This window comes from Mauremys mutica, chromosome 2 (genome assembly GCF_020497125.1).
Source record: "Mauremys mutica isolate MM-2020 ecotype Southern chromosome 2, ASM2049712v1, whole genome shotgun sequence".
NCBI classification, from domain to species: domain Eukaryota; kingdom Metazoa; phylum Chordata; order Testudines; family Geoemydidae; genus Mauremys; species Mauremys mutica.
In genome coordinates this window covers 299,213,488-299,357,565 of record NC_059073.1, presented here as the reverse complement: position 1 = coordinate 299,357,565, position 144,078 = coordinate 299,213,488, and the positions used below count along the sequence as shown (strand labels likewise).

The 144,078-nt window shown below is 45.7% G+C and overlaps 1 protein-coding gene and 1 long non-coding RNA gene across 2 annotated transcripts; both read right to left on the bottom strand.

Annotated features, from left to right (window-relative positions):
- Positions 1 to 2,787: 2,787 nt before the first annotated feature.
- On the bottom strand, positions 2,788 to 8,073 carry LOC123363426. The gene is made up of 3 exons (XR_006576751.1): positions 7,925 to 8,073; positions 3,492 to 3,637; positions 2,788 to 3,249 (listed from the first exon to the last, which is right to left on the bottom strand). It is a non-coding gene; the product is annotated as an uncharacterized LOC123363426 (long non-coding RNA).
- An 18,786-nt stretch (positions 8,074 to 26,859) lies between these two features.
- On the bottom strand, positions 26,860 to 82,304 carry LOC123363339 (ATP-dependent translocase ABCB1-like). The gene is made up of 29 exons (XM_045004192.1): positions 82,209 to 82,304; positions 76,325 to 76,431; positions 74,750 to 74,837; positions 74,611 to 74,659; positions 73,578 to 73,731; positions 72,551 to 72,629; positions 72,165 to 72,356; positions 70,903 to 71,074; positions 69,923 to 70,047; positions 64,727 to 64,904; positions 62,677 to 62,790; positions 61,055 to 61,165; positions 58,513 to 58,638; positions 57,825 to 58,028; positions 56,807 to 56,977; positions 54,391 to 54,552; positions 53,189 to 53,431; positions 50,909 to 51,055; positions 48,616 to 48,720; positions 47,403 to 47,480; positions 45,947 to 46,030; positions 42,509 to 42,712; positions 37,514 to 37,614; positions 35,428 to 35,568; positions 34,856 to 35,012; positions 32,443 to 32,640; positions 31,362 to 31,568; positions 30,239 to 30,385; positions 26,860 to 28,787 (listed from the first exon to the last, which is right to left on the bottom strand). The coding sequence occupies exons 2-29, from the start codon at positions 76,371 to 76,373 to the stop codon at positions 28,590 to 28,592; spliced, it is 3,984 nt and encodes a 1,327-aa protein (XP_044860127.1). The 5' UTR covers positions 76,374 to 76,431; positions 82,209 to 82,304; the 3' UTR covers positions 26,860 to 28,589.
- Between the last annotated feature and the right edge of the window lie 61,774 nt (positions 82,305 to 144,078).

Here is a 144,078-nt window from a genome sequence, read left to right as displayed (position 1 = left end):
GGGGGAGTTTCCTTCCTGGCTGGGAAGGGCTCAGATACCGGGTGGGTGGATTGGGCCCCGGCTGGGGGATGGTCGGATGGGCACAGGGTGTTACTAGTCCCCAACGCCCCAGTCCTCCTCCCTTTCCCCTGGGTCTCCCCTCACCTCCAAAGAGGGAGCCTTGAAACACAGGGCTCCCAGACCCCACGGAGGAGCTGCTGGACCCGCAGGAGAATACGGAGCTGGTGCTGTCACTGTACTCCTGCTCTGGGCTGGGAGGAGGCGCCACAAGTGCCAGGCTGGGGCTGGCGGGAGGCTTCTGAGGCGTGATGGGGGACGAATCCTCCTCCTCCTCCTCCTCTTCTTCCTCCTCCTCCTCACCCCACCACACCTGGGCGCTGGGGGTGTCTGCACACCAGGGAGGGAAGGAGAAAGTTTAATCCCTTCTGCTGCTGGGGGGATGCAGTGGACAGAGAAGGCTCCATGTTTCCCCTTTCTCTGTAAGGAGCCCCATGGCAGCCAGGGCCCCACCCTGCCCCTCCCAGAGACGCCCTCAGCCCCATCAGCCTCAGGGCCCCGTGGCTGTCAGCCCCCCCACAACATGATCAGGGGAGGCCAGAGCTCCCTGACTCCACCCAGCATCCCCTGCCTTGGGGTGTGGCTGTGCTACCCCCACTGGTGTCAGTGGGGCTCATGTGGCTCAGTCCCGGTGCCTTGGCGAGCCCATGGGCACAGGGTGTTACTAGTCCCCAACGCCCCAGTCCTCCTCCCTTTCTCCTGGGTCTCCCCTCACCTCCAAAGAGGGAGCCTCGAAACACAGGGCTCCCAGACCCCATGAAGGAGCTGCTGGACCCGCAGGAGAATACGGAGCTGGTGCTGTCACTGAACTCCTGCTCTGGCCTGGGAGGAGGCGCTACAAGTGCCAGGCTGGGGCCGGCGGGAGGCTTCTGAGTCGCCAGGCTGGGACCGGCGGGAGGCTTCTGAGTCGCCAGGCTGGGGCCGGCGGGAGGCTCCTCCGAGGCCAGGCTGGGGCCGGCGGGAGGCTTCTGAGTCGCCAGGCTGGGGCCGGCGGGAGGCTTCTGAGTCGCCAGGCTGGGACTGGCGGGAGGCTTCTGAGTCGCCAGGCTGGGGCTGGCGGGAGGCTTCTGAGTCGCCAGGCTGGGGCCGGCAGGAGGCTTCTGAGTCGCCAGGCTGGGACTGGCGGGAGGCTTCTGAGTCGCCAGGCTGGGGCTGGCGGGAGGCTTCTGAGTCGCCAGGCTGGGGCTGGCGGGAGGCTTCTGAGTCGCCAGGCTGGGGCCGGCGGGAGGCTCCTCCGAGGCCAGGCTGGGGCCGGCAGGAGGCTTCTGAGTCGCCAGGCTGGGGCTGGCGGGAGGCTTCTGAGTCGCCAGGCTGGGGCCGGCGGGAGGCTCCTCCGAGGCCAGGCTGGGGCTGGCGGGAGGCTTCTGAGTCGCCAGGCTGGGACTGGCGGGAGGCTTCTGAGTCGCCAGGCTGGTGCTGGCGGGAGGCTTCTGAGTCGCCAGGCTGGGGCTGGCGGGAGGCTTCTGAGTCGCCAGGCTGGGGCCGGCAGGAGGCTTCTGAGTCGCCAGGCTGGGACTGGCGGGAGGCTTCTGAGTCGCCAGGCTGGGGCTGGCGGGAGGCTTCTGAGTCGCCAGGCTGGGGCCGGCGGGAGGCTCCTCCGAGGCCAGGCTGGGGCCGGCAGGAGGCTTCTGAGTCGCCAGGCTGGGGCTGGCGGGAGGCTTCTGAGTCGCCAGGCTGGGGCCGGCGGGAGGCTCCTCCGAGGCCAGGCTGGGGCTGGCGGGAGGCTTCTGAGTCGCCAGGCTGGGACTGGCGGGAGGCTTCTGAGTCGCCAGGCTGGTGCTGGCGGGAGGCTTCTGAGTCGCCAGGCTGGGGCCGGCGGGAGGCTTCTGAGTCGCCAAGGTGGGACCGGCGGGAGGCTTCTGAGTCGCCAGGCTGGGGCCGGCGGGAGGCTCCTCCGGGGCCAGGCTGGGGCCGGTGGGAGTTTCCTCCGGGGCCAGGCTGGGGCTGGCGGAAGGCTTCTGAGACGCCAGGCTGGGGCTGGCGGGAGGCTTCTGAGTCGCCAGGCTGGGACCGGCGGGAGGCTTCTGAGTCGCCAGGCTGGGGCCGGCGGGAGGCTTCTGAGTCGCCAGGCTGGGGCCGGCGGGAGGCTTCTGAGTCGCCAGGCTGGGGCTGGCGGGAGGCTTCTGAGTCGCCAGGCTGGGGCTGGCGGGAGGCTTCTGAGTCGCCAGGCTGGGACTGGCGGGAGGCTTCTGAGTCGCCAGGCTGGTGCTGGCGGGAGGCTTCTGAGTCGCCAGGCTGGGACCGGCGGGAGGCTTCTGAGTCGCCAGGCTGGGGCCGGCGGGAGGCTTCTGAGTCGCCAGGCTGGGGCCGGCGGGAGGCTTCTGAGTCGCCAGGCTGGGGCTGGCGGGAGGCTTCTGAGTCGCCAGGCTGGGGCTGGCGGGAGGCTTCTGAGTCGCCAGGCTGGGGCTGGCGGGAGGCTTCTGAGTCGCCAGGCTGGGACTGGCGGGAGGCTTCTGAGTCGCCAGGCTGGTGCTGGCGGGAGGCTTCTGAGTCGCCAGGCTGGGGCTGGCGGGAGGCTTCTGAGTCGCCAGGCTGGGGCCCGCGGGAGGCTTCTGAGTCGCCAAGGTGGGACCGGCGGGAGGCTTCTGAGTCGCCAGGCTGGGGCCGGCGGGAAGCTCCTCCGGGGCCAGGCTGGGGCTGGCGGGAGTTTCCTCCGGGGCCAGGCTGGTGCTGGCGGGAGGCTTCTGAGTCGCCAGGCTGGGGCTGGCGGGAGGCTTCTGAGTCGCCAGGCTGGGGCCGGCGGGAGGCTTCTGAGTCGCCAGGCTGGGGCCGGCGGGAGTTTCCTCCGGGGCCAGGCTGGGGCCGGCGGGAGGCCCCTCAGCTGCCACGGTGGTTGGCGGCTCCTGCTGGGCCCTGGGGCGCAGCTCCTGGCTCCTTGGCTTCCTGCAGTGGAAGCCCCAGAGCTGCCGTCCCCAACTCCTGCCCTCCCCTGGCTCTCTGCTCCACAGCTGAACCCGGGGCCACTTCCGTTTCGGCCCAGAAGGTGCCTTCGGGTCAGCTAGAGGAGCTGCTGTCTTCCGCCTCCTCCAGCAGGCGAAGCAGCTCCTCCCTTTCCGCTGGCCACGAGCCTCTTCCCCGCCCGCGGGGACAGAGGGGCCGCTCTCCTCCTGGGCAGGCTGCCTCATGTTTGCTGCCGGCTCTGGAGCCCCGTGCCCGGCCTTCCTCCTCAGCATCCGCCTTATTCGCTCCATCCTGGAATGGAGTGGGGAGCAGCCATGAGTCTGGCTTCAAAGCAGCCTCTCATTAACGAGCCTGCCTGCTCCCCTGCCCACCTCCCCTCTGCTGAGGCAATTTTTCCTCCCGACACATCCCACCCCAAGGCACAGGAGCCCTCCACCTGGGGAACAAACCCTGACAAGGGACGGGCTGGGAGCCCCAGTGGTGGGATATTCCCACCACACAGGGGATGGCTCTGGAGAACTCCACTTACTTACTCTAGATCAGATGGAGCTGAATGACAGATGCTTGGGGTTGCTCCTCCCTTCACCCTCCTCGCTCTCCGCACCCAGGTGGCTGGAAACGGGTGCCACTCAATGCCCTGCCAGCAGGGCAAGGGGTAGCAACCAGCGATCGAAACTGGCTGTGAAAACAATACAATGCCACTAGCGGAACGCTCCTGGGACACTCCATAGCTGTACCCAGGGCCACCTCCATTTGGGACCAGAAGGTGCCTCAGGGTCAGCTAGGGGAGCTGGAGGCTTCCTCCTCCTCCAGAAAGCCAGAGCTGGCAGTGCCAGCAGGACTTGATTCCCAGTCTCCCTGGCTCCGAGTGGGACCTGTTGTTCTGACTGACGGATTTGCTCCTTGTCCCCCATCCAAAGTCAATAACACATCTCTGGGTTGGCAGTCATGAGTTAGACCTTCTCAGCACCCCTCTGTCTCCCGCAGCCCTCAGCTGTTCCTTGGACTGAGGTGGCTTGGACGGTAACAGGAGTGGATATTGTTACTGGCTCACTGGGTGGTTCTAGCCAATGAGGGTCTCAGTCTAGCCTCAGAGGCCCACACCCCCAGACACTACAGGTCAGGGTGGACTGATTTAATTCCAAATGTTTTGTAGTTGTATTTTTGAGTTATTTTCCTAATGAGGGATTGATTCTCATGAAATTCTTAGTGGTGGCCGATGACAGAACACGGAGCAATGGTCTCAAGTTGCACTGTGGAAGGCTTAGCTTGGCTATTAGGAAACACTAGTTCACTAGGAGGGGGGTGAAGCCCTGGAATGGGTTCCCTAGGGAGGTAGTGGAATCTCCATCCTTACAAGTTTTTAAAGGTCAGCTTGACACAGCCCTGGCTGGGATGATGAAGTTGGGGTTGGTCCTGCCTGCAGCAAGGGGTTGGACTAGATACCTCCTGAGTTCTGTTCCAACCCTAGTCTTCTATGAGGCTAGGAATTGGGATCCATTCAAACATGTTGACTTGCTGGTTTTGCAGGATACAGAAAAACAAAAAGGTTGACTGAACCATTTGTTTTCATTTCAAACAAACTGAGGTAAAGAAGTATCTCTAGTTTGTGCACTGAACTGATTGTTCCTGCTCATAACATCCTTCCAGATTTTAGAAGTAGTAGCTCACACCTCCTCCTCTCTAGCCTTTATTCATATATTACAAGAGGAAAAGAAGCCTTCATCCTTTTCGAACTCCCAATCAGTTTCTTACATTTGAATGAAGTAGCTGCATCAACTGGAATGAAGAAAATATTCTTTCTGCACCCGCAGAAGAGGCTAGTGCTGCCAAAATCTGGCTGAGTGTTTCAATAACTTCTGGACCCCCAGGTTCTTAGGCAATGACTTCCAACAGTTCAGTGCTTTGACTTCCTCTGACACTTGGCAGCAAACATGGACTTCTTCATATATGTAGTTATTTAAATTACTTTAATAGGCTGGAGCAACTAGAGGCCTTAACATCACTTGTCATCATTTCAAATTTTATATTGGATAAGTTTAAAAAAAAAAGCTTTTTCAATATAAATTTAAAAAACCCAGTTTGAATAAAAAAAATCTCAGGGCGGGGGGGGGTTGTGAAAAAGCCACTGATTGGTCTTGCCCTTGATTTTAGAAGAACTACTTCATCTGAGAGAATCAGAAACTGCTTGTATTCTAGTCAAGGAGAGGAGGCAGCAAAATTCACCCTAGCAGTAATCTGTTGGGCCTTATTTGCTCAGTCTCAAACAAACAAGTGTGCAAAACTCTAGCTAGTCTCTTTTATGTAGGCCCAGCTAAGAGGTGTTGGAGGGGCAGGAATGCTGTCTCCCTCCCGGATCCAGTAGCAATTGCACAGGATATTGCCACAAAACCTACATTTTACTGCCAAACTCTCTAAGCCAGTCCTCTCCTGCGCTTCCTGGTTTCTAAGTTTCAAATCCACAAAACCTTCCCCTTGACAGTCACTGCCCAGGTGGTGCAGCAGGCAGAGGAACCTGAGCAGTAACATTGTGACACCAGAGGTAACTTGGCCACCTGTCGCTCCCTGACTCCACGAACCCTGAGCATAAACCCGAAGCCTGAGCCCTGCCTTGGGCATCGCTCCCACGGAAACCTGCAGGTTCCTTTACTGACTTATGCAAATCACCTGTGGAGAGTTAGCACTGACTGGCTGAATTCACTCTCAAGTCACAATGCCCTTCAGCTTACAGCACGAATGGAAGGGGCACAGGGTGGAAATCAGGCTTTTCTGGTGGCCCGTTTTCCAACTGAGAAGAAGGGACAAGAGGGAAGGAGGAAGAGGGAAGCAAAATGGCCACATTCCAAACGCCCCCAGCGAGTCACAGGTTAATTCCAAGCCCAGAGGAAACCACTGTTGTCTGACTTTCTCTTTCACTTCGGCCATAGAATGTGCCTCAAAATAATTCCCATAGGAATTAGAGCAGATTTTTTAGTAAAACACCCAAGCTTGATTTTAAAAGAGGCCAGTTGTGGAAAATCCAGCACAACCCTCAGTGAATTGCTCCAAACTCTGAGGGTAAAAATGCTCCTCGCCTTCTTTCCAGTGTGTATTGGTCTAGCTTCAACTTCCAGCCATTGTCTGCTCATAACCTTTCTCTGGTAAAGCGAAGATGGAGGCTTGCTGCAGCAAGGCTCCAGGGCTCTGCGAGGTTCCCCTTGCCCTGCATCCCTGTCCTGCCTGGCTGTTGGCAACGGAGCTCTGTGAGGTCACAGACGCCTCACTCATAGAATCATAGACTATCAGGGTTGGAAGGGACCTCAGGAGGTATGTAGTCCAACCCCCTGCTCAAAGCAGGACCAATTCCCAACTAATTGTCTTTGCTCAATGGGCTGAGTTCCTGCCAAAAGCTTTTGTGAAGTCACTGCCACACCCACCTTTCCCTGGCAGGCCTGACCTCTGCCCCTGGTCAGCCCAGCTGAATGTTTGAGCTGCACCCCGGATCACCCCACTTGCTCATTATTGATTCTGGGGAGCAAGCAGGCTACCCAGTAAAACAGCAGAGTCTGTTCCGCACCCCACACTGAGTTTTTCATAGAGGCTGTGAAACAATTGTTGTGAAACAATTCAGTCTCCTAATGTGGCCTCTATTTCACGGGCTATGAAATTTCACACTCTTAGCAACCAATTAAGCCCAATTGCTTGTAATTCACTAAAAGGCACCTTCCCAACCAGTTATGATGGTAGGACACCAGGAAACAGAGACTCCACCTCTCCCCTGGGTAATTTCTTCCAGTGGCTAGTCTCCCTCACAGTCATCATTACATTGGAAATTGACAACCTCTGATAAGGGCCCAATTTATGACAATCTTTTAAATAATTTAAATAGAAGAGAAAAAATAACATTCAGTAGAACATGTTCACTGCCAAGCTTTTCAGCCAGTCGCACCACTGATGTGATAGCTAAGGCCCCGGAAGCAAAGCTAGCTGAAATACTAACCCAGCTTTGGGCAGCAGTAAAGGTGCAGAAAATATTGTCTTCCTTTCAGTTTATTCAAATCGTTCAGTTCAATCGACTAGTTTGTGGAAATTCAAGAAAGCCATTGGGAATTCACAAAACAGGCAAACTTGTTTTCCTCCCTCAATCTAGGGATAAAAACTAGGGCATAGATCTACTGGTTCATCAATCTAGAAACTCGTGGAGACAAGAATGTATCATTTCACTTCACTAACCACACTTCAGATTGCCTTTGTTTAAGAAATCTGTCAGTTTGAAATGCAAAACATTTTGATACAACTTCTTTCTTATGCTTCTCGTTCTAGCTCTGGCATGGCCTTCCTGTGTGACCAAAGAGAGGTCACTTCTTTTCTCTTTCCCTCGGTATCCTGGGGGATGGAGAAAGTTCTCTCAGCCCTAGCAGGGGAGAGATTGAGCAAGTCAGGCGCGTTAGGGCCCTCGTGCTCTAAAGGACAATGGGTGATTGTTGTTTGGGGCAAGAATCCTGACGGATTTGTTACTTGTCCCCCAACCAAAGCCAATAACACATCTCTGTATTTTCAGTCATGAGTTAGACCTTCTCAGCACCCCTCTGTCTCCTGCAGCCCTCAGCTGTTCCTTGGATTAGGGAGGCCTGGATGCTAAGAGAACTGGAATTATTTTACTGGCTTCCTGGGTGTTACTAGCACATGAGGGTCTCAGTCTGGCCCCCGAGGCCCACACCCCAGACACTAAAGATCAGAATGGGTTGATTTCACTCAAAGTTTTTTGTATTTGCATTTTTGAATTATTTTCCTAATGAAAGATTGATTGTCATGAAATCTTAGAGCTGGCAGATGACAGAACAAGGAGCAATGCTCTCAAGTTGCAATGTGGAAGGCTTGGATATTAGCAAAACCTTTTTCCCTAGGAGGGTGGTGATGCCTTTGAATCTGCTAGGATAGAGTCCCCTATCTTGTATCTATATCTAGAGCCTATATTTTTTCTTACCTTCTACACAGATGACAATGTCTTTGAATCAAATCCACACAGATAAGACAAACGCACGAAGAGAATCTCCTCTACAGCAACTGGCTCTTGGTCCTGAATGAGAGACCGCGAGCTGGAGGCTTGCTGCAGCAAGGCTACAGGGCTCTCCGAGGTTCCCCCTGCCCCGCATCCCTGTCCTGCCCGGCCGTTGGCAAGGGAGCTCTGTGAGGTCACAGACGCCTCATCATCTCTGCCCAATAGGCTGAGTTCCTGCCAAAGGCCTTTGTGAAGTCACTGCCACACCCACCTTTCCCTGGCAGGCCTGATTTCTGCCCCTGGCCAGCCCAGCTGGGTGTTTGAGCTGCACCCCGGATCACCCCACTTGCTCATTACTGATTCTGGGGAGCAAGCAGGCCACCCAGTAAAACAGCAGAGTCTGTTCCGCACCCCACACTGAGCTTTTCATAGAAGTTGTGACACAATTCGATCTCCTAATCTAGCCTCTATTTCACAGGCTATGAAATTTCACACACTTTGCACCATATGAAGCCCAATTGCTTGTAAGTCACTAAAAGGCACCTTCCAGAATGACAGGCAGTTGTGACGTGAGGACACCATGAAACAGAGACTCCACCTCTCCCATGGGTAATTTGTTCCAGTGGCTAGTTTCCCTCACTGTCAAAAATGTGTGCCTACGTCTCATTTGAATTTCTCTGGCTTCAGCTGGCAGCTGTTGGTTCTTGTTGTCTTTGCTCAATGGGCTGAGTTCCTGCCAAAAGCTTTTGTGAAGCTTTTTTGGCTAGATTGAATTAGCCCTGCCCCATGAAATGCAGTCTTCCCGTCCTACTGGACCCCTCAGCCAGGAGAACCCAGTAGGGGCCTCCTAGCTGTTTGTCTGCCCGTCTGGGGACAGGACTTCCTCTCCGTGGGGATATCAGATGCACCTGCAGCGGCAATGCAGAAGTGAGTGCGCTGCATCAGCCCAAGATTGAGCTCAGGGCTTTGGCCTTGGCAGCTTCTGCTCCAGTCACGTCTCTGGGTGCCCGGACTCAGAGCTTCTGGCCCCCTGTGGCTGCAGCCAGTGCTGGTGCACTGGGCTCAGGACTTTCATGCCCCTCCCAACTCCTGCCGGCGCTCTGGGTGCCTGGGCTCGGGGCTTCTGCCTGGCATCTGCAGCGGGGGCTCTGGGCTTCCCTTGCAGTTCCTTCTGGGGCTCAGGGGTCCATTTCTCTGGATGCCCCGAAAATGGTAGGAGCCGAGGTGCTCCCAAGTAGTAGGTAGGAACTGAGATGCTGCCAACAGCAGGGACCCACCTGCACATCTGGGAACCTCCTCTAGCTTCAGAAAGGTTGCTGGCTGCTGCCCTTGGAGCCCAGCTCTGAAGGCAGCACACAAGTGAGGGTGACAATGCTGTGACCCCCGCACAACAACCTCTGAACTCCCCCATTCTCCCAGGTTGGTCGGGACCCCCATGGTTACAATACCAGGAAATGTCAGGTGGAAACATCTGAAATGGTGACGTCAGTCAATTTCAAGGCAAGAGGGTTTGTAAATTAGTCAAAGTGAGCCCTGAATTTGGTAGGGACGTGGCTATTATGGAGGACCGAGCAGGTTTGCACTCCCAGTTCTCCTGAAAGGCCGTGGAGAATTCCTGCTGCCTGAGAAACTTCCCAGAACAAGCTACCAGGACTGGGGGGAAACGAAGGAAACCAACCAAAGCCTGAGCTAGGATGGAGAGCATTGATCCAAGCCGTGTTTGAACCCCTCCACCCCCATCTGCCTGCCTGCGGTGAAACGGACAGAGGGGCACTGATTTCTAGTTGTGAACTTGCTACAGACCGTGGGCTTCAGCACAAGCCGTACAGCCCATACTCTGAACTCTTGGATAAACAGCAAAGCTTGCTTTTCCCAAACCTTTCCTGCCAGTGCCCTGCATCCACTTGGGATTGTGCCCAGCAGAGGCTGGTGGAGGGGAGAGGAAGGTAGAGGAGGCCATGCAAATGTTGTGGCGTCTGCACTACCCCACAGACACACACACACAGCAATGCAGGGCGTAATATCCAGGACAGTAAATTATTTGGCCATAACCTACAAAATCCTCAGTGTTGAAGGTCCAATTTCTCTAGAAAACAATGGGAGGGAGGGGTTAGAGAGTTGCAGTAACCACCTGGACTTCTGGTCTCTGGCCAGACACATCCCCCTCTCCAGAGTTTTCACTGCTATCGTCTCCAAACTGGCCCTCCTGATCTAATGTGAGGTCACATCCTGGCCTTTAGGGACATTGGCAGGATCTTCCCTGTTCCCAGCTGCAGCATCACCCTCGTTATCCTGCCTGATAAAGATCCCGCCAGGGCCATGTCCCTTGTCTAGCAAGTGCTATTTAGTTGACAATGAAACCCTCTATCATAAGACAGTTTTGTAGTTCCTCATTTACTTAATCGGGATGACAACATTTTATTGCTCCTGCCCCAATAACAACAAAATTGGGGCTCCCATAGCTGTGAAAATAACCATCCCATGCTGCTTTGCGGTATGCTAAGTGGGGTGGGAGTGCCCATGCAAATAACTGAAATGCTAATGCGAATATTTGAAACTTCTTTCCGCACTCCCCATAATCTACCACCAGATGTCAGGGTAGAGCTCATCCTGACTCTGCTTACAGTATTAATTGTAAAAAATGTAACTATGGATGCAGAAAGATTTTATTAGTGTCAAGTCACTGCTCTAGGTTTTTTGCCACCTCAAGCAAAAACATTTTTGGCTTCCCCCCCCCCCCGCCTTTTTTTTTTGTGGCTTTTACACATGTTTGCATTTTGCAATGTTTTTTGTTTGTTTGTTTTTGACTGTTTAAAATTAAAAAAATGAAACAGAGAATTTGTAGTTAGTGAAATAAAACAATTTCCTACTAGTATACTCATTTAATTTTAACAAAATCAATTACAAACGCTTCATAGAATATCAGGGTTGGAAGGGACCTCAGGAGGTCATCTAGTCCAACCCCCCACTGAAAGCAGGACCAATCCCCAACTAAATCATCCCAGCCAGGGCTTTGTAAGCCTGACCTTAAAAACCTCTAAGAAAGGAGATTCCACCACCTCTCTAGGTAACCCATTCCAGTGCTTCACCATCCTCCTAGTGAAAAAGTTTTTCCTAATATCCGACCTAAACCTCCCCCACTGCAACTTGAGACCATTACTACTTGTTCTGTCATCTGGTACCACTGAGAACGGTCTAGATCCATCCTCTTTGGAACCCCCTTTCAGGTAGTTGAAAGCAGCTATCAAATCCCCCCTCATTTTTCTCCTCTGCAGACTAAACAATCCCAGTTCCCTCAGCCTCTCCTCATAAGTCATGTGCTCCAGCCCCCTAATCATTTTTGTTGCCCTCCGCTGGACTCTTTCCAATTTTTCCACATCCTTCTTATAGTGTGGCGCCCAAAACTGGACACAGTACTCCAGATGAGGCCTCACCAATGTTGAATAGAGGGAAATGGTCACGTCCCTCGATCTGCTGGCAATGCCCCTACTTATAAAGCCCAAAATGCCATTAGTCTTCTTAGCAACAAGGGCACACTGTTGACTCATATCCAGCTTCTCATCCACTGTAACTCCTAGGTCCTTTTCTGCAGAACTGCTGCCTAGCCATTTGGTCCCTAGTCTCTAACAGTGAATGGCATTCTTCTGTCTTAAGTGCAGGACTCTGCACTTGTCTTTGTTGAACCTCATCAGGTTTCTTTTGGCCCAGTCCTCTCATTTGTCTAGGTCCCTCTGTATCCTATCCCTACTCTCCAGCGTATCTACCACTCCTCCCAGTTTAGTGTCATCTGCACACTTGCTGAGAATAAATCCACACCATCCTCCAGATCATTAATGAAGATATTGAATAAAACCGGCCTCAGGACCGACCCTTAGGGCACTCCGCTTGAAACCGGCTGCCAACTAGACATGGAGCCATTGATCACTACCCATTGAGCCCGATGATCTAGCCAGCTTTCTATCCACCTTACAGTCCATTCATCCAGCCGATACTTCTTTAACTTGCCGGCAAGAATACTGTGGGAGACCATATCAAAAGCTTTGCTAAAGTCAAGGAATAAACACATCCACTGCTTTCCCCTCATCCACAGGCCCAGTTATCTCCTCATAGAAGGCAATTAGGTTAGTCAGGCATGACTTGCCCTTGGTGAATCCATGCTGACTGTTCCTGATCACTTTCCTCTCCTCTAAGTGCTTCAGAATTGATTCCTTGAGGACCTGCTCCATGATTTTTCCAGGGATTGAGGTGAGGCTGACTGGCCTGTAGTTTTCCGGATCCTCCTTCTTCCCTTTTTTAAAGATGGGCACTACATTAGTTTTTTTCCAGTCATCTGGGACCTCCCCCGATCATCATGAGTTTTCAAAGATAATGGCCAATGGCTCTGCAATCACATCCGCCAACTCCTTTAGCACCCTCGGATGCAGTGCATCTGGCCCTATGGACTTTTGCTGGTCCAGTCTTTCTAAATAGTCCCAAACCACTTCTTTCTCCACAGAGGGCTGGTCACCTCCTCCCCATACTGTGCTGCCCAGTGTAGCAGTCTGGGAGCTGACCTTGTTTGTGAAGACAGAGGCAAAAAAAGCATTGAGTGCATTAGCTTTTTCCACATCCTCTGTCACTAGGTTGCCTCCCTCATTCAGTAAGGGGCCCACACTTTCCTTGACTTTCTTTTTGTTGCTAACATACCTGAAGAAACCCTTCTTGTTACTCTTAACATCTCTTGCTAGCTGCAACTCCAAGTGTGATTTGGCCTTCCTGATTTCACTCCTGCATGCTTGAACAATGTTTTTATACTCCTCCCTGGTCATTTGTCCAATCTTCCACTTCTTGTAAGCAGGGGCGGCTCCAGGCCCCAGCACACCAAGCACATGCTTGGGGTGGCATGCCGCGGGGGGCGCTGTGCCGGCGCTGTAGGAGGGTGGCAGGCGGCTCCGGTGGACCTCCCACAGGCGTCCCTGCGGAGGGTCCACTGGTCCTGCAGCTTCGGTGGAGCATCTGCAGGCACGCCTGCGGGAGGTCCACCAAAGCCGCGGGACTGGCGACCGGCAGAGCGCCCCCCGCGGCGTGCCGCCGTGCTTGGGGCGGCAAACTGAGCCGCCCCTGCTTGTAAGCTTCTTTTTTGCATTTAAGTTCAGCAAGGATTTCACTGTGTAATGATGTGGTTCTGGCGGGACCCGACTGAGAGTGCCAATTCAGGACCAATTGCTTAAAACAGGGCAGTTACGGCCCAAGGCTGGGGGTTTTCCACCTCTAAGGCAAACCAAACCAGCCAGACAAAGAGGACTTTGGTCTCACCCCACTGGCTAATCACAACTCACACAAGCAATTCCCTTAGACACTCCAGTTTCCCAGTATCACCACCAGTGCCACTCGTCCTGGGGATGAATGGTTACAAAAACCAACACCCCAAAAAGAAAAAGGTTCTCTTGATCCCAAAGAATCAAGTCCCAGACCCAGGTCAATATACAAATCAGATCTTACCCACAAATCAGGCTTTTGCCAATCCTTTAGAATCTAAAATCTAAAGTTTTATTCATAAAAGAAAAAGATATAGATGAGAGCTAGAATTGGTTAAATGGAATCAATTACATACAGTAATGGCAAAGTTCTTAGTTCAGGCTTGTAGCAGTGATGGAGTAAACTGCAGATTCAAATCAAGTCTCTGGAGTACATCCCCCGCTGGGATGGGCCATTCAGTCCTTTGTTCAGAGCTTCAGTTTGTAGCAAAGTCCATCCAGAGGTAAGAAGCAGGATTGAAGACAAGATGGAGATGAGGCATCAGCCTTTTATAGTCTATTCCAAGTGTAAGAACACCTCTTTGTTCTTACTGTGGAAAATTACAGCAAAATGGAGTCTGGAGTCACATGGGCAAGTTCCTGCATACTTTGCTGAGTTACAAGGCGTATCTGCCTTCTCTTAATAGGTCAACTGTATAGCTGATGGTCCTTAATGGGCCATCAAGCAGGCTAGGCAGGGTTAACACCAACTTGTCTGGGAAGTCACCCAGAAGCATAGAAGAAGTTTGAAGTACAGACAGTATAGAGCCAATATTCATAACTTCAACTAAAAATGACACATGCATACAGACAGCATAATCATAACCAGCAACCAGCTGGTCTTAGACACCTTATATGACCCCCTTTACATAAGATTTGGTGCCATTACAGGACCTTGGTTGCAACTATGTTCTATATGGTCCCAGATTATATCAATAACGTCACACACTGTTAAGCCAAGCTGGTCACTTGCCATATTTACATTCTTTCTACACATCAGGATGTATTTTCCTGCAACCTCAATAAGGCTTCTTTAAAATACAGCCAGCTCTCCTGGACTCCTTTCCCCCTCATGTTATTCTCCCAGGGGATCCTGCCCATCAGTTCCCTGAGGGAGTCAAAGTCTGCTTTTCTGAAGTCCAGGGTCCATATTCTGCTGCTCTCCTTTCTTACTTGTGTCAAGATCCTGAACTCAACCATCTCATGGTCACTGCCTCCCAGGTTCCCATCCACTTTTGCTTCCCCTACTAATTCTTCCCTGTTTGTGAGCAGCAGGTCAAGAAGAGCTCTGCCCCTAGTTGGTTCCTCCAGCACTTGCACCAGGAAATTGTCCCCTACACATTCCAAAAACTTCCCGGATTGTCTGTCACCACTGTAATGCTCTCCCAGCAGATATCAGGGTGATTGAAGTCTCCCATGAGAACCAGGGCCTGATATCTAGTAACTTCTGTTAGTTGCCAGAAGAAAGCCTTGTCCACCTCATCCCCCTGGTCTGGTGGTCTATAACAGATTCCCACCACGACATCACCCTTGTTGCTCACACGTCTAAACTTAATCCAGAGACTCAGGTTTTTCTGCAGTTTCATACTGGAGCTCTGAGCAGCCATACTCCTCTCTTACATACAATGCAACTCCCCCACCTTTTCTGCCCTGCCTGTCCTTCATGAACAGTTTATATCCATCCATGACAGTACTCCAGTCATGTGAGTTATCCCACCAAGTCTCTGTTATTCCAGGACTTCCAGTTCTCCCAGGTTGTTTCCCAGGCTTCTTGCATTTGTGTATAGGCACTTAAGATAACTCACTGATTGTCCTGCTTTCTCAGTCTGAGGCAGGAGTCCTCCGCTCTTGTGCTCTCCTGCTCGTGCTTCCTCTCGGTATCCCATTTCCCCACTTACCTCAGGGCTTTGGACTCCTTTCCCCGGTGAACTTAGTTTAAAACCCTCCTCACTAGGTTAGCTAGCCTGCTTGTGAAGATGCTCTTCCCTCTCTTCGTTAGGTGGAGCCTGTCTCTGCCTAGCACTCCTCCTTCTTAGAACACAATCCCATGGTCAAAGAATCCAAAGCCTTCTCTCCAGCACCACCTGTGTAGCCATTTGTTGACTTCCACAATTCAACAGTCTCTACCCAGGCCTTTTCCCTGCACAGAGAGGCTGGACGAGAACACCACTTGCACCTCAAACTCCTTTATCCTTCTTCCCAGAGCCACATAGTCTGCAGTGATCCACTCAAGGTCATTCTTGGCAGTATCATTGATGCCCACGTGGAGAAGCAGGAAGGGGTAGTGATCCGAGGGCTTGATGAGTCTCAGCAGTCTCTCCGTCACATCGTGAATCCTAGCTCCTGGGTTCAACTATACACTGTAATGAAAAACATTAGTGTCTTCCGGTGTGCCCAGTTTCTCATAAATTAAAAGAATTTATATGAACTGAATTTTTCTGTTTTTTTATACTTGCGTAGTCTGTTAATAATTCAGTGAAATCTAAATTTTTTGCAGTGGTACTTTCAATTGAAATTAATGTGAATCCTGACAAACGATTTTGAGACATGGTGGACCTCAAATAATTTTTTAGTAATTTCAGTTTTGAGAAACTGCGTTCACCAGAAGCCACTGATACTGGTAATGTTAAAAGAATGTGTAATGTTATAGCAGTGTTTGGAGTGAAAAAAATCATTTCTTGCTATAAATTGTAATACTTTTAGAGGAGAAGTTTTAGGACTTATTAGCTCAGATAAAGTTATTAATTCATCATACAGTTCTACTTCATCAATGTCAGCAGCGTTATCAGTACCGAGCGCTAAATGTAGCTCTTGGCAGTGCTTCATGAGGCCTTCTTTGGAAAACTGATTTTTAATATTTCCAATATGGTAAAAAAATTCATAAGTTTCAAAATGACCATGCAACTGATAAAATCTTTCTTCAAGGGAAGTTTATAGCTATATCTAAAATACAATAGATTATTCATCAACTGATGAAGACCAATCACTTTCAATGCATTCCTTAGAGCTTTCTCCCTGATTGTTGACTTTTAAAAATACTTATTTGAAGTACGAGATAGTTTTTCTAATTCTTTTTGCCGTTTCTCTCTTTGTTGCTGGTAGGCAGCACCGGAAAGTTGTTTTCATTTTTGTCCTGGCATTTTAGCCCTATAATCACTGGCACCAACACAACATGGAAATTGGCATGAATGGCATTGATAGGCAGCACAGTACATACAAGTAATCGTGATTCCTGATTTAATTAATCAATAACCATTACACATTTATGCACATTCACCTTATGAGTGACTGTGTCAAGACGTGACATGATATTTTTCATGTTACGCTCCTATCGCACTGCTGGAGATTTTTTGATCTTCATGTGTTATTTTTTTTTGTACATTGGTGGATTTTTCTGAAAAAAAAAAAGGATGGCCGGCATGCTGCCCCTGGAAATGTGCCGCCCCAAGCACGTGCTTGCTTTGCTGGTGCCTAGAGCTGGTCCTGGTCACATTTCCATGTCATGAAATTGAATGCATGAATGAAAAACAATTGCAAATGTTATTTAAAAGGGGCGGGGGGCAGGAATGAAAAACATAACAATGGAAGCCTCCCAAAAGGATTGGCACAAAGGCATGGAAAAAGTTGCTTCAAGTCTCAATGTATGTGTGAAATAAGAAAGTGGGGAAAAAAAATAGGAACGCGAGTCTTAATAGAGTACCCTGTTTATTTCAACTAAAATTACTTTACCAAGTATTAAAAGTAAATCACTCTTTACCAAGTATTAAAAGTCTCTTCACTCTTGCATCATAAAAGTGACCCATTACATTTTTGTTTTCACGCTCACTGTTGCCAATGTGATATGCACTTCATTTATAGTAAATAAAACACTAAACCCATTAATGCTGCATAAAGTGATAGTGGTTTGATCCAGTTTCCTCTGAAGCAACAAAAAAAACTAAATTGCCAGGTGTGTTCATATGAATAGCAGATATGAAAATGAGAATTCTACTTATCACCTGAGGGGAAGGTTCATAATAACAGGCAAGGTGTGGGTAAGAACTGTCACAGAAGCTGTTTCTTTTAAACAAAAGTTTTACTTAAAATTGTTCAGAAATCAAAATAACGTCCCACCACCCCATCCCAGAAAAAAAAAACAGGCTCTCTGGTTATTCACTCAGTCATTCTGTAAAATGTTCTGGGTGCTACTGCTGCTGTAATCTACAAATAACTTTCCCATTTTATATACTCAACAACAATAACCCTGCTTTTCAGAGCTTTACTCCTGCATCTACCCCTCCAAAAACCAGGAAATGGATTTCTCCTCATCCTAGAAATATTCACCAACAACATGTCTGTAAAATGTGTGAAACCATTTATTCCCTATTGCACTTGGGGTCTGTGCCCCATTTTTTTTGCCAAGGTGGACCCCAAAGACTATTTCTAGGGGCTGGTACTCTGACCCAGCAATCCCTTCCTGGCATACCAGACATTCAACACCTGCTCCCCTTTTAATGTACTGCTTCCTCTCATAATTACAGACAGGTACAAAACTTTGTCACCTGACTATCTACCCTCTTTTCCAGATCATTTATGAATATGTTGAACTGCACTGGTACCAGTATAGATCTTTGGGGAACTCTGCTATTTACCTCTCCATTGTGAAAACTGACCATTTTCCCAAACCTTTTAACTGATCCATGAGAGGACTGTCTTTCTTATCCCATGACTGCCTATTTTGCTTAAAACCCTTTGCTAAGGGACCTCGTCAAAGGCTTTCTGAAAGTCCAGGTACACTATATCCACAGGATCAACCTTATCCCTCAAAGAATTCTAATAGATCGGTGAGACATGATTTCCTTTAAAAATGCTGTTTTGTCTCTTCCCCAACAAATCATGTTCATCTAGGTGTCTGATACTTCTGTTCTTTACTATAATTTCAACTAATTTGCATGGTACTGAAGTTAAGCTTACTGGCTTGTAATTGCCAGGATCATCTCTGGTGCCTTTTTTTAAAAAAAAAATCCGCGCTACAGTAGCTGTCTGCCAGTTACCTAGGACAGAGACTGATTTAAGTGATAGGTTACATACCACAGTTAGTAGGTCTGCAATATCATATTTGAGTTCCTTCAGGACTTTTAGGTGAATACCATCTGGCCCTGGTGACTTATTAATTTATCAATTTCTTCCAAAACCTCCTCTACTGATACCTCAATGTGGGACAGTTCCTCAGGTCTGTCACCTAAAAAGAACAGCTCAGGCGTGGGAATCTCCCGCACAGCTTCTGCACAGAAGATCAATGCAAAGAATTCATTTAGTTTCTTTGCAATGACTTGGTCTTCCATGAGTGCTCCTTTAGCACCTCAATCATCCAGTGGCCCCACTGATTGTCTGGCAGGCTTCCTCCTAAAATTGCTATTAGTTTTTAGGTCTTTTGCTAATTGTGCTTGAAAATCTTTTTTGGAGCAGACTCACCCCTGCAGCACCTCCTGCTGGTTGTCCTTGGGAATTAGCTCTTTGACCCAGAAGCGCCCTCTGCAGGCTGGTGATCCACTTGCCGTTGGCCACTGTGTCCTTCCCAGGACCCCGGTGCCCTTATCTCAGGGTTCTGCCTCCCGCAGTACCTCACAGTCTTACTGGGTTTCCCTACCCCCGGGGAACCCCCACCTCCTATCCCCACGTCGCCTCAGTCGTGGCTACTGCCAGTCTCTGTTTAGCCCCCGCGCCCTGGGGCGGACTGCAGTCTATCAGCCGATCATCACAGGCAACAAGGGGTTTGGACTGGCTGCCTTTACCCGCCCTCTGGCTACCCCTCTGCAAGCCCAATATCTAGAAGGCCTAGAACTAGGTCCTGCAGGCTGCAGAGTTGCTGGCCAGGCTTCCCAGCTTCTAAGGCCTTCCCCAGCCCTGCTCCCTCTAGGTCCCCTGGGTGAGTTCCGCAGCAGCCAGGCCTGTCTCCCTCTCAAGTCAGAGTGAGACTCCTCCCTCTGGCTTCTCTGGCCTTCTTATAAGGCCCAGTTGCTTAGTTTGGGGCATGGCCCAAGCTGCAGCCACTTCCCCCAGTCAGCTGGGGTTTTACTCCCTTGCCCAGCCCCATCCCTCTGCAGGGCTTTTCCAACCCCTTCCGGGTTGGAGCAGGTGTTCACCCCACTACAGGCCTCCTAGTTACACTTTTATACTTGACTTGCCAGATTTTATGCTCCGTTCTATTTTCCTCAGTAGGAGTTGACTTCTATTTTTTAAAAGATGTCTTTTTGTCTCAGGTAGCTGCCAGGGACACTCAGAGGGTGGCCTCCATCTTTCTATCCTTGGGATCCTTAGGGTAGAACTCCCTTCTGAGGGAATAACCATATCTCTGGTGAGGGATGCTACAGTGGCACCTGCCTTTGGTGTCTCAGCAATAGACGCCCTTTGGTTTCTGAATGTTTAGAGAACCTGAAGTCACTCTTGTTAATGTGTGTGCCCTGATCCAGCTTGTTCCATTCATCCCTAATCACTCTTAAAGGAGGAGTGAAGGGGTCTCGCAGCCTCAGGTTAGAAATTTGAGGGGATGAATTTACTCTGAGGCTTACTCTCAGGAGTCTGGTCAAGCTGGATGTGAATCGTGGCAACAACATTGTTGCACAAAGCTTGAAATTTCAAAGGTGGGGAAAAAATTGCTGCATTCCCACACTTTCTGTTTGGATTCAGAACCAGACAGCTCACCTTCTTCAGTGGAGGAGGAGAGTCAGAGGACTCTGTTTCCTGGATTTTTTGTGTGCTTTTTCTTTCCTTCTTTGGAACCTTTTTAGGGTGCTTTGGGAACATAGACGCTCTGCTGAAGCTTTGGTGAGGCCTTTTGCTGCTTTCCTTTCATAGAGTCTTCAGCAGTTTTGAGAGGTCTGTCTCAGAATCCTCTCCCGCTGGGACCCATTCCTACTGGGAGTTGTCCGAGTCCTCCTGGTCAGCTTGGGAGGGAGTGGGAGCTGATTAGAAGCCCTGGTTCTTTCCCCAGGACTCTGAGGACCCATTTTAGACTTGGGGAGGGATTTGTGGCCCTCCATGTTTCCCGTCTTCGTTCTTGTCTTCGTTCTGTTGGGGCCTCTGAGACTTACCCCCTGACAGTCTGTGATCCAACCTGGTTCCCAGGCACCCCTTTCCTATCCTTCCTTCTCTTAAGGGGGCAATGCCTTTTTATTTATATGGCCCTGCTCATGGCACCAAAAGCAAGCTCCTTGTCTCTTTTTGGCCACAGGCATCCCATAGTCATTCCCTTGTTCAGCCCCTTCCCCTGGGCTATCCATGACCCTGCAACTTATGAAAGGGCACTCCCTCTGTAGGTGCCACTGTTGCCCACAGGCCCAACATGCCCATCTCCTCCTTTTTCTACTTATGGGGGGGACTCTCTTGGGCTCTTGCTCCTTCCCACTCTCTGGTTGAGGCTTCAGTCCCCCATCCTAGTAGGGGCAATCGCTTTTCCAGTGTCCTTGCCACCCACAGGCATAACAATCAGTCAGCCCAGCCACGGTCTCCTGGTCCTGGTACCTGGCTTCTCCTTAAGGTCTTTGTGGCTTCTATTCAACTCTCTCCACAGGAGCTTTACCAGGGCCTGCTGTTGCTTAACCAGCTTTCCCAAATAAGTCTGTGTCTCCCATTCCTTCTGTTGGTTCTCCAGGATTTCATGCAGCAGGGTCTCGAACCTTCCGTGCTGTCTGCCAGTCCCTTTCTGCCGGGGTACTGACCCTGGAGTCCAGCCTGGGATGGCACAACAACCATCTGCAAAGAAGACCTCTGCACACTCTGGATTCATTGTCCCCAGCTTCAATATCTCTCCTTTACTCTCTCAAACACCTGTGTACCTGGGCAATCATCCCCACAGTCCTCTCTCCTCCCCTTATCTCAGGTGTGACCATGTCCCCACATTCTCCACCACGTGTAATGGGGTTCACTCACCACTCTGGCACATCCTGCTGGAGGTCTTTTGAATTAGCTCTGCATGGTAGTGTGCCCTCTTTGGGTGGTGCCTCGGTGACGTCACTCCTGCTCTAGGACCCACATCGCTCCAAGGACCACGGCTTCCTCTTCAGTGGCACAGTCCTCCGGCCTTGCCACACACTGGGTTTCCCCCTTCTGGGGGACCTGCAGTCCTCTGTTCAGCCACTTTAGTGGCAACTTCAAATTGTCTGGCGACTTACTTGTGGGCCCAGCATCCTCTTTGCCCTTGCCTCAGGGCCTCAGCCTGTGAACCCCAGTAGCCAGCCAGGAGCTGTCTCTTGCTCCCCAGTCCCTGCTAGCAGCACTGCTCTGTCCAGGGTGCTGGCAATTCTCTCAGCCCTCCAGAGACAAAGTCTTTCCCCCGTGGGCTCCCAGCAGAGAAATGCCCTCCTCTGCCCTGCAGCTCCCTTTTTATGTGGCCCTGCTTGGCCCTGCTTGGCTGCTCCCTTCAGCCCTTCTCTGATTGGTTGCCTTCTGCACAGCCTCTCTTTTGCTCTATTAACCCCTTAGAGCCCAGTATGGGGCAGGCACCCCACCACAGTGGGTAAAGGAATGCACCTGCCTGTCTGAGGACCTAACAGAGTCAGGGAGGGAGGGAAAGGCTGGAAGCAGGCAGCCTCACCTATAGAGCACTTCTTGGATTAAACCCTGTGCTTTCTTGGCTACTCTGGCATGCCTGCAAAGGGCAGAGGAGCCGGCAGGGAAATAGTGCAGCAGAGCTCAGGGATGGTTAATCCCCCAAGCAGTTAACTGACCCAGAAAGGAGAGGAATCTTGGAGAGGGAGAAGGCTGCTCCCCACTGCCCAAAAGCTGGGCAGAAACAGCTCAAATTGCAAAGTACAGGCAGGAGCAACAGAAACTGCCCCAGTCTGGTGCAGTGGAGGCAGAGAATCTGGCAGCAAGCAGGAGCAGAGGAGGTATGGCCAGAGCATGTGGAGCTGATCTGCCTCCACAAAGCTGCAGAGAGAGAGCAGCCTGGATGCCCAGAATTGTGGGAGACACTGGGCTGCAGAAAGTATTCCATCCAAGCCCCTTAACCACTGACTTGTACAGTGTGTGTGTTAGTAGTGAAAGGACTAGTTCTACCATTAGGGTTACTATGGCAATGAGTTCCACATCAACTGGCATTTAAGTGGCAGGTGCTGGAACAGTGGCAATCATGCAACAGTTAACTCTGCTTGAAATAAGTCTAACTGAAATGGTAGCTGTAGTGCCTGTGCCCCGGGGGTGAACTTATATGGGTGGACATGAAGTATGTTACAGTTGTGCGAGGCTACAGGGAGAGCAGCCTAATAAATTTCTCCAGTGTAAGCAAAGCCTTTTGAAAAGTTTCTGCTCTGTCATTGTGTCCCTTTTTTCTCCAGGTGTAGGAGAATGAAGCAAGACACTGCCAGATCTCTGTATGTGTCATTTGAACCCCTTTCTCCTTTAGGACCAGAAAAATTAGTATCTGTATGATAGCACCTGGCACTAACAATGCAGCAGCATTAGTGGTTGTAACAATGTTGTAAGCGCTAGTGTAGATGTGTTTGGGCATTTTTATCACAACACCATGAAAACCTTCTCTGAACAGGTGGTAAAAAAGTTCCCAATCCCAGTCTACAGTAGTGGCTTAGCACTGGTGCAGCAGCACTGTTATTGTAACACGTTTACTAAAGTATTGAGTGTAGATGCACTAGGGTATTTTGTAGCTGTTTTTCAGCACCATTGCATCTATTATCCATGGCATAAATTCTAATGTAGATCAAGAACAGACATTTTTGTGTCACAAGGATAGCTATTGTGACAGATTTTCATTACCAATCTGCCTGGGCCATAGTTGATCAGGCTGGGCCACAGGATCTTTTAAGGGAGGAGATGACGAAGCACACCAAAGGTCTAAGTTTTAAAGTTTTATTAATAAAATAATGAAATACAGCAGAGAGTGCTGGGAACGCTCCCACGTCACTCAGGGGAAGAAAGAAAGCATTAGAGCCCCAAGCCCTAACCCACTTTCATTCTCACACACACACAACCCAAAACTGGCCAGGACTGGGTATAAAGTAAGAAGAAGAGGGGGAGGGGTGGATGGGAGTTCTTGCCCTGGGCCCAGGTCGTCTGGGGAATCCACTGTAATCTCCAAATTGCTCCAGCTCTTGGGAGGGTTTTTACGTCTTGGGTTCCTTTGGGGGTGTCGTCGTCCAGGGCCCTCTGTGCCTGGTGCTCTTTGTACCAGTCCCAATTGGCTTGCTGTGGCCTTCTCGCCTGCCCAAAACACATGGGCTCTGGAGAATTTGTTTTCCCTTCTGTTGACCTTCACCATCGCTGCCTTATTCGCTCTGTTTTTGCTGCTATCTTTGAAGCTTTGCTCCACTTAGTTCTCCTCTTCTCATGACTGGGCAGCTGTAGATTTCTCGTCGAGCCCATGACCTTGGGCTGGGGCCAGCATCTTATCTTCACACGGAGCTAGCTAAAGTGCTGAGTTAACCTGTTCTCTGCTTTTTTCTTTCTCCCCCACCCTCGTCTCTTGGCCTCTCATACTCCTGCAAAGGAATCTTCCATTCCCTACTCACACAAATTTGACCCTCCCCAAAATGCTTTGTGATGCTTGCAACAGCGTTAGCCAAATACAATGCTCATCTGCCTTCCCCGGGGAATCCCTGAGGGAGGGGGCCATTGGGGTGTGATACTATTTTCTGAGTATAGATAAGGTCTTTGAGAGAGACAAGATGAGTGAGACAATCGCTCTTATTGGACCATTTTCTGGTGGTGAAAGGGACAAGCTTTCGAGGTTACACAGTCCTTACACAGAGATCTTCCTCCTCCTGAAGAAGAGCTCTGTCAAAGCTTGAAAGCTTGTCTCTCTCACCAAGAGAAGCTGGTCCAATAAGAGAGATTTTTCTCATCCCCCTTGTGTCTCTAATGCTATGTCTACACAGCAACTAGACACCCTCGGCTGGCCCGTGCCTGCCAACTCAGGCTTGCAGGACATGGGCTTCGGGGCTGTTTCATTGCTGTGTGGACTGTGCTGAAGCCTGAGCTCTGGGACCTTCCCATCTCACAGAGTCGTAGAGCCCGAGATCCAGCCCAAGCCCAGAAGCCTACACAGCAATGAAACATCTCCACAGCCTGAACCCTGCAATCCTGAGTCGACTTACATGGGCCAGCTGAGGGTGTCTAGTTGCTGTGTAGACATATCCTAATATCCTGGGACCAACACGGCTACAACAACATGGCATACAAGGTCTTTGAGAGCACTTTCACTTCAAACCCTCCAGCAATGTCAGGTGAATAGACCTTAACGATTCTGTAGAATATTCTCATGGTTCCCCCTAAGTGGTAAATTCATATCCCATTAACATTTAAACAGGCCAGCTCTTGAGTGACAGGAATTTTCCTAACTACTGGTATGACATAAGACCGAAAAGCTCTCCATTAGCCAGACATATTCACAATTATAAACACATAAGCAAAAAAGTCATTGGTACAATATATGTCAATTACAACCAAGACTAGACAGATTATTTATTGCCTGTCATGGATTGTGTCACAGAATTTCATAAACTTGCTCAAAATTTAAATTAGACTCATAAAGCTAATCCCTGGAAAACAAAGACACACTGATTTAGCATTTCAGCTGAATTGATTAAACTCATTATTTTTTCATTTCTGTAAATTATAGCAAATCTGTTTTTAACAGGGAGAAAGTTTCTAAGGATCTGAAGGTTGCAAATGGTGAGTCCAATGAAATTTTTCCTTATCCCCGTAAGGCCGTCACGAAGTAGCTTCTTTATGGACTTATACAATCCTCTGCAGTTTTGAGATTGGTATGAATAGGAGTTTTATAGACTGTAGAGGAGATGAAACATTTGGGAAGGAAACGATGCTGTTAAACTCAGCTACCGCTCTGGAAATTGTTTGGCTGACAACCTGGTGACAGGTAATCCAAAAGTGTGGATATCAGGGGAATGGGGAACTTCAGCACCCATTGGGATTGTCCTACACTCATGCAAATAAGAATACAAGGACATTTAACTCCTTAACACCAGTGGAATTGGCATCTCCTACTGTCAGTTTGTCTAAGTATTTAATTCTATGCTCCTCACCATGGCTGCAGTTTGAATTCACATGTATCGGTGTAAATTTGATTCCTGACCCCAAAGAGTTAATCAAATTTGACAGCAATTTATGCTGAATTTACAGGTGAGTTGAATGGTTAATTATGTGGTGTCTGCTCTCCAAAATCTTGGCACACGTTTGCTCTCTCAGGACTTCATACATTAGCAATAACCTAGCATGCTTAGATAAGCACTAACTAGGGTGACCAGCTGTCCTGATTTTATAGGGACAGTCCCGATTTTTGGGTCTTTTTCTTATACAGGCTCCTATTACCCCCACCCCATCCCGATTTTTCACATTTGCTGTCTGGTCATCCTAGTACTAACATAACATACGTTGTGACATACATGTTTTATGCCCCCTCCCCCTTCTTCAATGGGTTTGAGACGCCATTAGAGTCAGTGAGTAGATGTCGGCTGGTGTTTTTTTCCAGAATGCTGATGACACCCAGCATTGTGGGCCAGGCTCTTGGCCACATTGGTGCAAACTGGCCACATTGGGCAGGGAAGCAATCCTCTTAAGTAGGGGAACCCTCTGGCTGTGCAGCCCAGACAGCCTGCAAACTGGCCAAGATACTATCTAGTGCTGCAGAGCGGCAAAGATGCTGCCCAGTGTAGCAGCTGTGGCCAGACAGAAGTGAGTGCCATTTTAGCCTACAGGTCCTGTGGCGTGGCTCCTCTGTCTTGTACCCGTTGTTGCATGTTGGGTCCAGAATTTGGCAGCTGCAAAGGTGGCTTAATACCACATTTGCCTCTTCACTGCTGGCCAGTATCTCAGCTGTCTCTCCAGCTGATCTGGACTGAAAAATGCCGGTGGGTATTTTCAGTGGTGGGGTAAGACTGGGGTAAAAATGAGAGCAGGCTGCTGGGGGGTGATCATGGTGGATTGGGAGAAGCTACAAGAGAATATGGCTGATTATGGGACCCCCAACATGAGTGAGAGTGTTTGGCCATCATTTGTTACCAAAGCTTGCAACACAGAGATCTGGTTAGATTTATGCAGCACAGCTCACATACCTGAACAGGCATTTGATTGTGTTGGGTTTCTGTTGGAAATCTGAAGAAGTGAAGAGTTTGTTCTGTTTTCTTGGTAACTGGCTGTTTTATGTTGTCTGGGATTCGCTTTTGTTGTGTTGTGTTTTATTGCTCTGGATTGTCATTATAATGGGAGATTGATATTGGTGTGTTTTATTATGTTTACACTGAAAATAAATAAATATTGCTTCTTTTAAGTAGTGGGGCTGTAGAAGTGTGGAAGATGAAGTGAACCAACCCATGTTACCTTCATCGTATTTGCCATTTTCCTGTTAAATTTCCTCCTTCGAAATACAAGTGAAGAGGCCAGATGTATACAGTGGGAGGTTTTCCAGATTCATTTTTTAAGAAGTGAGGTGCAGCCACAGAGCCGTGTCCTTTCTCCACACAGAAGATCAGCATCATCATTGAACGCACACTCCCAGCATAGACTAAAATACACTAAATAGCAAAAGCTGGTTGTTTTGGCCCCAGCAACTTCTAATCCCACAATATTTTAAAGAATGATCTGATACTTGACACCTCCAGGCCTTTTATTTCAAAATGATTTTTCCAGCAATACAGACTTGATTGAATTTGGCTGGCTGTTGCCACAGAAGAATGCACTGATGAACAACGTTAAGCAACATGCCAAGAATGACGTACATACAATCATCTTCCTGTATGTCATATGTAATGCTGATACCTTTCTCTAAGATGGGACCACATGTCTAATGGATGTGGCAGCTCATATGTACTGTCGGTGACCGAAGCAAAGCCCTTTTCTAAATCTTTAATGTCCAATTGTGCATGTCTCCTCAAATGTTTTGCCCAGCTCTATTAAAACAAGTTCAAAGTTATCAGACTGGAAGCAGATTGAGCAGTGAAGCATTTTGGCCTCTACTCTACATTATCTGTGTTGATGTGACTATGAGATCCCATTAACTAGCTACAGATGTTCTATAGTTCATACATTACGTGGCTTTAAAATAAAGTAAGTTTGGCAATCCTCTCTGTGTCATATTTGAATGATTTTCCACATTCTTTACTATAGGCTTCACCTTTACAGTAAACAGACTTAACAATTGGTTCCAGTGTAAAAACAAAACCAGACAAAGAGAGACATTTGATTCCGGTTTGGATAATGGGGAAACACTGTGAGAACAGCCATTGATTTCTCTATAACCAGAAGTGAAAAGTCACTTTCCTGCACACGTCATGGTGGTGCCAGCAGAAACTGACCAGCCCTTCCCAATGTGTCTACAGGGTTTCAATGGCCCATACTGGGAGTAGCCCTTCCTGGTAGCTGCTGAGAAAAGCTGATTGGGGATGAGGATGAATGGGGAAGAGCGACCACATGTATTTTGGCGAGGTTGAGAGCAAAGTTTATATATTTTTTATATTTTGTTTCCCTCATAGACCTAGAAGCTGGGAAACAAAGGGGCAAAAGACATTATAATTATTTTTAATTTCTGTCTGTTACAAGTAAGCAGAGGCATCTGAAAGTGTGAAATATTCCAAGCTCCTGTAGGGTGTAAATACTAAACAAAAACCAAAAGTGGTTTTGATTTTGTCCTTGGCAAACCAAAAGGTGAGTTTGCCAAAAGCAAACCCAAAACAGGGCTGCCCGAGTATGTCTCTCTCTCTCTTAATAAGTAGATGAGATATGTTCCTCAACTGTTGTTTAAGGTTGACTATATTAAGGGACAACACTCTGATAATAAAATATTATAACAGAGCTGTGTAAACCGTTATGACTATAGATAGATCGATCGTTTCTAAAACTCCATTAAAAAGGTGAAAAAATGTTTAAATCTAACTTCATATGGTCAAACCCCCACACAGTTTTTTGTTAAATAGCTATTTACATGGTTGACATTAATCAGCTCCAAAAGGAGCCATCATGGTCATTGGGCCAATGATAATTATTTTTAAGTCTTTTTGAAATAGCCTTAATGGTTTCAAAAGAACCAGAAAGTTCTCTTAGGTCAATAATACAGGTTTTAACAATAATTTATAAACAAACAGTTTGTGATCTATTTTATCAATATATATTTCCATGAAAGGCTTGTAATCACTAATATAAAAGCAGTTTAAAATTAACCAACACGCCCCAAAGGATTTTACCAATAGGATTAATTAACACTAAAGCTGTGAGACAAGGAAAAAATAAATGTCTCTTCTCTGTTTTTTACTACGTGCCTGTGTTTTGAACCTGGAGACATCTCAGTAATGAGCTGCATCCTTAGTATGATTTAGCTGTGTGTTGTGTGTGTATTTATATAAATATATTAGTTTGTAACATTAATGTTAATGAGAAACTTGTGCATTTACAAGTGCATAGTAATGTCCTTCCTTTGCCAGCAGCTGGCTGTGCGTCCCTTGTTCCACTACTTTTCCATTATGAATCACTGCTATGACATCAGCGTTCTGGACGGTCGTCAAGCGGTGAGCAATAATAATGCAGGTTCGACCCTTCCTGGCATCATCCAAGGCTTTCTGGACAATCTGTAGACAGATGCAGTGAAAAACTTGTTATTACTTGGAGAATCTTCCCTTTCATAGGTAACACCTTTGCCTTTGGGTGTTCCTCACTGGGGTTTAGGAGTCAGGACTTCCCATGCATGAAGGAGGCCTCAAACAGAGGGGCCTGATATTACAACCTTTATTTGTGTGAGTAATTCCACTGAAGTCATTGAGACTACTCTCATGAACAAAGGCTAGCAGAATGAGGTCCATAAGAATCTAGTGTGGACCAACATAAAACTTAGATCAGTTATCTGTGATATTGGCTGCTTACCAAATGTATGTGTTATATTTGACACTGCATGCTGTCTGTTTCCAACTACATGCCAAATTTAGAGAAACTAAGAACCTCTGTTCTCCCTGCCATATGCCCTTGTCCAGGTGTTTGTCAGTTAGACATGCACAATACTTAGATCAGTTTGGAGAAAGCAGACCAGTCGAATACATAGACATGACTAAAACTTGCATGTTCATTGATAGTACCAGCAATGCCAGATACTTCTTGTTAGCCATAAAAATCCAAAATTCAGGATCATGACATCTGGCTCACAACTGGATGGTGGTTTCCATGGTGGCATTTTTCACTTCTGCTGCATCCCCATCCAAATGAACAGTTTATTCGTCCCTAATGAGTCTCCCCCCTCTCCTGGAGATGGTGGATGCAGTGAGGAAGCTCAGCCAGCTGAGCAGCAGAGGATAGCTTAATTACTCTCTCTTCACTGCACAACATCTCCTGAGAAGTAGGAGGTGTTGCTGAAGCCTTTTTTCCAAGGCAGCTGCTCCTGTGTGTCACCTCTTACCCTCTGAATGCAGGTCGATCAAAGGGCTGGGAAGTGGACAGAGGCTTCTTCATTGTTCCATTCTGTCCTGACAGCCAGCAGTTCTACTGGCAGAGCTGATCCCTCTTGCTCTCTGTAGCAACACCTGTTCACCCAGATAGAGCAGGAAATAGTGCAGAAAGAGACCACTTTGCTGCTAGTGCTGCTGGCAGAAGGGAAGAGGAAGGCGCCTCCTCTAGTAGATCACAGTCTACTGTTTGAAGACACCTGTCTCAAACGCAAAGTTGCTAATTGTGAATGGGATTTTCCAAAGTGCTCAGCATTGGCCTAACTGTGAACCCATTCAAAAAGTGCCATTGACTTCATAACTGACTTTGAAGGAACTGAGGCAGGCCAGAACTGAGGAGTTCTGAAAATCGCATTTTGTCTCAAGCCCCAAGTGTTGCTGGCTACGAACAGCTCCCAATTTAGACAGCAGGAGTTGAAGGCACTCTACACCTTGCAAAAGCAGGCCGTAGACAGAGAGCGAGCTAAGGATTGTTCTGTGGAACTTTCAAAATTGTATTGTAGATGGAGCGCCTATGTTCTTGCAGTGAAGCGTTCAAACCCTGTAATTTTGTGTGTATTGCAAATGGTAGAATTCATATTACTAACCTTTTCACTTTCTGTGTCAAGAGCAGATGTGGCTTCATCCAGAAGTAGAACTGCTGGCTTACGAACTAGAGCACGAGCAATTGCTATTCTTTGTTTCTGACCTCCAGAAAGTTGTGCTCCTTTGTCACCTACTCGGGTATTATACTTCTGTATAAGTAAATATTCATTGTGAAGGAAAGTCAGAAACAGAAAGTTATATTTTTAATAGTAGATAATGTACTATATTAAGCATTTCCACCATGAAAGAAAAAAGAATAATGTAATTGTTTTTAATAAAAAATAAAATTTAATAAGATTTTATTAAGTGTTTGAATCAAAATGCATTTCCATAGCTACACGTATTGATAACTGCTCTGTAAAGAAAATTCATTTCAGCATCAGAAAAAGATTAACTCCCAAGTGATGCAACCACTGATGTGTCTAGTCAAAGACACCTGTACTTAAACATATAGATCTTAAGAGACTTTTATAACTTCAAGGCCCTAGAGACGCACACTCAGGAGGTGACCCTTTATTTCTTACACGTCCAAAACATTCTTCTAAGTATATTTTCAAAAACTAGGTGGTAATGAAAAAGAAATATTGTTTTTTTTCAATTTTCAATTTCATTTTCAATTCCATGCAACTTTACAGGAAGCCCGATTTCTTTGGGCTTTTCCAAGGTCTTTCTTCACTTTGAGAACTAAGTCCATGGCAAACATTAAGGTTAAAATGTACTTGAAACATTTTACCTTTCAGATAAGACTAAAACTAGAGAAAGTTTCAGCCAAAAAAGGAAAAAGAATTGACAAAGTTCATGAGGAAATGAAAATAAAGGTTTAGAATCAAATGTCTCTTTTATAGTTGTTATATAACATCACTGTGGTAGAGGAAAACAAGAAAACTGGAGCTCAGATTTTGCATTTGAATTAGCTAATTATGAATGCGTCTGTGTTAATACACATTGCAAGTTACATTTTTAAACATCAGCTTCCTATTTTCCTCTTTGAGAACTGTATCCAGAAGAAAATAAGCTTTTCTGAAAAAACCAAAAAGCATATTGTTTTGCATTAATGGGAGTTGCTTAGATAGGTCACAGTCAATATTTACCCCACACTGAGAATGGAAAGACATTTTCATTTACCTCAGGGAGATTTTCTATGAAGGTGTGAATATTTGCTGCTTTAGCTGCCTCTTCAACTTCCTCCTGACTGACAACTCTACTGTTGTCTCCGTACTGGATATTTTCAGCAATGCTGCAGTCAAACAAAATAGGCTCCTGGGACACAATACCCAATTTGGACCTTAACCATTGCAAATGCAAAGTCTTGGTATCGAATCTATCTGCAAACTAGAAACAGAAAAAGGGAAAAATCATTCCCTGCAGAATGCAATACTCCTCCTCAGGAATACAATGTAAATGTGAAACACGAATCTGTAAAAATTCTCTGACCTGTGTTAGAGTTACAGTAAAAGTAAAGTGAACCACTTCTGATCAAATAATAGTTGACCAGATCTTTCATCCAAAATTGAACTGAACAAAAACTCTTTGAAAATTCAAAAGAAGCTCAGATAACCTTTTCCTCTCAGAAGTATTTTTGTGGACATCTGCTCTGCTAGCTTCCGTAATAGATGTGGAATTGCCAATCTATAATGAGATGTGCCCACAGAATTTCCATCTTTACTGATGATGACAGGGACCAGAGATCTCATGAGAAAGTCTGTTCATGAGCTTCTTAGACCGAGACGGTTGAAGAGCTCCAATAAGAATCCACATCTTTGGGCATTTATTCAAACATCCTTTGACTCACCATCTCTAGGCTATTCTTCTTGGAGCTCCCATCATCATTAATAGGACTTGCATCAAAAGTCTCATCAAGTGATGAATTAGACCTCAAGTTGTGTCATGTTAACATGACTACAGGACTAGTGACAAGGGTTACATTATGGGAAGTATATTCTAATGCCGCCTCCAATATATCAAGTCTATCAACAAAGAGATGCAATCTAGTGATCTAAAGCCTGGACGGGGAGTCAGAAGATCCAAAGTTCTACTCCCAGCTCTACCTTAAGCAAGTCCCAAGTCTTCTCTGCAGTTCCCGGACCTGTAACAACACTCATCCACCTCAAAGGAGTGTTGTATGGATGATTAAATGTTTGTAAAATACTTTGAAGAACAGTTCTATAAGCTCTAAGCGTTAACAGCTTCACAAATCTCTTCTTACCACTTGTCCTGCCATAGGGTCATAAAATCTCTCCAGCAGCTGAATGGATGTGCTTTTGCCACAACCACTGCTCCCCACCAAGGCTAGCGTCTGTCCTTTATTAACCTTCACGCTAAGTCCTTGCAAAACATGAGCTTCTGGTCTTGTAGGGTATACAAAATGGATGTCCCTGAATTCAATGTTGCCATCAAACTGACTCTGGAAATGGTAGAAAATACAAATGTATGACAGAAGACCTGTCTATCTTGTACAGAAGCATCAAACACAACTCAGTATGGTCATTTAAACAAAGGTGTTGACAAGTCAGTTGGAAATGGTATGGCATTTTCAAACCCAGAGCATTTTTGTCAGTTTATTATTGCTTAAATATGCAGTGACATGGCTTGGTATCTTCTGTGTAAAGGACCTCTTTGTTGAGTGGTTCTTTTCTGCATCTCTCTCTCATTTATATCATTCCTTTTCAGCCTGGTTCACAAGGACTAGCATTACTTTAGGTAAGTAAACAACCCTAATACCTCTCTTTTATGTCATCCTTGCATATAATCCAGACACTATCACTGTGTGTGGAAAACATAGTTCCTGTCCCTGGGAGTTCACTCTCTAAATAGTGTAATTTAAACACACAGTACACAGGATGAACATAGTACAAGGTGAACATCAGATCTCAGATTGGGTTAAACATTTTTACTTTGGTGGATTATTCATAGTTTTCAAGGACAACCATGTTTTCAGTGTAGGTTTGAATAGGGAAAGGGTAGCTGATTGGCTCTTTTATGTAGGAAGGGAGCTCTGAGTATGAGGTAGCAAGGAGTAAGACTTGAAGACAAGAGTGAGTGAAGGAGATGTTAAGAGAGACTATGGGAACCTTCTCTGATGCCTGGGGGATCGGACAGCTCCAGGACCACAATACCAGCACTGTCAGTACAATGGGCTCTTACAGCACCTAGAGAACTGGACTTCCAAGGTTTAAACTCTTTGGGCCAAATCTTAGCTTAATTGCAGCCAAAGGCAGCTGCTTCACTGGCATCAGAATTTTGCCCAGAGTGGTTTCACTTTCAATTAATGTCTTTATCCGCAAGAAGATATTTCCCCTGAAGCATTAGCAGTCTGGGCATGTGGAGCTGATTCAGGAAAGTAGTCAAGCACACGTGTGACTTAAAGTTGTCCACATGAGTTACTGGCATGCTTACAGTATGTGCATGAGTCCTTTTCTGAACCGAGGCCACTATCCAAAAGCTAGAATTCTAAAGCAATTTCAAGTTTCTGAAAGTCTGGTTCTGCTTGTAAAAGCATTTATGGAAAGCACTGAGACACAATATGAAATGTGTTCAGTTTACAAATACAAAGATGAGTTTCTAACTGTCAACACTGGACTTTGAGAGACAAGCTGGGTTCTTTCCATCTCACATATAATCACCAGGAACAAAAGGTTCTGCAGGCCAAGTTACGTCCTCATTAATACTTGTGCAACCCCTTTGACTTGAATGAGGTTACACAAATGTTGTATGCAGTGTTGTTGTAGCCGTGTCGGTCCCAGGATATTAGAGAGTCAAGGTGGGTGAAGTAATATCTTTTATTAGACCAACTTCTGTTGGTGAGAGAGACAAGCTTTTGAACTTATACAGAACTGAAGAAGAGCTCTGTGTAAGCTCAACAGCTTGTCTCTCTCACCAACAGAAGTTGGTCCAAAGAAAGATATTAACTCACCCACCTTGACTCTTTGTTACACAGATGTAACTGACTGGAACTTAGCAAACACATCTGCTGATGATGCACAAGAAGGGACAGAATCTAATTCACACTCCCCCAGATGTATAGTTTACAGGACCAAAAAGCAGTGAAAACACACTTGTATTGCTAAAGAAAGCAGTTATAACTCTGGGCTTGTCTTCACTACCAGGGAGATCGACACTGTTGCGATTGGTTCAACGGGTGTTGATAGCAGAGTGCTCTCTGATCGATTCTGGTACTCCACCGGAACGAGAAGAGTAAGGTAAGTCGATGGGAGAGCATCTCCCATCAACGCAGCACAATGAAGACACTGTGGTAAATTGACCTAAGCTACATCGAACCCAGTAACATTATTCACATAGCTGGAGTAGCGTAACTTAGGTCGACTTACCCCAGTAGTGTAGAAAAGGCCTCACAATACACCCAACGGATAGAACCGGTGAATGAAATGTCATTCTTCCAGTCATTTTTTCAGAACAGAACTGTACTTAAAAGTATTCTGTTAATTTCTCAAGCAAAAAGAGAATATAAAATATTAAGTTATTGCTGTTAAATTTTACCCTACCTGTCTGGTCATGTCTTCTGTGACATTGCAAAAGGCAATTTAACAAGATTAATACAATTAAGGACAATACAGTACCACCAGGTTTGTTCGTTTTAAGGACTTTCTGAATTGCCTTACCAGTTTTGTACCCTCTTCACTATAGCTGTCAATTAATGGTTTCCGATTCAAAAGCTGAAAGATTCGTTGGGCAGAAACTTTAGCTTTGCCGAAATCTGGTGCCAAAGAAGTGGACTGCCCAACATTCATAGCACTAAATAGAATTGAAAGAAAGGCTCTGAAAACCAAACACAAAATATCTTTCAGTTCATTTAAAGAGAGACTTTATTATTGTTCATAAATTATAAATATTGTTTTCCTTATTTAAAACAAACAGACTTAACACTATCTATAAATCTGAGAATTGTGACTTTTTAGAACTTTATGGCTTAGAAAAATTACACACAAAGGATTAGAAACGGAGGTTTACAGCTACAAATATTTTATGGGTGACTAATGGTATGTAATTTCTCCACGCAGAAGCATTTCACAAAGACCATTTGAAGTGTCAGCAGCAAAAGTTTCTCCATAGTAAATAAACTGAGCCAGGCTCTGTACATGCCAACACACCTCTTGCACTATTGCCTCAGTAACTAGACTATACAAAATAACCATGTGTTGAAATCACTGCCTTTGGACCGATGTGTACTCACATAAATACATTTTCAAAGTTTGTATAACAATTAGCAATGAGCCATGCCCCGAATCTGAAGATTGCTGCATCAAGATAGTAGTTTGCACATTGGGCTATTCCATAGGTAAGTCCATATAGGGGGGCTTTTGTTAGAGAGTCCCTGATAAAAGAAAAGATTTATGTTAAAGGAAAACATTGTCATGAAATGCCAAGAGCAGAGACTGGCTGGGAGAAGGTCAGACCTTTGGATTAGGGGTGGCAAACCCTATACCTCACTCACTCAAATAATAAATAATAATAATTAATAAAGCTGCATGCTCAGGAGTCCATAAAGGTGCCTCTGGAGAGAACTTATGGCAAATGAGATCCCTTCATCCCAACAAGCTGTTTGTTGGATAGGGCCTTATGATAAAGTTACCTTTAATAGTCAAAACATTTTAACACTTGAATGCTGGTTTCCAGAATAAATATTTATGGATGGCCAAAGCAATCTGACACAAAGCAAACTGATAATTTCGATAAGTCTCTTAAGATCTTTGAATGCTTGAATTTTTGGACACTTTGGATAAATATAATGGTCACGATGGAAAAGTCAATGTCAACAACACAGCATAACTGAAGCATTGCAGATATTGCAAGCTCTGAGTACAGGAGGGGAAAAAGTAGCAACTCAGACCCCACTGTACAGTGGTGACTTTTAAATGCTGACTAATGTTGTTGTGTGGGATGGTAAAATTGGATCACCTTAATTATGTGCAGACCTTGCTGTGACAAAGAATCTGGTCCTATTTCTGATAAAATGATTTTTCAACAGAAAATGCAATGTCTGCACATTTGAAATTTTCCATTGGGAAAAAAGTAACAAAATATTTTATTCTGGGTTGGTTTGACCTGAATTGAAATATTTCTGCTTTGCACCCACAGCCATGTGACTCCGATAATGCATTATGCCACTCAGTCAGAGGGGAGACCACACTGCATCATGGGAGATGTAGTCCAAACAGGGAGCCTGGCCCATAAGAGAGGCAATGTTCCAAAACAGGGAAATGCAGCTTAATGTTGAACTAGATAGAAACAAAATGTTTCAGATCAGTTAAACAAAAGAAAAATTAAATATTTCAATTATTTGGAAATATAAAAATATTTTGTTTGGAGAAAAAATGCAAAAATGGAATGATTTGCCATTTCTAAATTGAATTTTTTCTAAAAAAACTTTTCTTTCCATGAAAAAATTTGATATATTTTCACATTTTATCCCACTTCAGAGCAAACAAAGGTTGAAATATTAGAATTTCCCACAGGATAGAAATTCAGATTTTCACTCATCTCTAGTGCTCATATATTTTTAAAATGTTTTCCAAAATAGTTTCTCTATAAATCATAATATTGTGATACAATGACCTGCCAGGACTAGAGACAAGTGCTAAAGCTGAAAACCCCATTTCTCCAATGAAATATAGATGATGGTTTATAGGATATTGAATCATAAAACTGTCATTGGCAGAGGACAATCATTTTCAATCCCTGCTTTTACTTAAAACTTACTTAAGGGGAAAGAAACAAAAAAGATGGTAGATCATTTCATTTAAATAAAATGGAGACTAGGAAACTGTCGGACATATTTGGATATTAGAAATTAGCCCCTGCAGTTGTTAGCTTGCAGAGTGTGACTGAAAAGGCCAAAGGGGGAAAAGAAATGCACCTTATTTCAAGACCGGCAAGTTCTTACTTGAAGTACAAATCATAATACACGGTGACGTTATGTAGTATAAAGTCTTTGCCACTTGACTTATGAAGCTTATTTTGCTGCAGTACTTGTGAAGAAGTAAACATCCCATATTCATGTTAATAAAAACTTTATACCAGGTCATTAAATTCTCTCTCACTCACAAATATTACATCACACACAATAGCATCTAAGAATGTATTTTAAAGAAACTGAGTAAAAACTTTTTACCCTGCCAAAATCTTTTCAAATCATTCATGTGTTTAATATTTTCATTCTGCAAATGAATGTAATATGAATAAATCTTGAGTTGCTTTAAATTAAGAAAATATGTATTCATTGCTTTTAAAAAACAGAATTGTTTGCGAGCAAATCCTACCTGTATGGACCATTCAAATTAGCATTATATCTCTCATAGAATGCATCTTCACTAGTTAATGAAGCCACAGTTCTTATATTTTCAACCACTTCCGTTGAAATCTAAATCGGGAGACAAGACAGATATGAAGTATTCTCTTCTGTTTGAGTCTACTCCTACCACTACGTATTTAGCACATCTGTAGCACTTTTCATCTTTTGATCTCCAAGTGTTTTTCTTTTAATAAAAGGAGATTAAGTATCATTCTCAGGGAAACTGAGGCACAACCATTAAATTATTTGCCTATGGTCACACAGTGATCTTTCTACTAAGCCAGCATGGCTGCTATATGATTCCTAAGTACTCCTTCCTCACTTGTACATTTTGTTGTACAGCAGCATTAGCTGGCCATTAAAGAAGCCATTAAAAGGTAAGAAGTTGCTCCTTGCTCTGAGTACCCATATCCCAGGCAGCAGCTCACTGGAGGGCTGCATGCTACCTTGGTTATGCAGCCTGAGCGGCACATTGAGCTGGGTGAGCCTCACACTCCTACTACCCACCCACAGTGGGGACTCCTGCTCCTGCTTCTGCCAGGCTTCCCCAGCCATGTGCCAGGCCCACCCAGTCCACCCCTCCTTCAAACCAGGCCCTTCCCCCACATGCTTTGGCCAGGGGTGACGTGTATCTTAACTTTTCATTTTCTGGATTTCAGATGTTTAAATTTGCATGATCTTTAGCCTCCTCCCCCTCCCCCCCCGCCTGATCCTGGCTTCACTGGGGGGCAAGGTGAGAGGCTCAGACACTCCAAGAAGAGCAGGGCCCCTAGATCCCAGCTCACATGGAGGAGCAGGGCTCTCCCCAAGACCCAAGCACACACAGAAGGGGAGAATTCAGGGCTGACAGCCCACCCCCAAATCCTCAGCTTCCTCTGCCACCCCTCACATTCCCCATCCTCTCCCCTCACATTCCCCCAATCCCCACCCTCCCCCTTATTTGAGCCCCCAACTCTTCTTCCCACCCTACCACTCATCCTCATTTATCCCCCTCCTCATGTACCAGCTTCCTCTTTCCCCCAGCTCCAGGCCCCAACCCCACTCCACCCCTTCCCCCAAAGCCCCACCCCCAACCCCACTCTTCCCACCCTGCTTTTTCACACCCAGTTCCTCCCCCTCCCCCGAGTGCACCTCATCCCCCTGCTTCCCCTTTCCCCCCAGCACCTCCTGCACACCGCGGAACAGCAGATTGTGGTGGGCAGGAAGCTCTGGGAGGGAGGGGGAAGGAGTTGATCTGTGGGGCCACCAGTGGGTGGGAGGCGCTGTGGGGGAAGGGAGGGAGCTGGCTGCCTGTGGGTGCTAAGCAACCATCAATTTTTTTCTACTCGCAGAGTCAGCACCTATGCCCCCATCCCTTGCTCTAGACCCAAAACAGCTCCCTTCTTCCCATTTACTCTTACACTGCAATCACCCCTTGTAATTAATTTTCTTTTCAAACACAGTTTGAGAGTCTTCTTAATTATCGGCTGTGCTCAGAGTCCATTTCTCCAAATTAAAACAAAAGTTTACATTTCATTTTCAGATTTCTGCTCAGGGTGGGCGTAGAACTTCAAAGCTGCTAGAATCTGTGAACTTAACTTTTTCCCCTGGAGGCTTTGGGGAACCCCATACTCAAATGACCCCATCTTTGGATCACTCACTCTACCCTACGCTTTCATGACACATAGCAAATTTCAAGACAATCTGTGTAAACACACAGATTTTAGCATGCTTAGTAGTCATCCTTTAAACAGGAAGGGCTTCCCCACGTTAGCCAGAGCAGAGCTGGTGCTCAGTTATAATGCTGTATAAAATTAGAAGTCCAATGGAGCAGAGGTGCTCCACACATCCATCAGCATCATAATAGTCTCAGAGAGCTGTGAAGTGGCCCATTCATCTCAATGGGATGTTCTCAGCTGAAAGTGAACACCCAGCCTGAATTCAGCCAGAATCTAGCTCTGAGGAGGGTGACCAGACAGCAAGTGTGAAAAATCAGGACGGGGTGGGGAGTAATCGGCTCCTATATAAGACAAAGCCCCGAATATCAGGACAGTCCCTATAAAATTGAGACACCTGGTCACCTAGCTCTGAGACATATGAACTGCTCCATTCATGCCAGTGGGTTTTCCCATTCCCTCTCCCCAGGACTGTAGAGTTTCTGTCATGCCCATTCTCAGCTCCTCACCCCTCTCTCAGCAGTGTGTTCTTGGGCCATGCTCTGAGCATGCCTGTTCTAAGCTTCCCACTCAGAGGACCCGCACTTCCCTGATCCAAGCTCACATGGGGAGAGGCAGAGAGAGGGGGCCAGACTCCCTTAGAGGGACAAAGCATCCCAGATTCCAGTTCATGTGAGGAGGTAGGGAGAGGGGCTTAGATGTCCCCAGAAAGCAATGCCTACTGCAGACCCTGGCTCACAGGAGAGGGGACATGGAAGGCAGATAGATCCCCACGGCTGGGGAAGGCAGCTTCAGAGCCTGGCAAACAGAGGGGGGTCAGGTGCAGGGCTCAGACACCCCCAGAGAGGCAAGTGCCTCCCCAAAAAAATTCCACCTCACATGCAGGGGGTGGGGAGAGGGGCTAAGACTCCCCTAGAGAGCTAGGGGGTCCCCCAGATTCAAGCACACACACAAGAGGAACAGAAGGGGAGAATGTGGAGCTGCCCCCATTACCCCCAGACCCTCTGCAACAAACCCCCATGTCTGCTTCCCAGTATCCATTCCCCAAACGCAACCTCCTCTACCACCCGTCCCCATTTATCTCCCTCCCCATAATCCCCCCTCTTCTCCGTGCAGCCCCAAACCCCTCTCACCCCATTCCCCTAACTCCTCCATCTCATAAAATGCTCCTGTCTTGCCAGCAAGCATTTGCACACCTATTTATTTTAAACAAAAATACTTTGATGACATTACATCCCCCTCCAAAATAGAAGCCTGATAGTAACAGATTTTAGCAACATGCCAGCCAAGCTTTCCCAGGCTTTCAGCAAAGGGGACTGTGAACTGCCACTAGCTGGGGGAGTTCAGAAACAAACACTGTGCATCTCTTCAGTCTATCTAGCCGCTTTGACCATATTCTATCTGCAAATCCTTTGGGGTTCGCTTTACATACGTGCTCAATGTAACTTGTGGAGTGTTTGACCTTTACTCAAGAGCCTAAGTGGATGGCCAAACTCTCTTGCTAATAATGCTCTGAATCTTGCTTCCCCCAAGTGGCTAGTGGATGCCATGTATTCTCTGGGGGTAACCCTCAAGTGAGTGAGACCCTTGTGCCAGGATCAGACCCATGGTCTGATCTCTAGATGTGGGCAAAAAAATATTACTAGAACGAACCTTTAGAAAAGCTGATTATTGGGTAGGAAATGGCATCTCATGAACCTCTTGGTCAAATGACCCCAAATTTGGATCACTACACGTATCTTGCACCCCCATAAGCTTCACCAATTTATAGTGGTGCACCTCAGGAGATGGCAGGGCAGGGTTAGTGACCCAAACTTGTCATCTGTTGAGCCAGACGTTCTGGAGATATAAGACCTAAAACCAGCCATTTTAAAAAAAGGTTTCTAGGTGGTGGGTGCATGCTCCAATATGTCGGTTGGTTTATAAGGTGCCACAGGACTCTTTGCTGCTTTAACAGATCCAGACTAACACGGCGACCCCTCTGATACTAAAGATAAGTTAATTACACCCCCCCCACACACCTAAGACTAAAGGGATTTTGAACTGAATGGCTGGAGATTGCTACAATGTGAGAGTCATAGGAGGTAATTTCATTTTGGGAGAAATGCAATCAAAGCGTTTGGGTGGAAAATTGGATGCGTAAACTTTCTTGGAATGAAGGTTGCCAAACCTCCAGGATTGTCCTGGAGTTTCCAGGAAGTAAAGTGTGTTGGTGATGTGAGGACATGTGGATCACTTTGAGTCATGTGAGAGAGCAGAGCTTAGGACAGGAGGAACTCTGTGTCTGCCACCCTCCGATGTCTGAATAAAGGGAGGAGCTAGGTATGTACCTTCAGGATCCTGTGTTCATCAGTACAGTGCAGAATTGTGTCCCTTCTATCATTAGCAGGGCACGGGGGCTGCATTAGAAAGGGAATTTTCAGTAGCGAGCTGCCATATGAGCAATCTAAGCATTTATTATCTATGCACACTCCAGGCAAAGTGAGTGTGCTCAGTGGCAGATGGAGTTGTACTGAAGAGTGGAGGAAGTAGTTAGCTCTGCTTGGTAGGTGTGTTAGGGAGATCTGTGGATGACTTGGAGATGTGTGACAGGGCTGTGGCTGGGATATGAAGAGATCTATGTGTGTGTGTGGAAAGGCAGGAGGTGCATGTGTACCTTCAGGATGAAGTATGTCTCAGTTCTATGTGGAATTGTGTAGGTTATGTCAGTAACAGGGCACGGGGCTTTAATTACAAAGGATATTGCCAGCTGTGAAGTGCGAGCCCTATACTTAAACTGGGAGGTGCGAGTCCCAGCTCGCATAGATGTACCCACTGTGCATAGCTAGGGTGGCATGAGCAGTGGCTTGAGCTAGCTGCATGAGTACAAACCCACCCAGACCCCCTGGGCACATACCTTGTGTTAACAGGGAGCATTGGGGAATTACTGAAAGAGGGCAGAGTTAAGGTTGCATGGGCAACCTTAACTCTGCAATTCCTGATGTTCAGAAGTTTGAGTTTTGCTCAAATCAGCATTCTCCAAGGGGACCACATGCCACCAAACAACCTTAACTTTGTGTTAACATAATTTTTTTGCCAATGAATTTCAAGGCAATATGAGTAACTGTGTGGATTTTAAAGCAATAAGAAAAGTCATCCTCAACCTTAACTAGAGTGGAGCTAGCATCCCATTATAATAGAATGTCTCTCTTTATCACTGTTTTATTTAATATATTTTCAGAGTAATTTCTGTAGAAAATCATCACTGACCATGTTGTCCTAAAAACGATATAACATTATACCCATTTAGTTTATACTGGAGATCTTACTCGTCCAGCCTCTTCCAAAGCTTTTTGATCTTTTGACGCATGACCAGCCACAGAGCTCAGTCGAATAGCATTTGCAGCAATAATGAAAGGAATGCAGGCCAGGATAAGCAAAGTTAATCGCCAGTCATATACAAAGGCAATAATGATGGCAGTCAGAAGGGTACAGGCAGTCTTAGTCAACAAGCCAAGTCGGCTTCCAGTAGCCTATTAAAAGCAAAAGAGTCCAAAGTTAGAGTTAATTCCTGACACACTAAACAGAGATCAAATGCACAAAATCATTGTTCATTTAGGATCAAATACTCAGAGGGAGAACAATCATAAATGTTGTGCATTTAAAATGGACAATTATATCTGCAAAAACCCATATGGACAATTAAATATGCAAATACCTCTAGCTGTGGGTGAGATTCAGGAAGCCTGATGAAAATGTGGCCAAATGGGCTCAATTCAACAAAAAATATCAGGGTCCTCCTGTGCCACAACAAGGCACAGAAATCATGAAGAGCCAACAGCCTCTAATTTGGGGCATTTCAGTTATTGGGTGCCCAGCTTAAGGCACCTAGGGCCTGATTTTCATAGGTGCTGTACATCAGCTGAAGATAATGGAAGATGCAGGTTCCTTTAATTAGGCACTTTGTTTTCAGCAGTGTTAGCAGCAGGAAATGAGCGTTCACACCAAAGAGCTCTTCTCTCCCTGAGGATCTGCACATCCATGTCATCAAGAAATGTAAAAGTGATGATTGGCACAGCCATCTATGTAAACTGTGACAATACTCATGGCTCAGCTGAGCAAATAGTGGATTTTCCAGCTGGGGGCCAAACTGGAAAACCAGGGGGGGTGGGGGCAATTGATTCGATTAGATCTGAAACAATTAAATTTTATTTTGTCAAATAAAAAATAATAATTTCAAACTGACTAAAACATTTTGGTTGACTAAACACCCCCCCACACACACACACACACAGACAATTTTTTGTATTGATTTGGCCATTTTGCATTATTTTTCTCCTCTTTTTTATTTGGCCAAATTTGAAAATGAAATGCCATTTCAAAACAAAAGTAGAAATGGCTTATTTTTCAATGGTCAAAATGAAACATTTAGACTTAAAACAAATCTCCCTCCCTATTTCTTTTGACTATTAGTCAAATTTAACCAGATTTAGGGTCCCTAAAAATACATATTTCAGCAAAAATACCATTCACTGAAAACATGTTGGCCAGCTCTACTCATGCCTGCAGATGAAATGGAAAGTTTTGTGGAAACAATCCATCTTTCAAATATCGCACTGTGGACAAACCAAGAAAACCTTGGATGGGAAGTATGATACTTTCTTTGCTAGCCAGAGGCTTTCCTGCCCTCAAGAGACTTTTGTGTTCAATAAAGTTATACAACCAAACCAATGCCAAGATGAATTATTGCCATATACTCTGGGGCTTACACATAAAGATCACTTTGAGGCATAGGCACCAACTGCGTGGGTGCTCCGGGGCTGGAGCACCCATGGAAAAAAATTGGTGGGCAGCTCCCCGCATCCCCTGCTCCAGCTTACCTCCGCCTCCTCTGTGAGCGCGCCGCCTGCTTCTCCCCCATCCCTCCCAGCACTTGTGCCACAAAACAGCTGATTTGCGGGGCAGGGAGGGAGTGGGGAGGAGGTTGGAATGGGGGCGGGGCCAGGGTGGGGAAAGGGTGGAGTTGGAGAGGGGAGGCGCGGGCACCCACTGGCGCCCAAGAATGTTGGCGCCTATGCTTTGAGACTTCAGCTAGCACAACATATGGCTGCCCATTTACTTAGCAGTAGCCATGTTGGTTCCAGGCTATTAGAGAGACAAGGTAGATGAGGTAATATCTTGTACTGGACCAACTTCTCCCGGTGAAGAAGACCTAAAGAAGAGCTCTGTGTGAGCTTGAAAGCTTCTCTCTCTCACCAATAGAAGTTTGTCCAATACAAGATATTACCTCACTCACCTTGTCTCTCACTCCTTGATTTTCCTTGGTTCTCCAGAGCAGGGGTTCTCGCCCTTTTTCTTTCTGAGCCTCTCCCCCCCACCCCAACATGCTATAAAAACTTCATGGCCCATCTGTGCCACAATAACTGGTTTTCTGCATATAAAAGCCAGGGCCAGCATTACGGGGTAGCAAGCAGGGCAATTGCCTGGGGCCCCATGTCACAGGGCCCCCCGTGAAGCTACATTGCTCAGGTTTTGGCTTCATCCCCATGTGGTGGCGTTCAAGGCCCTGGGCGTCAGCCCCATGAGGTGGGGCTTTGGTTTTCTGCCCTTGGCCCCAACGAGTCTAATGCTGGCCCTGCTTGGCGGACCCCCTGAAACCTGCTCGCAGCCGGTTGAGAACCACTGCTCCGGGGAATGCAGTGTTCTCATGTTCATTTTGATCTATTAAGCTTTTTCATAGTTTGGATCCCATGCACCTGTTTTACCTTGACAGCTGGGATGATGGACCTTATCCTTAAGAATTAAGTTGCAGTTTTTAAAGATTCAAGTAATTGTACGTTCAGTCAAATCTTTGAGTGATTCCCACTCTGTGCTGGGCAGTAAACAGGAGATGGGAGGGAGCATTAAATCTACTGAGTCTGAGGATCTAGTGAGTCTAGTGAATCTGGGAGTTGAGAAAGGATTTGTTTTTTTAAGACAAGTGAAGTAGAAATTTAATGTTATTTTAAACTATTGAATAAATCAGGAAACTTATTACTCTTGCCTCATGAGTGAATTTATTTTAAAAAGTATGGCTGATTTTTTTCTTCAGAATTTTTTTGATGGGGTTGTGTGGTGGGGAGGAAAGGAGAGATGGGCAAATTCTGCAGAATTTGCCCCTTATCTGCAGGATTTGCGGTGGCTCCTATCCTACCCCACTCCCCAAAGTCACACAGTCCCTTGTGCTTCTGCCATCACTGATACTCTGTATTAATGACAACTCACTTCACCCCATAAAGCCCACATAAACAGGCTTCCTGTGTATGAAATGCAGTGGACAGAGCTGGGAAGAAGAAATCTACCCATGTTAACATGAGGTCAGGGTATTGACTGCAATTCTCCCACACTACAGCCCCTCCAAGCAACCGAAGTGGGGCTTTAGGGCCGCTTGGTACACTGAAGACTTTCCTCCATCATGTGGTTTAAGTGGTGCAGAAGTGCTTACACTGGCTCTTGGACATGGCTTACTTTTAAAGTTAGTAAGGTGTTTACTTAGCCGCTTACAGTAAGGAAATGGAAGGTGTAAGAACATCTGCTGAAGCTTTGGTAATCGTCATAAATTGGGACCAGTGAAACTGTTTCCAAGACGTTGACAGAGTGCTATTTAAATGTGTCAGCCAGTCTCTAGAGTAGATTTACCAACTCATTTTCCAAAATAACTTCATCGCCCCTTGCCAACACTGCAATTCATAGTTGTAAGCAAAACATAAAAACAAAAACAAACATACCCCTTTGACTTGTGAAGCGTCTGTAGCTAGTCTGGTTAACAAAACCCCTATGGCATTTTTAGGATCGTCGTACCACCCAATCTCCTGCAAGGGAATAGACGGTTCCGTTATTTTTGCTTTTGCAAATGAAATGTTCTTACCGTAACTCAGACTGGTCAGGGTCATTAGTACAATGTGTGGACATTTAAAGCTTGACTAGCACGTGTGCAGGGGGAAGAGAGAGAGCCAGCATAAGCACTAAGATACTCACTCTTCTTCTGTGATGAGCAACATTTGTCAGATAAACTGAAAACGATCTTAAAATAAACTTTTCTTACCCTCAGAAGATTAAACTGTTAACAATCCAGGTGCTAACAACTGCAAAGATTTTAGAATTTAGAGTCAAGTATGTGTCATGCACCATAATGACAGTTTCAGAGTGGTAGCTCTGTCAATCTGTATCAGCAAAAAGAACGAGGAGTACTTGTGGCACACGTACTCCTCGTTCCTTTGGCACCATAATGAGAGTGCCTTCCACGCCCATACCAACATCGGATAGTCACAGTGCTCCTCTCCTACACGTTTTATATTACACTGACTTCTGTAGAGCTATTCCTGATCGATATGGGTGCATGTGGGAGGAGAATCAGCTTTATTATCCTTAAAGGTAGTGGAAAAGAAGAGGTTTGTTTGTTTTTTGTAATTTTCCCTCTCTTCCCCATCCCCTTAGAATGTCCCTATGCATATGCAGAACCCTGTGATACCAAGCGCTACCAATGGATATGCAGGGTGCTTAATCGTTCACCCACAGAGAATCCTCTGCAAGGAACAAATAGAGCTGTGTCCTTTCCCAGGGATCCATCAGGAGGGAATATCCAAGGACTGTCATGTTGCAATAGTATTATTGTAAATCAGTCCTGATCCAGATAGTCATCTTGACTAGAGAAACCACTCTAGTGAGCAAAGATAATGCTTTGAGAACCTTTACCTGTTATGATATGGTCCGTTTGCTATGGAGTTGGATGCAAACAGACCTAAACCTATTTATCTAAACATTTATATCATGACCATCAGGGTAAGATAGAGATTTAACTTCTGTTTTGTTAATGTTTGCAAATATACCAATGCACTCAGATACATGCATGCTTTATACACTCTTCAGTATGGTCGACATTGAAAGAGATGTCATCAAAATTAGACTGCTCTCCTAGCAGAACTGAGTTAATTTGTACATGCTTTTGCTTTATTTTGTTTCGCACGTGTGCTCAGAGACTTGCCACTTGTGCAGTGTTGAAGTGGCACTAAAAGGATGGGTTCTCTCGAAGCCGTGTTGGAGGGAGGCTCTACACAGGCTGTATGGAACCAGGAATTTTCATGGTGTTATACAAACATCAGCCCACAAAAGCCACCTGGCTAACGTGGCAGGAGTGCTGCATATTTGCTGTCTATCGCTCTTACCCAGAAACGAGGCCCGTACCTGCTGAAGCAATGCTTTGAATGACAAAGATCGCAATCTCTTGGTCAGAACTTCCCCAGACTTTCCAAACATGAATCCCTGAAAAGGGAGAATGGGAAATACAACAGTTGAATTGTATGTGCTGGGCTGTACAGTCATATTTAGAACAACCTGCTGTAAATGTGATGATATTTCAACTGTTCAGCCACACAGTTCACAGAACCTACACAGTGTTTTGGGAGATGGTTTCAGACGTTAGTTTAAAGCTGGTGAAAGGTACCACACATATTCCTGGAAACTGAAGTTTCATCGTACTGCCCCACCCACATGCTTCCGCAGCCAGCTGCAGAGGTCAGCAGTGGAGTCACCTTCCCTGCTTACTCATTCCTTAGCCTCACTACTCACACTGCTATCTAATAGTGCCGACTGGTAACGTACACACCAATGTAGTGGAACTGGGCTGTGCCCAAACGCATTCTCCCTAGGACACACAATGGTCAACAGCATCTTTCAGGCATTGTTGCCCTGGGCTGCTTTGTAACTGGCATTCGGAAATGGTAAGGCTCTGAATTCCATACCAGCCATTTGAGCCATTCAGTGGCTTGGCTCTGGAACAGTTTCTAAGAAACATAGTGAATACAAAGTTGCATTATGTCCAGAGGTGAAAGTAACTTACAGGACTTACTGGTACTGCCAGAGTCCTGAGGGGGGCGTGGCCTCACCCAGAAGAGGCGTGGCCTCTCAAGATTTAAAGGCCCTGGGGCACCAGCTGTGGCTGGTAGCCCCAAGGCCTTTAAATCAACCCGGGACTCCCAGCTGCAGAGGTGGCTGGAAGCCCCCAGGGCTCACGGGCAAATTAAAGGGCCCAGGGCTCCGGCTGCCACAGAGCTCCGGGCCCTTTAAATTCCCACCGCAGCTCCAGCTGGAATTAAAAGGGCTCAGAGCCCTTTAAATCCCGGCCCCAGCCCAGCCGCCGAGGCTGTGGGTGGGATTTAAAGAGCTCTGGTGTCTCTGCAGCAGCGGGGAGCCCAGAGCCCTTTTAATCCCAGTTGTGGAAGCCGGTGCGGTCCAGCATGGCATATTGGCTCTTGCCAGTACGCCGTACCAGACCATACCAGCTTACTTTCACCTCTGATTATGTCCCCAATATACCTTTCAACGAGATCTGAAAATCTTGACCATAATGTATGTGACCAGATACTCAGCTTTGACTTTTCAATGTAGTGAAGTTTACCTGGATGATATGTGTTACTAAGCTGATCACTGCCAGTACAAGAAACATTAGAGAAAGCAACGTGGTGTTTTTGCTCCTTTTTTCAGGATCTGTTTCTTGAAAAGCCTATGTAAAAAAAGCACAAAGTGACCACCAGTTACAATAGCTCAGGAAACACTGTAGAAACGATTGAACTTCACCTTCTCTCAGCTCTTCCCCGGCACCTGAACTCTGCCACCTCTCAGCTTTCTGCTGCTGGCCAGGAGGTCACTCCACCTCTCCCAGCTGATCTGCCTCTCATCAGCTGCTCCTTCTCCAACCCTCCACCAGACCCTCCCCTCATTTGCCTGTGAGCTGCAGTTCCACTAAAGTGCCTCCAGGCCAGTACTGGGTTTACGATGGCACCTGTGGTGCCATGGAGCCAGGCCCATGCTCAGAAAGGGTCCCGGACTGCTCTGCTTGCACTGTACCCTGAGACCCCCCAGCCCGCAGGCTCCTGCCCCGACCCTACCCACCACTTGCTCCTCTCGGTCTGCCCGCCAGCTGCCAAGAGCTCCTCTCCACTCCCTGGCCTCACCCACTGGCTTCTCTCTGCTTCCTGGTTGGACCTCAGTGCACCTCCGGCTCTGGGCAATCTCTGCTTCCCACTGTCTCCCTGAGCTGCCTGGGACTGATGCAGAAGCCTGGCCCATCTTGTCCAGTTGAGGGGGGAAGGGGAAATGGTGTTGGGGGCTTGTCTGGGCCCTTCCAGGCACGTGGGTCCTGAGGGAGCCCAGGTGTGGCAGGCCCTGGCCTGGCTGATCGTGTCACTCCCGAGGGGCCAGAGTGATTCCCCGCCCCAGGACGATGGTGTCTCAACCTGGCAGACACAGTTGTCTCCCAGCAGGGCCAGTGAGGGGGGCCAGGAGGCAGGGCATGGGGCAGTGGGTCTCTGGAAGGCCTGGGGGGGTGCTGGGCTGTGAGGGGGCGGGGAAGATCTCTGTGTGTTGGGGCAGTAGGGAGTAGGGGTTCTGTGTGGAGTGCTGGGCACTTGTGGTGTTGTGCAGGGCGCTATGCATTTGTGAAAGGGTCTGGGGGAGGCGCTGGTCATAGCGGGTCCGGGGGGGCTTTGGCCATAAGGAATCAGTGTGTGTTCCGGGGTTGGGCAGGGAGGGCTGTGTGATGTGGCAAGGGCCCACCCCCGAGGGGAAGAGGCATGGTGGCAGCACAGGGGCGGGCAGACCATTGTGCGTCCAGCAACTGCTGGTTTGTAAGTAGTGCCCTCACACTGGGCTGGGCCGAGCGGGGCCACCCCTGCCATGCCAAACCCCATTGCCCCTCGCTGGCTCCTCGCTCAGGGACTGTGTGACAGATTTCTTTCCCCCCTCCACACACCCCTTGGCCTCTCGTACTCCTGCAAAGGAATCTTCCATTCCTCACTCACACACCTTTGACTCTCACCAAAGTGCTTTGCGATGCTTGCAACAGCGTTAGCCACATACAATGCTGATCTGCCTTCCCCGGGGACTCCCTGAGGGAGGAGGCCATTGGGGTGTGACAACTGAAACCCCTGCGCCATGCTCCATTGCCCCATATGTTTGGCGCTGGGCCCACAAAAAGTTAATCCAGCCCTGCTCCAGACTGCCACTTCACCAGTGCCTATCTGCCTTTCACTGAATGCTGTCACTCCGTCAGACCATCCACCGCCCCGCCAGCTGACTACAACACCCCTCTTCTCTTGCCTGAAGATAAAAGATTCCCTCAACATCTTGCTCCAACCATTCTCCCTGGCTGCTGCTCCAACTCCCAGCAGCTTCCAACAATCATATACTGGAATCCAAAGGAAGACTCCATTTCTTTCCTGCAATAATTCAGGAATCAAGGGGTTAATTATTCAGACAGTCCCATGGATGTCCCTGGTACTTACAAACACGCTGGAATGCAAGGTACCTTGAAGGAGCTTACTGTCCAAAGAGAACGGGTACAATGCAAAGAGCAGGGTCAGGTACAAGGCAGGGAGCCTGCACAACAGTGGAGCAGGGTAAATGAAAACTGAGTTTGATAAGGGAAGGTGATTTGCTTCTCTGGAAAGGTGAAGTCATTCCAAATACGGGGCTGGAAAATAGGCAAGAAGTCCCAAGTGGGGAGAGGAGATCAAAGGCTTGATCAAGTTCCTGCTAAAGTCATTAGAAAGACTTGTAGAGTTCAGTGACAGTGGGAGTAGAAGGAGGCTCTAAGGCATCACCAGAGAGGACTAGCTGGAGGGTTGGGCAGGATTTAAAGTTCTGCATTTGTGCCTGGTTCAAGTTAGTTTACCATACAATTCTGAACTTACCCCAATGATTTTTCCAAATATAACTGCAAATGCAGGGTAGACGCCACCAGAGAAGGCAGCAGCAATCACACCAAAGAATATATGCAGCCACTCAGGTTTGTTCACAGCCAGAATTCTGGAATAAGGCACAGCAGGGAGATTTTCCTCCTACATAAGAGATAAAATTCAACTGTTCATTGAAAGTTGTGGAACATGACAATTTCCTCAGCTAGGGGGTAAATCAGTAAACTGTCCTAGCAACTGTTCATAGATAACTTGCCCCAGCCTCCAATGTACACACTGAATGAGCAAATGTATTGAAGATTTGCCGCTCTGTAATTTAAGGTCTTAAAACTGCTATTGCAAAGAAGAAAATCTGCAGGTATAAATTTAACAAAAGGCTAACGGGGCGGTGTGGGGAGAGGGGTGGGTGGGATGGGGTCTATATAGTTCAGTGAAATGTCAAATAGGGTCAGTGACCATGGTTTGCAACTTTAACACATGAATCATTATAACAACCTAAAAGTCTCACTGTTCTTTTTATGCTCAAATCAGTCTAGTTCAGCCTCTGCTAAATGCTAGTGGGTTGGCAGTAATACAATTGGGTCGACTTATGTCAGTTAGTCTGTTTTGTCTTTTACAAAATACAGACTATGACTCATTATCAGATGCATGGAAAAGGCATATGAAACAGTGATTTAGGCTTCATCTCCCTTGAAAAATACTTGGCAGCTCAATTCAACTTCACTGAACTATTCAAAATGTCCATACATTTGTTGAGGAAGTTGTGGAAGATGAAATGAAAACATAGGAACTGGTACAAATTATTAGATGAGGTTCTGAGCCAGTTGTGATGGCCTCGCCTGGTTATCTTTGCCTGTGTTGCAGATACTGGAAAAGCCTGCCCACACTTCAACCATACAAGCCTGCTGAACTTTGTGACATCAATAATTTCATGTCTTCCCATCTGATTTCTTCACTTTACTGAATGTGTTTAAGGATCACAGGGCTGGCTGGGCTCAGCTCCGCCCTCCAGGCTTTGTGACCTGGTGCACATGATTGCAAGGCCACTCTCATAAATTTGGCCCGGTTGGCCCCCTCATCAGGCCAAACCTGAGCAATGCTGCAACCTCTGAGGTTGCAACACCCGGAGTAAGGAGCCAAGCCCAGCTAGCCCAGCGGGACAGGAGATGCGAAAGAGCAGCTGGTGTCAAAATCTGTGGTAAACACTGGCCCCCCGATATAACCCCCACCTCACAGCTGGGCAACACTCCCTCTTCCATAATCCTTGTCCTGCACCCCATTTTGGACCCTCTGCTGTAGCCTTCCCCTACAGCCAAGCGATTCTCCCTCTGTCATACCACCTATCCTGGCCCCTACCCCCTCAACTCCTTCCCACAACCCCTCACTGTAACCCTTGGACCCCAAATCCCCCCACTCTTTTACCCTCTTCTCTCCAGGGGCTGCATGACGTGGCTGTGGTTTTTGGGGAGCTATCAGTTTGCCACCCCTCCCCTGGATCTGTCTGCCCCCATATCCTTCCCTCAGCCCCAAACTGCACCTCTACACCCCTCTGCCCCCATTTTGTTCCCCAGACCCTCCAACTCCTTCTCATTACATCCCCAGACTCCTAATCTCTCCATTTTACCTCCAGCCCCCCAAACCTCTTCACCCCATGGGTTGTGTGTGGGAGGGTTGTGTGTTTTTGGAGGGGGTGTCTTGGTTTACCACCCCTCCCCCCAGTTGCTGGTGAGGGGAGTTCCCCAGCTATTTACATCTGGCTAGAACATATGGAATCTTAGCTCTGAGCTCCACCAAACTCCTGATGGAGCCCTGCGGCGGGGGAGAGCATTGTGTCTAGGAGTGTCTTACGAAGTCTCTGGGTCATAACAGACCATTACAAATAGGGTCTGAGCTGAGAAAGGTTGAGAAACAAACACAAACATCTAGCAAGGTTAGGTACGTTATGGATTATGATACTGTTTTCAATAAATCAAACATTTTATTATTATTATTTGAACATCTTAATAAAAAGATAACTAACAAGCATAAAGCTCCTTAACACAATATTGTGTAGTAGGTTAATTCTGTCTCAAGAGGTCAGACTGATTTGTTTACACCTGTGTTTTCCCTGAAGATTCCCAATTCAAGTATTCACCCAGGTCAACGCTGCATATCACAGGATCATAGCAAATGTGGCATGGCTTAAAGCCTTTTTTAAAAAGAAAATAGAATGACCTTTGTTCTTATTCTCACAAGCCATCACTAAACTTTAGGATTAAACTGAATTTTAACACTAACCTCTTTCTCCTTCGTTTTCTTCTTCTTTTCAGACGACTTTTTCTTAGAAGAGATCTTTCTGCTTTTACACCTTCTGGATCTCTTAGGAATGCTTCCCATCTCAATGATTCCTGGTTCTTCAAAACCACCAAGATCAGTCAGGTTCTCCATCTTGAGATCTTCTAGATCCTCTTCCTCATAGTCTTCATCTTCTATCTCTTCATCGCTTTCTGACATCTCATTTTGAGTGTTTCCACCATGACCCTAGTGACAAGCAAGGAACAGTGATACACAGTCACAAGACAGTTTGCAGCAAGGGGAAGGAACATGTACTTGGTATGGAAACAAACAAAATTACAACACTTTGGTTACATGGTCACTTTCACATCGTAATTTGTATAGGCCAAGTTCTCTGCCAGTATAAGTTGGTGCAGTTGCAACTTACACCAGCAGAGAATTTGGTTCTGTATGCTTTTCCCGCCCCACTATCTATATAGCTCAGTCAAATCCGGGATCTACAGTTCTGTGATGATGTCATCCACCTCTTTTGCTCAGTTATGTTTTTGACTCATTACATTGGGTAAGTGTGAAGCTACCGGTAAAAAACAACCACTTCCAACTCAGAAACAAGATTGACTGATCAACTTTCACTCAACTAGAAAACATGCAGAAACTGCAAAGCGAAAATGGCCCAGCTGTTTGAGTGCAGAACCTGTATGTGTCAGCAATAGTATCAGTGAGATCATAGTCGTCAACATTGTGGGTGCTCAGTGGCTCAAGCAGCCACCAAAAAAAAAATTAAAAAAAATTAGGGCGTGTTCAGCACTTGCAGGGCTGGATAAATCTTTTGTGGGCCCCAGCGCCTGGACTGTACCCCCACCCTAATGCCCCGCCCACCACTCCGCCCCAAGGCCCCTACCCCAATTGGCCTCTTCCTCCCCAAGGCCCCACCCGCACTGGACCCAGAGGCCCCGCTCTTGCTCAGCCTCAGCCTCTTCTCCCTGAGGCCCACCTGTGCTCTGCCCCTGCTCAGCCTCCCTACCCCCCCCCCAAGGCCCTGCCCACAGGTCACAAGGGAGGGGGAGGGGGACGGAGAGGAGCACCCACCAGCAAATACAAAAATCAGCACCTGTGAGTGAGATATACAGATAATGTTCTGGAGTAGAGAGATGGCCAGTAAATCTGAAGCATTTAGTCAGGAGTGCTCTATCACATCTCATTACCTGCTGCATCACAAGAGAATAGTAGACACCCTTCTGTGTCATGAGTTGACTGTGTGTTCCCTGTTCAACAACAACACCGTTGTGAAATCCAGCAATAATGTCAGCTGTTCGGATTGTGGAGAGCCGGTGAGCTATCACAATGGTGGTACGTCCAGCCCTAGCCTTACAGGGGGAAAAAAAACCCGAGAGATTTACTTTAAAATGTGGTGAAAAAAACCCAGAAACTCCCTACCTAACAGCACAGTGATAGTGTGGAAAATACAAATGTAAAAGCCCTGCTGACCCTTTATAGATGATCATTATTTCCATGCCTGCTGTCTGATTTAACAACCAAAGGACACTTCTGATTACAAAATCCACATTTATAATAATGACAGGGGAAAGTGGATTAATTTTATAGGCTGTGCAGATACCCACAGCCTATAGCTAAGGTTGCCTGACACTTCCAATTGTAAGACCTGTTGTCAGATGCTTATAACTTTGCCAAGATTTAATTATTTGGGCTGAAACTTTCCATGCCTCTGCCTCAGGTTGTGTTTTTTTGTTTTTTTTTCTAATTTCAGCAAAAATGGTTCAATGATTTCTCAGAATAAGTTTGAGCAAAATATTGCTGTTTTGCCCATATTAAAAAATTCTTAAACTGTTTAATTGAGAAGTTTTATCACCTAAATGCTTGAGAGCAGGGATTTGAAATTTGGAGGAGATGGGCATGTCTCACTGGTATCAGGGATGTACCTTTTACCATTCCCATGAAAATCTACCCAAATTTGGCCCAGTTATGAGGCTCTGAAAAATCTCAATTTCCATGTGCTCAGTAGAGACTTATTAGAGTTCAGAAGCTAAATTCCCCAAAGAAACAGTCTGCTTTGAGCACGCTATATTGTATGACAGAAGTGGTGACCAGATCACAACACTAAAATATCAGGACACACTGGGGTGCCGTCAGCCTCACCCACAGTCCACCCCAGCTCCTCCCAGGCTCTGCCCCCACTCTGCACCAGGTCTGCCCCCACCCCGCTCTGCCCCCCTTTCTCATTCACCCTAATGACAGGAGTGCACATGCACCATCCCCACAGAGTGACTAAGCATGTTCCAGTCCAGGATTGTGGGGGCTGAGCAGGACTTTGCCTGCAATTTCTCCTCCCTATAGTCAGCGGGAATTGTGGCCCCTGGCACAGGAAACAAGAGTAGGGAGAGCAGAATGAACAGTGATTATGGAAGGAATCAAAGTTAGGCAGTAAAGGATGCTCTTGTCTGCAGGAAACCCGCCTTATTTGTTGCAGAAGTTGTAAGGTGTGTAGTGAATGAGGCAGGGGATTGCAGGAAAAGAAAGGATGGTCTCATTATTGTTATAGCAGCTGAATACTGCCCTAGAAAATTGGATTCTAGCCCTGTCTCTGTGCTGAGCATTCACGGCTGCAACTGAAGTCAATGGGAGATGTGCTTTTAACATATCTAGGGCTGTATAATGCAAAATTCTCTGAAATATTGAGTCCTGGGCATCGCAGATCATGCACCCAAAAGTAGTATGCACTTTCAACATTAACATCTCCATGCCTCAGTTTCCCTTCTGTAATATGGGAGTAATACTACCACCTTACCTGTCAGGGGTGTTGTGAAGATAAATTCATTAGTGTTTATGAAGCACTCAGATACTAGAGTGATGAGAGGTATAGAAAAGCCCATGAGGAAGTTAATAATTTTGTTTTCATAGGGTTTGAATGGCATGGGGGCATACATTGAATGCTGAGGATAAAAAGAAATACTGACTAACACTGAATTCTGATGTGCGGCAGGATGTGGTGGAGGCCAGCATTAAAGAAGACAACTTCTGTCTACATACAAATTTCTTGGCAATCAGCATTGATGCTAACAGAAATAGAGCCTGTGATTGCTTTAGGGTTGCCACCTGTCTGGGTTTTATCCAGACAGTCTGTTTTTTGGCTTCTGTGTCTAGGTGCCATTTAGGGTTTCCAGGTGCCCAGTTTTTGGTGACCTGGCAACCCTATGGCACCTGAACCAAAAGCTCAGTTACTGCAGGGTGGGGAGAAGTGCCGGGTCATTAACGCGCACCAGCTTCTGCTCAGCCGGGCTGCCTCCTACATGCAAGCAAGCTCCTAGACACGGTCCAGCAAGCAATGGGATGTGTGTGGGGGAGAGAAGCAAATGATGGAGGCAGGGCCTCAGGGGAAGAGGTGGAAGAGGGGGTGGGGCCTCAGGGGTTTTGGAGTTTTGATTAATATCATGACACCAAAATTTTGAGCATGCATCCCTACTGATATCAATGATCTCCTTGAAACCAGTGGAGAGCTGTGCTTAAAAATGGATGGCATGCTATAGCCTTTAATGTCAAGTTTGCCATATGGTTGTTGTGCTTCTTAATACTGATTGATAACTCTAGCAATAGGATTCCTACCTTATCAAGAGCTGCTTGCACAATAGATTCACTCTGAGTGTCCAGAGCAGACGTGGCTTCATCCAGCAGCAGAATCCTGGGATTCCTTGCCAGGGCACGGGCAATAGCAATTCGCTGTTTCTGCCCTCCACTCAGCTGAGCTCCCCTTTCCCCCACCATGGTGTTAAATTTCTGAGAAAACCAGAGGAGCATAGAGATTGCAGAAGGGGTCAGTTGAAATCCTTTTACACCCCCACCCCCATCTTCTTGTTACTATCACACACAGAAATTCCCTCTTTTAAAAGTTTTATGATGGATGCTCCAATAAACGCTTTAAGAATAATTACTTCTAAAAGAAGTGCCTTGGCCAATTACATTCAGTGTTTTTTTCCCCTTGAGGCAGAGGATAGTTTAAAATTTCTAATGATCGATTTACATTTTTTTCTCTGTCTCACCTTCTAGTTGGCCAGGAATTAGTATGTGGTATGATGGTTTTCTACTAGCTTAAAGAATGTACTCTAAAATTAGATTTTTCAATTATTATAAAATAGAAGCAACTGAAGTGAAGAAACAGACAAACTAGACCTGGCTGAAGGAATCCAGCCATTTGATTGGCTAACAATAATAACCTGTGACTACTCAGGACCACATCAAAGCAATTTTGTTTGCCAATGTCAACCCAGTTTAAAAAACAAATAAGGACAGGAATATTGAAAGTGGGAAAAGATAGATAATACCTAGCAGAAGAAAACAGAATAAAAACAATCTGGTAAATTGAAAAATATCTCATTGTCCATAGAAATTCCTTATCCACCCTATTAAAAAATGTTGCCACATGACATACAGTTAGTATTGTAAATTAAGAACATTGTGGGCAAAATTGTCAATTGGAATAAATGACAAAACATCAGTGAAAAGCTAGTGAAGCACCATCTATTTGCACCAGCAGAGAATTTGGGCCACAAAAATTCAGAAGAACCGAGAGAGAAACCAAAGAATTTGTCATAGTTATAATGTGCTCAAAATTACATCAACTCACATCAGGCAGTCTGGATATAAAATCAAAAGCATTGGCTTCTTTAGCTGCTTTCTCAATTTCAGAATCAGTAATATCCTCTCTGCCACAACGAATGTTCTCAGCTATTGTTGTAGCAAACAAAATAGGCTCCTGGCTTACAAGGCCAATATGTTCTCTTAGCCATTTTATATTAAGTGTTCGAATATCTCGTCCATCTAAGGTAATCTGAGTGGAAAGGCATAAATGAAGAGTTTAAGGAAATGTATTATGTTTAAAATAATTAGTTGTTATAATGGTATAATAATAATATTTGACTTAAGTATTTGTTTAGCAGCTTCTCACATGGAACAAAGCAATAACATTGAAACAAAATGACTAGGAAAAATTAAAAATATATCTTCACAATCACCTCAAACTAGAGGAATGGAAGGAGCAGGATAAACAAAAAGGATATCCCTAAATATTTAAATCCAAATTTTGACTTCCCTTAATATCAGTAAAGTCATATCTAGGTTTTTACAATATTCTCATCATTATGGTATACAAGTAATGAAAAATCAGATTCAGAATTTCTTTGGATGCTACATATCTTTTGCTCTTTTAAGAATCCAATTTTTTGTAATGTCCTTTTAAAGTATAGGTGTAATCTAGTCAGGAAATTAATCTTCATCCTAGTAGCCAGGAATAGCGACAGTTCATCCAAACTAACCTCTCCTTGGACTGGATCATAGAATCTCTGTAGCAGCTGAATAGCAGTACTTTTGCCACAGCCACTGGAGCCAACCAGAGCGATGGTCTTCCCCGACTGAACTTTCAGGTTCAGGCCTTTGAGAATCTGGAAATATAATCTTTATATGTTAGTCCAATAAATACAGAGCTACTTAAATAAATGGTTTGTTTAGAAAAATATCATGATCAAGCCAATAATGAGAGGTCTGGTCTAACAGTGTACTGAACTCCCAGAACTGCTTTTAGTCCTTTGTTCCAATCCTGGTTGTAAAGCACTTTGAAGATGACAAGAAAAAGTTTTTATTACTAACAGTCTTGCTTTGTTCTATTCTTATTCTATAAAGACTGCCCTAAGAAAAACTCTTTGGCTCTGAAAACAAAGTGGGTGTTTTAATATCCCCAATGGAATGAAGAGTCAGGGTATGACAATCTCTACAATTTATTAGGGAGGGATTAGTTTGACACTTTTGTTGCAATGTTCACATTTAGGAACATTTTACCTCAGTCCATTTTACCTCAGTCCATTTTACCTCAGTCCATCTTATAAATGTCTAATATTACTAGAGGCCAAAATATTTGTCTCCTGTGGGAACTCTTAGGTATATTGATATTTAGGCTGATTTATGACGACATTTTTTTTCAATAGAAGATCAAACCAATAGTAATATTGTTCTTGTCTCCTTATACTATACCAGAAGAGCACCAGTTTTCCAGTAAGCTAATAGCAGATAAGCTTTGGTGTTTGCTTGACCAAGCAAGAGCGTCATTCTCCACCCCTTACACATCATTTCTCATCACGACCATCCCAGCTCTAATCTCCCTTTTTAGGTAAGGCAGGAAAGGGCATGTCAAGCTAACGCTGACAATAACTAGAGTCTTCAGCTCTCTGTGACCCGGTTCATTCCAAATTTAGGTACTAAATGGACATTGCCTTGATCTGGTCTATTGATCATCTCTGGCTGGTGATTGATGAGAACCAGGTATCCAGGATGATTCTTTAACTTTGCCAGCTACCTCTGATACCATTGATAATGAGCCACTGCTGACACAGGGTGAACTCTGGAAGGGATGGATGTAATCATTCTTGAATGGCTCCATCCCATTCCAGCCACAGGCCCAAAGTGTGGCTCATCCGGCCCAGGATTTCTCTTGAATGGAGTTATGTGGGATTCTGTATTGTCACCCTCCTGCTCAGTTTGTATGCAAGACCATTAGGGGAAGACAGTGAGACACTACAGACTACACTGACTTCAGTATTCAGATAACATAGCTCTAGGTCTCTTTTTCATCAGACCCAGCTTGGAGAAGTTGACTGGCTTAGCCAGCAAGTTACAAGGTGGGTTTGATGCAGGCAAGTGAGCTGTGATTCACCTCAGAGATGACTGAGTTTATGCTTGTAGTTTGGAGGAACCCATCAGAAGAAATGGCAGAGCTAACAGCAGCACACTCCAGTGAGTTCGTAACCTGTTGGATCCACAGCTGCTTTTGCACGCAGGAAGCAGTAGCGGCTAATAGCATTTTGTTTGTCTTTTGCACTTGGCCAGAAGGTTCTGAACTTTCAATTCTGGTACAGATGTCAATCCAGAGAGAAATATTGGATTACTGCAAAGTACCTTACATGGGACTGTACAACAAGATGACTCCCCTCACAAACTTCAGCCGGTGGAGAATATGGCAGTCTGTTTCTTAGAGGGCATTTTCTGTAGGGAGAATCTTGCCTCCATGCTCTGTGACCTGCACTGGCTTCCATTTCATTTTCAGGAGTGATTTAGAATAATGGCTTTAACCAATAGGTCTTAAAATAGGTTGAGTCCTGGCTATCTCCAAGATTACCTCTCCCCACATGGGATATCACAGCAGCTGAGATCTTCTGAAGCACAGACACAAACAGCTTTCTGGGTTTAACCACATGAGGGCTGGAAGTGAGGCATTCTTGGTGAGCGAGCTTGAATGAAGAATTTGCTTCTGATTCAATTCACCAGAGGCCAAATTTACTCACCTTCACGTTATGCTGTAAGCCCCATTTGTTCTCCCTTACTTTTTCCAGCAGGTGAAAATGAAGAAAAGGTGGTTGATGGTGATGAAGACAAAGCTTTAGTTTTGGAAGGACATTCATCCTGCATTGTTGTGTATTTTTGTAACTAATATAATAACATTTAGCTCTTACATAGTACATTTCATCCATATATCTCAAAGCACTTTAAAGAGGAGGTCAGTATTACTATCCCCATTTTACAGATGGGGAAACTGAGGAAGAGAGAGGTGAAGTGACTTGCCAACTGTTCCTTTGCAGGCCAGTGCAGAGCTGGGAATAGAATCCTGGTTTCTTGAGTCATCACCCAATGTTCTTTCAACTAGACCACACTGTGGTACATAAATACCCAGAGTACAGGATGGGCACTTTAAAAAAAACTGAATTAAAATAAACACATTAAATTGATAAAATATCAGTTTTCTTTTTGGTCACACAGATAATGGCAGCAGCTTTTCACTGCAAAGATGAATTTAAAAAGATCACTTACTTTAACATCAGGTCTAGATGGGTAACTGAAATGGATGTTTTTGAATTCAATCTCTCCTTTGAACTTATCTGGTCTGTATCCTTCCTTGGCACTGCTATCTATAAGACGGTGCTGGAGAGAGATTTTGAAAAGGTATTACACATTTATGTGATTTTACAATTGTGGCTTTAGATGGATAAGTTGTTTAGGACAGTAAAAGAAACATTGCAGCACTACATAGCAGTTTAACTGATCAACTGTTGCTGTATTTCAGCCCAGAGGAGTCTGCCTATCAGTGAAATGCAATCCTTGTGTATACCCTGCAAAGCATTTTGGGATAGGAGACAAGGAAAGAACAGGAGTAACTAGAATAATAAAACATCAACTATACCCTAAATAATCCATCTCCCAACATTTACAATGGGCCCAAATCCCTTAGCTCCCTCCCAGCATCTGCCTAGGCAGAATGTGGGTTGAGAATCAGTTCTTGGAGGAGTGATGCAGCCTGTAATTGTTGGTTGGCTTAAAATGCACAAGCAAAATAAACAAACTGGGGATTTATTACAAAGTCTTCACCCCTAAAAAGATACCATCATCCTGAGGCTCCCTGGTCTGAAGTCCAATGGAAAATTAGCCTGGCGCTAAATAGCCTGACCTGGAATTGCTCCTCCACTTCCCATGTTGCTGATCTCTGTTGGACTGACACTTTTCAATGACCCAGTAACCACCAGCAGAGTTCAAATCTCTTTGAGTAGGAATGGGAAGTTTAAAGGGGATCTCCTAGGATCTCTCCGCTCCCAGCAAAATCAAAAATAAAACCAAACCCTTTTCTCTGAGTTCTGGTTTCTAATTGATTCTGGTAGTAGCTTCCAGCTTGTTCTATCTCCATCCAAGACTCTAGGCAATCTGGGAAGCAGAGTTCTGAGCCTCTGTAGCCATCATTGCTGTAGTTCGGGGCGAGTCCCCTAAAGACTTGCTTAGTGTAATAGGTCAGGAACAACCAACTCCAGAGGTGGTTACACAGAGTTTGATCACCCTTAATTTAGTTTCTCTGGGCAAAATTCCGCCCTTTGTTATATCCACACAACCTCACTGAAACCGATCGGCATTTATGGCCATAACAGAGGACAAAACTCAGACCTTTGTTCTAACCTCATATGAACCTGGGACTGCAGATATATAACAAACTGCTGTACAAAATTCTAAGAGTTAGTTACTGAAAGTGTGGCATCCCTCTTCCCCAGCAACAGTATTACCAGAGCTTTCAACAGCACTGTTAATCTCCAAATCAAAAGCAGTTGAACTGAAATAATGTCCACTCCATATACTTGTGTTTTAAAGAGCAATGTCATTTCACTTAGCTCTTCACTACTTACTCTAAAAAATAAATGAATGAGGGAGTGACAAACCTAACAGGAACGAGGGCCCCAATCTGTAAAGTTGAGCTATAGATCTCAATTTCCCCCAAGTTTGCAATAAGCTCATTTAGGGCTTTGGTTAAGGCTCGTGTCTCCTTAATATGAAGAGAAATGTCGTCTTACTTTTGTTTTCAGTGGTCTGAGTCTATGGAGTTCATCCTCTTTTTGGATTTTTCGAGAAATAAATCAGAAATTTCAGACTGCTAGAAAAGCGACATTAAGTACCTTACTGATAACCTTGTACACCTCATAGGCAGCACCTCGAGCATTGGCAACACTCTCCAAGTGTGGGGAGCCCTGTCCGAGAGAGAATGCGCCAAGGAGCACAGAGAAGAATACCTACAGGGAACAAAAACAGGAGCTAGCGTACAGTGGATCCAGACCTGCAGTTTCTTTAGTGTCATGATAATCCTGGTGGTTCTGTAAGAGCTTTTCCAAAAATATATATATATATAAAAAGAAAATCAAAACAAAAATTTCAGGCTGCATTTTTCCAGCTCCCCCAGTTTTTATACATTCCCTGGATTTGACACAGGACGTGGTGAATGTAGCTATTGTGTGCACCACATGCCCTTTAACAGTTGGATTAGCTTTTTTTTGTTACTCCTGTGTTCATTAACTCCCATTAAGAGAATAAATAGTGAAATTAGACATCTCTCCATCTCTTTGCAATATTAAAAACCTCAGTGTCCTCAAAGAGAGTTAATCCACAGTTTTCTGAGGCCCCAATCCTTCAAAGTGCACACGTAACATTATGCCTTGTGACTAGTTCCACTGACGTCAAGTTCTCATCAGAAGTCAAATGGGGCTACTCACAGTGCATAAAATGAAGCATGTACCTAAGTCTTTGCAGGATCAGGGCCTTATTCCTTTCCAAAGGAAAAATAATCTAAAAGTTTTGGTAAAGTACAATAATCCCTTGCAGGGATTTAAAAAAAAAAAGAAAGATGGTCACATGGCTGTGACACTGGCAGCCCAGGTGCCAGCTCATGCCAAAACTCCAGACCTCCCTGAATGCTTACAGATGCATAGCTGGAAGCCAGGCCAATTCATTTATGTATTATTATAGAGCAAAGTGATTGTTGAATGTATAAGAATGTATTTGGTGTTTAAACTTCATGAAAACTAATGGGACATTAATGCATTGTTTTAACTAATGCATTGTTTTCACTTATCTGGATCCTGTTATAATGTTGTAGCAAACATTCACATAGTGTTTACCTCTGTCAGTAAATAACCCATCAAATGAGAAAGAAGCCTTGTGGAATGCAAATGAAGAACTTAACAGAAAAGTGTTAATTTCAAAGCAAGTTGTCATTGTGTGTGATGATCGAAGGTCAAGACTCCAGATGTATTCCTCACTCTCTGCCATCAAAGGAAAAGCCCACATGGGTATTGACCCTGTCAGCTTGTTTTCTGTGGGAAGAAAACTATGAGTATGGATTCAGGGAAAAATCCTTCATCTCTGCACTGTTTGGATTCTTACAGGGCAGAATAAATGAACATGGAGATGCAGATTCCCTGAGTTATTCTGGGTAGCCCTGAGAAACTTTTGGGAAACTGGCACATCACTACATCTCTGCTACCATTTGGAATTATAGACTTACTCATCTGTACATATATTTTATCTACTTTAATCTCTCAATAACTCTTATTACCTTTTCTTAGCTAATAAGCCTTTAGTTAATTTACTATAGAATTGTCTACCAGCGTTGTCTTTGGTATAAAATCTAGGATACCAATTGATCTGGCATAAGTGATTAGTCTCTGGAACTGGAAACAACCTGAATGTGGTGTGATTTTTGGTGTAAATGACCTTTTATCATGAAGTCAAGTTTGTCTGGGTGGCAAGATAGATTTGAGAGTCTGTCTGTGACACCATGGTAAGACTGGTATAGTGATCCAAGAATTCATATTTGTTACTGGCTTGGTGAAATCTAATTATAGAACACACCACCAGTTTAGGGTGTCTGCCCTGTTTTCTGACAGCCTGCCCTGAGGTAGGCACTCATGGTCGTGAACCACTCCAGACAGCATGACAGTGACCAAATGAGATATTTGTTTAGGAACTTTGAGGTCTTAAGTATGTAGATTCAACATCTCTGTTGATTTATATTAAACATATTTTAACATTTAGTCTGATGGGTACTTTGTGCCTGAGTAGAAATTATGGATCCTTTGGTGCAGTACTTAAACAACAAAGCATTTTCTCTAATTTATAGACCATTTAAAAAATGTTTGCCTCAGCTAATCGACTATACTGTGGTGTACTTACAATTAGCACACGTCCGATGTCATAATTCTCTTTCTCCTCCACTGTGAGTTTGGTTCCATACCAAAATGCAAGAGCATAGGCTCCAAATAAAATAAACTCTGTGAAACCCAAAGATGTATAGGTGGTAATGGATTTTTTTACTCCAACTTTCCTAGCATTCTCTAGGTTAACATCATATCTGAAAACAGATGATAAATGTTTTATTTGGTATGTACCCAGATGACATTTGGTTCCTAGCTTCCTCTCATGCTTCCAGGGTTTTCTGCCATAAAAATCAATTATCTAGATTCTTAGATGGTGTGAATCAACACAGCTTCATTGATTTTACATCAACAGAGGATCTGGCTCAATAATTGTCAACAGTAGGTCTCCCTTCTGGTGTTACTTCACTGAATGTGGCTGCTCTGAGTGAATTATCAGGCACACAGATAAACATGATATTTTGGGGAACAGTCAACACAGCTTTTGTAAATGGAAATTGTGCCTCACCAATCTATTAAAATTCTTTGAGAGTTTCAGCAAGCGTGTGGACAAGGGTGATCCAGTTGCTATAGCGTACTTGGACTTTCAGAAAGCCTTTGACAAGGTCCCACACCAAAGGCTCTTAAGCAAAGACATGGGCTAAGAGTGATAGAAAACAAAGGGTAGGAATAAGTGGTCAGTTTTCACAGCAGGGAGAGATAAATTGCAGGGTCCCTCTGTGTACAGAGACCTGTGCTGTTCACATATTCATAAATTATATGAAAAAGAGGGTGAACAATGAGATGGCAAAAATTGCAGATGATACAAAATTATTCAACATAGTTAAGTCCAGATCTGACTGCAAAGAGCTACAAAGGCATCTCACAAAACTGGGTGACTGGGCAACAAAATGGCAGATGAAATTCAATGTTGATAAATGCAAAGTAATGCACATTGGAAAACAATCCCAACTATAAATGAAAAATGACAGGGTCTAATTTAACTGCTACCACTTAAGAAAGAGATCTTATAGACATCATGGACATTTCTCCAAAAACATTTGCTCAATGTGCAGCAGCTGTCAAAAAAGCTAACAGAATGTTAGGAACCATTAGGAAAGGGATAGCTAATAAGACAGAAAATATCATAATGCCACTGTGTAAATCCATGGTATGCCCACACCTCAGATAATGTGTGCAGTTCTGGTTGCCCCATCTCAAATAAGATATATTAGAATTAGAAAAGGTAAAGAGAAGGGCAACAAAAATTATTAGTGGTTTGGAACAACTTCCATCTGAGGAGAGATTAAAAAGACTGGACTGTTCATCTTAGAAAAGAGATGACTAAGAGAGGATATGTTAGAGGTCTAGAAAATGAATGAAAAGAAAGTTAATAGGAAACTCTTATTTACCCCTTCATGTAACATAAGAACTAGGGATCACCCAATGAAATTAATAGGTAGTAGGTTTAAAACTTACAAAATGAAGTACTTCTTCACATAATGCAGTCAACAACTCATTGCCAAGCCAAAAGTATAACCGAGTTAAAAAAAGAATAAGATGAGCTCATGGAGGCTAGGTCCATCAATGGCTATTAGCCAAGATGGTCAGGGGTGGAACCCTATGCTGTGGATGTCCCTAAACATCTGAGTGCCAGAATCTGGGACTGGATGATGGGTTCGATCACTCAAAAATTGCCCTGTTCTGTTCATTTACTCTGAAGTATCTGGCACTGTTACCTGGGGTTCCTTCAACCCAAAGCTCTTGGTAACTTTACTCTGTGCGAGAAGGTGTCAGGAAATAAATCAGGGGAGACACGGCCGTCTGACCAATAGATGGCTGGCACAAACAGGACAACACAAGAGTGCTTTCACTTAAAGCTAAACTTTACTAGTCTCAAGCACTTACACACGTCCACAACAAGTTAGTAAAACACCCCCGACCCTTGATAATTACCAAAGCTGAGTGTGTCTTTCGAGTGATAGTGGCAGCCCGTCTGCTGCTGGGGAACAGAAGATGCATCCAGAGGGAGAGACCAGTCCCGAAGAGTCCCCAAACGAGTCCCCTTATTTATACATTAGTAATAGAATGACATGTCCCTTAAAGAAACCTTGTTAAGTAAGCAGTTTCAAGCAAGAGGTTCCTTCTGATTATTGATTAACCAGGTGTGGGTCTTTCCAGAGCCTGCAGCCTTGAGACCCCAATAGACATTCCTGAGGGTACATCCTGCTCTTCTAACATGTATCAGCAACTTCAATACAATTCTCATCAGGAAGTACGTGGGGTCAAGCTGCCCCTTCCATGGCACCCCAAAACCCTCTCCCCTCCTGCCTTGGTCAAGCTGAGTTTGCTGAATGGCCAATTTACAGCTTGCTGACTAGGTCGCTTTTTAACAATAAGCCATAGTGGGTTTAGGCACTTTACTGGTTTGCCAAAGCCTCCCCGTACAGTTCTGGACACTGCCAGAAGACAGGATTCTGGACTAGATAGACCATTGGTCTGACCCAATATGGGCATTCTTATGTAATATTGGAAAAATTGGCCTGAAATCAACAACATGAAATTCAATAAAGACAAGTGCAAAGTTCTACACTTAGGAAGGGAAAATCAAATGCACAAATACAAAATGGGGAATAACTCGCTAGGCAGCAATACTGCTGAAAAGGATCTGGGAATTCAAGTATATCACAAATTGAATATGAACCAACAAGGGGATATAGTTGTGAAAAAAGATAATATTCTGGGGTGCACTCAGGAGTATCATATTTAAGACATGGGAGGCAATTGTTCCACTCTACTTGTCTCTGGTGAGGCCTCTGCCAGAGTAGTGTATCGGTTTAGGAAAGGTGTGGACAAACTAGAGAAAGTCTAGAAGAGAGTAACAAAAATGATCAAAAGTTTAGAAAACCTGAAGAAAGGTTAAAAGAACTGGGCATGTTGGTCTTGAAAATTGAAGACTAAGCGGGACCTGGCTAACAGTCTTCAAATATGCTAAGGAGTGTTACAGAGAGGATGGTGATCGGTTGTTCTCCATATCCACAGAAGACAGGGCAAGAAATAATCAGGGTAATCTGCAGCAAGGGAGATTTAGGTTAGATATTAGGAAAATCTGTCTAACTATTAGGATAGTTAAGTACTGGAATGTGTTACCGAGGAAGGTTGTGGAATCCCCATGATTGGAGGTTTTTCAGAACTGGTTAGACAAACACCTATCAGAGATGGCCTAGGTATACTTGACCCTGCCTCAGTGCAGGGGGCTTGAATTGATGATCTCTCAAGGTCTCTTCCAGCCCTACATTTCTAGGATTCTATGAGTATCAGCTCGCAAAGGGAAGAGTTAGTGCTCACTCAATTTTTGAAGAAAAAGTACTTTAGATAAAACCAAACAAGTAAATAGAAGCCAGAATCTCCTTTGACTCCACAACCTGACAGTAGTTCTCTCCTGCTGAATGCTGTTGGAAGCCAGGAACTATTCTCATAAGCTAAATTACCAAGACATATGCCCATAGCAAGCAATCAAATATAAATTAAGCACCATATTATGCTAGTTAACCCCTGTGAGACAAGGACAAAGATTAACAGTTAGTTAATGAAAAAAATAATTTTCTTTTTGCTTGTGATTCCTTTACAAACTTATGGTTTTCCATCAATCAATAACAGCTTCTGTTCACTCATTAGCTATCTAATCCCCTTTAGCGTCTCAAGGGCATTACAGAAAGCACCGCTCAGCCCAGCAATGTTCTCAGAATGTTTCAGGAGGACATGCATATCATTTTATTGTTCAATGACATGCTCAGAAGCTGTGTAGGAACCTCTCGACACATACATTATGTACAAAAATGCCCTGACCAAAAGTGGGAAGGCCCAAAATGAATGGCAGTGTTTACGCAGTAGTGAAGGGATCCTAAAATGATGTGCAATTAATTTCTTCCACATAAACTGCTCAGATATCATTGGTGCTGTTCAGATTAGAGCAGGGGTCGGCAACCTTTCAGAAGTGGTGTGCTGAGTCTTCATTTATTCACTCTAATTTAAAGTTTTCCATGCCGGTAATACATTTTAACATTTTTAGAAGGTCTCTTTCTATAAGTCTATAATATATAACTAAACTATTGTTGTATATAAAGTAAATAAGGTTTTTAAAATGTTTAAGAAGCTTCATTTAAAATTAAATTAAAATGAAGGGCCCCCCAGACCGGTGGCCAGGACCCAGGCAGTGTGAGTACCACTGAAAATCAGCTTGTGTGCCACCTTTGGCACGTGTGCCATAGGTTGCCTACCCCTGGATTAGAGCAAGAAGAGGATTATTTGCAAAGCACTAAGCACGCATTTAACTTTAAGCATGTGGGTAGCCCCCTTCAAATCGATGACATAGGAAAGTGATAGGCAATCTTACCTAATGTCATGATCCAGTAAAACATGAGCTTAACTGTAAACACTTCAATCAATGATTTCAGTGGGAGTGCGCATGTGCTTAAAGTATTTGCAGAAATGCTTTGTTGGACTGGAGCCTTAGAGAAGATTGCATTTTCTATAGCTTCAGCTTCCAAATTCAACTTCAGGTTAGTGTCAGAGGGAAATTGGGCCTTACAATGCCCCTCCATAATCAGGGCCGGCTCCAGAGCCCAGCGGGGCAAGCACCTGCCTGGGGCGGCCCTTTCCCGGGGGGGCGGCAGGCTGGGCCGGCGGACCTGCCGCAGTCATGCCTGCGGGAGGTCCACCGGAGCCCCGGGAGCAGCGGACCTGCCGCAGGCATGACTGCGGAGGGGACGCTCGGCCGGCGGCTCCAGTGGACCTCCCGCAGGCATGACTGCGGACGGTTCGCTGGTCCCGCGGCTCGGCTGGACCTCCCGCAGGCATGCCTGCGGCAGCTCAACCGGACCCGCCGGACCAGCGAACCGCCGAGGTCCAGCCGAGCCGCGCGACCAGTGGACCCTCTGCAGTCATGCCCGCGGGAGGTCCGCTGCTCCCGCGGCTCGGGGGCGCCTCCCGGGCATGACTGCTTGGGGCGGCCAAAAACCTAGAGCCGCCCCTGTCCATAATGTAGGTCAACTGAGTGATTGCAAATGTTCATGAGTGACAGAAAACATCTCCTTCCATATGATCATATTTATCTTCATCTGAACTTCTCAGCTGTCTGGGGGATAAACTGACAGATCATCTTGGATTTTTTAAAAATAACCACATCACTTTCCCAAATATTATGTACAATCAATAATTAGTTAAAAAAACTCACTTTGCTAATGCCTTCATCTGTCCATTGAAAGCAACAACTGTTCTGATAGAAGTCAAAATTTCTTCTGCCACAGCTCCTGCTCTAGCATAAGCACACAGCTCTTTTGTAGTGAATGATGCCAGGAACTGGAAAATTCAGAGGGTAGGGGAAGGGGAAAGTATTTTATGGAAATTTATTTAAGTGGTGTAAATTATGTACTGATACAAAGGATGATCAAGCAATTAGGGAAAGAGCCTAGAATTTAGGAGACCTGGGTTCAAGTCCCCACTCCAATACAGTTTTCCTGGGCAACTTCAGGTAAGTAACTTCTCTCCGTGTTTTACTTCTCCTTGTATAAAATGGGAATCCTCTATCTTGCATGGTGTTGTGAGGCTAAACACAATGAAGCTTGCGAGGCACTCAGAAACTATAGCAATGGAGGCGATGTAAATAACTTAGCTAACTTAAATGATAGGTCACATGATTTGAGGACTTCAATGGCTCAGACATAGGTTTGATACAGGAGTGGGTGGGTGAGATTCTGTAGCCTGCATTGTGCAGGAGGTCAGACTAGATAATCATATTGGTTCCTTCTGACCTTAAAGTCTATGATTCTCCTCCACCATTTTCAGTGGTTGGGTGGGGGAAAAGGGGAGAGAAAACAAAATACAACCTATAAATAGAAACACTTTGTAAATTTTTCTGTGCATTACAAGCAATATCTACTAATGTGGTCACAGTTGATGAACGCTGATCATCCTCTTCCCATGTGGTGAATGGTGGTGACTGGAAGCAGTCGAGTCCTCCATGGCATGCCAATGGCTGCCTGCCGATGATCAGTATAGACAGAGCCCTGCAAATTTTGGGGCAGGAGCCAGTGGAGTAGGAGAAGGGCTGCTCTCCATGCTCTCCAAACTTTAGGGTCATGTTGCTTTGGGATTCACTCCCTCTCAATCTGTTTTTAGAGGTAGAATTCTTATTTGTTTTCCCCCAGCACTTACGATTGATCCAACTGCTGCTGCTGCAGCAAGGAGAGGGCTAACTGACAAAATCACTAAGGTCAGTTTCCACCCGTAGACGAATCCTATAACAATCCCTGTCAGAAACGTGGTAAAGAATTGTACAAATATACAGATCTTGTCTCCGATGCCTTCGTGGATGGTGTTAATGTCACTGTTAATTAAAAAGAGATTTGTTAACTTTGATGAATACCTCCTCACACATTTTTCTCTTTTGCTGGAGAGAAGCTTGTCAGAAGTTTAACTGTTCAAATCATTGGGTAGTAGGAATTTTGGACATGGATACTGAACAGCAGCAATGGCTCTTTGTGGGGCAAGGAACTAGCAGATCACAAATCATTGTCTGTGATGTAACCTCTAGATAGACTTCTGCCATTGCTACCCCTGCTCATTCACACGTGACCCAATTCATTCATGCAATAGCCAAAAGGAATAATTCATACAAAAACAAAAATTCACCCCCAAAACCCTTACATTACTTTTTCCTCCAAGTTCCCCTATGTAGCCGATCTTCTTCAATTTTGTTATTAGATTTTAACATCTTTGAGACAAGGAATATCTCCATTTTGCATTATATAGAGTGACAAGCACAGTGTTAGTAAATTATTATTTGGAAAATCATTGTGTGTCACACTAATTTTTTCTTGCTATTTACATATGTGGGAGCTAGGATTGGTGAAATTCAAGCCTCTCTCATTCCCTCCAGGATTCACATCTTCCAAAAACTGGGCATATCCCTCCCTGCAAAAACTAAATCCGGAGAAACTCTGCATACCCTGATCAGACCTTCCTCTGAATCCCTGCACAAGGGACCTGATCCAAAGATTCCTAATGATTTTAATTGGTTTTGGATCAGATTCAGAATGATAACACAGTGCCCATAACTATGAGTGCAGTTTCATTTCATACAATGTCAGGGTTTTCAGTGTTTGTAAACTCGCTGGAGCTGTTTATCTACAGTAGTTTGAAAAATAGCTCATAGACACTACAAAGCCAATGTCAGAGGAGTAAGATATTGCATTTCAAAGGATAAGCCCTCGCAGTGGAAATATTACTGAAACTCCGAAAATGAAGTGAAAAATTATAACAAATTCCTCCCTCAGATAGCAGAAATAGTTTGGGTCTTAGTTAAAAAGTTTTCGTGGAAATTCCAGGAAATTCCCTGTAGCTATTTCAATAAAGGTAAACATCAGACTTCTTTTTGGCTCATGTTTCTGGTGCAAAGATAAATAGAGCTGTCTCACTCCGTCAGCCGGGTGTTCAACGTTCCAATCTCGCTGGTATCAAACCAAGCCATCTCCTGGTGAAGTATGGCGAAAAAAAACTTTTGTCGGATTCTTGCAGTCTGTCTTGCAGCTGAGGTCAAAAATGTCCAGACTTGGATGGTGCTCAGTATCACTACAGCAAAGCCAATACCCGCATAGTAGTAGGCAAACCTGTAGTAAAATAGTAAAAGTCCATAAGGTCAATTGCATCTTGCAAGATAAGTTAGACACATCAGGTCACGTTCAACCCTGCTGAAGCCAATGGGATGTAATTGAGGGCCAAATTTGGCTTACAGTCTAATGGACAAAAAAATATACAAACTACACTGTGCTATTCTTATGAAAATAATTGCAGAGGTTCTTACCTGGTCATTTCAGCTTCTATATCCAAACCTGGAATTGCTGGACAAGTAGAGCTACTATTCATCACAGCTGAAAGATTAACTGTAACAAAGAAAAATATTCAGTTTTATTAGAACAGGCATAAAACAAATCATGGAGGTTTTAGGCCATAATCTTATGGGTGTTTTGCATGATGCTACACTCCCTGCAACAGGGCTGTAGATTTATAACTTTCATGGTGGCCATCATCCTTCCAGTGGAGGATCAAACAGGGCAAACTTCTGAGTCAGCTCAGAGGGTTACTGCAGAGTGATGGATTTAGCTCACTACGTCAAAGGGCACTGGTCAGATCATAGCTTCATCTCATCTGACCTTCTGATTCCAACAGTGGCCAATATCTGAGTTTTCAGAAGTTGATAACACCCCCTTCTACCTCACACAAGGCAAAATTAATCCACGCAGACACCATAAGTCCGATTTTTATTCACCACTTAGGTTCCACCCAACCCTCAAAACTGGGCCCATGTGGGGTCCAAGTGGTGGCTCAGCCTTTTGCTGGCTGTCTGCAAAAAGGGTAAATTTCACTAATAATGCATCTAACCGAATGTGCAGAATTGTTCAAACCTGGGAGAAATAGAAGACCCCTTCCAGGTGTCAGCACATATATTTTAGGGTAAGTTATGATTGCCTTTATCATAAGCTTAGCTCATATAGAGGAAAAATAGAATTAATGGTCCTATTTTGTTGTTTTAAAAATCCAATCACAGAACTTGATTTGGTGACCTCGTTGGGCAGTGAATTCCATGGAGTAACTATAAGCTAGAAAGTAGTAGATCATTTTACAGTTACCAAATGTACTGCTCTGTAATTTATCAAGTGTCTGTTTTGCTACTGTACTATACAGCAGGGTAAAAAGGAAGGACTCCTCAGAATTCACTCTGCTCTTCATGGCTTTTAACACCACACCCGCACTCCATCCTGAACCTCTGCCAATCCAGTAAATAAGAGACCCTACCAAATATTTTCAGAAGTTGAACAAATTTTATTTACCTGAAGACATATTTACTGCTTGGCCAATCGTCACAAAGCTGTTTGTCATCTCTCCAAAGACAACGATAATAAGTGGCAGCCCTGTTCCATTTGCAACAGCTGCAATCAAACCTATTATCATCAAAATGATATCCAGCCAATCGGCATACGCAAACTACATGAATATAAAGAAAAAGGAATTAATTGAAGGTTGACAAATTCACATAATTGTGACAATATCTTACTAAGACACATAGAATAGGATTTCTTTGTACATAGCACCATTAGCAATTTGGGTATCCCAAAACACTTTGTGAAGCAATGAATTAGATACTGTGAAGGGAAACAGAACACTTGGGATACACTTTGAAAAAGCTTACACACAGTTTTAGGCTAGTTTTTATTGAGGGATTTAGGACATGTTGGCAGGATGAATCCCCTAATCCGCAGAAAAAAGAATGTATCTAACATTTTTCACAAAGTGATGATATCACCTGTGCAACTCACTGCCTCCCTGGGTGCATTCTACTACATCCCATATTTACTCAGTGCATTTAAAATGTAAACAAGCACAGGTAAGTAACAAACATTTGGCTGCTGCCTACCAGCAGAAACGGGTATGTAGCAGTTATCACATTTAAGAAAAACAAGGCACTTGTTTCTCTGGATAATTCATGAGACATTATGCACTAATGGTAAAATTATCTCCAATTGAGAGAGCCAGGGCAAGGCCCTACTTACCGCACATGCTTCACTTCAGTCCTTAACATGGGTGGATTTCACTCCGTCATGGTGCTAAGTGCTGAAACATTGTCAAGCACTGGCAGTTAGCTGTGAGGGGAACTTTGCACAAGATCCCATATTTTTAAAGAGGGGAGCCTGAGATCAATGCACAAAAATGGCTGTGCGGCAATACTAAGTTTTGCACAGACCTCTTTCTTCTCTTTTGAAATGCAGTATTGTGGTTGCACATTAGTCTGTTACCATAACATACAACAGGCAAAGAAAAGGAACAATGAGAAATATAAATCAAACCAATAAACTATGCACTAACCAATTTCAAAATGCCAACCATCTTTTCCTTTGACTCCTCATTTTTCTTTCTAAAGAGATTAATGCAAAATTAATCCAGACCCTTTCTTGAAAGGCAGGGCAAGAAATTTAACAGCATATTAATATCGAGGAATCCCTACTTTTTCTTGTTCTTCTGTAACTGGTCATTTTGCTCAGGTTTTTCATCATGTTGGAAAGCAGGATTGTCATAGCCATTACTTGCAGATTCTGTGGAGGGGAAAGTAGGTTTTGCTTTCACAAATAGTAAGGTCTTTTAAGTCAGATTCCTATGAAGCACAGTAAATCCCTTTCTGAATTATCGGCGCACCAAAACCGTTGATTTTTTTAAAGCAGGAAAACCATATTTTTCTCATGCTCTTGAAACAGGTCAGTAACTTTCAATATTTTCCTCCCCAAAGATCACATCCAAGCTGAGAACAAACATCATTTTCAGCCCAAAAAACTAATTTTAAGGGAAGTCATTAAAGACTAACTTGGACCTCAATCTTGCAAAAACTGAGGGAATGCCTAAGTGTGTGTCTACACTAGAAGCGCTGCAGTGGCACAGCTGCAGCTATGCTCTCTGTAGCATATACACTTACTACACTGGCGGAAGGGATTAGTGAATCCACCTGCTACGTTGCTGGAAGAGTTCTTCTGTCAACCTAATGGTGCCTATATTGAGGCTTAGGCCGGCTTACCTATGTCTCGCAAGGGTATGAATTTTTCACACCTCTGAGAAACGTAGCTAGGTGAACCTAACTTTTAGGTGTAGACCAGGCCTTTGTCTTTGCAGGATAGGGGTCTTAGAGTGGAACAGGCATCTTATTATTTGTTGGTATTTCAGTAGTACCTACAGGCCTCAACCCTACTGTGCTATGGCTGTAGAAACACAAGTAAAAAAAGATCTCCACCCAAAAGCGTTTATAATCAAGGAATAAGATGAGAAGTAACAAGTGGATGAAAGAAACAGGCAGAGGAATCACAACAGAATAGTGAGGTGACTGTGAACTACAGGATAAAAGATGGTCACAACAAACCAGCTGTCTATCCTATCTCAACCTGAACTATAACTACTGTGTTTTCCATCACTAGTTTTTAGAACATGTTTGTAGAGACTTACAGGACATTATTATGTTTGTTTTGATTATAGAACAATTCAAATGCAGTTAACTGGTTCCTGACTCATATAGTGGAGCATTTGCACACTTAGGCCCCATTGCTGATGCATGTAAATAACTTTAGGCATGTGAGCAGCCACATTGTAACTCAGTGGGACTACTCATGTGCATAAATGCTCGCAGGATGGGAGCCGTAGTTATTTTCAAACTAGAGTGACTCGCTAGGCACACCAGGGTCACTTAAGTTGGTAGAAAGGCCACACAGAGCTACGCCTAGCCAGTGCTGTGATTAAGTTAAAAGAGAATACATGTATTCAGTGCTAGCTACGAATATTTTCTGAATGCTGTTTCCTCCGCATAGATCCCCAAGAAGGGTCCATACTCGCTGGGTAAAGACACCACAGAAGAAAGCTTAATAGCCAGAGTAGCATGATTTGTGGAGGACGATGGGAGGGCTGATCTGTTTTTCCATAGAAATCCCTCATGGCTAACAGACAAGATTCAAAATGTGGATTAGTTTCGTGGCAATGGAGTACATCCTTCCAACAACTAGCCTAACATTCAAAAGAAGAAACAACTAACTGAAAAACTTACTAGGATTAGGTGGTTTCTTTTCTATGTAATTTATGAAATCATCCTTCATTGTGTTATTCTGTTGTATGGTTCTTAGACTTGCAGAAGTAAATCACTTTGGGTAGAATCTGCATACACAAGAAAACAGCACAACCTTTCAGAGACAATAGCCATTCAAAGCGTTCACATTAAGATATGTTTATGTTTCTTTATTAATGGTATCCTTTTGACAACTTTTCCTAGGGAAGAAAAAAATATTTATCATTACATACTACTTTTACATCAGGGTAAATTACTTTTCTAAAGAACTATGTTCATTTTTAAAAATTAGGACAACAATGTGGCCTGCTTCCTGGGGGTACCCAGGGCAGTGGCCATCTGCCCTTAGCACGAGAAAGCCTTGTCTGTGCCCGATGGGGGTCAGCTCCTCAACTCCAGTGGCCACAGGCAACACAAGCACTCCCCTCTAGGCCTAGGCAGGCCCTGCTGTCTCTTTACAGGTTAGCGATAGGCACATTCCAACCCCTGAGCTCTCCGAGCATCTCCCTGCTCCACTGCAAACTCACAGTATTTACAGATTTGCTGTTTGGAAAGGAACAGCACACCCCAGCTTACCAGTTCCAGCTCAGATCACCTCTTTGCTTAACACACGACACTTAGATACGTTTTACAGTGAAAACGGGCAAAAGTTTATTTAACAAAGTATAGATGTAACTCTCCCTTTCAGTGCTGGCTTAGTACAAGAATGCAGTGCAAACAGGAGAGGGGTACCTCACAGTTTTTGGACAGTTCCAAAGTTTCGGTCAGCCTGGGCTCATTTTGTGGTGCTGCTGGTAGGTGCCTGCCTCCCCCTCCTGGTATGCTAAAGGATCAGGCTACTTGGTGGTGCTTACAGTGAGACAAGCGATAACCACACTCAGGCTGTGGCTACAGCACTAGAACTCACAAATAATTCAAACTCCCACAAGCAAACACATTAAAAACGGTAACTATAAACTTTATGTAAGGACTTGACCAAAGAGAAATAGACAATCAGTGAAAACTTTAAATGATTAGAGATAAATAATGCTTTGTAATTACTAAAGGCTCTGCCAAGAGGCACACCAGATCACATGACCACACACTCTCTGAATGTTCCTAAACAAAATTCTCTCTTCCCACCCCCACCCCCAGTTCTGTCTTTCCCCCATGTCTCAGGTGGAGACATTGCAGGCCTGTAAGGAGATGCTGTTAGAAACACACTTTATTATACTGGGAATTGGCAGTGCAGGTCTTGATGATCCAGGTAGATGAAAATCCTTCCACAGATGCAATGTGCCTTCATGGTGCAAAATTAGGGCCTTAAGATGCTGATATCTTCCCTCACTCAGGCCCTGCTACTAGCCTGATTATTTGTCCCCTTCAATTGAGTGTTGAGAGCCACTATAGCTGGCACAGAACAGCAGTCATGAGTGAAAGAAGAAAACGCCTCCCTGGGGCAGCATTCAGAAAAAGAAAGAAAGCAAAGGAAGCTTTTCTATCTAAGCAGGAAGGAGCTCTCCTGAGATACACAGACACAAATGTTCACGGTGAGCCTTCCGGCCCCAGTGAGGATGTGAGTGGTGAGGAGATGCCTGATCTTCCAGTTACTCAGAGTGCAGGTGACCTGGCAGTTACTGCAGTATCCATATCTCCATCTTAAATGGATGTAACCATGCATATTCCTGAAGAAAAGTGTAGATCGGAGAAGAGTGTGGTGAAGGTGCAAGAAACAACTGCTGCTGAGTTTAGTTCCTTAAGTCTAGATGTTCCAGGACTGTGGACCCACTTGAGCAGTAACCTAAGGGACTTCCTTGTACTGCATGGGCCACAGCAAGTGAAAAACTTCATGTTCCCCGAAGACAATGAAAAGAGAAGCTTCCATTCAATACATTACTGGCGTGAAATCCCCAATGGTGACGAAGTGGAGAGGCCATGGCTTATGTACTCAAAAACCCAGAATGCTCCATACTGTTTCTGTTGCAAACTCTTTCAGTCTAATGTTCCAGCCACATTTGATTGTACAGGAACAAAGGACTGGAAAAATATGGCTAGAAATCTGGCATGCCATGAGACGGGAAAGGCAGCAAATCACCAGAGAGCATTCCATAGCTGGAAAGAGTTTGAGATGAGACTAAGGTTAAAGGTCTTCATAGATGATCAGCATCAAGAGAAGATTGCATCAGAGTCTCTTTACAGGCAAAATGTTCTGAAAAGGCTCATTGCCATTGTGAGAATGCTTGCTACCCAAAACCTAGCACTGCGTGGCACTTCAGATCACCTGTATGTGCCAAACAATGGAAACTTCCTTAAAATTGTGGAGCTGAGAGCTGAGTTTGATGCTGTACTCGAGTGGAGGTGATAAGGCCCATCAAACACCAAATTGGGAAGATAGATGATGCCATTGTTGCCATTATGAAGGATAATGCTATGACAGGAACTGTTTGTGGGAGAACAGTGGCAGAGGGAAATGGAATCACCAGAAACATACATAACTTCACATTTCTGTGTGGCTTAGTGTTGTGGCATGACATACTGTTTGAAATAAATGTTGTAAGCAAGAGACTTCAAGGTGTTGACCTTGATACATCTGGAGCAATGGAACAACTGGACAAAACAAAGTCAAACCTACAGCCTTACCAGTCAGATGAGGGATTTCAAAACATTCTGAAGAGTGCACAGAAGTTGGCAGTGGAACTTCACACTGAAGCTATTTTCCCATCCATTCAAGAATACAAGAGTCACTGTGGAAGAATACATTTTGATTACAAGACATGGGATAATCCCATAAGAGACCCCAAACAACAATTCAAAGTTGAATTATTTAACCAGGTGCCAGATTGTTCAATATAGTCAGTCGAAGAACGTTTCATGCAGCTCAAGGAACACAGCAGTATATTTGGGATGTTGTATGATATTCCAAAACTCCTCACTATACCTGAAGAAGACCTACACCAGCAATGCAGGGCACTAGAGACAGTGTTGACACATGATGACATGCGTGATATTGATGCGAGTGATTTAGGTGATGAACTGAAAGCCCTTTCAAGATATATTTCAGCAGGATCAACTCCAAAGGCTGTTCTGGAATATATGTGCACAAATATGATGACCACCGTCTTTCCAAATGCTTTTGTTGCTCTGCACATCTTTCCAACACTTCCTGTAACAGCTGCCAGTGGAGAACGCAGCTTCTCCAAGCTGAAGTTAATAAAAACACATCTGTGCTCCACAACGACACAGAAGAGGCTGGTCGACCTTGCAACCATCTCAACAGAGCATGAGCTGGCCCAGACTGTGGACCTTTAGGAAGCAGTTCAAATCTTTGCAACCAAGAGGGCATGGAAAGTACCACTTTGATTATTGAAACAGATAAAAATGCCAGTGTTTACTAGGAAGAAGGCAGAACGTAGACCTTTCAAAGTTTTGGCTCAAACGAGGGGGCATGGGGATGTCATTTGAGGTCCCCGCCTCAGGTGCCAAAATGTTGTGGGCCGGCCCTGGAGAGAACCCCCTTGCTAAGGGGTGGGAGTGGCACTACATAGTCAAGTGGTAGCCAGCAGAACTATTGGAAACAAATACTTACATATAAAATAAAATCCTAACACACATTCTAGAAACTAGACTTAATTAACTAAATACTCTCATGTCCAATAAAGTATTGCTCCCCAGTGCTTTCCTGCCAGACTGTGAACCCTTTTCCATGAGAGAAGACATACTATCAGCTTGTCTCCTAGATGAAGGATGCAGTGTGTCCATCTGCATTCCCAGATATTCCCCCACAATCCATTGTCTTTACTCATAAACAGGACCCCTTGCTGCTGTTTATGTCTTCCTGTAAATCTGGTAGATTTTGCAATCTTTCAAGTGGTGTCAGGCTCAGTGTGCAAACAAGCATCCATGTGAGACATAAAATGGCCAATACACACATGACCAGACAGAGAGATAAATGTCTTCAACCTCCTGCTTAAAAGGAACCTATGTAAGACATGACCTCTTGGTTACCTGTCTTAACTCCAAGGCTTTGAGATCTTAATTTCCAATATAGACACATAACTCCTTAAACATTATCCACCCATACATTGCAAAATGATTAGCCAGTAGGCTACTGGCTCTTGATAGAAATCTTACAGGCAACCATTTAGTAACTTAATATGAATATATCTGACCACTGTAAAACCCTGTGCATCCCCTGTGCTCTATGTCAGTTGGCACCAAGGGATTCTTTGGTCACACTCAGCTAACCACTTTCATGGATTTTAATGCCAAAAGAGACCATTAGATCATCTAGTCTGACCTCCTGTATAACATAAGCCATAGAATTTCACCCTGTTACCTTTGTATTGAGCCCAATAACTTATGTTTGACTAAAGTATTTCTTCCATTTATATCATGATCACAGTAATTGTGCAAAGATTCACAATGCTTTATCCTTTCCAAGTATTATTGGATTAATTAAATAATGGTGGAATTCTTTGGAAACAGATGACCAACATTCTATCACCAGGGTTTTGTTCCTTTATATGGCATGTATGTATGTTTACAAAACAGTACATTTGAATCTCGGTCCAACAGCTCTCGAGGCATATTAAAAAATTAAACAAAACTAAAGCTGACATATACATCTAAACAAGAACATTGTGTGCAAAATCCTTATTCTACCCTTCAGCTTCCTTTTAGATCAATTTCTAGTGTATGTTGTTGTCTGGATTTTATAATTAATTTATTTCAGTTTATCTTTTAACTTTCTGTTACGGCCATTAGTCTCACTTTTAATTTGGACATGCATACAAACTCCTGGGGATATAGGTTACTATCAGGACGACCATACAGATGCAAATGACCATTGTAAAAAGGATTACACTTATTTATGTGCTTATTTATCACAGCCACTTTCAAAGACAACCTACTTCTTGCCACAGAGAGATGAAAGGCGGGATGGGGAGTGCAAGAGACAAAGCCCCCTGTAGGGTTTCTTCAGCTTCAATATAGCCATAAATAGAACCATAATGACAGTTTTCTACAACTGCAAGGTCCCTTCACCTCTAAAGTAAGCACAGAAAGAGGAACAGAGACAAAGAACTTTATAGGATCTCCTCAACTGCAATGCACCTACAGACTTTCTATAGGCAGCCTGGTCCCTAATGGACCACTTGACATTTACATGCAGCCACTAACAGACAGACAAACAAAAAACCAGAAGGATCCTCCAGGGCAGTTGCATACAGAAGTAATATCTTGCTTTTTAAGGGGATCTATAGAAGATCCCTCAGCTTCAGTGCAACAAAAGGTAGAACTAGTGACCCTATAGTTCAGGATCTCTCAGCTTCAGTGCCTCCAGGAGAGAGGTATTACCCCCTGGGAGATACCGCAGCATCAGAGCAGCAACACTATCACCCGTAGCATCCCCCCACGTCAGGGCAGCAACACTGTCACCTCTAGCACCCCCCGCTTCAGAGGGACAAAAGCACCAGTAGCCCCCCCCTCCCCCCGCAGTGCCCACGAGCCCTTTGCTGTCAGTCCCGGCGGCAGGCAGGGCTCCCCTGGCGCGGGTCACGCCGAGCTGCCATTGGCCACGGAGCGAGCAGCCCCCAGAGACGCGGCCCCGCTCCTGCCGGGGAAGGGGCCCCGCTGCCCGCGTGCGCCGCTGAGCCCCCGCGGGAGGGGAGCGGGGAGCGGGGAGGGGCTGGGCCAGGGGGTCGCTCGGACACGCCGCTGGCGCCAGGGGGGCTGGAGCGTCCCCATCGCTCAGCCCTGGGCCGAGCCCCGGCGGCCTCCTGCCCGGGGCGGGGGGGGGCGGTGGGGGCAGGTAGGGGAAGCCGGGCTCGGGGCTGGGAGAGATTCCTCAGCAGGAGACTGGCCCCGGCCCAGCGGTTCTGAGCCTCACCTGCCCGCTGCTCCCTGCGCTGCTCCCAGCCCGGCGGTGACTGCGGAGCGCCCGCACCTGCCTCCGCTCCCTGCCCCAGGCAGCCTCCCCGCTGTGGTGAGTCCCAGACGCTGCTCTGCCTAAACCTCCGTGCCCGCTTCCCCCTGCCCCTTATAAACAGCAGGCTGCTGCCGGCCGCCCACTTTTCAGCTACCTTGTTTCCCTTCCGCCACATCCCGGGGGATCAGGTTTCAAGGTAACGCTCTGGGGCCCCCTTTCCACATCTCCTGTCAGTGACTCCTTCCCCACAGGTACCCCCGCCCAAAGCAAGAAAACCATTTCTGGTGAAGACGTGCTGCTGTGTGGACCAGAAATGGGTAAAAGGACTAAAGCCTCCCATTGTGGTTCTTTCCTGCTTAAATGTGTTTAAATGTCTCCTAAAAAAGTTCAGAGGGTTGATTCAGAAAAACACCCTGAAGCTCAGATTGTCTCAGTTACTCTGGGAAAACTTATGCAGACTTTACAGGACCCTGTGGCTCCCCACCCCTTTCCACTGTGCAAAAACAAAATCCCATAATTATTTTCCCATCCATCTGGGTGCTGATATCATCCTCATCATGCTGGAATCTGAGTGCCCAAGGGTTTTGGAAAGTCAGGGAAAGCAGTGGTAGTTTTGCCTGATTAGGTCGTTCAGGCCTGGGCCCTGTGTGATGACTCCCTTTGTCATCCCACCCCGCCAAGGTTCAGGGTAAAATGATATAATTCCCTTTGAAAGAAAAGGCAACGTTTCCCATTGCTTTCTTCACTCACCCATCCCACCCCACTACCTTTTACTTTACAGATGGACTTTGATATTGCTCAAAACCCTACACCGCAAGTCTGTTTATTTCTAGGGCCCCACACTCTCATTATCATTATATTACTTTTTGTTGTCAAGTTTATTACAGGACTCAACTTCAGTCCCCATTATGCTAGGCATTGTACAAAACACATTGGGACAGGGACTGACTCTTCCTAAGAATTTATAAACTCCTTGGCTTCCATAGCTCAGAAGTCTGTGTCTGTAGATTAGCAGGGCAGAAAATTGAGAAGCACAAATGCATGATTGTCCCAAAATGTGTTAATCCCAATGGAGTCAATGGAATTTTTGCCATTTCAGTGGGAACAGGAACAACTCCTGCATCCACACTAGGAGCGTTTTGCTGGTGTAGTATACTGGTACAGCTTTACTGGCAAAGACTTTTCAAGAGTAGACCTGTCTATAGGTTTAGTTGTGGTCATGGTTGAACTCAGATACCATAGCAATGAATGCCATATAACAGTGTTTCCCAAACTTGGTATGCCGCTTGTGTAGGGAAAGCCCCTGGCAGGCTGAGCCGGTTTACTTGCCCCGTCCACAGGTTCGGCCGATCATGGCTCCCACTGGCCACGCTTTGCTGCTCCAGGCCAATGGGAGCTGCTGGAAGCGGTGTCTTTGCTGCTCCAGGCCAGTACGTCTCTCAGCCCGCGTTGCTTTCAGCAGCTCCCATTGGCCTGGAGGAGCGAACCATGATCAGTGGGAGCTGCGATTGGCCAGACCTGCGGACGGAGCAGGTAAATAAATGGGCCAGGTTAGCCAGGGGCTTTCCCTACACAAGCGGCGTCTCAAGTTTGGGAAACACTGCCATATAAGAATATAAGCAGAATTAAACAGGAAAATCTTGACCAGAAGTTTGAAGATGCTAAGCACCCACAACTCTTATTTGAAATCTTGAGGAGTTGCTGGGTGCTTGGCACATCAGAAAATCAGGCCATTTTACTATTATAGTAGAACCTTGATTTTATGACCACCAGTCTGATGAACAACCAGTTACAGAAATAATTTTCCCTCCCCGCTCCCCAAAATCACAGCATGAATGTGATCTCATGAAGAACAAGTTGACATCCCTTCCCATTTTGAGGCCTTCAGTGTGTTGGAAAATGTGTTGCTGTGGTTTATCAAAATGCTTTTCCCCCCAAAATAAAATTTTGTCAAGGTTGACACAGTCCCACAGAAAGTTTAGATTTTGATGAAATGGCATTTTATGATGGTAAACTGTTCTATCTGAAAAAAATTGACCAGCTATAATGTTAATAAGCAACTTTAAAAAGTAAAAACCAGGGAAGCAAAGGGAAAGTGAGAGGAGGAGAAAGAGAAGAGTTGGCAAATAATTCCTGCTGTAACCTGGTGAGATATAAGGGCCCCACTTATCACTTGGTAGAAGACCAGGGAAAGTCAAAGCAAATTGCATTATTTTTTTAAACTTCTTTTATAAGTAAAAGATGACCACAATTATTTAAAAGTTGAACAGAACTGATAGTGGTGGACTGAAATAAATGTGATGGTAACTAGAACCGACATAAGCTTATAAAATAAAGCTTCAGTATTTCACTGTCATGATCCACAACACTATAGTTTACAATAGTGTCTTTGCAGTATTTTGGGCCATTACTTTAGAATACTATAAACTGTTTTGTTTATGATTTAAGGAAAGTGTGCGCTTTGGAAGGAAGAATGCCATTTCCCTTTTTAGGTGTTCTATTTTATGAAACCACTCAATTAATTTTAAAAATCATCTTTGGTTAGAAAGAGACAATCCTCAGGTCCAAATGTCAGATTTTGAGGCCAAAAGCAACAACTGGATCATCTAGTCTGACATGTATATCACAGGCCACCAACACCCAGGCATGAAACCCGACAAGTGAAATTAGACCAAAGTATTAAATACCTCAGGAGATTAAACTGTCACAGGCAGAGAATAGGAGGTGGCAGGTGCACCAGGCATGGCAATGAATTGAGTTAATAAGATATACCCTGATGATTCTAACACAAGAACTGCACCACACGCTGCAGAGGAAGCAACCCCCTCCCGCCCCCAGCTCACTGCCAATCTGACCTGGGGAAGATGCCTTCCCAACTCCACACATGGTGGTCAGTTAGACCCTGAGCACGTGAGCAAGAGCCAGCTGGCTAAGCACATAAGAAAATTCTCAGTGACACCTGAGAGCAGCAGCCCACCTCATCCAGTGTCCCATCTCCAGCCATGGCCATCTCTGATGCTTTAGAGCAGGGGTCCCCAATGCGGTGCCTGTGGGCGCCATGGCACCTGTGGGGGCATCTAAATGTGCCCGAGTCCTGGCCGGCGGTCGAGCATCTGACGAAATGCCGCCGAATTTCGGCGGCATTTCGGCGGCGACGCCTCTCGATGACACCGCTTGCCGCTGATAAGCGACGTCATCGAGAGGCGTCGCCACCGAAATGCTGCCGAAATTCGGTGGCATTTTGGTGGATGCTCGACTGCCGCCACGGTCCTTCGTCTGGCCGTGCCAGACGAAAAGGTTGGGGATCACTGCTTTAGAGGATGGAGATAAACACCAGAATACAATGGGGGGTGGGGGGGGGGACACAGGGGGGAAATTCCTGCAGGTGACCAGCTGAAGCCCTTAAGCATGATATTTCAGGAACATAAAACATGAACCAGAAGGGACGCTCAGAGCTGTGAAGCCAGCTCCCCTAACCAACCACATCATACAATCCCACTCAGAAATTTGTCCAGCTCTCTCTTAAAATTAAGTTGCTTGTCCCAGCAACTCCTCTTGTGAGGCTGTTCCAGAACTTCACTGTATTTGATTGCCCTTCCGAGAGGCAGCTGCTAATGGGAAGGGCCTAATCACTAATCAGTCAAGTTGAGTTAACTAGCATCAGCCCTAACTGGCTAGACTGGAGGGTGGTATCTGCTTAAAGGAAATACTGGTTACAGCTGGAATTCTGCTGACGTTAACTGTTTCCCAGTTATTGGCCATCTCCTCCAGGTTGTGTTATATAAGCAGCAATGGTGGGTGTCCATGGCATATTGCAGGGCCTAAATTTCAGCCTGGGAACAGCTCTGGGTTGATGCCCCAGTTATGGTATAAGATTCTGCCCCTCTTAGCCCAATCCCTGCCTCAGTCAACTGTGTTAAACCAGTTCACTCAGGTTCTGTACACATGAGGATGATCTCGCCCATTAATTACTTCTTCACCTTGATCACTTAAAGGTATTTGGATAATTCAGAGACTTTCAGGAGTTTCTAGTTCACATCTGCTTTGGTTCATATCTGCGTAAGGAAGAAAAACAAAGAAATGACATTCTAATTGCCTCCTGAAAAGTTTGTACATCTGCTCTAGGCCCTAGGGGAAATTTAATTAAGTGCAAAGAATCTGGCAGATCTCTCAGATCTCCTCTTACTCAAAAGGGACAGGGCGTAGTCTTGTGGCTTTTTTAGGTCAATGAAGTTTATCTGTTACTATAAGAGGGGAGAAGAGGAAACACCCTGTGTGTGGTGAGAAAATAAGGTCTTTACCTGAATGTACAGCATGCCTGAATGGACCAATAGGTAGGTGCAGCACCATACACTGGGGAATCATATGTTTTATATTTCCTCTAAAGACGACCTGTCAAATTCACACCTTTCTTTGCCAGTTTTGCTGGCACCAGTCTCGGCATGGACTCCTGTGGGTGAAAGTGAAGAGGTTGCAGCAATAGAAAACAGCACTTGTAAAGGTGCCAAAAATGAGAGTTCCTGTTGGGCAGAGTGTGTGACCCATGGCTGTGATGAACTGACTCAAAACATCCCTTCTGCAGCCTCCACCAGCATGGCTCCTATGGAACCTCTGGCAAACTTTAAAGTTGCCCTTCTGTAGCATAAGTTATAACCCTGGAGCAAGGCTGCCCTTACCATGAAGTGAACTGAGGCCAGGGGCGGCTCTAGGCACCAGCAAAGCAAGCAGGTGTTTGGGGCAGCCCAGTTGCAGGGACGGCAGCTGGCAGGGATCCAGCCTGGGAGCTGAGAACCAACAAGGGGCCCTGGGAGCTGTAGTTCCTTGGTTAGTCCCTGCCTATAGACCCAGCCCTGGAGCAGGGAAAGAACTACATTTCCCAGCATTCCCTTGGCCGCCTTCAACAGGAAGGGGAGTGGGAGGGAGTATGATAGCTGCATGCTTGTTGTGAATGGATTGCTCACTGCTAGAGCGGGGTGGCACTGTGATGGGGAACGAGTGTGCCCAAGGAGTAGAAGGCTTTGGCACAGATATTTCCTTCAGAAAACATCCCCAGACAGGAGCGGCGCCAGAGTTTCTGGCGCCCTAGGCAGAATTCAGGGGGCGGCATTTTGTGCACTCCCCACGGGGCGCACAGGAGCTTCCGATTCCGCTCCCGTCATGCCGCCAAAGAAGGACCCTCCGCCAAAATGCTGCAGGCGACAGCGGCAGTCATTGAGCTGCTCAATTGCCTGCCGCTGTTTTCTGCGGCACGTTGGCAGAAGGTCCTTCTTCGACGGCGCGACGGGAGTGGAATGGAAGCTCCCGTGCACCCCGTGGGGAGCGCACAAAATGCTGCCCCCCGAATCCTGGTGCCCTAGGCGACCGCCTAGGGTCACCTAATGGAAGCGCCGGCCCTGCCCCCAGACTGGATTAGGGATACTGGTGTGACCTCACCTTGCAGCCCCCAAAGAAGGAATTGGGTGGACTAAATGGACAGTGCCCCTCTTTATCTGAAGCCTCGCAAGGGAGGTATGTGGATCCCACTAGAATTTAAAATGAAAAGTAAGGGAGAGGAGGCTCTGGACCTGGGCTGCTTTAGATACAGTACAAGGCATGTAGGAGGATTTCCACTTCTGAGCCATGGAAGCAGAAATTGACTTTTCTTTCCAGATTTAGCTAATATTCAGAAAGAGAATCTAGCACCTGCCTTCCAGATTTGAACACCTCAAAATTCAGGAGTGCTCAAGCTCAATTTGGGCAGCTGTTACTTCATTGCTCCCAAATCAAATATACTGATCCACTGTAATTTGCTGTAGACAAAGTAGGATAAAATTGAGCAAGAAATGCTTCCCAGGGGGTTTTAAGACTGGAATTGCTATTTTCAACAGCCATTGCCTTTTTTTTTTAGTTTTATTTGTTTAAAAGGAAGACAGTGATATTGCATTGGCAAATTCCCCATAGAAACAAAGAGTGGAACAAAAGGCTAATAAGGCACCTCAACTTTTCCTCATTTATGGAGGACAGTCTTATAATATGCATCCAGATATCCTCCAATCACACAAGCTGAAAATTGTTCCACTTTACTGCAGTTCTGTAACCATATGGGAACCAATCCTGTCTGTGTTCTGTGCACATCCAAAATTCCTGCTGAATGACCCGCCCTGGGAGCAAGTTATCTGTGACCCAGGGCTGGGGCAGAAGGAGGGTGCAGGTGGGGGCTGGGGGGAGAGCCCAGGCCTGGGGTGGCAGGGGGTGCGGGTGGAGGGGGAGAGCCCAGGCCTGGGGTGGCAGGGGGTGTGTGGGTGGGGGGAGCACTGGTGGGGGAAAGGTGGGAGCACAGAGCTGGGGCAACACGGGGTGTGTGTTGGGGGAGAGCCCAGGGCTGGGATGGCAGGGGGTGCTGGTGAGGGGGGAAAGCCCAGCCCTGGGGCAGCAGGGGAGTGTGGGTGGGAGGAGGCCCAGAGCTGGGGCGGCAGAGGGTGCAGGTGAGGGGAGGGAGAGCCCAGGGCTGGGGCAGCAGAGTGGTGTGGGGGGGAGCCCAGGGCTGGGGTGGGGGCAGCCAACATTTTTGTTGCTTGGGGCAGCAAAAAACCTAGAGCCGGCCCTGACTGAGGCAGCTGCCTCAGGTGCCAGACTGTAGGGGGCGCCAGTAGGACTGAGAGTGTAGAAAATTGTGTCTGCTGCTGGTGCATATGTATTTTCTCTGCTCTAGATCAAGGGTCGGCAACCTTTCAGAAGTGGTGTGCCAAGTCTTCATTTATTCACTCTAATTTAAGGTTTTGTGTGCTGGTAATACATTTTAATGTTTTAGAAGGTCTCTCTCTATAAGTCATAGACTCATAGAATCTCAGGGTTGGAAGGGACCTCAGGAGGTCATCTAGTCCAACCCCCTGCTCAAAGCAGGACCAAACCCAACTAAATCATCCCAGCCAGGGCTTTGTCAAGCCTGACCTTAAAAACCTCTAAGGAAGGAGATTCCACCACCTCCCCAGGTAACCCATTCCAGTTCTTCACCACCCTACTAGTGAAAAAGTTTTTCCTAATGTGCAACCTAAACCTCCCCCTCTGCAACTTGAGACCATTACTCCTTGTTCTGTCATCTTCTACCACTGAGAACAGTCTAGATCCATCCTCTTTGGAACCCCCTTTCAGGTAGTTGAAAGCAGCTATCAAATCCCCCCTCATTCTTCTCTTCTGCAGGCTAAACAATCCCAGTTCCCTCAGCCTCTTCTCATAAGTCATGTGCTCCAGCCCCCTAATCATTTTTGTTGCCCTCCGCTGGACTCTCTCCAATCTATCCACATCCTTCTTGTAGTGTGGGGCCCAAAACTTGACACAGTACTCCAAATGAGGCCTCACCAGTGCTGAATAGAGGGGAATGATCACGTCCCTCGATCTGCTGGAAATGCCCCTACATATACAACCCAAAATGCCATTAGCCTTCTTGGCAACAAGGGCACACTGTTGACTCATATTCAGCTTTTCGTCCACCGTAACCCCTAGGTCCTTTTCTGCAGAACTGCTGCCCAGCCATTCGGTCCCTAGTCTGTAGCAGTGCATGGGATTCTTCCGTCCTAAGTGCAGGACTCTGCACTTGTCCTTGTTGAACCTCATCATATTTCTTTTGGCCCAATCCTCTAATTTGTCTAGGTCCCTCTGTATCCTAGCCCTACCCTCCAGCGTATCAACCACTCCTCCCAGTTTAGTGTCACCTGCAAACTTGCTAAGGGTGCAGTCCACACCATCCTCTAGATCGTTAATGAAGATATTGAACAAAACCGGCCCCAGCACCGACCCTTGGGGCACTCCACTTGATACCGGCTGCCAACTAGACATGGAACCATTGATCACTACCCGTTGAGCCCGACCATCTAGCCAGTTTTCTAACCACCTTACCATCCATTCATCCAGCCCATACTTCTTTAACTTGCTGGCAAGAATACTGTGGGAGACTGTATCAAAAGCTTTGCTAAAGTAAAGAAATAGCACATCCACTGCTTTCCCCTCATCCACAGAGTTGGTTATCTCATCATAGAAGGCAGTTAGGTTAGTCAGGAATGACTTGCCCTTGGTGAATCCATGCTGACTGTTCCTGATCACTTTCCCCTCCTTTAAGTGGTTCAGAATTGATTCCTTGAGGACCTGCTCCATGATTTTTCCAGGGACTGAGGTGAGACTGACTGGCCTGTAGTTCCCTGGATCTTCCTTCTTCCCTTTTTTAAAAATGGGCACTACATTAGCTTTTTTCCAGTCATCTGGGACCTCCCCTGATCGCCATGATTTTTCAAAGATAATGGCCAATGGCTCTGCAGTCTCATCGGCCAACTCCTTTAGCACCCTCGGATGCAGTGCATCCGGGCCCATGGACTTGTGCTCGTCCAGCTTTTCTAAATAGTCCCGAACTACTTCTTTCGCCACAGAGAGCTGGTCACCTCCTCCCCATACCGTGCTGCAGAGTGCAGCTGTCTGGGAGCTGACCTTGTCTGTGAAGACAGAGGCAAAAAAAGCATGAGTATACTAGCTTTCTCCACATCCTCTGTCACTAGGTTCCCTCCCTCATTCAGCAAGGGGCCCACACTTTCCTTGACTTTCTTCTTGTTGCTAACATACCTGAAGAAACCCTTCTTGTTACTCCTAACATCTTCGGCTAGCTGCAACTCCAAGTGTGATTTGGCCTTCCTAATTTCACTCCTGCATGCCTGAGCAATACTTTTATACTCCTCCCTGGTTATTTGTCCAATCTTCCACTTCTTGTAATTTGTTTTTTTGTGTTTAAGACGAGCAAGGATTTCACTGTTAAGCCAAGCTGGTCGCCTGCCATATTTACTTTTCTTCCTACACATCGGGATGGTTTGTTCCTGCAACCTCAATAAGGATTCTTTGAAATACAGCCAGCTTTCCTCGACTCCTTTCCCCGTCATGTTATTCTCCCAGGGGACCTTGCCCATCAGTTCCCTGAGGGAGTCGAAGTCTGCTTTTCTGAAGTCCAGGGTCTCTGTTCTACTGCTCTCCTTTCTTCTTTGTGTCAGGATCCTGAACTCGACCATCTCATGGTCACTGCCTCCCAGGTTCCCATCCACTATTGCTTCCTCTACTATTTCTTCCCTGTTTGTGAGCAGCAGGTCAAGAAGAGCTTTTCCCCTAGTTGGTTCCTCCAGCACTTGCACCAGGAAATTGTCCCCTACACTTTCCAGAAACTTCCTGGATTGTCTGTGCACTGCTGTATTGCTCTCCCAGCAGATATCGGGGTGATTAAAGTCACCCATGAGAACCAGGGCCTGTGATCTAGCAACTTCTGTTAGTTGCTGGAAGAAAGCCTCGTCCACCTCATCCCCCTGGTCTGGTGGTCTGTAGCAGACTCCCACCACGACATTACCCTTGTTGTTCATACTTCTAAATTTAATCCAGAGACTCTCAGGTTTTTCTGCAGTTTCATACTGGAGCTCTGAGCAGTCATACTGCTCTCTTACATACAATGCAACTCTCCCACCTTTTCTGCCCTGCCTATCCTTCCTGAAGAAGTCTATAAACTATTGTTGTAAGTAAAGTAATCAAGTTTTTAAAGAAGCTTCATTTAAAATTAAATTAAAATGCAGATCTTATCAGTTTAGTGCAGTGGTTCTTAACCTGGGGTGCCCGCACCCCCTGGGGCAGGGCCGGTGCAAGGATATTTTGGGCCCTAGATGAAACTTCCACCTTGCGCCCCCCCCCGACATCAGTTCATTGAGGGGCAAATCCCAACGAGCCTTTATAGACCCCAGGGGCCATCCTGTCCAGGGGCCAGCCATGTCCTGGGGCTGCTCCCCAGACCAGGTCCCCGAAAAACTCTCCAGGCGGGGGCCCCTGCAGGACCCAGGGCCTGGGGCAAATTGCTCCATTTGCCCCCCCTGTGGGTGGCCCTGCTGTGACCCCCCCCTCCTGCCTGGCACCCCCCGGGGGCTCCTGCATGCTGCAGTGGATGTATGCAGGTGCCAGTCCCCATGTCCCCCCGGCTCCCCCCTCACCTAGGGTTACCATATTTCAACAATCAAAAAAAGAGGAGAGAGCCCTGCCCGAGCCCCGCCCCCATCCCCTCCCTCCCATTTCCTACCCCAATTACCCCAGTCAGAACCCCCAACCCCCCCTCATTCCTTGTCCCCTGACTGCCCCCTCCTGGGACCCCTGCCCCTAACTGCCCCCCAGAACCCCACCCCCTACCTAAGCCTCCCTGCTCCTTGTTCCCTGACTGCCCCCTCCTGAGACCCCCCTCCCACCCTAACTGCCCCCCTAGGATCCTACCCCCTACCTGTCCCCTGACTGCCCCAACCTGTATCCACACCCCTGCCCCCAGACAGACCCCCTGGACTCCCGTGCCCCATCCAACCACTCCCCGCCCTTGACAGGACCCCAGAACTCCCAACCCATCCAACTCCCCCTGCTCCCTGCCTGCCCCAACCCCTCTCCACACCCCTGCCTCCTGACAGGACCCCAGAACTCCCAACCCATCCAACCCTCCCCCTGCTCCCTGACTGCCCCCAGGACTCCCCTTACCATGCCCATAGCAGTCAGACGCTGGCTCCACGTGGAGGCAAAACTCCACATGGAGTGCTGAGGCAGTGGAAGGGGGGGAGCTGCGGGAGGGGCAGTGGCGGCAGCAGCTCACACTTCCGGGAGCAGTAGAACCCAAGCACAATGAGGTGGGAGCCGGGGGGCATGCCTGCCTGGGCTGCGGCCCAGTGGCCCCGCCGCGGGAAGCTTCTGCAGAGGATGCATGCGGGTGGCGGTCCCCATGCACCCCCCCCGGTTCTCTCCACGCCATGCTTGGGCTCTGCGGCTCCCGGGAGTGTGAGCCGCTGCCGCCCCTCCCCCAGCAGGCTCAGGTCCCCGAGCGCAGTGAAGGGAGAGCCGGAGGGTATCCTGGCTGCCGGCCCCACTCAGCCTCTGCCAGCCTGGGGTTCTGTTCACTCAGCCGGCTGTGTGCTGAGTGGGCCAGTGGCCGGGACCCCGGCTGGCAGCTGTGTGCCAGGCAAAATCGGCTCGTGTGCCAAATGTGGCACGTGTGCCATAGGTTGCCAACCCCTGTTCTAGATACACAGAGGTAGTGGAGTGCTCTGCTGGAGTAAGGAGGGCATAAGAGACATAACAAGTAGGCAGGAGAAAGGGTGAGAGGGAATAACAGAAAGCAGCAAGAGCTGCAGGGAGAGAGAGGAGGAGCTTCTTATGCCTTCATCTGTCCATTGAAAGCAACGACTGTTCTGATAGAAGTCAAAATTTCTTCCACCACAGCTACTGTTCTAGCATAAGCAGTCAGCTCTTTTGTAGTGAATGATGCCAGGAACTGGAAAATTCAGAGGGTAGGGGGAAGGGGAAAGTATTTTATGGAAATCTATTTAAGTGGTGTAAATTATGTACTGATACAAAGGGTGATCAAACAGTTAGGAAAAGAGCCTAGAATTTAGGCGACCTGGGTTCAAGTCCCCACTCCAACACAGTTTTCCTGGGCAACTTCGGGAAAGTAACTTCTCTCTGTGTTTCACTTCTCCTTGTGTAACATGGGAATCCCCTATCTTGCATGGTGTTGTGAGGCTAAACACAATGAAGCTTGTGGGGCACTCAGAAACTATAGTAATTATAGGTCTCATGATTTGAGGACTTCAATGCTTCAGATACAGGTTTGATACAGGAGTGGGTGGGTGAGATTCCGTAGCCTGTGTTGTGCAGGAGGTCAGACTAGATGATCATATTGGTTCCTTCTGACCTTAAAGTCTATGATTCTCCTCCACCATTTTCAGTGGTTGGGTGGGGGAAAAGGGGAGAGAAAACAAAATACAACCTATAAATAGAAACACTTTGCAAATTTTTCTGTGCATTACAAGCAATATCTACTAATGTGGTCACAGTTGATGAACGCTGATCATCCTCTTCCCAGCTGCCAGTGGAGTAGGAGAAGGGCTGCTCTCCATGCTCTCCAAACTTTAGGGTCATGTTGCTTTGGGGTTCACTTCCTCTCAATCTGTTTTTAGAGGTAGAATTCTTATTTGTTTTCCCCCAGCACTTACAATTGATCCAACTGCTGCTGCTGCAGCAAGGAGAGGGCTAACTGACAAAATCACTAAGGTCAGTTTCCACCCGTAGACGAATCCTATAACAATCCCTGTCAGAAACGTGGTAAAGAATTGTACAAATATACAGATCTTGTCTCCGATGCCTTCGTGGATGGTGTTAATGTCACTGTTAATTAAAAAGAGATTTGTTAACTTGTTAACTTTGATGAATGCCTCCACCTCACACATTTTTCTCTTTTGCTGGAGAGAAGCTTGTCAGAAGTTTAACTGTTCAAATCATTGGGTAGTAGGAATTTTGGACGTGGATACTGAACAGCAGCAATGGCTCTTTGTGGGGCTAGGAACTACAGATCACAACTCACTGTCTGTGATGTAACCTCTAGATAGACTTCTGCCATTGCTACCCCTGCTCATTCACACGTGACCCAATTCATTCATGCAATAGCCAAAAGGAATAATACATACAAAAAAAATTCATCCCCAAAACCTTTACATTACTTTTTCCTCCAAGTTCCCCTATGTAGCCGATCTTCTTCAATTTTGTTATTAGATTTTAACATCTTTGAGACAAGGAATATCTCCATTTTGCATTATATAGAGTGACAAGCACAGTGTTAGTAAATTTTCTCTTGCTATTTACATATGTGGGAGCTAGGATTGGTGAAATTCAAGCCTCTCTCATTCCCTCCAGGATTCACATCTTCCAAAAAATGGGCATATCCCTCCCTGCAAAAACTAAATCTGGAGAAACTCTGCATACCCTGATCATACCTTCCTCTGAATCCCTGCACAAGGGACCTGATCCAAAGATTCCTAATGATTTTTATTAGTTTTGGATCAAGTTCAAAATAATAACACAGTGCCCATAACTATGAGTGCTGTTTCATTTCATACAATGTCAGGGTTTTCAGACAGCAAAGCTGTTTATCTACAGTAGTTTGCAAAATAGCTCATAGACACTACAAAGCCAATGTCAGAGGAGTAAGATATTGCATTTCAAAGGATAAGCCCTCGCAGTGGAAATATTACTGAAACTCCGAAAATGAAGTGAAAAATTATAACAAATTCCTCCCTCAGATAGCAGAAATAGTTTGGGTCTTAGTTAAAAAGTTTTCGTGGAAATTCCAGGAAATTCCCTGTAGCTATTTCTATAAAGGTAAACATCAGACTTCTTTTTGGCTCATGTTTCTGGTGCATAGATAAATAGAGAATTCTCACTCAGTTGGGTGTTCAATGTTCCAATCTGGCTGGTATCAAACCAAGCCATCTCCTAGTGAAGTATTGCGAAAATAAACTTTTGGTGGATTTTTGCTGTCTGTCTTGCAGCTGAGGTAAAAAATGTCCCGGCTTGGATGGTGCTCAGTATCACTACAGCAAAGCCAATACCCACATAATAGTAGGCAAACCTGTAGTAAAATGGTAAAAGTCCATAAGGTCAATTGCATCTTGCAAGATATGTTAGACACATCAGGTCATATTCAACCCTGCTGAAGCCAATGAGATGTAATTGAGGGCCAAATTTGGTTTACAGCCTAATGGACAAAAAATAAATATATAGAAACTACACTGCTATTCTTATGAAAATAATTGCAGAGGTTCTTACCTGGTCATTTCAGCTTCTATATCCAAACCTGGAATTGCTAGACAAGTAGAGCTACTATTCATCACAGCTGGAAGATTAACTGTAACAAAGAAAAATATTCAGTTTTATTAGAACAGGCATAAAACAAATCATGGCGGTTAAAGGCCATAATCTTATGGGTGTTTTGCATGACGCTACACTCCCTGCAACAGGGCTGTAGATTTATAACTTTCATGGTGTCCATCATCCTTCTAGTGGAGGAGCAAACAGGGCAAACTTTTGAGTCAGCTCAGAGGGTTACTGTAGAGTGATGTCATGGATTTAGCTCACTGCGTCAATGGGCACCGGCCAGATCATAGCTTCATCTGATCTGACCTTCTGATTCCAACAGTGGCCAATATCTGAGTTTTCAGAAGTTGATAACACCCCCTTCTACCTCACACAAGGCAAAATTCATCCACACAGATACCATAAGTCCGACTTTTATGCACCACTTAGGTTCCACCCAAGCCTCAAAACTGTGCCCAAGTGAGGTCCAAGTGGTGGCTCAGCCTTTGCTGGCTGTCTGCAAAAAGGGTAAATTTCACTAATAATGCACCTAACCAAATGAGCAAAACTGTTCAGACCTGGGAGAAATAGCAGACCCCTTCCAGGTGTCAGCACATATATTTTAGGGTAAGCTATGATTGCCCTTCTCATAAGCTTAGCTCATATAGAGGAAAAATAGAATTAATGGTCTTATTTTGTTGTTTTAAAAATCCAGTCACAGAACTTGATTTGGTGACCTCCTGGGACAGTGAATTCCATGGATTAACTACAAGATATAGAAAGTAGTAAATCATTTTACAGTTACCAAATGTACTGCTCTGTAATTTATCAAGTGTCCAGTTTGCTACTGTACTATACAGCAGGATAAAAAGGAAGGACTCCTCAGAATTCACTCTGCTCTTCATGGCTTTTAACACCACACCCGCACTCCATCCTGAACCTCTGCCAATCCAGTAAATAAGAGACCCTACCAAATATTTTCAGAAGTTGAACAAATTTTATTTACCTGAAGACATATTTACTGCTTGGCCAATCGTCACAAAGCTGTTTGTCATCTCTCCAAAGATAACGATAATAAGTGGCAGCCCTGTTCCATCTGCAACAGCTGCAATCAAGCCTATTAGCATCAAAATGATATCCAGCCAATTGGCATACCCAAACTACATGAATATAAAGAAAAAGGAATTAATTGAAGGTTGACAAATTCACATAATTGTTAAAACACACAGAATAGGATTTGTTTTTACATAGCACCATTTGCAATTTGGGTATCTCAAAACACTTTATGAATCAATGAATTAGATACTGTGAAGGCAAACAGAACACTTGGGATACACTTTGTAAAAGCTTACACACAGTTTTAGGCTAGTTTTTATTGAGGGAGTTAGGACATGTTGGCAGGATGAATCCCCTAATCTGCAGAAAAAAAGAATGTACCTTACATTTTTCACAAAGTGATATCACCTGTGCAACTCACTGCCTCCCTGGGTGCATTCTACTACACCACATATCTACTCAGTGACCAAACCGGACAGTCTCTACGCAAAAGAATAAATGGACACAAATCTGACATCAGGAATCATAACATTCAAAAACCAGTGGGAGAACACTTCAACCTCTCTAACCACTCGGTGACAGACTTGAAGGTGGCAATTTTGCAACAAAAAAACTTCAAAAACAGACTCCAAAGAGAGACTGCTGAACTTGAATTAATATGCAAATTAGACACAATTAACTCAGGCCTAAATAGAGACTGGGAATGGTTGGGTCATTACACTAATTGAATCTATTTCCCTATGTTAAGTTCTCCTCACACCTTCTATGGGTCATCTTAATTATCACTTCAAAAGCTTTTTTTCTCCTGCTGATGATAGCTCATCTCAATTGATTAGACTCTTCCTGTTGGTATGCATTTTTCCACCTTTTCATGTTCTCTGTATGTATAAATATCTCCTGTCTGTGTGTTCCATTCTATGCATCTGAAGAAGTGAGCTGTAGCTCATGAAAGCTCATGCTGAAATAAATTTGTTAGTCTCTAAGGTGCCACAAGTACTCCTGTTCTATTTTCATTTTAATGACTATAATAAAAAAAATCTTGCTTTCAAAGTCCTCTCTGTCCATCCTTTTTCCCCTTCACCTCCTCTCCTCTCCCTCCCCAGTTGAAGAGAGCCCTTAAAGGGACAACACCTCTTTCCTTCCAGATAGCTGGACCTTACTTCTGACTATCTGATGAACCAGCAAAATCAGTACCTTAGTAAGATATAAAATCCTTTGTTATGGCTAAAATCTTTGGAAATATATTTTTTAAAGTTGGTGAAATTTCATAAACATGTCTATTGTTCGGGAGATCACACAAAGTAAATTAGGGTTCCCTTTTTCTAAAAGCAATGAACATTTTTATGAACACACTAAACCTCTGTGGCTGATTAATTTAAAATAATGTCTTTGTTTCAGTGAGTTGAATAATCTGGAATGATTATTTTATGAAGGCTTAAGAGTACATTTAAAATATAAAATCAGCTTAGAAATACTGATTAAGAAAATGTAAAGCAGAGAAAAGCTGCATCATTTATTCCACGATATTTAATGTTGTATTCAGGAAGACAGCTGACTCGCCCTTACTATGAAGTTATTGCAAATAAATGTCCGACAAACTTCAGGGCATATCAAAAAACCTGTGACTGGCATTTTTTATCCCCAAGTTTAGTGCTTTTAATTAGGTACCTTCTGCACGTCCATTCTGCGTGCTGGGGGTCTTTGCGGGATACTGTGACTCCCCGCCACCGTGAGGTGGGCCAGGCATAGGGCCCCATAAATCCTAAGGACAGCCCTGCATCCACAACACATAAAAATGAGAGGGAAGAAATCTCGGTGCTTGTCTACATGGCACCACAGTCCGGTCTATGGGAGTGTAAATTGTAGAGAACTCTAAAGTGTTCCCCATATACGCCCTGCTGGCACAAACAAAGAAGTACCTAGTTTGTGTTTATGTAGTCCTGTTTCAAACAAGATTCTAGCTTTCTTTGACCCTCTGATTTGCAGACTGGGCAAAACAGCTTTAGCTGCAGAATATTATTGTCACAAACATGGGAAAACTCTAATAACTGCTTAATATTGTTTGTTGGCCTGCCTCTGGTAGGGTTCTTTCTGTACAAAGATCTTTGATTAAATGCTGCCCAATATGTAACCATCTGGGATGGTCCATGCAGGAAGGGGGAGGTGGCTCAAGATGGTCACCCAACAACTTCCACTTAAGGGTGCGTAAGAGACTGCCCAGAATTATTAGCTCTGACAACTCTGGCTTGACCCCACCTCCAATGAAATCAATGGGGAGTAGATGCCTAACTGCTTTTGAGGAGCTGAGCCTCTTTGCCTCAGGCCAGGATTATTACAAATATTAAAAGCAATTTTAATTTGTTTAAATAAAAAGATTTTTTAAAAAAAATATCAGAGGGGTAGCCGTGTTAGTCTGGTTCTGTAGAAGCAGCAAAGAATCCTGTGGCACCTTATAGACTAACAGACGTTTTGCAGCATGAGCTTTCGTGGGTGAATACCCACTTCTTCTTCTTGCATCCGAAGAAGTGGGTATTCACCCACGAAAGCTCATGCTGCAAAACGTCTGTTAGTCTATAAGGTGCCACAGGATTCTTTGCTGCTTTTAAAAAATATGTAAGCAGAGTCAGGATGAGCTCTACCCTGATATCTGGTGGTGAATTATGGCAAGTGTGGAAAAGAATTTCAGGGATTGATCTTGTTTGCATAGGCACACCCACTCCACCTAGCATGAGTCCACGGCAGCCCGAAATGATCACTTTGACAGCTGTGAGATCCCCAATTTCTCTGTTATTGGGGCAGGAGGAATAATGTGTTGTTACCCTGATTATGTGAATGAAGGACTATGAAACTGTTTTATGACAGAGGGTCTCACCATCAACTATGTAGCACTTGCTAGACAAGGGACATGGGTTCCAACACCCAGTGAATTGAGAGAGGTTGGGGACTGGTACCTGATAGTATGGGCCCCTTTTGAGGGCCTGGAACACCAATTGCACCTCCTTCTCTCTCCACTGTTGAATAACAGAGCTAATTTTGTAGAAGCAGCAAAGAATCCTGTGGCACCTTATAGACTAACAGACGTTTTGCAGCATGAGCTTTTGTGGGTGAATACCCACTTCTTCGGATGCAAGAGTGGGTATTCTACAGAAGTGGATGCTTCTACAGAACCAGACTAACACGGCTACCCCTCTGATACTAGAGCTAATTTTGATTCCATTAGGAGTCTATCTAGAGGTTGCTGAGCTGAATTCACTTTGGGCCAATGGTGTACCAGCACTGGGGCTCCTCTACTACAAGCTGAAATCAGTAAAAGAGCTAAATTTACTGAGCTGAGATCACTGAGTGCTATGTTAAAACTAGTGGGGGAGCCTGAAGATCTATCGCTAAGCGGCTGGCAGAGTGGAGCAGTTTGCAGCACGGTTGGAGCAGCCCACAGAACGCGGAGTGAAGCGGGCTGAGCAGTTTGCGGGACGGTTGGAGTGGCCCACAGAACAGTGAGTGGAGCAGAGCTGAACGGTTTGTGGGATGGTTGGAGCGGCCCACGGAACAGCGAGCGGAGCGGAGCAGTTTGCAGGGACGGCTGGAGCGGCTCACGGGTCAGCTGGAGGAGTGGCGCAGCTGGTGGAGTGGAGCCGGTCATGGTGAAGGCTGCAGCAGAACTCCATGGAGAGGTGGGGCAGTCGGCCTCGGCCCATGTAAGGTGCTCCTCAACACCCTGTGTGCCCCCCCCACTTCCACCCAGGCTGGGGGGGTAAAACTCGGCAGATAAACTTTTGAACTCTGGGGCGGCACCGACCAGGGACAGAGACTTTTGGGTTGTTGGACTTCGGGGTGATTGGACTTAAGACCCTAAGGGGAAAAGGACATTGCCAAAACTTACTTGGTAGGTCTTTTGCTCATGGTTTATGTTATGAATCCTGTTTGTGGGGTTTCCCCAATATGATGCCACATTGTTTCCCTCCTTTATTAAAAGGATTTTGCTACACTCAGACACTGTGCTTGCGAGAGGGGAAATATTGCCTCCTAGTGGCGCCCGGGGGGGTGGTATGTAATTGTCCCAGGTCACTGGGTGGGGGCTCGAGCTGGTTTTGCATTGTGTTATTGAAACAGAACCCCTGGATACTGAACCCGGCCCTTGTTGCTGCCAACTCAGAGGGGAAGAAGGGTTACAAATAAAAAGATTACATTACTGAGGGCTATTGGAAAATATTATACTTTTTCTTTCTCTGATAGCTTTCATCCTTGGCTCAGCTAAAAGTGAAATAGTAAGGCTGCTAGAAGTTATTCTGGAACTTTCCAGTAGAGTAACCATATACACCCAACAACTTCTACTTAAGGGTGCATAAGAGACTGCCCAGAACTATTAGCTCTGACAACTCTGGCTTGACCCCACCTCCTGCTTGAACAGGAGAGACCAAAATCCACTGAGACTTGAAGAAGCTTCCTGGAGATGAAAGAATGCTGGCAGGATTTAGGACACATTCCCTCAGGGGCAACCAGGCTGAGAAAACACAGAAACAGGAACCCATAAGGGAATCTGAAAAAAATTAAGCCTGCCAGTGTCATCCTTATAGGACAACAATACTCTAGACAAGATAGACATCTCTACAGATGTTTTAAAACCTCTTCTCCAATGCTTTGTTCCAACTTCTAAAGAAAAATACTTTGTTTAAGAAGGATACTTGTCATTATCACTGCTCAGTTTTCCAAAGGGAAGAAATGCAGTGCCCCAAACCCATTTGGGCTTGTAAGTGGTTGTCATAACCAGGATAGTTACTCCAGGTCCTGATCTAGGAATGAGAGAATTATTGGATTCTACCCTGAGACAGGGAAGGGCAAGAGGCCCAAAATCTGATGTGACTGTTCTCAGAGAAACCAGAAAGGGGTGGAGTTGCAACTAGGGTGACCAGACAGCCAAGTGTGAAAAATTGGGACGGGGGCAGGAGGTAATAGGAGCCTATATAAGAAAAAAAACCCAAAATCAGAACTGTCCCTATAAAATTGGGACATCTGGTCACCCTAGTTGCAATGGCCCCTGTAATTGTGACAGTTATCCATCACACAGGGTCTATGTAAGTCCTGGCCCAGAATGCACAGTCATGAGACAGATCACTGATGATAGAAAGGTGGACCAAATTTCTGACAACACACCATACCATTACTTCATGCTCTCCAGTAGCTTGCCATTGCTTCAAGATCCAAATTCAAAGACCTTTGTGGTTTGGACCAGCCTAGCTCAGCGACTGTCTGTTAATTTGCAGCTCATCAAGGCAAGTGCAGGTATTGAAGGCAAACTCTGTCAGTGCTGTAGATAATGCAAGATATTATTGGATTCTTACAATGGAACACACTCTCTGAAGAACACTAGGGCTGACCATTTTCAGAGCCTTGATCACGGACACCTCTTTGCAAGAAGCCTACCTGCAATTACAGCAATGGAAGAAGGAAGAGGTGAGAGAGAAAGAGAAAGAGCCACAGTCCACAGTCAGCAGCCAGACCCCTAGGATGAGAAGAGTTTACTTTTCGTAATATTCTATTTTGCAACCACATACTTGGGTGTTTGGCATCTTTTAGGGAGAACATGACTTGCTGCATTCTCTTTCCCAAGCATGTAACTAATAGACAAAAGCAAGCAGATTATATATCAGTTGTATGAAGCTATGCAGTCTGGATAACAACATCTGCCTCCTGTTTACTCTACTAACGGAAGTACAGTGTTGACTTTATTGTCTACTCCACCAGGAATGGCTATATCTTGTATTCTGGAACTCAGCCGAGCATGTCACTCTTCTATGCATTCTTTTTGCTATCTCTCTTTTTCTATAACATCACACCACTTACTAGCTGCTACTACACAGAACAGGAATCTTGGTGTGATCACACAAAAAACTGCAGCAATTCTTACACTCAATGCCCGTGATCCTCGACTGCATTGGGCTGCTTCTCAGAGTATCCCAGAATGAGAGAGCCCTAAAGTCAACACACCCAGCTACAGGAGCAGACCCTCCCTTGTGGAGAGATTCTCCAAGACACAGAACTAGTGTAGCAGTTCCTAGACCACCTTCCCCTGGTTGGCACCATTGGGGGAATGCCAAGGGTTCCTCTATGCCCTGGCTATCTCCAGCTGCAGTATTGCCAGCCTGGGTCCATTGGCGGCAGTATAATTAGCACACTCTTTAAACCCTTGCAAAGAGCTGTCCCAATATGGGGATAGCACAAAGTTGACTAAAAGCCAACTCTGCATACACTGTGTGAAGCTGTGCCATGCATACCTCAGCTGCGGCCAAGGATCAGGGCCAGTTTCTTTGCAATGGATTATCAGATTTTAAAAGGGATACCTGAGATCCAGGACCTAGTCCTTTTCTGATTGTAACAAATTCCAATGTGGACTCTAGCAGGTTAAAGGAGCTTTAACTTATGGTGAAGTTCCACTGTATTTAAATAGGAAGAGAGTGAGGAGTCAATGGGCCAGACACTTTCTTCACTTACACCTCTGAAAGCCCAGAGAAGTCAATGTAATGGCCCAAAGTGGGTAGTTTTGTAGTCAAGAACAAAACAAAACAAAAAAGACCTAGCGCATTGCTAAATCAGTGCATTTACCAGCTTCAGTACAGCAAGAGAGAGTTAAAACAGTCATTCACCCTTGGGAAAATAAAACAGAACCATTCATATGAAAGGTTAAAACATTTTTTGCTCCATTTACTGTGTGTAATTCCTGTCTCATGGGAATACTTGTTTCTTAGCACTTTGTGTAACTCAACAGATTAGTCACACGAGGCCTCATTGGTATTGCAAAAAAATCACATCTCCGTTTTAACTTTATACTTATTACGTGTTCAATATCCCCAAAAGCAGACTCGGCTATATAAGTCATTTCAAGGGGAGATGGTCAATTCAACAGGGGAACTTACAGGTACACTGCACACTCTCATGAAACTAATAGGGCAGTTACATAGTCAGGAGAAAAAAAAACAAACCCCTGACATTCAATACCAAGCAGTGACCTCTACTGATATTAACTACTTCACTGCTGGCACTTCACACCATCATCTCTACTGCTACATTTTACTAATGCACGACTGAAATTAGAGATAGGTGTACTGGCTCAGATAAAATAAGCAATCCCTGAATCTTTGCCCCAAACCTAAACTAAATAGTTTTAGAGGATTGTTTAAGTTTGGTTAACTTGTTTTAAATATTATTTTTCATTTTTACATCTCTCTGAACCTGCAGATCCCAGATGGGACTGGAAGCTGAAGGGCCAAAAATGCTGTTAGGGAAGCTAGTCTCAAGATATTCCTGACTCAGGCAGCACTGTAAATCTCTGGAGAAGGATCTTTCTGAAGCAGTCTACTGCCCATTTGGAGTTTCAGGAACTTAGGCAAAAGTTTGGCGGAGTCTTAGCCAATTACCAGTTGACAACACAATGGAATGTAATCACATACCTGGCCCTTGGGGAAGCATAAGTAGGTTTCCTCATAGGTAGTTAGCATATTAAGCAGCAGCCAATGCAGATGGCTAATGGGAAAATAGGTAAATATGAAAAATTCTCTAAACAAAGGACCTCAGTACATTAAACCTGCATAACATCCAGACATTAATGAAGCCAAATATTTTTATAGTGAATCTTTCCAGTTAGATCGGTACATTTATATATCTATATATACCTTTATATCTCTCTCTCTATATATATCTATATCTATATATATCTATATATCTATATATCGATATATTTGGGAGGGGGGGGGGGCGCGGAAGAGGCAAATAGAGAAATGTCCCAGCTTAAACACAAAAGGCCTCTGGGCAACTGCCATCCATGTCTCCTGAGATGAGCCACCGGCATCCTTGCCCTAAAGCAGTGATATTCAGACCTCAGTGCTTCAGGAGCCAAATTAGCAATCAACATTACCCAAAAGAACCACAGTAGTTTGAATTCACTCTTTCATTTACTATAGTACTATTAATAGTTAAACAGTATGACAGGGAAATATTATATATATTCTCACAACAAATAAGTTAATAACTTAGTACAAGTTGATACCTTAATTAGTTAATAACTTAGTAAAAGCATCCTGATTGGTTAATAATTAAATCATACAGTGTTTTCATATCATGTGCTGCAAAGAGCCACAAGAGACACATTAAAGAGCTACTGCCCTAAAACAAACTTTAAAAACTTCTCATAGTAACAGTTTCAATAGGTCAACACATTTCAGCCTTTTACTGGCTTCTCCTGTGCTATAATAGAAGAGCTGTCAAACCTATTAGTGACCTTACACTCCTTCATCTGATCAAACTGACACTGACAAGATTGTAAAAGGATAGCTCATTTATCCCTGGAAGTTGAATTGTCAAACTCTGTTTTCTTAATGAGAGACACTGAGACTTAATGCTATGGAAAACATATTGCTAGAGAAACATAATGCAAGAAAACTTTTAATTCAATTTGTATTTGCTTTAAGTATCAAATCCTGACCCAAGTTTATACATCTGTAAATGGTGCATAAAAAAATAACCCAAGGCACATAACCAGCTCTGTACTAGGCCAACTGACCCCAAGTATGGTTGGGCTTTAGTGCTTATTCCCTTAGGGTATATCTACACTACAAGAGTAGTTCGATTCAACTTAAGTCGAATTTGTGGAATCGACCTTACAAAGTCGAATTTGTGTATCCACACTAAGGACACTAATTCGACTTTGTGAGTCCACACTAACGGGGCAAGCGTCGACTTTGGAAGCGGTGCACTGTGGGCAGCTATCCCACAGTTCCCGCAGTCCCCGCTGCCCATTGGAATGCTGGGTAGAGCCCCCAATGCCTGCTGGGGGAAAAATGTGTCAAGGGTGCTTTTGGGTAACTGTCATCATTGAACCGTCACTCCCGCCCTCCCTCCCTGAAAGCACCGGCGGGCAATCTGTTCGCGCACTTTTCTGGTCAGTGACAGCATGGACGCCACAGCACTGCGAGCATGGAGCCCGCTGCAGTTATGGACATTGTCAACTCCTCGCACCTTATCGTCCACCTCTTCCACAGTCAGCTGCTGAGAAATCGGGCTACTTTTCAATGGTGCTGCAAGCACTGGTGGACCATAGGGGACGTTTTACCAATATCAACGTCGGATGGCCAGGCAAGGTTCATGACGCGTGTGTTTTCATGAACTGTGGTCTGTTTAGATGCCTGCAGGAAGGTACTTTCTTCCCGGACCACAAAATAACTGTTGGGGATGTACAGATGCTTATAGTGATCTTCGGGGACCCAGCCTACCCTCTAATGCCCTGGCTCATGAAGCCCTATACAGGCGCCTTGGACAGCGACAAGGAACTCTTCAACTACCGGCTGAGCAAGTGCAGAATGGTGGTGGAGTGTGCTTTTGGATGTCTCAAGGGGAGATGGCGAAGCTTACTGACTCGCTTGGATCTCAGCGAAACCAATATCCCCATTGTTATTGCAGCTTGCTGTGTACTCCACAATCTCTGTGAGAGTAAGGGGGAGACCTTTATGGCGGGATGGGAGGTTGAGGCAAATCATCTGGCTGCTGATTACGCTCAGCCAGACACCCATGCGATTAAAAGAGCCCAGCGGGAAGCGCTGTGCATCCGGGCGGCTTTGAAAGCTAGGTTCCTCAGCGAGCACCGTGACCTGTGACTGTTCAGTTTCTTTACAGAGAAGCTGAACCTGCCCCTGTTTCTTTACCCAGTTACTGTTGACTATCCTCTGCAGTTAGATACACCGTTCACCCCGTTTCCCCCTTCCAACACACGTGTAAAAATAAAATACTTGTTACTTAACAAAGGTTTCTTTATTAATGACTTTGCGTTAAAGGGTTGAAACTGGGACACAGACTGTGCTGGGTAGGGTGTGCAGTGATGTAAAGACCACCTCTAAACTCGAGGAATGACAGGCTCCTGCTCCTAGAGCGGTCCGCAGTGCTGGACTGGTTGTTTCAACGGAGCCTGCCATCCCTCCTTTTTGGGACTCTGTGTGCGGGGGCTATGTGTTCTTGTTGTGGAGGAGGACGGCTACAGATTCCCCTGCTGCGTGGCTCTGTGGTCCAGGACAAGGACCGCTGTATAAGATCTGTAACCGCCCTCCCCCGCTACAAAGTCACGTACCCCCCCCCACCCACACAGAACATGGAAACCACCTCCCATACCGACCAGGGTGCCTACTGACTGCACTGTGTGTGTGACCTGCTGCTGATCCTGCCCCCGTGTCTGTACCCTGGTAAAGGTGACTGTCCTATTCAATTACCAACCCCCTTCCCCACACCCCCCTTCAAACACAGTCTTCTGTACAAAAACATGACGGAAACAAGTATCAGAGGGGTAGCCGTGTTAGTCTGGTTCTGTAGAAGCAGCAAAGAATCCTGTGGCACCTTATAGACTAACAGACGTTTTGCAGCATGAGCTTTCGTGGGTGAATACCCACTTCTTCAGATGCAAGCGACTTGCATCTGAAGAAGTGGGTATTCACCCACGAAAGCTCATGCTGCAAAACGTCTGTTAGTCTATAAGGTGCCACAGGATTCTTTGCTGCTTATGACGGAAACAGTAATTAACAGCAAAGTATTTTTAATAATCAACTAGACAGTTAGGGGATGAAACTGGGATTGGGGCTTGGGTGAGTTTGGAAGGGAAGGACTTCTCAAAATTTAGGGAATGGGAGCTTTTGGGTACTTGAGCACTCTGCTGGGGTGCGGTGACAGTTTTCACGGCCCCTGGCACCCCTCCTTCTTGTTATTTTGGGTGAGGGGGGTATGGGACTTTGTGGCGGGGGAGGGCGGTTGCAGATACACTGCAGGGGGGCTCTGTCCTCCTGCCTGCGGTCCTGCAGAACATCCACAAGGCACCGGAGCGTGTCCGTTTGCTCCCTCATTAGTCCAAGCAGCGTTTGAGTCCCCTGCTTGTCTTCCTCACGCCACCTCTCCTCCCCTTCGCTGTGTGAGCGCTGGTACTGAGAGAGGTTCTCCCTCCACTGGCTCTGCTGGGCCGCCTCGGCTCGGGAGCAGCCCATAAGTTCAGCGAACATCTCGTCCCATGTCTTTTTCTTTCGCCACCTAATCTTTGCCAGCCTCTGTGAGGAGGATGCTGGGGCAGGTCTGGAGACAGTCGAAGCTGTGTGATGGAAAAAAGGGAATGAATTCCTTGCAAAGATACATTTTTGTGAACAATGAACACAGTCTAGTCTGTCTCTGTGAACAAGACCATGCACAGCACCTATCTCGTGCGCACTCCTGCTGCAGGCAATCCGGAAAGCACAAACTCTGCCCCTGTTCCACCCCCTCGCAGTCTCCCCCGCCCCTTGGAATTCAGGGTTGAGATCCCAGTACCTGATGGGGCAAAAATCATTGTAGCGGGTGGTTCTGGGTAACTGTCGTCAGTCGCAGGGGCGGCTCTAGGCACCAGCTAAACAAGCTGTTGCCTAGGGCGGCAAAATATAGGGGGCGGCAAAAGGCTGGGGCTCCACCTCATCCTGCCGCTGCGAGCAGAGGAGCAGCCCGTCCCCTGCAGCCGGGGCAGGGCCGCGCTACCAGCTCCGCTTGGGGGAGAGGACTGGCCCCTTACTGGTAGCGCGGTCCCGCCTGGCTGCAGGGGACGGGCCGCTCCTCCTCCGCTTGTTCGCACGCCGGTCCTTTAAACAGCGCTGCAGCCGCTTGGCTGGGAGGGAGGGTGGGAGAGCTGAGCTCCGCCCCGCTCAGAGCCGCGTTTTGAGGGGGCGGGGCTGCGAGATCCGGGCCGAGCGGCTCCTCCCCTGACCACGCGGCTCTGAGCGGGGAAGAGCTCAGCCCCCTCCGGAACCACGCGGCTGCAGCGCTGTTTAGGACCCAGGCGCACGGTGAGCCGGGGTAAGCAGCCGGGGCCAGGGGGTTGGATGGGGGGAGGTCTCAGGTGGTTGTCAGGCACCCCCCAACCCCATTACCCCCCAGGCCCAGCCCTGACCCCCAGCTCCAAGTCCAGCCCCTCTGAGCCGGACACCCCCCTAACCCCATTACCCCCCAGGCCCAGCCCTGACTCCCAGCTCCAAGCCCAGCCCCTCGGACCTGGGCACCCCCCGGCCCCATCCCCCTCACAGCCCTGACCCCCAGCTCCGAGCCCAGCCCCTCTGATCCGGACACCCACCTCACCCCATTCCCCCCACAGCCCTGACCCCCAGCTCCGAGCCCAGCCCCTCTGATCCGGACACCCCTCTCACCTCATTCCCCCCCACAGCCCTGACCTCCAGCTCCGAGCCCAGCCCCTCTGATCCGGACACCCCTCTCACCTCATTCCCCCCACAGCCCTGACCTCCAGCTCCGAACCCAGCCCCTCTGAGGTGGGCACCCCCCCAAACCCATCCTCCCCACCCAGCCCTGACCCCCAGCTCCAAGCCCAGCCCCTGGGACCTGGGAATCCCACCCTGCCCCATCCCCCTCACAGCCCTGACCCCCGGCTCCGAGCCCAGCCCCTCTGAGGTGGGCACCCCCAAACCCATCCTCCCCACCCAGCCCTGACCCCCAGCTCCAAGCCTAGCCCCTCGGACCTGGGCACCCCCCCGGCCCCATCCCCCTCACAGCCCTGACCCCCAGCTCCAAGCCCAGCCCCTCTGATCTGGACACCCCCCTGACCCCATTCCCCCCACAGCCCTGACCCCCAGCTCTGAGCCCAGCCCCTCTGATCCGGACACCCCTCTGACCCCATTCCCCCGACAGCCCTGAACCCCAGCTCTGAGCCCAGCTGCTCTGAGGTGGGCACCCTCCGACCCCATCCCCCCCACCCCCGACCCCCAGCTCTGAGGCGAGCCCCTCTGAGCCAGACAACCTCCGACCCCATCTCCTCACAGTCCTGAGCCCAGCCCCTGTGAGCCGGGCACCCCCCAGAGCCCAGCTCCCCACCCAGCCCTGGGCAACAGCAGCACCACCTCCAGGCAGTGACAGCCCATTGGCACCAACCATCACCATCACCCAGCAACAGCCCATTATGTAATTGCAAATGTATACAGACCAGTAAAGCATTTAATGTTTTTAAATAATGTATTTGGTGTATTTTCAAATTATTACAAATTAATTTTCACTAGTTATTTTTTACATTTCCAAATACATGTTACTATAGTATTGCAACTTTTTTTTATGGAAGGGGCCCCCAAAATTGCTTTGCCCCAGGCCCCCTGAATCCTTTGGGCGGCTCTACCCAGTGCGTGTGAGGAGCCGGGGAGGGAGGGAAACGGGGTCCCCTGGAGCCGAGCCCGGGCTGCGATGGTGGCGGGGGGCTCCTGGAGTGTGTGAGGAGGTGAGCGGCCGGCTGGGTTTGTCGGTGCTGAGCAGGTAGCCCCCCAGCCGGAGATCCTCGCCTTCCCGCCCCCCGGGGCTGGGCCAGGGCACCGTGAGGCTGAAGAGCAGCAGGTCCAGGGGGCTCTCCAGGTCCTCGGCCGCCAGCATGTCGGGGGTGAGGGCGGTGAGCGTGAACTGATCCACCTTGGCCACCAGCAGTGCTGCGAAGCCCAGGGAGGGGGCCGTGTTCTTTGCGCCACCCCATAGCCGCGCCGCCACCTGGAAGTACCCCCGCTCCGCGCCGCCCAGCAGCTCCACCCGCATGGGGACGGAGTCTCAGCTGGGCCAGGGCTCGGCTGCAGTGTGCTGGTAGCGGATCCCACATTTGGGGGGGAGCCCAGTGCAGGGGCAGCAGGGGGCGTGAGTGGGGGGGCACTGGTGGGCAGGGGGGTGCTCATGTCGGGGGGGGCAGCCAAACATTTTTTTGCTTGGGGCGGCAAAAAACCTAGAGCCGGCCCTGGTCAGTCGTTCCTTCCTCCGGGAAAGCAATGGCAGACAATCATTTCGTGCCCTTTTTCCCTGGATTGCCCTGGCAAACGCCATAGTGTGGCAACCATGGAGCCTGTTTTGCCTTTTGTCACTGTCACCGTATGTGTACTAGATGCTGCGGACAGAGGTGATTCAGCAGCCCTACACAGCAGCATTCATTTGCTTTTGCATGACAGCAGAGATGGTTAGCAGCCGTTCTGTACCATCAACCATGCCATTGTAAATTGGCGATGAGATGACGGTTACCAGTCGTATTGCACTATACCTTCTGCTGCTGTCATAGGTGCCCCTGGCCGAGATCAGCCGGGGGCGCAAAAGACAAAACTGGGAATGACTCCCCGAGTCAATCCCTCCTTTATGGTATCTAAAAATAGAATCAGTCCTGCCTACACTATGGGGCAAGTGTACTAGAGACCCAGTGTATCAGAGAACCAGAGAGCACAGCCGCTCTGTGTCAGATCATGCAGGAATGATGAGCTGCATGCCATTGACAGGGGGTGCTCCTGCAACAACTCCACCTGTTGCTTCCCTCCTCCCCCAGCCTTCCTGGGCTACCGTTGCAGTGTCCCCCCATTTGTGTGCTGAAGTAATAAAGAATGCAGGAATAAGAAACAGTGACTTGTTAGTGAAATGAAATGAGGGGAAGGCAGCCTCCAGCTGCTATGATAGTCCAGACAGGACATTAAGCAGTGTGGGGGAGAGGAGACCAGCATCCTGCTGCTATGATAGTCCAGGCATGGTTATCAGCTGTTCTGTACCGTCTACTGGGAAGCAGTAGCACTCATGGGCTGATGATGAGGATGGATAGCAGTCATATTGCACTACACCATCTGCCGCAAGGCTGATGATGACGACAGATATCAGTCATATTGTACCATCAGCCACCCATGAAGCGGGGGGGGGGGGAGGAGGATGCTACAGTACAGTGCTGCAGCATCGCGTCTACCAGCAGCATTCAGTACACATAGGGTGACATTTAAAAGAGTCAAGAGATGATTTTTTTCCCTTTTCCTTCTGGGGGTGGGGGGTGGGGGTACATTGACGAGCTATGCCCTGAACCACCACGGACAATGTGTTTGACCCTACAGGTATTGGGAGCTCAGCCAAGAATGCAAATGCTTTTCGGAGACTGCAGGAACTGTGGGATAGCTTGCGTCCTCAGTCCCCCCTCCCTCCCTCCATGAGCGTCCATTTGATTCTTTGGCTTTCCGTTACGCTTGTCACGCAGCAGCGTGCTGAGTCTCTGCTACGCCGTCTGTCTGGAGATTTTTTAAAAATACGTTGGACCAGGTGTAACATTACAGTAATGTAGCGCCCCTCTCCACCTGATTACCTCCTTTAATGGCAATCCGCTTACATGTTCTGATGGACAGGTCTGGGTTCTTTTGGATCCCGCCACCCACTCAGTAGGGTGAATCTTTGTTCTTTTTTTTGGTTATGAAATTAGTTGGCGGTGCCTCCACCCCCCTCGCTCCTTCCTGGCAGGGTCACCAGGGCAGCTTGGGCGGAAAATCCTAACTACAGAGGAATCCCCACTTATTTGCCAGATAGTTGGAGACTTCCAAAAGATAACACAACACATAAAAATATATTCAACACAACAATTATATTAAACAGGCAACAAATACAACATAATAGGGGAAACACTATGTTTAGGGTCACCGGTGCCCACACTCAAAATACCCGTGTCTGGATGTAACAAATGTAAAACTAGTGTCCTGTTGGTACGCGTACCTTGTTGGGGCCCTTGATGACCTATACAATTCTCTGCAGAGGTGTAGCAGTGTGGCTGACTGGGTTCAGTACAGCCCAAAAGACCCACAAGTGGGAGGAGGTGGTGAATCCCTCCACAGGTGTAATAAGCGGTAGATTATAAAATCCTCAAACCCTCACTCCCTGGCTTGAGGACACAGTTCAGGGAGTAGAGGGTCCCCAAAACAAATTCCCTGACTAACTAACTAAAGACAAGGCACTCACGAACTCCACAAATGATCTTCAGGGTTGAGGATGACGCTGGACGATTTCAGGGGCTGCTGTCCGCTGGCAGGGATCCTCCTCAGGCAGGAATCAGCCCTGGACTAGCAGCGCTGACCATGTGGGGACTGGTCTCACCAGGGGAGCTGGAGGCGAACCCAGCCTGGCTGGGGAAATTTCTCAGCAAACATAACAATTGGGAATCATCCGTGAGGAAGGAAAACCCAGCTGGGGAATCTGGTGTCAGGTCCCTAGAGGCCAGTTCTCAGGGGGAACCCTGCCTGCAGGCCTGGGACTCACCAGCTCCCCACACAGCCAGTTTGGCCTTTTCCCTGGCTGGCTCCAACCTCTCCTCAAAATGGCTTCTCCCCTCTCCTCAACTCCCTGGGAGGGGCATCTCCACTCCCTATTGGTTGCTGGGCAGACTCTGAGGTTGCCTTGGCTCCTCCTCCCTGAGCTGCCAGCAGACAGAGCTCCAGGAATCTCCTTGGGGGTTACAGTAATTTCCCTAATTAGATGCAGGAGTGGCCGAGCGAGATCACCCTGAGGGGGGTCACTGAAGGAGATAGAGAGTGCATGCTGCGTGAAAGCAAGCACAAACCAGGGGCCTATGCTGCCATGCTCATGGAGGCAATGCTCCCAGAGTACCTGAGGATAGCCTGGCGCGGAAAAGTGTGCTACCACGGAGCACCCAATAAGGCAGCTCTTCCCTGGAACCTCATGCGGAGGTTTTTCGATTACCTCTAGGAGAGCTTTGTGGAGCTCTCCCAGGAGGATTTCTGTTCTATCCCCATATATATAGACCTCCTTTTCACATAGTTCAGATTCCTGTTACATTAATAATAAAAGTTTACATGTTTAAAGCACTTACCGACTGATCCTTCCCCTGATTCAGGGTCCGGGGTAACTGCTGGGGAGGGTTGGTAGGGGATCTCCGTGAGGGTGATGAAGAGATCCTGGCTGTCGGGGAAACCTGCGTTGAAAGCGCTGTCGACTGCCTCGTCCTCCTCATCTCCTTCCTCATCTTCCCCGTCCGCGAACATCGCCGAGGAACTGGCCGTCGACACTATCCCATCGTCGGAGTCCACGGTCACTGGTGGGGCAGTTGTGGCAGATCCACCGAGAATGGCATGCAGTGCCTCGTAGAAGCAGCATGGTTGGGGCTGGGCTCCGGATCGTCCCTTTGCCGCTTTGATTTTTTGGTAGCCTTGTCTCAGCTCCTTGACTTTCACGCGGCACTGCATTGTATCCCGGCTGTATCCTCTGAGTGCCATGGCTTTGGAGACCTTCTCGTAGGTCTTTGCATTCCGTTTTTTGGAGCGCAGCTCCGAAAGCACAGACTCCTCGCCCCACACAACGATCAGATCCAAGACTTCCCGGTCAGTCCATGCTGGGTCCCTCTTTCTATTCTGAGATTGCATGGACTCCTCTGCTGAAGAGCTCTGCATTGTTGCTGGTGCTGCTGAGCTCGCCCCGATGTCCAACAAGGAAATGAGATTCAAACTGGCCAGACAGGAAAAGGAATTCAAATTTTCCCGGGGCTTTTCCTGTGTGGCTGGTCAGAACATCCAAGCTCGGACTGCTGTCCAGAGCATCAACAGAGTGGTGCACTGTGGGATAGCTCCCGGAGCTACTAAGGTCGATTTCCGTCCACACCTAGCCTAATTCGACATAGCCATGTCGAATTTGGCGCTACTCCCCTCGTCGGGGAGAAGTACAGAATTCGAACTAAAGAGCCCTCTAGGTCAAACTAATTAGCTTCCTGGTGCGGACGGGTGCACGGTTAATTTGAATTAATGCTGCTAAATTCGAATTAAAGTCCTAGTGTAGACCAGGCCTTAGTGCTTAAGGGAAAGGAAAAGACCCACTGTTGCTGTGCAGGGGGGAGCCAAACTGCTGTATGGGCGATTCAAGTGTGTGTTGGGGAAAGGGGAGGGGCTGGCAGCCATGTTATGGTGTTGCACATTGCCACTGATGCGGTGACACCCTCCTCAGGGCAATGTATTCACCTCTGTAGCTCTGGCATCCTGACAGGCTGTGCAGATCGGAGAAACTGGCCCAGAACCTCAAAGCTAGCTTCACTTCCATTGAAATCAATGGGGAGTAGATGCCTAACTGCTTTTGAGGAGCTGAGCCCCTTTGCCTCAGGCCAGGATTATTACAAATATTAAAAGCAATTTTAATTTGTTTAAATAAAAAGATTTTTTAAAAATAAAAAGATTACATTACTGAGGGCTATTGGAAAATATTATACTCTTTCTCTGATAGCTTTCATCCTTGGCTCAGCTAAAAGTGAAATAGTAAGGGCTGCTGGAAGTTATTCTGGAACTTTCCAGTAGAGTAACCCATATACACCTCTACCCTGATATAACACGACCCGATATAACACAAATTTGGATATAATGCGGTAAAACAGCGCTCTTGGGGGCAGGGCTGCATGCTTCAACGGATCAGCGCTTCAGCATGTCTGGCTCCAACATGCTGCTCTGAGCGGTGTGTTAAGGGTGCCGGGCTGGGGCTGAGGGGTTAGAGAAGGGGCAGAGAGTCTTGGGGGGTGGTCAGGAGACAGGGAGCGGGGCGGTTGGATGGTTCGGAGGTTCTGGGGGCAGGGCGGTCAGGGGACAAGGAACAGGGCCATTGGATAGGGCATGGGAGTCCTGGGAGTGATTAGGGATGGGGGGGTCTCTGGAGGAGGTGGTCAGGGGACAAGGAGCAAGGGGGCTTAGATAGGGGGTGGGGTCTTGGAGGGTGATTGGGGCGGGGGGGTCTCTGCCAGGGGTAGTCAGGAGACAAGGAGCGGGGGGTTGGATGGGTTGGGGGGTTCTGAGGGGTCAGTCAGGGGGCAGGAAGTAGGTGGGGGTCAGATAGGGGGCGGGGCCAGGCATGTTTGACGACTATTAATAATGGAAATGCTCGAGGCCGAAGCATGTTCGATGTAATGCGGTTTCACCTATAACATGGTAAGATTTTTTGGCTCCTGAGGACCGCATTATATCAGGGTAGAGGTGTACATTCACATTTCTACTCAGAAAAAGGCAATAGATATGGCCTTTCGTCTGATAGATGTATTGATTTTTAGTCTAGCAGAAAATATTTAGCATGCACCACCTGATCTAGTGGAATGTTTAATGAGAAAACATAACAAGCACAGGCTATTTCTAATTGCAGACATTAAAACTATGGACAAGGTTAAACAAAGAGAAACCATCATCAGGTGAAATCAGTCAATCAAGTAACAAAACAAAACAAAACAAAACAAAACAAAAGAATAACACAGATAACTATTCTGAAAGAGTCATGAAAGCTTTTTACTAAGTGGAAATGTTGGATTTTATCTTGTCATGTCATAGTGGTGGTGATTGGCCTGTTAAACATTACAGAAGAAGACAAAAGAATTAACTAGTTTGAATTAGGACTGTGAAAGTTGGCCAGCTGATTCATAAAAGAAGTTTTAAAATCACTACAAAAGCAGCCATGCAGCATATAGCAGCTTTTATTAGATTTGATGTATCTTACAGACTGGTGAGTGAAATGGTTTCCACATGGAGAGAAAGTGGAAATTTCCAGCAGGAAGAAAGCATCCAGCAGATCATACACTTTGGAACAAATTCAAAAGAATAACATCTTCGGAAAAATGTTATTTTTCAAGACTGTAGAACTGATCTCACTCCTTTTGAAGTCAATAGCAGTTTTGTCTTGGAAGGAGAATTAGGCCCAAGCTTACTAAGAAACAATCAGAAATCAAATTCAAAGGCTTTATACAATGTGGTCATTTGAGTTTTACTAATTGGTTTTTATTGTAGCAATTGAGCTGTGGTGGATATTAAAACATTTTAAATGCAGACCAAGATATTAAAAAGTGACTAGTGATTTTGGATGCCCAACTTTAGATACCTTAAAGGGGCCTGATTCTCAGAAAGCATGAAGCACGTATCCTCTGAAAGTTAGGCTTTCTACGGTGGGCTCCCAAAAGCGAGGTACCAAAAGTCACAAGTTCCTTTTGAAAATCATGACCATAAATAAACAAAAGCTACTAGAAATGTGTGGCCAAATAAATGAGCCATCTGATTTTTATTGCAATGATAATACAGTCCTGGCATTGTACCCTAAAGCTCACCAGACACTGGCTCAGGTGGAAAGAGCAGGCTGCTGCCAGCCCTGGAAAGCAGTCATTTATATTGTATCATTTGTGTGATCCTGTGCCTAATTAAAGGCCTGGTCCCACAAACCCTCCTGTAAGCAGCCCCAATAGAATTAACAGGATCACTCATGCGTGAGAACTACGTGAGTCAAAAGGGTTTGCAAAAGCAGGACCCAATACTTTACTAAAGATAGAATCATAGACATGTAGGGCTGGAAGGTACCTCAAGAGATCATCTAGTCCATCCCCTTGTGCTTAGGCAGGACCAAGTAAACCTAGACCATCTCTGACAGGTGTTTATCCAACCTGTTCTTAAAAACCTCCGATGACAGGGATTCCACAACCTCTCTTTGCAAGCCTATTCTAGAACTTAACTACCCTTATAATTAATTTTTTTCCTAATATCTAACCTAAATCTGCTTTGCTTCAGATTAAGCCTATTACTTTTTGCCCTATCTTCAGTGGACATGGGGAGCAATTGATCACAGTCTTCTTTATAATAGCACTTAACATACTGGAAGACTGTTATCGGGTCTCTGCTCAGTCTTCTTTTCTCAAGACTAAACTTACCCAATTTTTTAACCCTTCCTCACGGGTCAGGTCTTCTAAACCGTTTATCATTTTTATTGCTCTTCTGTGGACTCTCCAATTTCTCCACATCTTTGTTAAAGTGTGGCACCCAAAACTGGACACAGAGCACCAGCTGAGGCCTCACAAGTTCCAAGCAGAGTAGCACAATTACCCCCAATGTTTTACATATGACACTTACAGTAATATAGTCCAGAATCATATTAGCCTTTTTTGCAACAGATCACATTGATTCATATCCAATTTGTGATCCACGATAACCCTATATCCTTTACATCACTACTACCACCTACTTGGTTATTTCCTATTTTATAGCTGTGCATTTGATTTTTCCTTCCTAAGTGTAGTACTTTGCACTTATCATTAAAGAATTGGTCTGAAATCAACAAGATGAAATTCTGTAATTTGTCAAGGTTGTTTTGAATTTTAATCCTATCCTCTAAAGTGTTAGCAACCTCTCCCAGGTTGGTGCTATCACAAATTTTATAAGCACACTCTCCACTCCATTATCCAATAGACAGCTCATGGTTTTAAAAAATGTAATTCCTGGGTGCAACATCACACCTGTGAATGATCAGATTTAACTAATCAAAACAAGCACTTCCTCTGCGTCTGAGTGCCACTTGGGATATGTTTCAGATGAACCCACAGGGCCAAGACAGAAGAATATTTTTGAACATTTTGATCCACGTCTTATATAAACTGAAAACAGGAACGTTTGGAATGCTGGATCTGTAATTTCATTGTTGGATTCCGGTGATGGCACATTATTCAAACTTAATTCTTGGGGTTTATATTATTATGTTGCTGGCTTTATAGCCTCATAATTATTAAAATTATAAGGTGCTTTATATTGTCAGGGTGATTTACAAACAGACTCATTAATCCTTGCAACACCCTCAAGAAAGAGCTATTATCACCCCATTTTATAGAGAGGAAGAGAGATTAAATGACTTGCTCAGGGCCAAAAAGCAAATTAGTCCAGGTTGGGGGATCAGAATGAAATTTCTGACTCCTTGTCCCTTATGGTCAACCTTATAATTACATCCTAATTCATTGTAGCCTATTGGAGTCTAAGCCTCTAATCCTAAAGCCTCCCTTTGCAGGTGCTTCTAATAGCTGATACTTTAGGTTAAGCATATCAAAGCCTGGGTCCTTTCTGGGGGCAATGGGTTTTGGAAAGTCGGAGCAGAGAGTCAGCCCATTTGCAAACACCCAGGATAAAACCTCCATGTTCGTCATTATAAACATTTTTGGATGGTAGCTTGAGCTGCTCCGCAAGGGACTGAGATATACTAGAAAGCTGACATTTGGCCTGGAAACTGTTTCTTGTTCAGAGATGCTCTTTCTAGTGTTTTAGTTAAAATCCATTTCAACTTGTCCCAATTATGAAGATTTAACAATTCTGCTCTGCTCCACATTTGCATTAATGTTTACAATAACGATAAGGGCATAGTGATCTCCTACTAGTCTAATGGCAGGAGGGCTGCAATGAGCATGAACCATTATGGAATTTGAATTCTTTAAAAATCATTTTCTGAACGTTGACTCATTCATTCATCAGCTGCACACTGAGTAAGGCAGGGCTCAGCGTGAACCAGTGCCTTATTCAATAAGGCACAGACTCAGGATGACAAGCCCTGTTCCGACGTAGGGTATGTCTACAGTGCACTTGAAGCTGTGACGATGGCATCCTTAGACATATCTGAGCTCTCCTAAACTAGCTAACTTGAGTACCAGGAGCAGTGAAACCATAGCAGTGTGGGCTTCAGCACAAGCTGTACAGCACAAGCTGTACAGCCCACCTGGGAACGTACTCAAGCAGCTAGCCTGCACAGAAGCCTGGGCTTCTATGTTTTCAGTGCTCTTGGCCCTTGAGATAGCAAGATTAAAGGTATTCCTAGCCAGACTGCAATCATCCCGCTAACTGCAGTGTAGACATACACTTGGGCATCAAAATGAAATAGATTTTCGAACGTGTGTTCAGCACTTCATGGGAGCTGCTGGGTACTGAAGATTTTTTTTTTAAATCTGGTTCTTAATGTCTTTGAGTGCACATTTTCTAAAGGAATGCATGTTTTGTACATTTTGTCTATTGCTGTCTAGCAAATGGGTTTTGTATTGTTTTAAAGCACATAATGAAGGATATTCCCCCCCTGGAATTTCTTAAGAGAACTTCAAACTTCTAAAATTACTCACTCAAAAGTCAGGAAATACCAAATTAAAGATGCTTGTGCTCTGGCCACCTGGGAGCTGGATTGAAACCGCTAGCTGAGCTCACATCACTGAAGCTGGTACATAAGAATTTATTTGGTTACTGCCAATCTGAGCTGGCCTCATACTGGTAACCTGGTACTAACTCCTGCCCTAGGAACTCCTTGTCACAGTGGGCAAGTCACACCATTCTCAGTGCCTTAGTTTCCTACCTGTAAAATGGGGATAATAATAAATCCTTTAGCCCACCCTCTGTCAATATGTCTATTCAAGTATAAGCATTTATGGGTATATAAATAGTGCCTCACACGATGGGGCCTGATCTCAGTTGGGGCCTGTAGGTGCTATTGTAATACAAATGAATAATATACATTAACAACACTCCAATTGACATCAGGAAGAGCAAGACTGGGTCTCAAAGGGGTAGAGTTCCATCTAGCATTACCAATTCCCAAAGCCAGCCAGTAAACAGCCTACAAAAACCTCTGCTTTAGTTTTTGGAATGAAACTAAGTGAGCCTGGATATAGAATGAATGAATAACCAATAAAGTCATCATACGTTTTCAACTCCAAGATGGTATTTTGGGAAAGATTGGCAGGGATTCAACTCACATAATGTTGCGTAAACTCTTCTAGGACACAAGAAACCTGAATATTAGTGGGGCTAACCCTGGCTTCCATTTAATGCAGATGCACATTGTTCACACAAACACCTACCTGCATAGGCGATGCTTTGCATGAATAAAACAAATCCATTTCTGCATGTATAAGATCCATCTATCAACTGGAAGGAAGCATGTGCATGCACATGTATTCATAGGTTCCAGAGAATCAGGCCTCCAAAGGAAAAGGGTAGCAATTTGAGCTCAAGAAAATGTAAACATTAAAAAAAGATTTCCAGGTGTGTCAAGCCCCATTTTCCCGGAGGAATTCAAAATTACTTTTAAAATCTGTTGATTTGATTGGCGCTTTGTTTTTAAAATTTTCATACAGAAGCTTTTCCGTTCACCTTAGTGTTATGTGAACTTCTGCACTGCTTGCCCTGCTGTTCTGGTGATCATTTCTCATCAGAATGGCTACAGTGGCTGCGGCCCTTCATTGGCAGTGTTGTACTTAGCAAGGCAACGAAAAAAACAGTGTCGGTGCTCACTCAAAATCTCTAGGATGGAGCGATTTAGAGGAACAAACTAGTTTAACACAATATTGTGGCTGAGAATTTATGAACATAAAAGTTATGGCTGCCACACAGGGCTACGCTTTTATACACACTTACATGCTGTGATGTTGCCATATATATTGCAGCCCTCTCTCCGCAGAGCCTGCTGTCCCGGGGCAGCGCTGCAGCACTTCCCAACTGGCTGACTGGCACACAGCTGCCATGTGGCTCATGTTCCCAGCAGCTAGTGGTTTGCTGCCAATTTGTCCCACCTCCACCTATCAGACTTCCCTTCTGCTGCTGCTTGTCTGCTCATAAGCTTCCTTTGCCAGTCACATGGCTCCTTACCTTGCTTTCCTCTTCCGGGCCACTCCTCACTGCTCTGGCATTCCTCCCCTTCTCACTATTCTAACACCCCGTGCCCTTTCTGAACCTTCCTTCAGCTGCCACTAGATTTCTCCCCCCTCCCATTTTTGATTTTTTTGTACAAGAATTCAGGCTCCAAGGGGTTAAAGAAAGTGCACTCAGTGCAATCATCTGTATGTTCTCACATGCAGTTTGACAGGATACAGCTCCACAGCTTCATCCATGAATTCTTAGTTTTTAGGGAGAAACTGACATTATCTGCTCTGTGTTGTTAGACTCAGGTCAGGGAAAATGTAAAGCCTCTGCCCCCAAACTCTGGAATTTGGGCTTACAGTATTCATCCCTGGGCTCTCACTTCTGAGAATGTGATAATTCCCTCCCTAGACCTTCCACCTCTGCCCTGCTTGCACTTCGTGTAGTGGTAACACTGCAAGTCAGTAAGGGAGGGTGGGGCTAGGATGAATCATCCCTTCGCGGGCTTCTCTAAAGCTCTCACATAACAAAAAATGTCATCAAACTTCCCTAAAAGCAAAGCAAAACCAAAACCAAATCAGCTTTCGCCTGAGCTGCCCAGTAGCTCTCAGCTTCAGGGGAACTTTTTTAGAGGGCTTGAAAACACAGCCTTGCTGACGTTCTAAAGCAATAACAGAGCTGAACAACACAGACCCATGTGTTGTGGTGACAGGTTCTCTGCCCCGCCCCTCTTCCTGGGCCCGCTGGCTGAACTGAATAAAGTGCAGAGAGGCTTCCAGTTATGCAGCACACGTGGCTTTATTTACACATATGCAATTCTCCCACCACCAGCATTGAGCTATATGCAAGGCTTGCAGAGTTAGTTCCCTCTTTCTAAGCAGTCAGCCCACAGCTAGGAGACTGACCTTTTCCTGGCTCGACTTTTCTTCTGGCTCCCAGCCCTTATAACTGCTGGCTTGTCAGGCCTGCAGGTGGAGCCAGTACCCAAGCCAGGCATCAGGTCTGATTCACCAGCCCCAATCTATTTCTCTTGATTAGAGCTGGCTGAGCAGGGTAATTAGGTGCTTTTTCACTAGCACCCTGCTACAGTTGCACAACCTGAAATTTTTTTATTTTAAAATTAACTATTCATGATCCCACTCTTCTGGAATTAATGAGCTTACATCTCTACAGTGGTTGTAACCTTATACATATTCCATGCTATATTATTATTTATATTACTTATATAGTTATATTATTTATGATCATAACCAGAGCCACATTGTGTTAGGCCCTGGACAAACAAACTGTATCTTGGTTATGTTAATTACCTATGTTATTGATGTTTACTGAATGTAGATTCAATAAGGAAGCGTGTGTCAATATTTCATTGTATGAAAACAGACCTCCAATCCATTCTCTAAAGCATAAGAAGTCTAATATTGTCAGAGAAGGGATGTCTGTTGGAAACTTTTATTGTCTCTTTATCATACCAGCAAACCAACAAAAGGCTATGCCTTGTATAGCGTACAAAAGGTTATTTACTTTAAGATTACACATGATTTTAATGCTCTGTACTTCGTTCGCTTAGCCCTTCCTTTTTTCTTTCAAACTATATGCTATCAACACAGGAGGAAGAGAATTGTCAGTGAATCAGTTTTAGAAATTCTTATATATAACTTCCTGAAGTAGGTCATCGAGCATGAGATTCTGGCTGTGTAATGTCAGGTCAGTTGTGAATAATGTATTCACAGTGAATTTTGATGACTACCCTTAATGTAAATTTGTTTGTCTAGTAGCGTTGCCTCCCTCCCTGGTTATCGTAATGAGAAACAAGGAGTGCATTAGGTACAGTAATTGAGACTGAAATATTTCTAGATAAACACTAAAAAGAACTTGGGAAAAAACCCAGGTCCCAATTTTTTTTCTAATCACTTTAACTTAATTGGAACTGGAAAGGGACTCAAAAGAAGGTATATTTTCAGAGTGAGCTTTAAATGAAGGAAACTGGATTGCTGATGCTATGACTTATGACTTCGTGCCTAATATGATCTGGAACAGTTTTAATTAGCTTTAAGGCCTAAAAGATTATTGTTTTATTATTCATTATTTTCCACTATACATTTTTGTCCTTATATTTGGTATTAAATAATGAGGCAATATTTTTAATTTACAATATTTGGACATATTAATACCACGTGCACATGATTAATAATGGCCCAAGGAAAGAGATAGGACTTTGGAGAGAGGATTTTTTTCCTCTTTCCCAGTCCAGTTGCCCAAGATGCTACTCCCACAATTCCAGCAAAGACAAGCCCACAGATTCCCTGATTCATTGCGCTTCCCACAGCTTCATTGACTCAGTTCTGAATAAAAAGGAAATAAGACAAAAAATGTGTAAGTAGAAACAGCAAGATCTTCTTTCTATGCTTTACATAATATTTCTCCAGTTAACACTCCTCCTCAGTAAACACCATGAGATAGATTTTCAAAAGCACCTAAAGGATTAAGAAGCCCAGGTGCTTTTGAATATCTCTTTCACAGTTTTTTATTAACCAGGAGTAACTGTGTGGGACTTTGAATGGGACTTAGGCTCCTACATTGCTTAGATGTTTTTGAAAATTTTACCAAGTCCCAGTGGAACTTGAGTTCCTAAATTTCCTATTTTTTGAAAATCTCCTCATGTAGTTTAGTGAGCACTGGGTGAGCAGAACCCAGCTATCCCCAAGAGGTAGTGGGACTGGTTGCAGAAAGGAGGCAAGGCTGGGACAACCAGAGAATACTCAGAACCAGGACATCTTCACTGCTACCTTGGACAGTGTCTGATCCCCATGAGCAACAATGGCTCTGTGTGATTTATGAGCTGGCAAGGCCTACTAAGCTTAGTTTCTAACCATTGCAGCCTGGCTGCCCCAGGTATTGAATGGGGCTTTGGGAAAAGATTAGGTAGTTTGATGGAGTGATGTAGGTGAAAATCAGAGGCAAGTTTCATAGGGACCGAGGGTATGAAAGACATTTAAATCTCACTCTGAAAACATACCTTCTTTTGGGTCCCAATCCAACTCCCATCAAAACCAATGGAAAGATGCCCAGACTTAAAGGGGAATTAAATCGGGGGCCTTAATTAACTGTTAACTAAATCCATAGGATTCAATATGTGTTACTATAACAATATATATTATTTTAAAATCTAAACCATTATTTCTCTAAGATGAAGCATGCTTCACATAATACTACATACCGTTTCTCATACTTTGCCAGTTTGATTTGGGTTGATTCTAGACAACTTGAGATGAATGCGATTCTGATGACTTCCCTGCCCTCCCTTTTTCAAACACAGGCATTTAATTCTAATTTTAGGCAATGTCTCTTCACTCCCCAGTCAGCACAGTTGGAGCACCCGGGGCCTTTTAAGGGTGAACTGAAAAGGTTTTGTAAATGAACAGTAAAAGAATGATCCCCCAATACGTGAGTCAATTATAAGAAATACTGAGTATTATCTTTAAAAGCCACCTTTGAATTCAAACACCAAGATGTGCATGTAACTAATGGAGTACCAGTGTGATCTGACTGTTATAATCCTCATCTTTCCTTCCCCCTTCACCTTCTACTGTTTGTTATCTCATACATGGTGTCTTTTCTTATATTATTTTTTATGCTCCTCAAAGAAGGGACAATGTCTTTCTGGGTTGTACAGCACATAGTAAATTTGGCACTAACATAATAAATGACATCTCAGGACCGACTGCTGTACTGTCAGTAGGTGTGACAGAATTCTATTGAGAGGTTTAACAACATCTTCAAATTTCAGTGGCACAAAGAAATAGTTAAATAAATATTAAACAAGAATCCAGGTGCAAATTACATGCAAACCAGTTCAAAGAAAATTACTTATGGATAAGTAAAAATGGGCATTATAAATTAGAGACATTTAAGTAGGATATGGATTAGCCAGGCTACGAGTCTAAATAACAACACGTTCCTCACATTCAATTAGTTATTTCAAATATTTCCCATGTGTGAGAGTGTGAAGTTTAATATTTTATAGTATACCCAAAATATGCATTAAAATTTACTTGGCCAGGGCACAAAATTAAGACAAACTAGGACTTTTTATACTCACCCAAATAAAGGAGAACTTGCTTTCCTTTAAAATCCATTATATTTCTTTCAAGCATAGAGCTAATAGTGATGTCTTTTCTTGGCTAAATACTAAAGTGATTATATTCTACTTACCTGAAAATGAGTGACCCCACATCTCTGCCATGTTTACTTTTATGTACCCTGGTACGTGGTTTTCAATCTTTACTATCTAAGGATCTTATTTTTATTACTATCTAACAAAGTGCTACTGTGACAGCTAGCTAGTTAAGCACTTATACGGTCTCATTAGTGTTGTTACTGAAGCCCAGATTCTCAAAGATATTTTGATGCTAATTTCAATGGGAATTAGGCACCTGAATAGCTTTGAGTATCTGGACCTGACTTCCTTCCAAACACTAATGAATTTATCCTCAGAAGGAAATTTGGAATGTGAGTGATTGATGTGTATTTGCTCTAGAGATAGCATGGAGCCCTTTAAGAGCAGATGAAAGGACCAAGTGATGCTCTTGCCCCCACCCCTTCCAGTTCTAGTCAGAATCTAATGAATTGTAAGAAGAACACATCTGCCAGCAGTCCTGGATTTTACACTCCAACCCATGTATCTTCACTAAGTTAAAATAAGGCAAAAGTAAAAAAAAATATTTACAGAACTAGAGCAGAGACTTTCCAATCCCTCATGTTGAGGTCTTCTGGAAGGAAGCCTGGAATGCTACCTACATCTCCTACCTCTGTTCCAATCAGCCCCATATCCTATGTCAGATACAGCACCAAATGAAGAAAGTTTGCTAATAATTTCAAAGCCCTCTAAACAGAACAGATGCCACCCTCATTGCCGAGAATCCTAACTGTGTCTGGTGCCAACCAACCTTTTTTTTCTTTGTGTGTTTTCCTATGCCTAAAACCAGGTTTCAACTGAAAATACCATGAACGACAAGCTGCTCAATGATTTGATTAAATGTTCCTCATTTTCACTATTTTGTGTAAAAGATCAAACTTAATTTTTAAAATTATGTATATGGCACCATAGCTATGCATGGAGTTTTGCTGCCAAATACAAAGCTCTGTGATGAGTATGCAGTCTAAATAAGGCAAAAAACTCATGATGGGATGACAAATTAAATATGTGGGTGGAGGTATGGGTACACAACATAAAGAAAGAGTGAGGTATGCTTATTATTACTTAGGTTGCACCATGCAAAATTTATGCAAGCATTGATGCAGGCCCAATATTTCACATTTACACACATTTGTTAGAACAGCTTAGATGCCTGCCTTTGAAAAGATAGCCCTTACAGATTCAGACCAAAGATCTCATCTCTGTTCCGTATCTGCTTGCAGAAGTCCCATTGACTTCACTTGTGGGTTCTATCTGTTGTACACTTATAGGATACCCAACACAGACTTGCACTGCAGATAATAATGTGGTTGCAGTGCAGTATACCTATTAGCACTTTCCTTTTTCAAAGGACCTCACAAAGTTTAATCCACGATCCAGTTCTAAACAGCTTGCCCGATATCGCAGAGGCCCTGGGTCCTACTCCTAGTGAAGACTATAAAAGTTTTATCAACCTTAAAGTTTTCAATGTACCTTCTCCCAAACAGAATTGCATTAATGAGGAGTTAAGTGGAACCTTGATTGAGAAGCTCTTGTCAGCTAACCAGGACTTGATTTCCCTTGGGGACCAAGAACAGGTGGCTCCAGTCAACCTTAATTTCTCTTCATTACATTTTATCAGTGGAAACTAGGTCCAGGCCAAGCTTACATGTTTTTAACAAGCCTTGGTCTTCAACAATAAGGAAAACAATAAGAACTGAGAAAAATTTGAATTGAATGAAATACAAGAAAAAAAATATTGCACAATTTTTGAGTTATCTAAGGACAAATAAGTATCTGATTTTTTAAGCATGAAAAATTGGGCTTTCCTTGAAAGACTAACTCAAAAATAACCCAATGTAAGGTTACTAAATGTACCAAAAATTTCACCCTCAGCTTGAGACCAAATATGAGATTTCAGGGCAATGGATTTTTTCGTGAAAGTTGGCAGTGTCTGAAAATAAAAGTTAATAATAAAAATGCCTTTTTCAGCCTCAGTGCTACAATATAATGACACATACCAAAGCTGTTTTACAGATGTGGATATTTTCGGGGGGACCCGGGCATCTCAGACTACATTCTAATAAATGACTAGTGGTTTTGGATGACTTACTTTCTGTGTGTCCAAAGTGACATGTCTTGGAGGGGCCTGATTTTGGAAAAGGGGCTGAGCTCCCACCATCTGGAAACAGCCATTTTAAGGTGTCTTAAATTGGAGACTTAAATCCCAAACACCCCAACTAACTGGCCATTTAAAAAAATTTAGGCCAAGATATAATTTTGAGTAGCTCAAAGCACTTCCCCTCAAGAGACATATACTATTTCCATAAGAAGAAAGTTACAACTGGGTCAACTATTCTTTCCTATCAAACTGAAAATTACAAAACACAAAACACAGTGACAACCCACAGCAAGTCAAGCCTTTTAGGGGCACCATATGATACTACAAGGTTACCAGGAGATTTCATAGAAACTCTCAGCTGCTGACTGTGCAGTTATTATCCTTTGTCATACAGAAAATACATATCCAATTCCTAGGGAAACATTTAATTCTTTACAGATAATATCGTGATTCATTAAGCCATGATCCATGTTAGGGCTGTGTCATGGGTCTACCCTCACTTGAAACTGGGCGGTTTCAAAATGAGGACCCGCATGTCACCATGTCAAAGGTCTTACCCCCACTTGGAGCTGTTCGACTCCAGGTCCAGCTGTGGGGACCTGACTTGGTTTCCCTCTAAACTAAAATCCTAGTTTAGATCTAGTAAGCTGCCACCATGTCATGGGATCTCACCCCCACTTTGAGCTTGTGGGTTCAAAGATGGGGACCCGCATGTATTCTGCCACCATGTCCTATGGGATCTCACCCCCACTTTGAGCTTGTGGGTTCAAAGATGGGGACCCGCAGGTATTCTGCCACCACCCTAACCCTTAGGGTGGGGTTCCTTCTCGCTGCCACCACTCAATTAAGAAATGTGAATTGAGACACAGTCCTTCCCCAAAATCCTAGGGGATTCCAAGAGCCCCAAATCCATGGAGTTCTCACACCCAGGAGAAACAAACCATTCCCCCTGCTTCCTCCCCCCCTCCCTTTTCCTAGGAGAGATACCGGGATCCAACTACAGAGGGATACCTCCCCCTCCCCTTTCCCTGAGAATCCACCCAAGGAAAGACCAACAAGTCCTTAATAGAAAAGAATTTATTAAAGAATAAAAAGAAAATACAGAATCTCTATGAGCCCAAGCTGGACACTCATAAGGGATAACCTTATCAATCTCTGGAGAGAATTCCCCCTCCCCCTTTTCTCAGTAAAAGCAATATCAGCAAACAGGAATAAAGCATTTCCTTTAGCAAACACACCATTGCAAATATAGAAATCAAATCATAAGACTAATTCGCCTTTCTAATTAATACTCACTATTAATTAGTAGAAACTACTCCAGGAGAACTTGGAGACATGACTGTCCTCTGTTAGATCCAAAAACAGTTCTCACACAGACAAAGGCTTCCCTCCACAGAGATTTGAAAAAATCTTATCTCTGATTGGTCCTCTGGTCAGGTGGTCACCAGGTACTACATGTTAACCCTTTACAGGTAAAACAGACCTTAACCCTTAACTATCTGTTTATGACAGGCTGTGTGGAGAAAGAGAACCATGACTCCATGATAGTGGTGGTTCTAAGAGCTGATATGGCTGATTCAGTCAGAATTCCTCTGGGGGAGCACACATCAGAGTGGGAGCTGCAATACAGGGTGCAACATATGCCTTACGATGGGAGCTCTGCTCTCCCTTGCTTCCACTCCTTTCCGGTCCCTTTAGGTAGCCTTTGTACTTGAACCTGGGGAGCACAAGGCCTGTGACAAGCCCAAGCAGAAGTGCAGAGGGATGGGAAAAGGCTCCTTGCATCCTTCTCTACCCTGCAAACTCTCTTGCAGGGTCAGCAACAATATTGCCCTTTACTTGTATTGTAACTTTGCATATTTCCAAACTTACCATACACACTGTATTGCACTATGAAACCGGGCTGGTTTGGACACTTTTGGTGTTGAGTAATATGTGATCCACAACTTAGCAATCTACCATCCTTGTAATGATGCACTCTTTCTCCAAACAGTGACTCATGGAACGGTGCCTCTTACTGTGTATTGTGCCATTAATGTCTATATACAGAAGAGGGTGGCTAGTACATTAAATTTCTCAAGCCTGTAATTTCTCAAGCATGTGACAGCACCAGCACAGTCCATAGGAATATTCATCTTATTCACATTTTTCTGTCTCAAATATCTATTTTTAGAAAATGCATTGAGTGGGTTCTTGCACATTCACAACACCCAGTCTTTTACTCTCGTCACATTGTAGTCATTTACTTTTAAAAAATCCATGTTAATTAAATCTATCCTTAAATAAGAAACTACCAGAATGATCACATTAAAACAGTTCATATGAGTTCATCTAGCCAGCCACTGGATGGCACAATTGCTCTACTTAAATAATGCTAAACCAGTTTTTCTTTTACTAAATAAATTATGTGAACAAATAACATGAATCTCAATTAGTCTCAATTTGAACTACTTCTCTTAGGCCTGGTCTACACTAAGAAGGGGGGTCGAACTAGGGTACGCAAATTCAGCTACGTGAATAGCGTAGCTGAATTCGAAGTACCCTAGTTCGAACTACTCACCTGCCCAGACGCTGCGGGATCGAAGTCCGCGGCTCCAAGGTCGACTCCGCCACCGCCGTTTGCAGTGGTGGAGTTCCGGAGTCGACCGGAGCGCGCAGGGAGTTCGAACTATCGCGTCTAGATTAGACGCGATAGTTCGAACTCCGAGAAGTCGAACTCTCCGTGTCGACCCGCGCGGTAAGTGTAGACCTACCCTTAAAGACAGTGTAATAAATGTAAGTGCAAAACCAGCAAGGTACAGCAAGGACGAAGCACAGTATTTGAATCCATAAGTGTATAACATTCTGCAAAAACTACTAATTTTAACAAATAAAAAAAATCAATTTTTGAGCAATAGACAAGTGTCAGAACTCTGCTTTTATTTACACCTGTGCAACTTCATTAACTTCAAGGAGTAAACAAAGGCAGAAACAAAGACAGGTAAGTCTTCAGTGGCAATACAGAAGTTTAACAGAATGAAATTTGGCCTGTTTATTATCCTAAAAGAAATATTAAAATTCTTAGGACCTAATTCCTCTCTCATTGAAGTCAATGGAAATTTCACAGTTGAGTTTACTGGGACTATGATTCGGCTCCTCATGTTTCCAGGACATTATTTATTATGCAATACACAACACAAACTATTGCATCTAGCTGCACAGGTGCTGGAACTAGGAGTGCTGGGGGTGCTACTGCAGGCTTCTGGTTTGAAGTAGTTTCTATCATACACAGGGATTACAGTTTGGTTCAGTGGCTTTCAGCATCCCCACTGTACAAATTGTTCCAGCTCCCAGCCTTGCTGTGGTTCCCTTTTTTAAAAAAGTAAGAAAGATGTGAAATCGATTTTACATATGCAATGGTATGGAGGGTTTAGATTATAGGCTACTACAATCTGGTAGGCAATTGTGTTATTGGGAATGGAAAATTCTATAGGGGTGACAATTCATCCCTGTGTAGCACAATGCCCAGGGCCGGCTCCAGAGCCCAGCGGGGCAAGCACCCGCTTGGGGCGGCCCTTTCCCGGGGGAGCGGCAGGCTGGGCCGGCGGACCTGCTGCAGTCATGCCTGCGGGAGGTCCACCGGAGCCCCGGGAGCAGTGGACCTGCCGCAGGCATGACTGCGGAGGGGACGCTCGGCCGGCGGCTCCAGTGGACCTCCCGCAGGCATGACTGCGGATGGTTCGCTGGTCCCGCGGCTCGGCTGGACCTCCCGCAGGCGTGACTGCGGCAGCTCCACTGGAGCCGCGGGACCAGCGAACCCTCCGCAGCTGCGGGAGGTCCAGCCGAGCCGCGCGACCAGCGAACCATCCGCAGTCATACCCGCGGGAGGTCCGCTGCTCCCGCGGCTCGGGGGCGCCTCCCGGGCATGACTGCTTGGGGCGGCCAAATTTGTAGAGCCGCCCCTGACAATGCCCAGGCACCACAAATCTCACATAAGATCTCAGGTTTAAGTGTAACTAAACTGGGGCACAGTCCTTGTGTTGAACCTCCGCACAAGGGTGAATTTCGCCGTCAGGCCCTACTGTTGGAAGTTGTATCTAATGGGTGCATTGCTGACTTCAGTGAGGTGCATGAGAACAGGTGTCTCCTCACACAAAACAAGGCACAGAAGTGGAGTCTACGTGTTTATGACTTTAAATTGATTGGTTTTAAAATGTGTAAGGCACCTAGAATCCCAGACAGACTCTGTAAAAATGAATGGAAATCAATATAATCATGAAGTTGTAAAAACACAAAGCAACTATGGAGACTAAGAATAACTCGGAGTTTTCATGTGGAAACAATGGCACATGGCCAGTTTAGAATCCCAGAGTCTCCCAAGCTGTAACAAAGCAGATTTTTAATAGGCATAATTCAGAAACAGATGAATAAACAGTAGTTATATGAATATCTGACCAATTCAAGTGTGGAGGAGGGATTCCTTGATGAGGAAAGGAGTGTTCCCTTGAGATTTGAAACCACTGGATAGAACTGAAAAAGCCCATGTTAAATACTATCAAATACTCCTTCACAGATCCAAGACACCACTGTTAAGTAATAGTTTGTCATCATGAAAACTGTCCTTTTTAATAGAAATACTGATATTATTAGAATACAACAATTGCTGCACTAGTTGATTCTGTTATAAAAGGCGTATTGGCCATACTTCATTATAGATATTTCCTGCGAGTTTACAATTTAGAATCGAATTCTATATTCAGTTAATAAAACAATGCTCATCTTTAAAGGCATAGAATCGTTGTTTTTTTAAATTGCATTTCTCTCTCTCAAAAAAAAATCATCAATTTCTTGCAATTTCCCTGCTCCACTGGCACAAATTGAACCTGAAGCTGACAGTGCAGGCTAGTGGATGATTACTCTAAAGTAGGAGGCTCCTCGGGTGGCATAGATCCAATGCATTGTAAAGGATGATGTTGCAACTTTGCAGTGTCACTGAGTCACTGTATAAATCAATGTGCTGATTTACAGTACTTGTACACAACTGAGAAGATATAGTTGATACAGAATAAATATACTAATTTATTCTCAGGGCTCCTCTGATGCCACGATCTGCAACTGATTCCTTAGCGTGCATTAAAGCATATGGTAACTTACAGTAGCTCTTTACACTGCATATATTTTGGGTCTGATTTAACCACGGCATTAGTCCAGCTTTATAAATAGGGGTCAATCAAATTTGTGGCCATGAAAATCATGTAACACATCGTGAAATTTGGTCTCCCCCATGAAATCTGGCCTTTGGCTGCCATCTCTGAAGGCAAAGTGGAGATAAGTGGCTGATGGCCAGGCACCTAGCTCTGAAGGGAGCACCGCTGCCAGCAGCATAGAAGTAAGGATGGCAGTACCACTACCCCCTAATAGACTTCTGACCCCCTTTTGGTTCGGGGCACCCAGTTTGAGGAATGTGGTTCAGAAATCACACGTTTTTGTGGCTTGGTCATGGCATAATAACAAATTTCATGGATGTGTTACACATCCACCAAATTTCCTATTTATGCTGTGACCCTAACCCCATGAAAAATGTGGGGTTTCTCTGAAATTTAAGTAGACCCCTATTTATAAATGGAATTCACACTGATATAACACTGTAGTAATGCTGTTATGATTCTGCTCTTTAACTTAAATCTTTAAGTGTTTATCTTTTTAAACATCCACAATTATTAAGTATTCAAAGTGTTAAGGATTTTCACTGCCTCCACTCAGGGCTGGTGCTACCATTAAGGCAAGCTAGGCAGTTGCCTAGGGCACCAAGATTTGGGGGTGCCAAAAAGCAGTGTCCCCAATTTTTTTTTACAGCGTTCCTGGGCTGGGCTGCCGGCGGTGCACTGACATGTGCGGCTCAGATTCCCTCTCCCAGCACAGAGGCCGCTCCATGCAATTATTGTCGTTGCCGCCGGGGGCGCCAGCAGCTGGGCAGAGCTCTGCTTAGCGCTCACGAGGCACAAGCCTGGCAACGGGTGCCACAGCAGGGTTTCAGCTCAGCCTCCACCAGAGGTGAAAGTAAGGCGGCAAGGTCCGGTACAGCGTACCGGCAAGAGCCAGTATGCCATGCCGGACCGCACCGGCTTCCGCGGCCGGGATTAAAGGGGCTCTGGGCTCCCCGCAGCGTCGGGGAGCTCCGAGCCCTTTAAATCCCACCCACAGCTCTGGCGGCTGGGCTGGGACCGGGATTTAAAGGGCTCGGAGCTCCCCTCAGCTGCGGGAAGCCCAGAGCCCTTTAAATCCCGCCTGCAGCTCCGGCGGCCGGGCTGGGGCAGGGATTTAAAAGGCTTGGAGATCCCTGCATCTGTGGGAGTTCCGGGCCCTTTAAATCCCGGCCCCAGCCCTCGAGCCCTTTAAATCCCAGTTTGAGCTGCGGTGGGGATTTAAAGGGCCTGGAGCTCCGCGGCGGCCGCTGCCCTGGACCATTTAATTTGCCCGTGAGCCCTGGGGGCTCCCTGCCACCTCTGCAGCTGGGAGCCCCGGGTTGATTTAAATATATACATGTATAATGTATGTGATTTGCAGGGGAGGGCGCAAGGTGCAAGTTTTGCCTAGGGCACAAAATATCCTTGCATTGGCCCTGCCTCCACTCTCTACGTTGCCAGGGAAAATGAATTGCAGATTTTGTCTTTCCTACTGTTGTCTAAGAAATAAACTTACTGGCATATTTTACAAAACACAAATATGAAGCAATAGATTTGGGGCTTATCATCTCTCTCCATGTGCCAGTGCAGCAAGTGAACATTCTAATTATCCAGCAAATGAACTTAGTGTCCACAGTTACCCCTTATATGAGCTTCCCCCTAATATGGCTACACCATTCAGGCTCCTGTGCTGAATTAAGCCCATTATAAATCTTGGGTGAAATCCTGAGGTCATTGCAAGTCAATGAGAGATATGCCATTGACTTTAATGGGAGCTGGGATAACACTCTCCAGCTTTATTTGTAATACAAAGTGTTAGATGGCTTTAGGACATGCACCTCATCAATACAAAGAATGTTGCATTCCCAAAACCAAAAATTAGGCCTGGAACCAACAACTGATGGCATGGACTGGGCATACCTCTGCACCCAACTGCAGGATTGGGGATTTAAAAGGTGAAACGCTTTTTTAAGCAGTTTGTGAAAAGGATTCTATTTCTGAGAAATTTTACCTGCGATCTTGAATTCTATCATGTCCCCATATCAAGTAATTCAATAAAGCAAATGTCATGAATCAAATGTCCAAAGATGGAATGTGGGCCTCACCCTTTAAAATGTGGCCATGAAAAGGAAATACACTTGACACCTGTCCAAATCCTATATTTGCACACGCAGTCCATGGGATCACACATCTACTCTAGCTACCCAGGAGTACGTGCAAGAGCAATTTTTGGCAGGTGTGGCCATTTCATCCATGTTTGGAAATTTGGTCCAATTCATTTTAAAATACAAAGAAGAAGGTTCAACTTAATATACAAATCAGTCTAATAATACATATTTCCAGGATACGTTCAGCTTGTGCACTAATTTTGGACTTCTAGCTTCTTCCTTTGTCATAAAATTTCCTCTCCCTATTTGTCAAATGGAGTTTAAATGAACAAATAAAACCCTAAGTAAAACACAGTCACCAAGAAATTAAATACAATTAAAAATCTTTTCCCATCTCACCATACCCAGTGTTAGTATTATACATTATGAAATAAACAGTAAACTGAGGAGTCCTCCACTGTACTGCATTGACATATGTCATTCGCTGAGTTCTTTACTTTTTTCAAAATATGGAATTAAAATTAGTCCAGTTTCAGTTTAAATTGTCCATCAGCTGCTCACTTTAAAACAAACTATATTAATTTTGTAAAATATATCCATTTCACGTTCTGTTTGTCTGTTTAGGGAATTATATCACTGTAATTGCTGTTATATCTGAGTGCCTCTTTGTTTAACACTACTGTAAGTGGTACTGTGTTTTACACAGTTTATAGAACTCCTGTGTTGGAGTCTTATGTTTAATATTAAAGGTAGCTTTTACCTTGTAATTTGATGATTAAATAGAGTAAAATGTTGTACAATGGATTAAACTTTCTCGTACTTATACTTTTCTCGGCCAGAATGGATTTTTTTTTACAAACCATCAGTCAGCAACTAAAGGCCCAACACTTCCTCCCAATTACACAGGTGCAGTTGCTTTCACCTCTGAATTTTATGAGATAAGGGTTTGCCTGTTACAATTCCATTTCAATAAGCAAGATGTTACTTCTACACTACAATAGTTCAAGCAATGTTGCAGAAGCCCTGGAAAAAAAATCCCTTTTCTGTGACCCTGGGCAACACATACACAGTTCTGGTTTCTATTGTGTCTGGCCCAAGGTTTCTACCTGGAAAAACGAAACTGTTTTTTCTGAGTCTGCTCAGTGCATGTTAGTTATGGCTTGCAGCCATAGCATCCTGGATTGTGACCTCCCCAGATCTTAATGGGGTCGGTCCTGTTTAACACTGCAGTGAGAAGCCACCAAGAAAACCCATCATTCTGTAGGAAGTGATATTAGTGTAGGTGGCATTCTTCCATTGGAATCAGTGCTATTGTACAAAATGTCCCACTAGCAGAGCAGTAGGGAACACTGTGCTGATGAGATGAAAAGCTATGGCCCTTACCACTTGTGCTCATTAGAGTCAATATCAGTTTTCTCAGCATCAGAGTTGTTAAGCCCAGTGTACTCCCTACATTTCACTATGTGTAATTACATTCTAGCTACTTAAATTCCATCTGCAGTTTCAACTGGATAAACAATGCTTCATATCATCCTGTCTTGAAGTATTGTGTAGTGTTACTATGCATAAACAGCTGTTGCAGTCCAATATATAAACATCTGTATTTGAGTAGGGGGTGAAATAATTTCTGTTAAAATAAACCAAAAAACAAAAACCCAAACAAAAATCCCTGATACAGGTATTATATCCATGCATAACTCATCTGAAGACAACAGTGTTGCTATAGATCAGTGGTTTCCAACCTGTTGTCTGCAGACCCCTGTGGGTCCGAAGACGATGTCTAAAATTTCCAAAGGGGTCTACACCTCCATTTGAAATTGTTTAGAGGTCTGCAAATGAAAAAAGGTTGTAAACCACTGCTAGAAATTAACAGTGTCACAGAGAGCAGATTTTGGCTTATAATTTGTAAAAGTGCTTTGGATTCCTTTGGGTGAGAACTTGCTTATATATATATATATAACATGTTCTTTTAATGTAACACACACACACATGAGTTTGCTTGTATAAAAATTGAGCAGGACATAGACAAGTCAAATAAAAATAGTTAAAATAATGTCATTCTGATTGTAAAGTTTGATTTTTAAATTCTCCCATTGGTATATGCAGATTTAAGCACAGATAGAGGAGAAATAGACTTTTTTAGGCCTTGTCTACACTAGAAAGTTTTGGTGCTTTAACCATGCTGATATGGTACAACCTCCCCATCTATTGCTGATGGAATTACACCACTAAAAAGTACACACAAATTCAAGTTAGAAAGAGAAAGTGACTCACCTTGCAGTAACTGAGGTTCTTCGAGATGTGTGTCCCTGTGGGTGCTCCACTCTAAGTGATGGTGCGTCCTGGCACTGTTGATCGGAGATCTTTGGTAGCAGTGCCTAGTTGGGACGCACACACTCAGTTTGTATCTCCCGTCTCGTTGGAATCTTCCTGAGCATGTATGTCCCGCACCCTCCTCAGTTCCTTCTTGTAGCGGGGTGGTGACCCACTCCAGCCCTGACAGGGTTGGAACCAGCCCTGGGAGAGGGCTGGCAGGCTGGGAGAAGAGCTCAGGCTGAGTGGGGAAACAGCCGCAGCTGTCGCCACGCCCCAAACGGACTCAGATGGCCCTATAAAGGGACTGCTGGGCTGAAGCAGTCTCACTCTCTCTCTGCCTTTAGAGGGAGAAGGGCCTGGCCGCTCAGGAGCGTACCTGGGTACCTAAGGTGGAGCAGGGCAGGGGGAAGGCAAGAGGAGCTGGGGAGCTCTGGCCTGGAAACCCCCCAGGCTGCAGGCCTAGGGTAAGGCCAACTGGGTACTGGGGTTTCAAAAGGGGCAGCCCACGGGTAGGCAGAGGCAGCAGGTCCAAACCCCTTTGCCTATGATGAGTGGCTGATACACTGCAGTCTGCCCCAGGGAATGGGGGCTAAGTGATGACTGGCAGTAGCCAAGACTGAGGCAAAGTGGGGATAGTGGGTGGGGGTTCCCCTGGAAGGGGGAGACCCAGAACTGGGGGGTTACTGCCAGGGGGCAGCACCCCAGATAACAGGGCACTGGGGTCCAGGGAGGGACACAGGGCCAGAGGACAGGCAAATCACTGGCCTGGAGAGGGCGCTCTGGAGCTGGAATGAGCTAATTCCGGGAAGTCACCAGCAGGAGGCGCCGCAGGGGAGAGTCCGCACCTCTACACTTCTCTACCGTGGAGAAATCATACTAGTACTCCAAAGTAGAGGGGAGAAGAGTGGGGAGTGCAGCACCCACAGGGACACACATCTCGAAGAACCTCAGTTACTGCAAGGTGAGTAACTCTCTTCTTCTTCGAGTGCTGTCCCTTTGGGTGCTCCACTCCAGGTGAATGTGAAGCAGTACCCACTATGGCTGGTGGGATTTTGGAGTTGTGTGAGGGACAACAGTAGACAGTACCGTATGGCCGACTATGGTGTTTGCTGTGGTATCCCGTGATAGTATAATGTTTGGCAAATGTGTGGTCAGATGTCCACACGGTCGCCTTGCATATGTCTGTAACAGGTACATTGTGGAGGAAGGCAATGGACGTTGACATTGCTCTAATAAAATGAGTCCTAATACCCTCTGGTGGTTGAACATCCTGGGTCTGATAGCAGGATCTGATGCAGACCAGGATCCACTTGGAAAGTCTTTGCTTAGAGATAGCGTCACCCTTTGATCTCTTAGTAGTAGAAACAAATAGCCTAGGGGATTCATGAAATGATTTAGTTCTGTCAAGATAGAATGCAAGAGCCTGTCAGACATCAAGGGTATGTAATGCGGTTTCCTGTGGAGTCACGTGAGGCTTGGGATGGAATACAGGTAAGTGTATTGACTGGTTAAGGTGTAAGGTAGACACAACCTTGGGGAGGAATTTGGGACAGGTTCGTATAGTAAGCATGTGTTTAGACAAAATGGTGTTGGAGGGTGGGCCATCAGGGTGCTTATTTCACCAACCCTTCTTGTTGAATTTATGGCAACCAAGAAAGCCACTTTCATGGACATTAGGAGCAGGGATGAGGTGGCCAGGGGCTCAAAAGTGGGTTTCATAAGAACGCGAAGAACTAGGTAGCGACTCCAGGAGGCCACTGGTGAATGAATCTCAGGGTAGAGATTTTGCAAGCCTGTGAGGAAGCGTTTGATGGTGGGGTGGGCAAAAGTGAATAGCCATCCAGAGTGTCATGGAATGTGGTAAGGGCCGCAAGGTGTACTCTGATAGAAGTGAATGAAAGCCCGTCCAGTTTCAGTTTGAAAAGATGTCAGAGAGGGTTGCAGTTTGGGGTATTAGGCATCTGTGGAAGCACCAGATGGAGAAGCATTTCCATTTTTGCAGGTAAGTGTTAGGAGTGGAGTCCCTTCTACTGTGCAGGAGGACGTGTTGGACCTGTTCTGAGCAGGCTAATTCATGGGATTGAAACCACGAAGGAACCACGCCGTCAGATGGAGTTTCCTGAACTGCAGATGAAGAAGCTGACCGCAGTTCTGGGAGAGGAGATCTGGTCTGTCAGGGAGAGTCCAGAGAGGACGGATGGACATGTGTAGCCGGTAAGGATACCATGTCTGCTTGGGCCAAGCTGGGGCAATAAGTAAGACCCAGGCCTTGTCCTTCGTGATGTTGCATAGAACCTTGTGTATGAATGGAATCGGTGAAAAAGTGTAAATGAGGTAGTTGTTCCAAGGAATGAGGAACACATCCCCTAGAGATGCGTTTCCTAGTCCCGCTCTGGAGCAAAATAGATGGCATTTGCAGTTTTGAGGAGTTGCAAACAGGTCTGTCAATGGAGTACCCCAGTGGGAGGAGAGCTGTCAGAGTATCGTGGGATGTAATTCCCATTCGTGTTCCCCAGAGAAGTGTCTGCTGAGTGTGTCGGCGGTAGTGTTGTGAAGTGCAAGCAGGTAGGAAGCAATGCCTTTTATGTGATGTTGTATGCACCAATTCCATAGTTTAATGGCTGCTGTGCATAGGGAGTGAGATTGTGCTCCTCCCTGCCTGACGGCTCTGAGTTCTAGGAGATCAATGTGCAGACACATCTCTGATAGGGACCAGTGGCTCTGTGCCTTGTGGTCGCCTAAGTGCGCTCCGCAATCTATCTGGGAAGCGTCTGTGGTCAGCTTGAGTACTGGGGAGTGTGGATGGAAGGGAACACCCATGCATAGGTTCTCTGGTTTTGTCCATCAATGTAGGGAGGCCAATACATTCGGAGGCGGAATCAATGTTATGCCAAAACTACGTCTGCTGGGTTGGATGAATGGATATATGGAAATAGGCGTCTTGTAGGGTGAGGGCTGTGAACCAATCCCCTTGTTCCAGCGTGGGTATTATTGTGTCCAATGTGAGCATCTTGAATTTTTGTACATGTACAAACTTGTTCAATCGGTGTAGGTCCAATATAGGTCTCCTTGCCCCGCCTTTCTTTTGGGTTAGAAAGTAGTGGGAGTAGAATCCTTTTCCCCGATGTTGCATCAGTACATGTTTGACTGCACCTAGGTGGAGAAGATGAGCCACCTCCATGCAGAGGAGATGCTCATGAGAGGGGTCCCTATGAGGGACGGGGAAGGGGAAAGAGTGGGCGGGGAAAATAGGAAAGGGATGGAGTAACCTGAATGAGCTATTTCCAGGACCCAGTGGTCCTGCATGATCTGGTGCCAGACATGGTGGAAAGCCTGAGGCAGTAGCCAAATGGGCAAATAGGCGGTAGGGGTGGTCGCACAGACCACCCGACCAGCACTTCCAAATTGTTTGTTACCTAATGGTGGGAAGTAGTTGGTTGCACCTGGTTTTGCCTGCGCCTATGAGGTCTGTTGTGGTTTTTCCCAGTGTCATACGGTCTGGACTGGAATCGGGGATATTGTTGTGCGCTGGGCCTCTGATAAGGTTGATACTGTGGTCTCCTGGGGATGAATGGGTATATGCCCAATGTGCACAAAGTGGCTCAAAAGTCTTTCATAGTGAGAAAGACTTCATTTTGTTTGTTTGTTTGTTTTTTGTTTGGAAAAAGTTTATCTTTGTCAAAGGGGAGATCTTCCACTTTGGACTTAAATCTTTGGGGATACCAGATACCGAAAGCCAGGAAGACCGGCACGTCACCACTGCAGTGGTGTGGGCTGCTGGATCAGCCATGTCCATGGATGCTTGTAGTGCTGTCCTAGACACCAAATGACCTTCGACGAGGACTAATTTGAAATCCACTCTCCTGTCCTCCGGTATGTGGGATGGAAATCAAAGAGCTTGTAGTTGTCATGCTCATAGCTTGCAAGGAGGGCAGAATAATTTGCAATTCTAAATTGTAGAGTAGAAGAGGCATAAACCTTGAGGTCCAGGAGGTCAAGAGGGGTTGAGATCCTTGTTCTGCGGAATGGGCTGGTAGTGTGGATGCTTTGTTCTCTGCATCGTTGCATCCACCAGAATAGAATTGGGTTGTGGGTGGGAAAATGAGAAATCGACGTCCCTCGCGGGCATGTAGCATCTATGTTCAGCTTTCTTGCATGTTGGTGGAATGGAGGCAGGGGTCTGCCAGAGAGTACCATCTGGTTCTAGAAGAGCTTCGTTTATGGGTAGTGCTATCTTTGAAGGTGCAGAGGGTTGGAGGATTTTGAGAAGCCTATGTTGTGTCTCCTGGACTTCCTTCAAAGGGATATCCTGGCTGAGGGCTAGTCTACACTTACCGTCCGGGTCGACGCGGTGAGTTTGACTTCTCTGAGTTCGAACTATCGCGTCTGATCTAGACGCGCTAGTTCGAACTCCGGAAGCGGCGCGGTCGACTCCGGTACTCCACCACTGCAAAAGGCGGTGGCAGAGTCGACCTTGGAGCCGCGGACTTCGATCCCGCGGCGTCTGGACGGGTAAGGAGTTCGAACTAGGGTACTTCGAGTTCAGCTACGCTATTCACGTAGCTGAACTTGCGTACCCTAGTTCGACCCCCCCCCTTAGTGTAGACCTGCCCTTAGTGCCATTCCCTTAAAAAGTTCCTGGAATTGCTTTAAGTTGTCCACGTTTTGTGGAGGTGGAGGCATGAGGGTGACTTCTGCGTCTGATGGCAAGGCAGGAGCCAGTAAAACCGGGAAGGGTTCATAACCCATGTCTTCAGGAGGGGGTTCAGAAGCTCTAGATGTTGATAGAGCTGGGGATATAGGCGTAGGACAAGCTTGCAGTCCGCTAGAAGGGGCGCAAGGAGGAGCGGTGGCAGGAGCTGACCACGGGTATCACTGAGGCCAGGGCACCAGATAGGAAAAAGTTGGGTCCCGGCCACTGGGGGACCAAGTAGGGAAATTGAGGCTGATTCTTATGATGCCCCATGTCTTGGGATATTTATGGCTCCAGTGAGGGGGAAGACTCAGGCAGGGAGAACTCTGCCTGCTGCTGTGGTGTGTGCCGTTCTCACTATCAGTGAAAGTAGCCAGGTCAGGTGGTGAGAGCTGCTGTTCAAACAGTGAGTGTTCCCTGTCTAGGAGCGGGGAGTCAGGATTAGGGGTCACAGAGATATGTTGTTGATGCAGGAATTGTTGCTGCTCCCTAGGCTGGTGTGCTGCAGAGCGTGAAGTCTGAGCCACAGCCCGGAGTGATTTTAGTTTCACTTTTGCAGAAGCCGAGAGCCGGGCTGAATCTGCTCCGGGGGTGACAGGCAGCTCCATGGGAGCGGAACCCATTGTCAGCACCGTGTCCATGTTGGTGCTGGGGGAACCGGTGCCGAGAAGAGCTTCCTGCTGTGGGTAGTTGGGTCACTGCTTTTGAGCCCAGTGTGGGTTGTTTGTAAAGTGCAGGGGTGGTCAGAGTTGCCTGCTCTCGGCGCTGACAGCACCAAGGGTAAAAACCCTGCGGGAGAGCCGTTACCCTCTTGAGTGTCTCTGAGAGGAGTCATTAGGGCTTCTTGCCTACACTTGAGAGGGTGAAGTCAGGCTCCCGTTGGTTCGGACCTGGCCGGGGAGCCTGAGGGAGAGGGTTTAGTGCCCTTCTCCATAGGCAGCAGCAGAGCTTCTTGCCTCTGCTTCAGAGAGGGTGAAGCCGGGCTCCCGTCGGTTCGGACCTGGCCGGGGAGCCTGAGGGAGAGGGTTTGTCATTGCCTGCCTCCAGAGGCGGCTGCAGGGATTTCTGTATGAGAAGGATTTTCAGCCGCAGGTCCCTGTCACGATGAGCCCTGGTTTTGGACTTGTGCAGTGGACACACTTGGTAGAGACGTGTGTCTCGCCGAGGCACTTCACACAACGTGAGTGTCCATTGGACCTTGGCATAAAGTCCTGATAGGAAGCACATTTCTTGAATCATGAAGCCCCTGGAATTATTGCACTAGTAATGCCAGGGGACAGTGTCTCAGCGGGAGACAAACTTGAAGAAAAAGTGTTTTTTGTTGTTTTCTTTTTTAAATTAAGTAACTATTCTAAAGGAAGGGAAACAACTGGGATGTTACTAACTATTTCTATGCTCTTTGTAATTGTTTCCTTCAGAAACCAGGGAAGAGGATCAGCATTGCCCCGAGTCTCGTCTTCAGCCGAGGATGGTAGAGAAGGAACTGAGGAGGGTGTGGGATGCACATGCTCAGGAAGATTCCAACAAGACAGGAGATACCAACTGAGTGTGTGCGTCCCGACCAGGCACTGCTACCAAAGATCTCTGATCAATGGCGCCAGGATGCACCGACACCTAGAGTGGAGCACCCACAGGGACAGCACTTGAAGAAGAATAAGGTATTTTAACAGTGATAGTGATTAACATGGGAACAATCTACTCAGGGAAATGATGTATTTCCCACCTTTCGAGGTCTTCAGATCAGGACTGGATGCCTTTCTGGAAGATGTGCATTTGTCAGACACAAGCTATTGGGCTGAATACAAGGGTCACTGGGTGAAATGTAATGGCCTGTGTTATACAGGTCAGACTGGAACTGAATGTTCTTCTTCGATTGCTTGCTCATATTGATTCCAATTAGGTGTGTGCGTACCGCGTGCACGATCATTGGAAGATTTTTACCCTAGCAACACTCGGTGGGTCAACTGAGGCGCCCCCTGGAGTGGTGCCCTTATGGCGCCAGATATATGCCCCTGCTGACCCACCGCCCATGATGGTCATTGGAACTGTGGAGCGCGGCTTAGCTGATCTCCACTTCCCTAGCTCTTAGCTCGTTTATACCTGTAGATAGTTGTTATAGAGTAGTCGTTAGTAGTTTCTAGTTGTAGTTAATAGTAGTTATTGTCTTTAGTGTACATAGTAATTGGAGGTAAGGGGTTTCTCCTCTTCCCTCCTTCCCAGTACCCGGGCTCATGCTTAGGTCTCCAGGTTTCAAACCGTGCTCGGCCTGCCTTAAGCCGATGCCTACAGGAGACCCCCACAACTCCTGTTTGAAGTGCCTGGGGGAATCCCATCA

Bases quoted from the DNA above. Each gene is read 5' to 3' on its own strand.
- LOC123363339 (XM_045004192.1), bottom strand. From the start codon at position 76,373: ATGAAGGATGATTTCATAAATTACATAGAAAAGAAACCACCTAATCCT. The intron at 56,978-57,824 runs GTGAGTTGATGT...TGGTTTTCTCAG, and splicing joins TTATATCCAGACTGCCTGAT to AAATTTAACACCATGGTGGG. The intron at 54,553-56,806 runs GTAGGAATCCTA...TCCCCCTGTAAG, and splicing joins TGCAAGCAGCTCTTGATAAG to GCTAGGGCTGGACGTACCAC.